Here is a 113,776-nt window from a genome sequence, read left to right as displayed (position 1 = left end):
CTAAAAGATCAAATTAGTTTCATTTAATCTAACATTGAATATATTTTGATAATATGTTTAGTTTGTGTTGAAAATACTAATATATTTTCCTATAAACTTAGTCAAACTTCTCCAAGTTTGACTAGAAAAAAAGTTAAACGACTTATAATATGAAATGAATGGAGTAATTCAAAAAGTAACCGCAGGTGCCAAAATTTTATATTAAAATTTTAGTACTTGAGATATCAAATTTTACATTACATTTGAAAATGTGATATCACCTAATACCTTCGATGGTAAAATTACCTGAAAGAACAACATAATTTATGTTAGAGGATAGATGAACTGTCTCATGTGATATGGCTGTTGCTGTGCCTTGGCACTTAACATGGAAACTATTTGAGAATATAGATAGTTGCTAATGTTTGATATGGTACTCTCAAACATAAGGAACACAGTGAGGTGAGATCAATGGATATCCATATAGATGTAGTGAAGTCAGACGGGACAACCATTGTCACTAGATGTAGTATTTCTTTATAAATTATATATGTCCTGGAGAGAGATCATAGGTTCTCGATGAGTACTTAAAAAAATAATATATAAGCATTTTTTATATAGTGACAAGTCAAATATTTTTAACTTTGACTATTAATACTAAAATAATAAAAAAGATCAATTATATAAACAAATTCATGCTACTAGGTTTATCATTAAATAAACTATTATAATATGTAACTCTTTCTACTTAAACCATTTTACTTTTAAAGATATTGTTGATCAAAGTAGCATATTGAAGACCGTGGCTGAGTCTAAAAATAATATTTATATTTTGAGATAGAGAGGGTACTTACTACTGTGTCTGCAAGTGGTGACTGAATAAAAAGAAGTAGAAAATGCCATGGAGCTCTTCCGATGAACACTGCCTTTTTCTGCAGAGCTGGAAAGTTCATCTTTGGCAGCCGTGAGGATGGACAAGCAGAATAAAAAGTCTATAGGTATCCACCGTCTTTATGCGTTTCCTTTGAAACGCACGACTGAAAAAAAAAGATTTTGACAAAAAATTAAGTACAAAACAAAAGATTATAAAAAACAAAATTTTTTAGAAATGATCGTTTGATTGCACCGTAGTTAAAAAACATAGAAATAGGATAAGAGATAGACTCATAAAATTTTTTTCATGAGATTAGACCTCATATTAAAAATACTACAAAACCTTTGTAATAATTACCAATCCGTTTCAAAGGACCATATAAAAAGAATCTAATAGAATTAGTATACTACAAAATTCATTTTTTTTTCAAATCAAAGTTTAATCTTCAGCTAATTTGAAGATTGTACTTACTTAATTGGTTCATGCTATGCTACTGACACATTAGTGTTCTCTCCGATAATCAGGTTACAAATATAACAAGATTATTAAGTAGATTGTTACTATAGATTATCTATTTAATTAAAAAAATAAATTAAATGTTTTAATAAATGAACTTAACATATATATAATTTAAAACATGTGATCGAAGTAATATAAGTAATACAATATAAGACTTTTTTTTTAAAAAAATATATTCTTTTAATACGTGAAGCAAATAATCCGTTTTAATAACTTGGTAAATAATTTGAAAAGGAGAGCGTGAGAATGTGAGACCGAGGCATCTGTGTGTAAAAGCAACGAACATTGGCCATAGCAACACAAAACATACAACATCTGTAAACTTATTCTTTTTTAACAATAATGGAGTTCATTCCAGTATCCACATCGATATGTATCCGGTAGATTTATAAACTTAATATATCACCTTATAATTGCATATATATGTTACATTCTCTCGATTAAACGGTCACCCAAGTTACAAGCGACCGTGAGCTTTATTTGTGGGGGTTTGCTTCTTCCTGAGGAAACGTCAAGTGCTTTAGCCTACACCGAATACTCATTAAGTAATCCAATCCATTCCATGCTGGATTAGTACTCCCAAATAACTGCTCCGTTGCCAACAGACAGCGTCGGTACACCTGCATCATCGTCATAACTAGCGGCGCCTGATTGCCAAAATTGCTAGTATTTAATAATCAAATTATTATGACTTTCTGTCAATGTCCTTTCTCTAATTGATCTTATTCTTTTCCAGAAACAAAGTTGTTCTTCCTTTTTTTTTTCTTTCTGTCTCTCCGTAGCATGATAAGATTGAAAGATTGGCTAATGATGGGAGTTGTTGATTAGTAGATGACCAGTGTTTGTGAGTCTTGTGACAGGGATATACTACTAGTAAAAAGGTACTCCCTCCGTTTCACATGTTTTGATTTTCTTTAGTTAAATTTTTATAAGTTTGATCAAATTTATAGAAAAAATATAGTAACTCTTACAACTCCAAATTAGTTCTATTAAATATAACATTGAATATATTTTAATAATATATTTGCTTGGTGTTAAAAATATTGCTATGTTTTTTTCTATAAGTTTAGCTAAATTAAAAAGTTTGAAAAAAGTCAAAGCATATAATATGAAATGGAGAGAGTAGGAATAGTAAAAGGAATGGAGTTGTACTGCTCAACCTGAATTCTGAAATCCTGATGAAAAAACACGAAGCAGCAGAGCCTTTTGCAGAAAGAAACTGTAGCAGGAGGAAAGAATTGGATAGGCAGCCGACACAATAGGAAGACAGTGAAAGTGCTCGTGACCATTGATTGAGATCCATATCGATCGCAAGGCAAATTTCAATGCTCTAGTAGTGCTCTAGCTAAAGAAAAGAGTATAAGGTTTACGCGATGTGGATGAATGGAAATGTTGTAGAATCATGTGATGATTTAATCGTGGATATGAACAATTGTTAAAGGTAAGTGTTTTGTGAAAATACGGTGTGATGCGTTTTCGGTTGTCGGCTTAAGTGGACAGTCAGGCCGGGCGGGTGCCGCCGGTCAGACCGGTGGTGATTGGGCGGTTTGACCCAGCAGACTTTGGGAGGGAGATGGTTTCAGGTTGTTTTCATGAAATTTCTATATTGCTTCATGGATATGACTTCTAGATGATTTCTATTCGTATGTGATACTATTGTGTGCTGATGTGAGTCAAGTTGGTGCGAACTTGTACTCGGATATAAAGTTTCTTTGTTGTTCATGTGCAGGTGTTGCTTAAGTCTATGGGAGTATAGACGGTGATGGATCGGGACTAGGCTTGGGAGAAGTTAAGGTCCACATAGTCAAGAATATCACTCGGGATGCTCAGACTAGAGAACAATGCATGTGTGGAGGTGAAGGTTTCTACGTGGCATACACACGTGGTGTTGTGTGCCTATGAAAAGAGGAGTCATATTTGGATTGGAGACAAGTTTGGGAAGTGTGAAGTTTGGAGTTATACGGGGATGTTGTTTCTCTGGTTTGATAGGCTTCCTATGTGATTATGACTCTTAGTTCTAGTTAGATTCGTGGCTAGGTGGCAGCCATGTTTTGGGTATAAATAGATGAGGGGTTGAGATTAGAAGGTATCGACTTTTTGGGAGAGAAAAGTTAGGGTTAGCTTCTAGGTTTCAATCCTAATTCGTGTGTTTAGAGAGGAGTGCTTTAGATGCATTTTGTAAACATATATTGATGCAATAAAGTTTATCCACTTTCAAGAGTTTCGTCGATATATGTTTTTCTAGATCCCGACGGTTTGACCGACGGGGCGGCGGTCTAACCGGTGGCATGGTAGCGGTCTCACGAGAGGCGACCAACCGGTCTGACTGACAGTGGCGAGCAGCAGCAAGTGTGGAGGTGGCAGTCTGACCGGCTGGACAACACCGGTTAGACCGGCGGCATAGGAACTGTCAGACCGATGAGCACACTGCGATCAGAATGGCTACGCCGAGATCTTCATCAACTATGAGGGTAACTTTTATTTCCGCTAAAAGTTTTTAGTTTTTTGGTGTTACAACCATTCACCCTCTCTGGTTGGCTTGGTTCGTATGATTCGATGCTACAAATGCTTTACATACGAAGTGAGCTACTGAGCTATATGGAGTTCATGTGTGTTTTACTGCATCTTATTGCTGCCGTTGCTGGTTTATTTTCCACCATGCTATTTGCTCTCCTCTTAGGTCAAAACATGTGAAATCCTTTAAATTCCCGCAATCTAAAATGAGTCAAAAATCATATAAAATTTCTGCCTATCTTTGGTCTAAATATAATGGGACATAACAGGTGAAAACAAGCTAAGTATTGAAAACTCATGAAAATCATATCTAAAAGTTTTGTAAATTCATAAAAAATTACTAGAGATAAGTATAGATATGAAATACATTTTTCACCAAATCTCAACTCCAAACTCAATTTTGTTTAGGAGAAACAAAAAATACAAATTTTGGGTGAATAGGAATATTATAAATTTGTCTTTTTTCTCTCTCCTAAACGAAGTTGAGTTTGGAGTTGAGATTTGGTGATAATGTATTTCATATCTACACCCATCTCTAGTAATTTTTTCATGAATTTACAAAAGTTTTAGGTATATTTTTCACGAGTTTTCAACAGTTGGCTCGTTTTCACCCGATATATCCTCAAATATAATACACTAATACTGTAAGATTTGGTGGCATCATAAGACTGAAGAAGTGAAGATTGACAATGCCACGGTCTTGTAATAATGTTGCGCATGAACTTGCTCGACTTGGTGTGAGTTGGGATACAGGTCAATCTTATGTGTGGGTTGACCCCCTCCCAGGGTTTGTAAGGGCAAAGGTGATTCGTGATTCCATTGAATCCAGGTATTAATAAAGAATCCGGTGGTGAAGTTCAAAAAAAAAAAAAAGATTGACAGTGCCGTGAGCAGACGAGTTTGCATCATACTATTACTACAGTTGGTCCATATTTTGATCTTGTCCTTTTTGGAATTATAGGGCATCTCTATGAATATTTATATTTCTCTAGCTAGCACACTGAATTCGTCATCAGCCCATACCGAACAAATCATTGGGGTAGCCATGCAAACAGTTCATTCTAGTTCATGGCAGGCATACTCGTTTTCATCTTATGTTTGTTGGTTTATCATTTGTAACAAAATCTAATTTTAGAATAGATTTTAGGGTTTTCTACTTCATACTTCCTCCGTTTCACAATGTAAGTCATTCTACCATTTTCCACATTCATATTGATGTTAATGAATCTAAATGGATATATATATATGTCTAGATTCATTAACATCAAAATGAATATGGGAAATGCTAGAATGACTTACATTGTGAAACGAAAGGAGTAGCATGTTTTGCAGTCTTGGCTTGTAAACTGTAAATAATATATATGTAACCGATAGAACACAATGATCAAACGCCTGAGGAAAATCCTGAGGAGGACAACATTGTAGATACTCGCAAGAGTAAGAGACAAAGGATTGCAAAATCCTTTGGAGATGACTACATTGTATACCTCGTAGATGACACCCCAAGAACCATAGAAGAGGCATATTCATCTCCTGACGCTAACTACTGGAAGGAAGCAGTACGCAGTGAAATGGACTCGATTATGTCTAATGGTACTTGGGAAGTCGTTGAGCGTCCATATGGGTGCAAGCCCGTAGGATGCAAATGGGTTTTCAAGAAAAAGCTTAGGCCTGATAGTACAATCGAAAAGTACAAGGCAAGGCTTGTGGCCAAGGGTTATACCCAAAAGGAAGGCGAGGACTTCTTCGACACATACTCACCAGTTGCTCGCTTGACCACGATTCGAGTACTACTTGCTCTGGCAGCCTCTCATGGTCTTCTCGTCCATCAGATGGACGTTAAGACAGCTTTCCTAAACGGAGAGCTGGAGGAGGAGATCTATATGGATCAACCAGACGGGTATGTACTAGAAGGTCAGGAGGGAATGGTGTGTAAACTATTGAAATCCTTGTATGGCCTCAAGCAAGCACCTAAGCAATGGCATGAGAAGTTTGACACCACGCTTACATCTGCAGGCTTTGTTGTGAACGAAGCTGACAAATGTGTATACTATCGCTATGGTGGGGGAGAAGGGGTGATCTTGTGCTTATATGTCGATGACATACTGATCTTTGGGACCAGCCTTAATGTGATTGAGGAGGTCAAAGACTATCTGTCCAAGAGTTTTGAAATGAAGGATTTGGGAGAGGCTGATGTTATTCTTAACATCAAACTACAAAGAGGAGATGAGGGTGGGATTACACTTGTGCAATCCCACTATGTGGACAAGGTTTTGAGTCGCTTTGGATATAGTGACTGCAAGCCAGCTCCTACTCCTTATGATCCCAGCGTGCTATTAAGGAAAAACCGAAGAATAGCAAGGGATCAGCTGAGATACTCTCAAATCATTGGTTCATTGATGTACTTGGCTAGCGCAACGAGGCCTGACATCTCATTTGCTGTAAGCAAGCTGAGCCGGTTTGTCTCAAATCCGGGAGATGATCATTGGCAGGCTCTGGAAAGAGTAATGCGCTATCTAAAGGGCACTATGAGCTATGGAATTCACTATACCGGGTATCCAAAAGTACTAGAAGGGTATAGTGACTCAAACTGGATATCTGATGCTGATGAGATAAAAGCCACAAGTGGATATGTGTTCACAATTGGAGGTGGCGCTGTTTCCTGGAAGTCTTGCAAGCAGACCATCTTAACGAGGTCAACAATGGAAGCAGAACTTACAGCACTAGATACTGCGACAGTTGAGGCCGAGTGGCTTCGTGAACTCCTGATGGATTTGCCGGTGGTTGAAAAACCAGTGCCAGCTATCCTAATGAACTGCGATAATCAAACAGTGATTATTAAAGTGAACAGTTCAAAGGACAACATGAAGTCATCTAGACACATCAAGAGAAGACTGAAATCTGTCAGAAAGCAGAAAAACTCCGGAGTGATAGCATTGGACTATGTCCAAACGGCTAGAAATCTGGCAGATCAGTTTACCAAGGGGCTACCACGTAATGTGATAGACAGTGCATCGAGGGAAATGGGTTTGATACCCACCTAAGGTTGCATAATAGTGGAAACCTGTCCATTATGATCGGAGATCCCGTGAATTTGGATGGTGAAACAAACTATTGTGTGACTGAGAGAAGAGACCCTTGAAAAGGGCTCATTTTCATGATGTGCTTCTCTTCTTTCCTGCATGGTAGGATGGCTTATGTCTTAATGTGATCCGAGTGGCTTTTCCAAGCAGAGATGTTGACCTGCAGAACATCTTAGAAGGAACACACCTATATGAGTTCGACTGCTAGTCACAGTCTATGAGATTTGGGTGATCTCTAGATACTCATGAAAGGCCTGGAGTATGACTTATAAGCTCCAACCCGAGGGAATACTAATGGTTGTCTAGTATCAGTTATGGAATTGAGTGAAACCTAACTGCACAAGACTGACAATTCAAGGCATAGTCCATTGTTCAGTTGTGGTCAGGTATAGCTCCTTTTCTAGGTGAAAGTTCAACTTAACAGTCTTCACCGAAACACTGGTATATAAAAGCTGCTATGGAATAGAGAGCATTCTCATGAGCCTTGAAATTTGGTGGGGATTGTTAGATTTAATTGGGTAATTAATCCATTTAAATCAATTAAATCAAATAAATTCCAAGGCTCGTTATGCTAGGAATTCATGTGAATTCATTCTTCTATGGGATATCAATGGGATGAAGAGTTTTGAGAATTAATCCATTTGATTAAGGAATTGGTAACTTATATCAATTAGTCCTAATTGATGGATGGTTGATGGTTGTGTAGTGGAGGATGGTTCATGGCTAGTTGATGACAATTAGTTGCTCTATTCCTCTTCCTATTCCATTGGTAACTTACATCAATTACTCTTAATTGATTGTTGGTTGATGGTTGTGTAGTGGAGGATGGTTCATGGCTAGTTGATGACAATTAGTTGCTCTATTCCTCTTCCTATTCCATTGGTAACTTACATCAATTACTCTTAATTGATTGTTGGTTGATGGTTGTGTAGTGGAGGATGGTTCATGGCTAGTTGATGACAATTAGTTGCTCCATTCCTCTTCCTATTCCATGACTCTTACTCTTCATCTTCCATTCCTCTTATAAAATGAGAATGGATTTGATCTTCCGCGAGAAGAAGAAGACACACTTTCATCCATTTTCAAAAGCTGTTGTTGCTACGGTAATCCCATCCCGACGAGTGTGTGCACACGCGTTGGGAGAGTAGGCCTCCGAAACCACGCGTTGCTGCGACGTTTGCACAGACGGGCGGGCGATCAGGTTTTTGGGGAGCGCAAGGCGCGACTACTCACTGTTCGTCAACATCTACTTCATCTTCACCAACATGTCGAACACTGGAGACAAGGAGAAAGAGACTCCCGTCAACACCAACGGAGGCAATACTGCCTCAAACTCCAGCGGAGGACCATTCTTGGGGTATAACCTTATTACATTATTTCAATTAGAAGTTTTACTGTTAATGTTCATCGCAATGTCAACATTGTGTCATTATGTGATTGTTGATGCTTATTCAACGATAAGCATGCTCATGTTGATTACATTCACCACTATCACTGGATCAAATCCTATTGTAAATATCATGTTTATTATCTTGTTATTTTGGATTAAAATATGCCGAATTATGACCAAATTTCCAACAGCCACGACCGCCGCCGTCCTCGGCGCCGTCGCTGGCTGCCACCGCGGCCCTCCGCGCCGTCACCGGCTGCAACCTCTACCTTCCTCCGCGCCATCGCCGGTTGCGACCACCGCCCTCCGCGCCGTCACTGGCCGCGACCGCCGCCGTCCTCCGTGTCGTCGCCTGCCGCCACCGCGGCCCTCCGCGCTGTCCCCGGCTGCGACCGCCGCCCTCCGTGCTGTCCACGACCGCTGCCGTCCTCCGCGCATGCTGCCCTCCGAGCCGTCCTCGCCGGCCGTGATCTCGGCCCTCTGCGCCGTCCCCGCCCGCAACCGCCTTCCTCCGAGCCGTCCCCGTCCGCGACCGGCGTCCTCCGCGCCGTCCGTGACCGCCGCCACCCTCCACGCCCCGGGTCGTCGTTGAGGTCGCTTTGCCGTTTGCCGAGGTTGTCGTCGTCGCCCGCATCAGGATAGGAGAGGCACGGGAGAAGAAAGGAGAGGAAGAAGGAGGAGGAATGAGAGACCGACATGTGGGACCCAATGTTAAATTGGAGAATGTGAATGGAGAGACTGTTGGAGTAAAAGGTAAATTTGGCTCTCCAATTTTTTAATGACGGGCCAAATAAGTATTTGGAAAGCTGAAAATAGCCAATCTGTTGATACTCTGAACATGCCATCTGGTATACTCTCTATCCCTTCCGAGTTCCGTCGTAAAAAAATTATATTCTATCTACGAATTAGATGCACACGTTCAGGTTTATAATTAAAATAGTGTTTTTTATGGGACTTGGAGTGTACGCTTTTCTCGAATTTTTTTTAGAAATAATATTATTTTAATAGAAAATTGCAAAAGTAGTAGCTGATTAGCTAAAATTGCAAGTTTGATACCCTGTCGAACAACCACAGTTCGACAGGTACCTGTCGAACTACAGTTGTTCGACAGGGTTGTGGTTCACTTAAAAAAACAGAAAAGGACAAGAAAGAGCATGGCAGGGGGCCTATCGAACATCCAAAGTTCGATAGGGCTGCATGCACAGTGGTGTACAGTGCTCATAGTGATTGATCTTCTTTTTTTCTATCATTTTTTATCCCCTGTCGAACATGGGCAGTTCGATAGGGTATTTTTTATACCCTGTCGAACAATCGCAGTTCGACAGGTACCCTATCGAATTGTGGTTGTTCGATATGTACCCCTGTCGAACTATGGATGTTCGACAGGGCATTAAACTTGCAATTTTAACCGATCAGCTTCAACTTTTGTAATTTTCCATTAAAATAATATTATTTTTTAAAAAAATTCCGCTTTTCTCTGCCTATGCCATGCAACATGTTTTTGCTGACTGCCATGGCTTTGCCTTTTGCTTTGCTTGTGAGAGAGAACAGAGTTGCTAAAGCTGAGCCCTGTCTAGAACAGGCCATAACCAAGTCATAACATGTCAAGATAGGATTTGGTTGGTTGGCTCGTTCGCTATGCATGGGAGACAGACCTCTCACCTAATTAACTGTTAAGGGGTGTTGTCGGCTCCCAAAACCAATAATTCGGAAACCGACATGTTTAACTGCATCAAGCCATGAATCAGTAGATTGATACAGCTTCAACAATCTGGATCTTTATTGCGTACATTTGAACAAGACTCCAAAGGAGATGTTATTACTTAAAATAATAGGGGAATCTACAAGATTGTGGCTAACTATTACAGCAAAAGCTATAAAATGACTCAACCCTAATATTTTGCTATAGACTTAAACTATTTAATTAATCTAGATTTGAGAACTAGGTTGAAATAAGACTAACTTATATAATTGAACTCCCGGCTTCGGCAAGAACTTCAATTCAACTCTGGAAAAAGGGGTTGAAGCAAAGGTGAGTACAACGTACTCAGCAAGCTATTATATTCAATAATGAATGTATGAAAGGGTAATATTTGAGTAGAGTTATGATTACTTACAGAAAGCAGAGAATATAGAAGTAGAAAACATGTAATGTTTTAAATGCAGCAGTATTTAGTAAAATCTTGAATTAATTTTCTAACCAAAGTACCATATGAGTCCCGATACTCAAACCCGTGAGCACGGCTATTTGAATAGATTCATGTTTACTTTGTTGCAGTAAATGCACGCTTTACCCGCAATCCATGACATGCCAATATTCATTAGCTTAGTCATGGCAAAGCTTTTCGGTTACTAACATCAGTGGTACCTGTTCCATGAATTCTCATCCTCATGTGCTCTGAACGTAACGTTATCAGCAGCAAGAGAAGTTCTGGCGTTCCCGGGGTTATTAGAGAGAGAACTGGTTGAGAGACCCCCGTCATCTCAATCAGGTTTTCACAATTATATATATATGTATGTATATATATATATATATGTATATATGTATATGTATGTATATATGTATATGTATATATGTATATGTATATGTATATATATATATGTATATGTATATGTATATATATATGTATATGTATATATATATATATATGAGTAAATTGCATCTTGGAGTAGTTCTTTTTACCATTATTGCATTATGGACCTGGTGTTAGCTCATCTTTACACTTTGGGGCAGATATTATTACTAAAATTTTCAGCAGCCGCTAGTGGACCACATGTCAGTGCCTCAGTGCGTACGTATCTCGTCTCTCTCAACCATCCCTCCTCTGCCGCTGCTAGCTTTGGCAATTGGCCATGTGAATAGTCATCTTCCCCGTCAGAGCACAAGTGTCACGCCCAGAAATTCCCGAATAGAATTCCAAGCAGAATGTGCATTAAAATCCCCGTCCAGGACCGGCCGGGGTACACAAACGACAATGTTGACATTCAGATCCACGTCTTACAAACATTATAAAAGTCTTACATAAATGCAGCGAAAAAACGAAAGATAACTGGAGCTAAGCCTTGACTTGATCTGCAGCGGGAACACCACTCCACAGGCATCCTCGACGGCACGGACGAAGCCTACTCCTCAGAGAAACCACCATCGGACACATACTCGTACTCTGGGGTTGAGGAAAATAGAGCAAGACTGAGTACTACCCACTGTACTCAGCAAGTCATACCGGAATAGGGGTATGATGCAGGGAATTATCAAAAGAGAGCTAGAGTGGTTCATTTGCATAAAGCGAGCATTTATAAACAGAAGTTGAAAGAATTAAACAGTTGTAATAATTAATCAATATTATTCATCAACTGTCCAACGCTATACCACGTTGCGACAGGCCCAACCATCCACCTATACTATCCAATTTCATTAGACTAAACTAGGGTGAGACTAATCACGGTGAATCTGGTTGACCGCCCATAACCGCGGGCATGGCTATTCGAATAGTTTTACTCTGATCAGAGGTGTACAACTGTACCCACAAGACACAGCCCCACGACACGTTTCCGTGTGCCGACATGCCACCACGACATACCGGAAAGAGGCCGTGACAGGACCCTTCGCATAACCCCCTTTAACCAAGTACACCACACCTTAGGTTTCACCCCCACTCCTCGCAAGGCAGCGGGCAGTCCCCTCTCGTGCCAAGGTGAATCCGGAAGCGACAGAGGCCGTCGCAGGGCCCGCCCCGCTCCATCACGCCCACCCTTGCCTGGATGCGTCAGCTAGAGGAAAGCTACACTACAAGCCAAGCGTTGCCCACGCTGGCTTGTGGTAAGTACGATAAGTTCTTCCAGGGCATCCCGCGAACCGGTCCTTAACTGCCATGGGCGCGACCAACAAAACCATCCACCCATAGCCCACCATGTGATTTATTTTAATTAACCAACACCGAAGCGGTGACACTAATCCAACATTACCATTAGAACCTACAGTCCAAACATTAATAGGATCTCCCTCCATTGTGTGCTAGTTGAACTAAGCATGGCTAAGCAATTCCTAGTCCAAAGTCTATTCATGTTATAACCCAAGCTAACAAAGGAACATGGTACAACAATAGCATGGCTATGACAATAGGTAAACATCCCATAGTAACATTATAAAACAATGCAATATTTGAAGAAAAACAATAGAGCATTTGCAATATAGGATCAATATGTTCAAGTGACAAGCATGACTTGCCTTGCTCTGCTGCTGGAGGAACCTCGGCGACTATTTCGAAGTACACCGGAGCGTCGGAAGAACCGGAATCTAAGCGACATACAAAGCAAACAATACAAACAGGCTATAAGACTACTGAAACAGAGAACAAAACCATTTTTAATGGATTCTACACATTTTTCTTGATTTACTGAGACTTGAATGGGCTTAAACGGAACACGGATGAATTAGTTATGAATTTTAGAAGATTCACTGTATTTATTACTATAACAAAAGTCCTTAAATCATTTATTGCGCAATAAATCCCAGAGCTGACGTCATCAAGAGGGGGCGGCGCCGACAGGCGGGGCCCGCATGTCAGTGGCGCACGGGGGCCGGTCTACTGTGGACCGGGACCACGCGGGTGGTCCACAGCCGGTCCACGGGATCGACGGCCCGGATCGGCCCGGGACCGATCGGACGGTGCGGCGGCGACCTGGCTCGGCTCGGCTCGGCACAAAGCCGGCCGCCCGGCCATGGCAAGGGCGGCGACAGCGGACGGCGCAAAGGCGGCGGCGACGACCGGGGCGGCGGCTCGACCCGGCGCGGCTAGGAGGGAGAGGGAGGGGAATAGAGGAGGAGGGATGCCTCACCGAGAGTGGCCGGCGCGGAGGAGGACGACGGCGAACGGCGACGGCGAGCCACGGGAGGACAACGGCGGCGGGCGGACGAGCTCCGGGAGGCCCTAAGAGAGGAAAAGAGAGAGATTAGGGGGAGGGAGATGAACCACGGCGATCGGAAACCATGGCCGAAGGCGGCGGACATGGCGGCTCTCACCGTCGCACGGCGGGAATGGTGCTCCGGCGGCGAACCTCGACGGAGGAAGGGTCGGCACCCCCAACCCACTTCCCCACCACCCCCCCTCCCCACCCCCACCCCACCCCCTAGGGTCGGCACCCCCAACCCACTTCCCTCCCGTCCGTACCAACCGCCACCCACCCCTTATGTCCGTTACCACTTTTTTTTTTCCACTGCTTCTCTTCTCTTTAGTAAATAAATTACTTATAATCAACATATTAATCTTGCCACGAAATTTTCTTCTGTAAATAAATTACTCCTTTCTAGAAAATAAATTACTCCCGGTTTGTAAAGAAATTTTCCTCCGTAAATAAATTACTCCCGGTTTGTTACCCTTGTATTGGCTTCTAAGTAAAGAAATTACTATCGACAGTAGATATTGATCCATTCCACTCCTTGGTTTTCTCTTTTGAGTAAAGAAATTACTCCTGAGAGAACATATTGATCTAGCAAGAATTTCGTTCCAGTTCTGGTGGTCTTATGTTAGTAGATAAATTACTCTACGCGTAGACATAATTTATAGCCCGACTTCTATCAGTAATTAATCTCAAGTTAGAATTAAAATATTGCTTTGGCCACAAATTGCTCGAACCTTCTCATTAAAGATAAAATACTACCTGACCATAGAGTATCCTATTTACCAACAAATCCATATAGCCAAAACAAACATTTTTGTCGAGTAAAAAACCCACACATGTTACAGAGACTCAGGCACAGATACATATTGATTGTACAATTAAAACACTAGTCATCGCTGCTCTAGTTGCATCGGCGGAAGACGAATTATAGCCGAGGATGATGCATGCGCCTGCAACCTTACAAGTTTTGTGCGGAGGTCAGGTTCTTAGGTGCGCCTTGTCCCAACCTGCAATCAAACATTGCGCAATTCAGTGAAATCAGAACCAAGATCAATCAAGATTCACACACTGGGGGATAGAAAGGAACTAAATCATCACTGCGAACCTAGATGATAGTGTTGGCAATTGTATGTACTGATTTATGGCAATGTGGAAAAGCAATGATGGAGCGCAGTTCAGAACAAATCAAACGATCTGCTCTGTTGAACCAATTACAGAGAACTGCTATCAAATCGATCTCGTTGAGTTTCCATCCATGAATAGTATTAGACAGCATTGGATACACAAATATACAACTGAACAAATTAAAATCTAGATGGGAGCAGTTTTCCCAACATAGGGCACACAGAAATTAATGACTGGACACCTGAAAATTCAGATGAGCATGAAAATTATGTGATTAATGCATCGAAAAACAACATTCTGGCAGCAGGACTATTCACGCACTATGCTTGATCCCTACAAAAGCAGCAATAACATAAAAAGAAATTGTATATGGCCACCACCACTGGCGGCTATTAGGTCCTCAATCTCATAATTGTATACAAAATATATCCTGGTTGTAGATTCCAATTTCGTGAACTTTGCAGAGATGAATTCACTACTGAAAATATGCAAATGAACTGGATTCTTCTCAACAATCATATGATTATTTCACATATACATGTTATTCAGTTAAGAAATTCTTACCCAAAGAATAGACAATTAAGCTTAGTCAAGGAAGATTCTACTGCGATCCAGGGGCTGAGTGCAATCTTCTATATAGACACATGAGCAGTCCAGGAACATAGGTCACAACTGAAATGGGAAAAAAAATCAATCACAAGCGTTTTGTCAGAAACAGATTTCATGACTGAACAAACTAAAATTTAGATATGAGGAGGAAAAGGATGTACTGAATGCATAGCGAACAAATCACCCTAGGCCTACCATGCATGATGCTTGATCCCTACAAAAAATCGTGAAAAAAACAAATAAAGAAGAAGAATAAACGAACAGCATATAGAGAATATCAGATCGGTATGTCTACTGCTGCCTCTATGGAGTAATTAATTCATCTCTGCAAAGTTCACGAGATGGGGATGAGAGGTTGGTTGGCGGCGATGGAGCTCAATGGGGCGGCGCAGAGGTTGGGAAGGAGGGCCAGGGCTCCTCACCTCGCCGTCTGGCAGCCGCGCGCGGACGAAGGTGACAGAAGTGGGTGATGGAGGCGGAACGGCGGCCGCCGACGAGGGCTAAGGACGTCGTCAGGGCAGCGGCTGTCGTCGGCCAAGGAGCAGTCGAGGCGCTGATCCATCCCCACCCATCCCGTCGCAGGTTCACGGGTGGACGCCCTCTAGCTGGAGACGACATCCTCCACGACGTCGCCACTGCCGGCCGAGTAGTCGACGAAGCAGAGGCAGAGCGAAGGACGACGCCGACGCTGCCAGATCCGGCGCCCACGCACCTCGACATCACCGGATCCACCGCCCAAATCTCCTCGTCGCCGAGTCGTCGCTGGATCCTCATCCCCTCCTGTTCCTCATCCACCGGCGCGGGGAGGCAGAGAAGATGGCCCCGCCACCGCCATCCCGGCTCGCCGCCTGGCTCTCCCAGCGACGCGCTTCGACGACGGGGAGGTGGAGGAGAGGGGGGAAGGAGGGTGGCGACGGCGGGAGCTAGGATTTTGCTCCCGAGCCGCCCACCGCTGCCGTCACCGGATCCGGGCGGGAGACGACGCCCACCGCCGGATCCGGGCGGGGGATGGCCTGACGAGCCCTTGTAGGCCGCCGTCGTCCGCCCGCCGCTCCCTTATGCCGTCGCCAACCACAGCCCCCTCCTCACAAGATCCCACCGGTGCCGTCGCCGATTCATGGCCGGAGTTGGGAAGGGAGCCCTTCTCCGAGCCTCCTCCAGTGACCGATGGGAGCGCCGCCGGCTCCCACAGCCACCGGCATCAGGGAGGCACGCCAGCAGCTTCCCACAGCTCCCACCACGGCCTTCTCGTCGCCCACCGGATCCGTCTTCCTTCTCGGTGCCAACGCCACCGCCATGGCGGACGCACGGACGGAGACCGAGACGCGCCCCCGCCTCAGAGTGTCGGCCGGGGCCATGACGACCGCGGCGGCGGCGATGGAAACGACGCGGAGCGGCTTGGCCGGCTGCGGTTGGGCCTCGATCCGAAAATAATGGAGAGTTGGGGAAGAAGTGGGGTGCGGTTTCTATAGTGGGGCCACCGAGTAGTATAAATAGTATGGACAGACGATAGTAACAAAATTACTATGCCACAGAGGTGGCCAAACGGGCGGCCCGGCCCGGCACGGCACGGGCACGGGTCCGGCACGGCCCGTTTCGGCACGGCCCGTTAGGCACGGCTCATGAAACGGGCCGTGCCGTCCCGACCCACGTGCCGAGCCGCCGGCCCAAGCACGGCCCGTGGATGGCCGGGCCGTGCCCGTGCCGGCACGGCATGCGTGTGGCCCGCCGTGTCAGTACGGGCCCGTGAATGAAAAATGGGCCGTGGACGGGGCACGGTTGGCCCAGGAACCGAAATGGCGCGGAGGGATGCAATGCGGACTTGCGGAGGTGGCTGGCGGGCTGGGCCATCAGCTAGGAGGGGTGCTCAACGGACTTGCGGAGGCGGCTAGCGGGCTGGGCCGTCAGTTGGGAGGGATGAGATACGGACTTGCGGAAGGATGAGATGCGGACTTACTACAGTAGCCGTGCCGTGCCGTGCCGGCCCGCGGGCTCGGCCGGCGGCCCAAGCACGGCACGGCTACTCGTGCCGTGCCGGCACGGCCCGTTACTGTAGCAGGCCGTGCCGGGCCGTGCCGGCTACAGGTTCCGCCGTGCCTCGGGCCGCCCGTTTTGGCCTGGCCCGTTTGGCCACCTCTACTATGCCATTGGATTTGGGTGAGAGGAGCGGGAAGGGGGGAGGGGGGTGGGTATACCTGGCCAAACGGGCGGCCCGGCCTAGCACGGCACGGGCACGCTGGCGGCACGGCCCGCTAGGGCACGGCCCGTTAGGCACAACTCCTGTAGCGGGCCGTGCCGTGCCGGCCCACGTGCCTACTCCCCGGCCCAAGCACGGCCCGAGGGAACATCGTGCCGTGCCGTGCCGGCACGGGCACGTCAATGGCCCATGGGTCGTGGTCGGCCCGTTGGCACGATCGACTGCAGGCAAGCTGGCAAGGTGACAAGGCGCGCGCGGATGAAAATTTGGACGTGGCACGCGGGAGCGAGCGGCCGGGGCCGCGGGACCGGCCGGCCGAAGGGCGACACGTGGCGCTGGACTTGCTGAATGCTGACTCAGTGACTTGCCTCTGTCCGTGTGTCTATCGCCTGTCACTCTGTCAGTGGAACAATTCAAATCAAAGAGAAAGGTCCGAAAGTTAACTAAGCTAAGAGAAAATTAATGGATAGTTGGAGAAAAATAGAAAAATAATTAGACTTAGAAAAATATTAGAAAAATATGGGAAAAAAAAAGAGTAATGACCTTTATTGATGTTTACATGATACATGCTGCCTCGTTAAAAACTTTGTCATGTAAAAACTCATATTTGAGAAAACCATGACAAAGAAAAGAGTACAGCCAACAGGTCAATACTTAAAAAATATAAACTAGCTACCCTAATTGTTCGTCATCTAAATAAAGGTTTTCGAACTGTGCGGCCAATTCTTGGTTGTCAGCAGTGTATTGGGTATGTTCTGCAGCAAGTTCCCAGTCTTTGACGCTTAATAGTATTTCCACATGATCGCTGCTCAGACTTGTTCTCCTATCCTCGATAATTCTTCCGCATAGACTGAAGGCTGATTCGGAGGATACCGAAGATACGGGCACCGTCAACACATCCTGTGCTAGTTTTGATAGCACAGGATATGACATCTTATGATCATTCCACCACCCGAGTACGTTGAAGTCTGACGTTTCATGCCTGATGGCATCGCTATCCAAATAGTTGGACAACTCTTCGGCAGGACCATGCGATCTAGCGTCCCCACTTGCTGCTGATGAACTGGTACCACCACCATGGCTAGAAGATGAACCGCCCCAAATTCTGCTCCACTGTAATTTTTTCTTACCTGCTGCAGGGACAGGTGGGGGTCTTTGCAAGCGATCTCCCTGAAACTTTAATTCATACTTTCAAAATACCTCATAGAATTTAGTTTTGACATCAGCATAATAGGTAGAATAATCAACATTAATAATATCTCCAATAAGTGAAAGAATATTGAGGAATCCCCGTAATTTTCCCCTAGGATCAAGAATAAATGCAAAAGAATACAACATGGGGATGTCTTTCCAATATTTAAGATATTTTTGTTTCATATTAAAGACAACGGGCATTAAAAGGTCATCATTTTCATACTCTTTCAACAAAGTGGCAATTTCAAGAATATTATGCAAAATTAAATTAGCTGTTGGATAATATACTTGAGATAACAGAAGAGTACAGTCATGAAACGTTTCAAGAAATTGATTGAACCTTTCAACAATGTGCCAGGTATGATCAGTCAGTATTGGCTGGCCGTCACTGTTTTTTGGGCCATTACGTGTTTGAAGGAAAACAGTAAGTAAATCCTTGTAAGGTAATACAACCTTTAAAATAAAATAAGTGGCATTCCACTGATGGTCTGCATCGGTTAAAAACTTACGTGGGGGCTCACCCGATGCACAACAATACCTTTTCCACTGTGCAATCCGTGGGTTTGAAGCAGTTAACCACGTGATTGCTTGACGAACAGCGTCGATGTGTACATTAACTCTCTTAAACCCACATTTAACAATTAGATTAATGATATGGCATGCACAACGCTGATGCAGAAGAAATGATTGAGCATAAATACAAAATAATGGTTGTAGAATTTCCATGGCCCTAGAATTTGCAGATGCATTATCCATTGTTACAGCAAAAATTTTATCTGCAAGGTTAAACTCATCAATAACCTCTCGAATTCTCTCTGCTATATTTTCACCGGTATGTGAAACATCAATTAACCTTAAGCCAAGAACTCTTTTTTGCATTTGCCGATCATCATCAATGAAATGTACAACTACACTAAGGTAATCCTCTTTAGCCCTACTACTCCATATGTCTGAGGTGACACTGACAGAAAAGGTGCATGTACTAAATAATTCCTTCAGTGATTCATAACCTTTGTCATAGACATTTTTCAAATCACGGGTTGTGGTTTGTCTACTAACAGCTTGAAACCTAGGATTATGAGAATTTTTTATGTAATTTTCAAATGCAGGACTCTCACCAAAGTTCAAGGGTAAATCTTGTCTAGCAATTAAACGGGCAAGATTTTCTCGAGCTACCATAGGATCATACTCCCACGTACGTACCGTACCATCAGGATTTAGTAGTAGTTGTTGCTGTCGTAGTTGGATTCCTTGCTTCTTTGCACAAGCCTCGGCATGCCGCTTCAAATGTCCTGTTCCACCAGATGATTTTGCAGATAACTTATTTTTGCATATTCTACATCTCGCGAATGTTACCTGCCTTCCATCAGGGCCTGTCATGGCCACCTCATCGAAATGTTGCCAAACACCGGAAGTTCTTGATCTCTTTGAGCCGGTGTTCGTCGATGCACTCCCACTCATAGTGCCGGATGCTTCTGAACCCGCCGGTGGCTCCATAACTGGTGGTGTTGGAGCCGATCCGGTGGCATCATACTCACCAGTTGGGAATGACCTCGACACGTAGTTAGGGTCGAAATCACCTAACGTGAACGATGGAATGTTCGATTCGTCCATTCTGAAAATTTAAAACAACATAAACAAATTTCAGAATATTTATTCGCATAACATAAAATAAAATAATACATAAAACTGAATATATGACGTACTTCTTTCTTACCACCTTTGCTTGGCTTTACACCTCTTGTATGCACTATTTTTAGTCACAAACTATTTTTGATTTTAGACAAAATTTTGTCTAAATCAAAAAATCGATCTATCACACGAAAGAGCACAACAGAGCACAAAATGGGAGGTATGGATGATTCAGAATGCTCCGGTGGGTGTCCTATTTATAGAAATAAATTTCATATTTTTTTCGAATTTTTTTTCCATTTTTTTGCTCTCCAACGGCTACTTCTCAAAAACAGCGGTCGTTGGATTAGCTCACTAGCCGTTGGGGACACGTGGCACTCTCGCATTCGTCGTTTGACTAGCTGTTCGGCCGCCGTACGGGGTCTCGCTGAGTCGCCTGTCGCCGTCTCGGCTGCTCCCAACGAGGCAACGAGGCACGGAGTGACGGAGGCAGTCAGAGCGAGAGCGACCCAGCCTACCAGCCCCAGCAACACGTCGCGACGCCGCCTGCCATGCGCCACGCGCGAACGCAGCGACGCGCGCTTCCCGCCGCCTGGCCCCGCGGCTGCCCTCGGTGGCTCGGCCGCTTGGCGCCACGTGCGCGGTGTGCCTACCCTAGGCCGCTCCCGTGCCGTGCCGTGCTCGCGGGCCGTGCCGTGCCGTACCAGCCCTCTACAGTAAACGTGCCGTGCCGTGCTGGCCCACGGGCTATGGCGTCGGCCCAGACACGGCACGGGTAAACGGGCCGTGCCGGCACGGCCCACAGGCCGGCGTGCTGTGCCGGGCCTGGGCCTTCTACAGTGCGGCCGTGCTTGGGCCGGCCCGGCTTGGCACGGCCCATTTGGCCAGGTATAGGGGTGGGGGTGTAGGGTGTGATGGGTGTGTTTTAGTTATTAGGGTGCGGTACAGTAATATATATATACCTTATCCCTTCCTCGGATGGAGCGAAAAAAAAACGAGCAGAAAAGTAAAAAAAAAAAAAATCTCACGCGCGCTGCAACCCCTGGCCGCCGGCCGGCGACCTCGTGGGTGACTAGTTCCCGGCCGGGTGACTCGCCGCCGGTGCCGGCATCGGCGCTGCGACCTCTCAACACTCGATTCACCGCACATACAGCTGTGGAGATTCGTGTGATTTACCTAGTTGTTTGTGACATACAGCTGGGGAGAAAGAGGTAGCTGCAATAGAAGATCTTCAGCAGCAGTTCATGGCAGCCTGACAATGAAAGTAAGCCTTTTCCTTTTACTGGATTAGTATTATTATCTACCCTTCCAAGAAATTGTGCGCAGAACTAAAACCGTATATATATGTGGCTGTGTTACCTATGGTGATGATCACCATTGGTATTGATATCCCAAGTCATCGCTGACTTAATTATGGTCTCCTGAAGAGTTGAATTCCTGTCTTATTATGTTCTCGACATAAAAACATTGTTGAAAAGCTTCCTCGAATTCTTTTATTTAATCATTCTCCATGTTCATGATGAGTTAATCAGGATGTATCCTACTCTACTTTTAATTATCCTGAGGACAGCAAGAATGTTTCTCAAGTATGTCAGTTGCCTTCCTTGCCCTTTTTTATTTGGTCATGTTTAGTTAATGAAGTAGTTTGTGGGTGCACTGCTTATCTTTTAGTTTTTCTAATACATTGTCATATTGGGTACTCTATAGGTGTAGTATTGTGATGAAAAAAAGGAACTAACTTAGTTCACTGTATGAAGCTTGAAATTATAGGAATAACAAAACCGATTGTATACTAGGAGGGTGCCCGTGCATTGCCACGGGAAATGCAAAATTATATCAGGTGAAAATATGTTAAATAACCAATCTCATGGTGTTTATAAGAATATGAAAAGACAACATAGATAGAAGACTACTATGAAAATAAAGCACAAACAAAACACCTTGAACATCAAACATATCCAAATATTTAATAAAGCAATTCAAATAATCAAAATGCAATATACGTTTTGTCAACGAAGCATATAATAAAGAAGATTTAAGATTCACCGTAAAAAAAATTACAGGAGATATTACAGTGGTTGGTTCTACGGAAGGAGAATATGGAGTTGGGCCGTGTCCGTGCGGTAACAGAGAAAGGAGAAAACAGAGTTGGTCCGTGTTCGTGCAGTAGTAACCAGAGAAATGACAGAAAAACAACGGGCGCACATATGACATGTGGGACCCCGACTTCATAAACTCGTCTTCAAATTTTTTTTTTCTATAATAGCATGCCTATGCGTTGCCACGAAAAAACAAACATGGCTCATTTTGGTTAGGCGTGGACTGGCTATCGAGTCGCTACCCTGGGATCCAAATCCACACTGTGGTAAATATTCGTCCACTACTGAAAAGTGTTTTTAGCTAAGTGTGGAACGGAAGTACGGAACATCATGTACATATCCAATTCCCATCATTCCAAGGGAGAAAGAAAAATCCCCATTACAAACTGGGAAGAAAAACAGCTCTTGTTTGTTGCTCTCCAATCGCTCACGACACATCAAGAGGACTAAACGGGCGCTACCAAGACGGATGACTGACGAAACGAGATGTGAATAGAAGTATTCCATTTTTTTTTAAGTAGGTACAGATTTTCTTCTTTCTCTATGCATGAAAACATACATGGTCAGAACAAAAGTTCACAACTGCGAGTGCAATCAGTACAATTCTAGAGATTACTTTGTTCACCAAACAAAAGACTACAAGCAATACACATAATCTGTCATGGCCAGAGGCAAAACATCAACTTTTAAGTATCGACACCTTTCTGCATGAAAGACAACTCAAGAATTTGCAGGAAGACAGGAAGTGCTACAAAGGAATGTGAATGTCACTGACCAAAGTGCAAGACTGGATACATTAGCATCAGTCTATTGAGAATTGCCAACCTTAATTACCATGATCTATGTATAAATCTCTGGCAATTTTATGTTGACACCCATGAAAAAACAGTGATAATTTTTTAACAATTAACTTCCCTGAAATATTTGGACTCAGGTGTACACTAAATTGTGTGCAAACGCAAGCCTCCCAAATAGTTCCCATGGACGACCTAGGAACATAATCCGATTTCTCGTCTTCCAGTAATAATATCACCTGAATGTGTTCATCCATCCAAGCATAACATAAGAAGGAGAAAAACACAACAATTTAAAAATGATTAAACTTATTGTTTGCCATAGTGCAAATATAACGTACCCTGAATTCTTTATTAATTGGACATAAGTCAAAATCTCATAAATTAACAAAAGTAATGCTGGTGTATTATCTTAAATAATGAAGTGATTTAACCAAGAGTTGAACGGATGAGCATACCTGCAATTGTAGAAGGCACATCTATCTGTTGTTACTCAAACTACATCTGTATGCCCTTACCGCTGCACCACAAGTCCACAAATGGTAGCTCAGCTTTTTGCACTCATCGCATAGGCATCTCTCTATGGAACACGAACAAGTTTAGTAAAAACAAAAGGAACAAGTGAAAACTAAGCACCTGGGGAGGTGAGTTCTCAAATGTGACATTCTCGTCAGTGAAATCTTTCTCCACTACAAAAATTGTTCCACATTAATGTTCCCGTCCCAATAATCCTGGATGACTTTAAAAGAGAAAAGGGTGTGATGATTAAATTAAAAAGATAATAATATAACTATTCAATTTGAAAAAAAAGGGACCACCTTAGCATTCTGCGTGAATCATCAGGAACAATTAGGAGGGCAGTTATGCTCTCGCCTACTGAAATGTGAAATGTTATTTCTAACAAGCTGAAATGTAAATTAAGTGCCTCCACTGCTTTGGGGTCAAAATTGAAACTTTAAAGTAATTACATTTACAAAATCTTCCCAAATTTCAGCAGAGGTCAAATCAAAATGACATGAAAACAATTGGTTGGCATGTGTAACCAACAACCACTAAGCATGACAACTACTTAGTATAGTGCCATTCCTGCTGCACATGCACCAAATTAGTAAGTAGACAGGAAAAAAAACTTACACAATTGCAGAAACTTCACAACAATATCTCTCCCACATATGCTCCGGAGTCTCCAAGATCCCACAATTTTATTGTGACATTAACTTTTGTTGCCTTTCTCATATTGAATCATACAGTAGGAATCATGTTCTCACTAAAGCCTCCTGTCTGCAAAATACATGATAATCCATGAGAAATCATTACACTCCGTAATTCAGAAGTGAATAAATAATTGATACATACAACAATGGCATTCACAAGTGATTAATTAAGCAAATCACCATAGCTATTCTTTTAGTCAACGTTGTAAAAAGAATATGTATCCCAATACTATACTTATTCATGTGCCGTAAAACGAGCCCATGACTCCCCAGATCCCCTGACCCATCTTCCTCTTCCATCCCATCAATGCACAACAGATCAAAATCAGTAACCAAATCGCAGTCAAGAGCGAGCTTTCGATGAGCATACCTTTGGAACTGGTGGAGGAAGGGCTTCCAGAACCCTATGGCGTCCTCTGAGCAAGCCTGGGATATCGATGGCGAGCCATGATCTGACGACGGCGACGTGCGAAAAGACACGACAATGGCCTCATCAGTACCACTCAAAAATTCTGATAAAACAAGGTCAATGTAAGCATAGGAACCATTTAGAAAGAAACTGATGGCTTATTATCCTCTTCCTGCTCAATTTGGACTATATATATATATATATATATATATATATATATATATATATATATATATATATATATATATATATATATATATATATTGCTATGTTTATCTTACTTTTTTTCTCCGTGTCTTAACTTTATTTTTTATCCCGATTCCAGGCTTGTGCCATGCTGAGTTGCTGACTGAGTTTGTCAATTGGTATGAAATGTATGCTTCATGAAATTTCTACTGATTTATCAGCTTTTTATTTTCAGATGATACATGTAGACTGCCTGGCAATAACATAGTCCAAAGGGCTACCACCATAACCTGAAATCAGTGACTATGGAAGTCCAAATCTGAAATATTGCCAATTATTTACAAATGCACTACTAATATAGGTATGTGGAGCTGGAGATATGCCCTTCACGTTTTGAAACAGAAACCATGCAGTTGGTTCAAACACTGTAGCATATAGGAACAAAAATCAGTAAACAAATACAAACTGAGGAAGATTAATATGACAACATTGAAATTTCTTAAGGTTCTAGAGCATGTAGCATATGATTCTTACTTCAATGCTGATATTGTATATAATATGTATGGGGCACATCTTTAGTTCTTTTCTCATCTTCTTCCAGACAACAGCCTTTGGAGCTGCTGTTATATGGACAAAGGAGTAAAGTATTTGCAGGTTATGGCTATGAATATAGATAGAGTAACTTGAATTTTCTTAATCCTGCCTTTGAGAATGATATATACTTTGTAACTATTCATCTTTGATAAGTTGACTTGAGTTTCTTGTGTAGTCAATCTTTGGACTTACCCACTTGATAAGTACAGTATTTCAGAGGAGTTCTACATTACAGATTTGGACTTACCCACTTGTCTACTTAGCTCTCGTCCGATTGACTTATGATACAGAATTACAGATGCAGGTTTTGTTTGCTAAAAACTGATGCAGATCATGTGTATAAGGCAATTGATGCTCTCCCTCATCTAGCAATTGATTTTCTCCCTGTAACTACTCATTCGATGACAGTTTACCACATGAGTGATGGCAGTAGGTAGCAGTTACCCTTATTCTTTTCTTGTTTCTTAGTTTGTAGCATATCACTCATCTGAAATAAAAACATGGTCTGTTGCCACTTATTTGAAGGTATATTTAATTCAGAGATGGTGCATGTCAAAATAAATTAACAAAAAAAATATTTTTCTGTTGTTTGTAATTCTTTCTAGGCCCTCCACAGTTAATTGATTGAGAATTTATATTTTAACACTTATTTTCAGGTTGGGAGTGAGGTTCAAAAGGCTTACGGCAAAGGAATGCCAAAATCAGAGTATGCTTGGGATTTATATTGCCTCTAAAATTGTATTAATTATTCTATGGATTTTTCAGCGTGTTACTTCTTTTAACTGCAATAGCAACCTATAAATTCTTTTAACTGCAACAGCCATAATCCTATTTTCTGGTTCTCTGAAGGATCTTCAAGGATTGGAAAACTATAGCAGGTGATAATGCACTGGATTATGCAGCAGAATTTTCACATATGCTTGGGTTTGATGGTGTCAAAATGCTTGGGTTGATGCAAATATGTGTAACAAAACATGTAATTTATTCCATCTTGTTTAAATTTCTATATTTTGTTTCTGAAAGACTCGGTTTGATTTCTTTTCCCTCATACAGACCTGGTTTCTTCCAGTGATCATGAAGGTCAAAATGTCAGTGCTCATACTGGAGCAGAGCCATGGTCTAGTTCTGGGCCATTAGCACCGTTTATATTGAGGGTAACTGGTGTGGATTTGAGATGACTTTCCTTACCCATATGCTCATGTTATATACTATATATATATATGTATATATATATACATATATATACATATATATATATACATATATATACTTGTATATACATACATACATAGATATACATACATATATATATATATATACATATGTATATGTATATATATATATATATGTATATATATATATATATATATATATATATATATATATATATATATATATATATATATATATATATATATATATATATATATATATGGGGTTAGGAGAGCTTCATGGACCACCAATAAGGCTAATTATATGCATATTTGTCATCTTTGGTTGCTAGAGATGTGTTCCTTGTGACCAGAGAGTGATGAGGTTCTCATGGCATGCATGCATGCTTTTAAATAATTCAAATAAATAGCTATGTCCTCCGTTGTATCTACTAGTCACTTTTTATTTGGATGGTGGATTGTAAGAATATGGTTTCTTGTTACACTTCCAACCTAAACGGCTTTATCAAGCTATTTAAACCACAAGTGGATTGTATAGTTAATTAAATACTAAGTTATGATTCACGTAAAGACAAGTTGAATATCCATGGACGAAAAATATCGTGACGTCACCAATCAAATCCATATACTCACAAATCTCAGAGAAGAAAACACTTCTCAAAGATATCTTCGATCGATAATTCTCATAACATCCTGCAATATGTGCATACGCAATGCAATGATATGTACTCCTGCTTTCACACCCAACAGGATGAATAAGTGCATATGCAATGCAATGATATGTACTCCTGCCTTCACACCCAACAAGGTGTGAAGCTGCATCGTATTACGGCAATATACGATGCTGTACCAGTATGGTCGCAACCATAGGTTCACGACATAACTTCAAATGCAATGCAAGTGATGCAAATGCAGTATGAATTCCAGAGTATAACATCAGAACCACATTCCTTCGATGGAGATCAGTATAAGGGTATTATAATCAAGAGCGTAAAGTATAACCATATACAGTGTAAAATCAATAAGTGTGATTCAGATAGGTAAATCCTCTGTGTAACAAATAATAATGTCTCAGTTGATGATATATAATTTCAAAGTGAAGGTAGAATAAAATAACAGGTTAAAGCTGTAGCAAACCACCGCTATGTTTACTTACCTCTAACAACGAAGAGACGATACCAAGCATAATCCGAAGCACCACCACCTATTCACAAGACAACCTCAGAATATACACTCAAACATGCATATAAAAAAATAAATAATACGCCCCTACGGCCCCAGCCCGTTAACATGCAAATACAAGGAACGCCGCTCGGACTATAAACAACACTGCTGATTCAAACATTTATATCTCAAAATATAAATAGGCTATGACTGCAAATAAATACATTTTGGAAATCTACAGAACTATACCTACAACTTTTATGTAGAAAGCATATTTTTATTCTGCCATTTAAATGGTCTATTTTGCGCTTGAAAACAGGTTTCAGAATCTGTCCAGAATTTCAGAGGGTACACACAAAAACAACTATATCTGGAGTTCTACTCATCCGATCAAAGTGTACTTTACCAATATGGAAAGCTTAGAGAAAACTCTACAACTTTGTCTATAGGTGTCCTGACTGATTCCACTGTTTAACCCCTCCAAAAACAGTTCAATCTACTAATGTCCAGATTATGACATAAAAACAATAGCCATACTCAAAAATTCATATAGACTAAACCACTTAAGATAAAATCACGCCCTTTGGTCAGAAGATAGATCTATGAATTTTCTACAATTCCTAGTTATACACTTTCACAGAAAACATCATTTAGACCCCCGAAACAATAAAAAACCGAAACACTGCAAATCTGCCAACAGGGGAGAACTACCAAACCCTGATGCTCATGTTATATACTACGTACATGATAGCAAAGGAGCTATATATATATGGGGCTGGGAGAGCTTCATGGACCACCAATGAGGCTAATTATATGCATGTTTGTCATCTTTGGTTGCTAGAGATGCGTTCCTTATGACCAGAGAGTGACGAGGTTCTCATGGCATGCGTGCATGCGTTTAAATAATTCAAATAAATATCTATGTCCTCAATTGTATCTACTGGTCACTTTTTATTTGGATGGTGGATTGTAAGAATATGCTTTCTTGTTACACTTCCAGCCTAAATGGCAGTCATGTCATGAATTAAGCCTAGCGCCATTAATCTGTTACCTAATTTGCCATACACGTATAACACGACGTATTTTACTGTGAGGATATTTTACTTGATAGGCTGCACAAACTGGCAAACAACAACTTGGACATGCTTGATGTGCTAAACAGTACCATGAACATTCGGTTTCCATAATGTGTAGGTTAGCATTATCTTGTTCTAGCTAATCCAAAGACCTGTGATTATCTAATGTAGGCCTTTAATTTTTTTTTTTCAAAAATGTTCTCAGATGACAAAAGAAAAAGATTTAGATCGTCGTCCCGGTCCTGTAGAATATCTCAAATGGGCTGCGATATATTTTTCTAAATGAAGATAGTCCCAGAACATTGGGGGATAGTAATGATATACCAAAAGTAAAATTCCCGTTACATATTTATAACGAACGAAAATTTAAAGACCCCAAAAAAATTATATACGTGGAAGAACTTGTTGTCTCATGCTCCGTTTCACCCTACAGGTCATTGGGAGAACATCCTCTCTATCTTTTATTGTCATGGCTTTGCAACAACTAATGTGATTTAGTAGCTATTGTATGCGATCCATGGAATGACTGTACGCGTGCACCTGTCTCGACATGCCATCAGATGTTAGCATATATGTCTAGCTAGACGCACCAATCCTTTCCATGTAACTATATGGCCAAAGAGTTCTAGAAAAGGCGTAACCATTGGCATCGTTAAAATTTAAGGTTGAGTTCCGAGAAAATTTCAGACAATATTTTAGGGATGGCGAATCTCATAAAAATACTCCAAACATGGTTTATTCAAGGAAAGTTTAGTTCCCTCCTTTACTTTACATGTCAAATGACTTGCACATTAATATAAATTCTATAAATGATTAATTAAATAACTTTCAGTCCCTAAAAAAAAAACTCATGGCCTGACCGGTCATCACACGACAATGGTGTATTATGTACTAAAACTCACATTTCTTAAACTTTTGTATAGGCTTGCGAAACAAAATGTTTAGCTTAATTTGTTAAAACATGATCCATTATTTTCAACTGGCCCAATATCAAAAATTAAAAAAATGATGAAATCAAATATATGTGTTATATTGCCTTAATATGGTGTTGTTCTCTAACGAGGAAAAAGATTGTTTCAATCTTGCACTTAAAAGCTATACTTTTCAAATCGGAATCTTCGATATTGTATTCGTGAAACAACATACCTATAAACTCATCGAAGCAACACATTGGTGCAACATGTCAAGGCAAGAATTGAAACATATTTTATACGCTAGAGAAACATGAATAATATCATCACTGAGGGTACCGGTTTGTAGCTATTCAAAAGCAGCGTGCCTTGAAAGCGGAGAATTAGTTTTCTTTGGAAGAGTTTAGAGTGGCCTCGTGCCTTTTGTGTTCTCTTTGGCTCTCTCATAGCAGTAGGACTAGGAGTAGATGCATGTGTATCGTGGTGCCCTAGTTGTTGCGTTTTCCAAGAGAGCATGATCACAGGGCACGCACCGGACGCGCGGAAGGAAGCATGAACTATATCTATGTACTAACATTGCACGTACTCAAAGTGGAATATGAGACCGTATATTAATGAATGTTAAAAGACAAAGCACAACTGGAACTATTTTAATCAATTAAAGATAACAAATGCTTTTAGTAACAATATTGGGTAGAACAACAGACCAGATCGATCACATAGAAGTTATGAACACCAAATAATGAAACAATTGAAGAGGCAAAAGGAACAACAGGACAATGTAATACAAGGCCGACCGCTGGGTGGGAACCATTAATGGGTATCGTCCCTCGATCATGGATGAAGGAACAGATGTGCAGCTCGACACAATCATGCACGTGCGGGAACACTAGAAGCGCCACCTTTCGCTAAGTGTCCATTGAGTTCCTTAGCATCGACGATGCAACTGTCTACGCACTTCTTGTTGGTGGCAGGATCCTCCTTAAATTCTTTGCTACACCCCTCATTGCACAAAGCGCTGAATTGCTCCATCGAGGGCTTCATTCCTCTCTCCAAGGCCCCAAAAAGTTCCCTGTTCGTGAGGATGTAGATGTCTACACAGTGCTTGTGGTCGATGGTGCCTTCTTTTTCCTCGTCGTTGCAATGCTCTGAGCACACAGCTTCTTCTATATCCTTCTCTTCGGTGGCTCGTACTACCGCAACCACCGCCACAAGGGTGGCAAGGAGCAGAGCCATGGTCTTGTTCTGGGCCATTAGCACCGTTTCTATTGAGGGTAACTGGTGTGGATTTGAGATGACTTTCCTTACCCTGATGCTCATGTTATATACTACGTACATGATAGCAAAGGAGCTATATATATATATGGGGCTGGGAGAGCTTCATGGACCACCAATGAGGCTAATTATATGCATGTTTGTCATCTTTGGTTGCTAGAGATGCGTTCCTTATGACCAGAGAGTGATGAGGTTCTCATGGCATGCGTGCATGCGTTTAAATAATTCAAATAAATATCTATGTCCTCCGTTGTATCTACTGGTCACTTTTTATTTGGATGGTGGATTGTAAGAATATGCTTTCTTGTTACACTTCCAGCCTAAATGGCAGTCATGTCATGAATTAAGCTTAGCGCCATTAATCTGTTACCTAATTTGCCATACACGTATAACACGACCTATTCTATTGCGATGATATTTTACTTGATAGGCTGCACAAACTGGCAAACAACAACTTGGACCTGCTTGATGTGCTAAACAGTACCATGAACATTCGGTTTCCATAATGTGTAGGTTAGCATTATCTTGTTCTAGCTAATCCAAAGACATGTGATTATCTAATGTAGGCCTTTAATTTTTTTTTCAAAAATGTTCTCAGATGACAAAAGAAAAAGATTTAGATCGTCGTCCCGGTCCTGTAGAATATCTCAAATGGGCTGCGATATATTTTTCTAAATGAAGATAGTCCCAGAACATTGGGGGATAGTAATGATATACCAAAAGTAAAATTCCCGTTACATATTTATAACGAACGAAAATTGAAAGTCCCTAAAAAAATTATATAGGTGGAAGAACTTGTTGTCTCAAGCTCCGTTTCACTCTACAGGTCATTGGGAGAACATCCTCTCTATCTTTTATTGTCATGGCTTTGCAACAACTAATGTGATTTAGCATCGTGCCTTGATATCGGATAATTAGTTTTGTTTGGAAGAGTAGCCTTTTGTGTTCTCTTTGGCTCTGTCATAGCAGTAGGACTAGGAGTAAATGCATGTGTATCGTGGTGCCCTAGTTGTTGCGTTTTCCAAGAGAGCATGATCACAGGGCACGCATCGAACGCGCGGAAGGAAGCATTAACTATATCTATGTATTAACATTACACATGCTCAACGTGGAATATGAAACCGTATATTAATGAATGTTAAAAGACAAAGCACAACTGGAACTATTTAATCAATTAAAGATAACAAATGGTTTTCGTAACATTGGGTAGAACAACAGACCAGATCGATCACATAGAAGTTATGAACACCAAATAATGAAACAACTAAAGAGGCAAAAGGAACAGCAAGACAATGTAATACAAGGTCGGTCGTCGGGTGAGAACCATTAATGGGGATCTTCACTCGATCATGGATGAAGGAACATATGTGCAGCATAATCATGTATGTGCGGGAACACTAGAAGCTGTCATTTGATTTAGATCCTCTAGGATCAACTGCACTACTCTGGATTTCTCGTATGCTTTCCCTTGTCTGCTGGATAGGAGAAAGACGCACATAATAGAAATAATAAAAATTTCATGCTAAACACAAGAAATAATAAAATATTAGTTCAGGATCAATGTAGAGAAAACGAGAGAACATGTCATGTGAAAATTGAGAAAACATGATATCCTTGTTTGCTGTTCAGAAATCAGGGTTGGGCAGTTGCTCCTCTGCTCTGCTCGAGCCTTGCTTGCAGCGAGCCTTCCTACCGACTGCCGCACTGCCATCGCCCTACACCTCCATGGCTCCCTGCCACCTTCGTAGTGGTCGCCGCCAACCTCCTTGCAAGCTCGAGGAAACCTATCTTTGGCCAAATATGGCGCTCCAACCTTCGTGTTGGCTGGATCTGGTGGATGGGATGGCAGAGTGGAGCCATTGTAGGGAGGGGGATAGCACCAAAGGATGAGGAGAGCGGAGGAGATGGCGGCCGACAGTGTCGGCCCTCAAGCAGGAGCAGAAGAGATGGTGTCCATGTCCGCGCTCGGCCGCAAGTGAGTGGAGATGGCATCAAATCACAGGCGGGAGTAGAGGAGGAGGCGACAGCAACGAGCGGAAGGGGACAGTTGGCGGAGTTGCTGTTGGCTATATTTGGCAGGAGAAGAAAGGGGGAAGCGGCGAGCAAACTCAACGAACCCACGAGGGATAGAGGAAGGCGGGGAGTTTCGTTGGCCTGGATCGAGAGAAAGGGTTGATGCGAAAGTACAATACTACCCTCACACCACCATATCTCAGTTGGTACCTCCTCCTGTGGGGGCACAATACCACCCGGTACCGAGCAATTTAGCCGTCCGATTTAGCCAGATCAGGATATGGTAACTCCTCCCCTCAAGGACAGGAAAAAGGCTCTAAGTTCCAACATGACAGCATTAAATTCGATTTTAGAACGACTCAAAAAGATGCGGTATCGGTATTACACACACATCCTACCATTTCTTTAAATTATGATACCATTTTCTGCTTAATAAAAAAGTAAATCACTACTTGGTGACATGATTCCTTTTCCAACATCCATTTAAAAAAAATATTCTTCCTTAGGTAGAGCACCAACACTAATTTATTCTTATGTTTCTTGGTATTTTCTATATATAGCCTCAATATGTGTTTCGCACCTTCCCTGAAAAAAATATTATGTTTCGCAACAGGGCCTTTAATTTTTCTTACGTATGGCCCAAGCCAGGAAGTAGCGGCGATGGAGGTTGTACGGGTCCCCCTCCAGATATTGGCTATCATGTGATGGCCTGATGGGTGTCATGAGATCTCGTACCAGGGTCGCCCTCTTGACGATGTCGCCGTACAGGCCACATAGGTTTCCCCGAGAGACAGTAACGGTTACTATTTGGTTATTACTCCACTTGATTGACTTGATGATATACTTATGGACCCCTGACAGGATATTCCGAAATTGAATTCTATTTCTGAAGAAAATGTTGTTAACAAAATTGTGGAGATTCAAATTATTCAGCAGGAGACAAAAGACAAACTCTATTTGAAACATAATTCTAGTGGAATCTGCAACACCAAAAGTGCTTATAAGGAGGTAGTTAAAAGAGAAAATCAAAACACTAACCAGGTCAGTGCTCAATCCCTTTCCTTAATGAAGCTAATCTGGAAAAATAAGTTGATTCCTCCTAGGGTGAAGACCTTTGGTGGGAGGCTGCTCAGAGAAGCTCTTCCCTCTTCTCAAAGACTGAACTTCAGAATAAATGACATTTCTCCTGATTGTTGCAGATGTGGACAGTTGGAATCTGATTATCACTTGCTCTTTTAGTAAATTGATTTTGGCGCATTTCTGATATCAATATTTCAACTGACATCTTTCTTGATAATGTTTCTATTGCACACATTATTTCTTACATAATTAACAATTGTCCTCATCAAGCCACCCTCAAAAGAATTCTCATTATCCTGTGGCATTTATGGAAAGCCAGAGATGATCTTAAATTTCAGTGAACCCTCAAAGAATCAGCTCAAGTTTGTTTTGCAGCTGAAGCGATGTTAGACACTTATGCTAGATATTCCTCTCAGCAGAAAACTCAAGACTTGCAGCAGGACAATGAGTCCACAAGGAGAATGAATTCCAGTGATCCCAAATGAAAATAGATGTTATGTAGATGTAGCCTGAGTGGTTTTACAGGAATAGGGGTGTTCTTCCACATGCCAAATACATGCAATGCTATTTTCCTAAAAGTTACAAGTACAGTGGCTCAATATTCCCTACATGCTGAACTTCTGGCTCGACAACTGGCAATGGAGGTGGCGAAATTTCTTGATTTTGCAGGTACCATATTTCTGACTGACAACAAGACGATCGCAAATTCAATGAAGAAGAGAAATTTTGAAGCTGATCCAAGGCATGTGAGTCTTGGGCTCTTGCTAAGGGTGTGTTTAGTTCACACCAAAATTAAAAGTTTGATTGAAATTGTAACGATGTGACAGAAAAATTAGAAATTTGTGTGTGTAGGAAAGTTTTAATGTGATGGAAAAATTGGAAGTTTGAAGAAAAAATTGGGAACTAAACCAGGCCTAAGTCAAATTGAAGCATCGTTCCTGAGAGCTTATTGCAGGTGTTGTACGTAGATACCAAGCGAGGTCAATCGCATGGCTGGCAAGTGGCAAGTAATCAAAAAAATGTGAGATGTGAACAATTGAGCAATCCAACATTTGCTTGTCACAATATCTCGCACCTAACTAGCTTACGCAAGTAGGATGTGTTTTTCTAAAGATCTTAAATACAGTACTCTGAATAGTATGATAAACCATGTAATACGTATCCTTTGCACACAGGTCTTCCTGCGTATATACCATGCACACCAACTAACAAATTTTACCAAAAAATTTAAAAAAAATTGTACATGTAGTTTCAGAAGTATTACATTTATGTGTGAAGTCTCACCTTGAAATTCATTATATGTATAGGCAGCGGCAAAAAAGATAAAATTTTGACATACTCTGTATTTATGCTCTCAAAACTGTCAGAATTTTTATCTTTTTTATTATGGCTTAAATATAATGAATTTGAGGTTAAGACTTTGCGCATAATTATAATACTATTTTTTTTCTAGATGTTTTGGTGAAATTTGTTAGTTGGTTTATACGGTGTGTACATGAGAAGACTTGTATGCAGATTTGCACTCGGGCCTGCAATCTACACCGTTGATGTGTTCCAAGATTCGTGTTACAAATATACCTAACCATAACCAAATGAATGTTTTACTATAGGAAGAAAAGATTAGGTTGGTTCATAATATGTATAATATGTATGTTGCATTTTTTACCAAATAAATTTTTTCAATAACAATCATATATGGCATTTAGTGCATGGTATTTCTCTGACCCTTATTTTCTTTATAACATGATATTTAGTCAAAAGAGAAAACAATACATCTATTATATCACCAAATTCTCATCTTGCAAAAAATGATATTTCCAAAATGATATATATACTACCATAAAAAACTACATAAACAAGGTAATTTATATAAACAAGGTTAATTTGAGCCGGTAATTTGATACACAAAAACTATTTCGAGAGGCCTCTCGATCTGGCGCTATCGCGCGACGCCGGGAAAACCGTCCATCCCGCGCGAGTTGACGTGGCATCCATTCGCACGTCGTCGTCCCAGCCATCCCACCACACGTCATCGTCTTCATCCATTCGCGTCCGAGAAAGAGAGAGAGAATGAGAGAGACGGACGTGGGGAGGTTTCCTCCCATCACACTGCCGTTAAACAAATAGGAACCACCTATGCTTCAAATAATTTTTTCTCTTAAACTACTCCTCCGATCTATGATCCGATTACACCGTTGTATCCGTAACAATTAAATCTTTATAACAAGATCTTACATGATTATACTTTGATGAAAAAATATAAATTACTTTTATAATATATCTAAATTACTTTTAGATTTCACTAAATTACTTCTTAGACATATAAAAGTAAATTTAGTAACTCTAAAAGTAATTTACATAAATTATAAAAGTAACTTAAAACAAAACGAAAGTAATTTTGTCACGACATTAGAAGTAAATTCGTTGTAGGGATAAAAATATGACTCTATCTAGAGATTAAATTTAATCAGCACAGATCAGTACAAGTAAGTTTAACAATTTTTAATAGTAATTTCGATGTTAATTGGAAGTAACTTTTGCATGGTTCAGAAGTAACTTTCTATAAATCTGTTTTAAACACTGATTGGAGAATCCACTCAGTGCCACTGAGTTTGTCACCCTTCTACAATCTGCCATTGACTTTGTAAAGTTCTATAATATACCATCGTGTTTTGTTCAATCTCTACTGCGTACCATCACCATCAGCAAACCGTTAGTTGCCCTCCGTTTGTAGCGTTGATTTTTCTCTTAATGCCTGAAATGCCCTTTGATTAATTGACTAAAACCCTAGCCCAAATTTCCTAAATCCTCACCGCCGCCGACCAGGCGCCGCCCTCCCCGTCATCCAGCCACCACGACTCCACCGCCGGCATCCTGGCGCCGCCGCCCACCATGCCTCCACCGCCAGCATCTTGGCGCTGTCGCCCGCAGCGCCGCCGCCCTTCCCTTCGTCCGCCCACTACGCCTCCACCGCGGACATCCTGGCCCCGTCGCCCGCCGCGCCGCCGTCCTCCCCGTCGTTCACCACCACGCCACCACCGCCGGCATCCTGGCGCCGTCGCCCGCCGCGCCGCCGCCCTCCCCTTCCTCTGCTCACCATGCCTCCACCGTCGGCGTCCTGGCGTCATCGCCCACAGTGCTGCCACCCTCCCCGTCATCTGCAGCGCCGCCGCCCTCCCCGTCGCCCGCAGCGCCAGCGCCCTCCCCGTCCTTTGCCCACCACGCCTTCACCGTCGGCGTATTGGCGCCGTCGCCCGCAGCGCCGCCGCCCTCCCCATTCTCTGCCAACCACACCTCCACCGCCGGCGTCCTGGCTTCGTTGCTCGCAGCACCGCCGCCTCGTCCAACCGCCCACCGCCCCTCCACTTCCGGTGTCCTAGCGCTTCCATCCCCATCACTGTCGTCCCCGGCGCCACTGCAACCGTCGTCCCCAGCGCCGCTGTAACCGGTCGCCCACCGCCAGCAAGGAGCTGGCCTTCCTTGATGACAACAAGGAGGTAGCCATGCCTGTAGAATGGGCTAGGGGCAAATAGGTCTTTTTAGAGCTCTAACAGAGGTTAACTAGACGGTGATGGCACATAGTAGAGGTTGAACAAAACACGGTGGTATATTATAGAACTTTACAATGTCAGTGGTAGATTGTAGAAGGGTGACAAACTCAGTAGTACTGAGTGCATTCTCTCTTGTTTTTTCCCTTTCACTTTTGTTTTTCATGTAGTACAAGAAAAGAAGATAAAACATTTGATGGATTGTAAATAACATTGATGGAGTAACTAATGAGAATTAATCATGTATAAGATGTAAAAGTTACTTCCTGATAACATGGAAGTTACTTCCTAACATGTAATAACTTACTTTTAAATTAATAAAATATTTGAATATATTTAATATGGATCTTGTTTTATCGCATATTTTAAGTGGAGCACAATGGTGCAAATAGATTTTCAAAACAATATGTGATTTAAAATATATAAGTTATTAAAGAGGTTAAAAAAGACACACTATCGTATTTTTCAAGTTGAAAGGAGACACTAGATGGAGTGGCTACCACTAGCTATGTAGTCACGTCCATTGAAAAAAGGCATGCATTAAAGCTACTTCTTTTTATAAGTTACTCTATAATATATGTAAATTACTTTTATTTTTTATTAATTTACTTTTATACGTCTAAGAAGTAATTTAGTGAAATCTAAAAGTAATTTAGATATATTATAAAAGTAATTTACAATTTTTCATCAAAATATAATCACGTGAGATCTTGTTATAAAGATTTAATTGTTACGAACACAACGGTGTAATCGAATCGTAGATCGGATGAGTAGTTTAAGAGAAAATTTTATTTGAAGTATAGGTGGATAGGATCTCTCATAGATGGAGTGAGACAAACCAGTTACCACTAGTTGTGTAGTCACGTCCAAATTGATAACCTCAAAGTTTTATATATATAAGAAATAGAAAAATTACATAAACAAGGTATCTTACACTTATAAAAAAAAATCATATAAAGTAAACATCATGCATGGTACATTTTGTTATCACCTAATATATCTGCCCTAATATTCGTGCAAACTACATATAGTATGTAGATAGATTGTGAGGACATGTGAACTCGCGTGAAAAAAAAAATCCAACTAAGAATTTTATTAACTGTTGCCGAATACGAATATCTCGTTGGCCATCCATGCAGCAGTCGGGCTGGGCCGGCCCAGCCTAGACCAGCCCACCAGGAAGAGGAAACTGAGTCAGAGTCAGACATGGGCTGCCTCTAATATACAGTGCATCGAGCCCGAATATGATCCGTCTAATTACACGTTACTTCCTCCGTTTCATATTATAGGACTTTCTAGCATTGCCCACATTCATATAGATGTTAATGAATCTAGACACATAATGTGAAATGGAGGGAGTAGTAAAAATATGTTTCCTAGAATCCACCCAATTGAGCTTTATTTTGATCTAGGTCAGATATTAAGGCAAAGTACAGTGATATTATATTATCTAAAATATTAATTCAAAACCATCAATAATCATATTTAATCACTTCAATACCAATATATTAGACAATGTACATCCACACTTCCACAAAAAATGGTTGAGAATAAAGTACATGTTCCAAGCAATTCCACGATTTCTGAATCATTAACACACACGGAGCTGGCAAAATGGAGCTGGAAAAATCTAGAAGTATCACACATTGACACACCACTACAATTATAGGATAGATGAAATGAATACATTGTGAAACAACAGTCATCACTTCTTCATTTTTCCATCTCTATCATTCAGTCAAGCATATTTGATCCCTTCTATAGATTTTTATAGACTTCTATTTTGTTATCCTCTCCTGCAGTAAGCTGTGTGCATCTTTACAAAGATCAGTGCTCTCAGGGTCACTTGCTTTCGTAAGACGCAATTGCATACGTCTTAGAGTGATTGTCAAAATAAAAGAGTTTAGTAAAAATGTTAATTAGTTATGTAAAAATAATAATTGTCTTATAGAGTAACTCACATGCTACAGGGATATAAATATATTTGTATTACTTAGCAAGTATAGCAGTGCAGAATATGGTCAAGAGAATAAATCAGGGATCATGAACGGTTCAAAATGTGCCATCAATGGGGCTATCCTATATTTCCTGAAAGAGTCATCCACTGTTTTTCCTTTTTGATAGCAGTCAATGACACAACGACAAAATGTTCAATGGGATAAAAGAGTACCAATAGGATTAAACTGTTTTTTTACCATCATGTTTTTACAGTGAGTAACGAGACCAAAACTCCAATTGGTTAATTAGTACGTACCAATTAGAGAAATCTTCAAAAAATGAACCAAAACTCCCCGCGATTACCTTCCACAATTCCACCTTTTCTTCTCTACACAAGCCTGAAACAGAGTAAACATTTGTTTTCACATGGAAAAAATTCCATCAGGCAGTCGGCCATAATGAGAAAGAGCATCCAATCAAGCTATGTATCATTTTTGCACTGCACTAAATATCAGAGATTTGCAGCATTTTTCACTGCACTAAATATCAGTAATGTAAAATATTATTAAAAAGGAAGCTTAACATAAACTTGTTAGTTTTTCTTTGAATGAATAAACTTGTTAGTTCTTACGTACATACTACATACCAACGAAAATAAGGGAGGACCAGATGTGCATTCAGTGATGGTGGCAGTGTAGGAGCCTATTGTGTAGGCGGCTGACCGTCTGTCTTCTCATTGTGGCAGGTAGTCATCGCCTGATTTCATGAACCTGAGCAGTTTAAAAATGAAGAAATATACATCGCTTCAGAAGCACCAGAAAATAAGATAGAATGAACCTGAGCAGTTTAAAAGTAAACATCGCACATGGTACAAAAGCAGAAATCAATTAATTTCCGGGAGATATAATGAGCATTGCACAAAGCAATGGTTGAAAGGCATTATAATCATACAGTCCATTTTGTCAGATATTTTTAATACATACACATATTTGTCTATTCGATATATAATTCTAATCATGGAAGTGTATATTTCATCGTCGATAATTAACTCACTTTTCCTTAAACTAACTCTAGAAAATCCCAATAATTAGAATCTAATCAGAATCTGCTTGCAAGTATCGGGTTTTTCATTAACCAATCAACCAATCGCAGCAGAGGAAATTTAGGGGGAGAGGATAAACCAAGGCAATTTCCGCCTTACCTTCTGCGCCTTATCACGATGCGAACAAATCGATTTGTCAACTACAGTACAACACTAACTACCTCATCCTGATGAAGGCATGAAGCAGAGAAGAGAATCTGAATTTATTCAGACATTAAACATCTGATTTTTTTTCATAAATTCACTAATAAACTGGTAAGTTGTTCCTTTAGAGTTTAGACAATACATTGAAAGTGCTTGCACATTACTAATGCATGGCATTTTACATATTCAGGTGTCATGAATAAAAATGTAAACCAAATTTGACTTTTTAAAGGGAAAAATTATCACTGCACAAATCAGAACTTTCCATGTGGTTTAATAGAGCACAATTCCACCATTGAAGTAAAATCTCATTATGTATATAACCTTCGGTACACATCACAGAAACTGTATACAACGGAAAGTAAAAGAAACTCTCAATATTGGCATCATGATTTAGATAATAAAATTCTTCTTTTAACTTGGATGTCAATTTGGATGTTGATCTCTTAAGAGAGCACACAACATGTCTATCAATTTAATTGGTTTCCTGGGTTATGTTGTTGACCAAGCAATGAAGTTCAAAAGAAATTATCTAAATTTTCAGATATAAACATCCCAATAACGACTTACCTTGTTGGCGAGCGGATCGCAGCCTGTGCGAGGCCAGTGCCGGGGTTGAGAAATCCGACCACCGGGACTTGGAATCTCGAACTCGCACGTGGCCAGAGGAAGGGGCTGGTGCCGGGGTCAACCGCGAAAACAGGGCGGCATCACTAAGGCCAGATCGGAGCAAGAGGGAGGAGCGCCAAAAATCAAATGGAAGACATCAAACCCAAATCGTGCTTATAACTTATTTAAACTGTATAACTACGAGAATCCAGTTTGTGAGTATTTTTTAAGCTCTGTTGAACACATGATAACATCATAATATTGTATTCACATCATCACAATACATGATCTATTTAAATTGAGAAAATAATTTACAGAACCAAAAGCTGGTCTGCACCTGAATTGCCAGCATCACTTGTTTCAATCCAACATAACAGAATGACCAGCACGCATGTTTATTGTACTATATAAATTTACACCCTACTTATCAAAACCCAAGACATCATAACCTACTCTCATTCTTCAGTAAAATTAGCAACCAGAAATTAAATGGGCATCCCACAAAGGAATTTAACCTTCTCACATCACAAGAACATGCATATAATTTCATATGCAAAAATTGCAAAATATTATATCCATGTGAATTAAATTCACTCTTCCAATATAGCAAGCAAGGTGTACACCTCAGAACAAGTAACAATGAGTGTAACACATCAACAGAGGCGGCTTATCACCATATTGGGTTCAGGAATGATCTCCTCTAGATGGTAGATTGTCTAACATTAGTCAATTGACGGGTGACTTCAGAGGGAATTCATCTGAAACAAAAGGCTGTTGGCTCTTGTTAAATACTCCATTGTTGTTCTGATGGTATTTGCAGCCGCAACCAACTAAAATATTCCCTAATTGCTCCTTGAGCAAACAACTCCCAATCCAATCCACAGAACATTCAATCCTGACCAAGCGATTGTGATGGGACACTAACCGAGCAGATGAATTATAGAACTAAGTAACAGAGTACATAATTAAATTTGAGGGAAAAGGGGTACCCTCACACGCTTGCGTCCTCACGGCCGAGGAGCTTGACCGGAGTTCTTGTCTTCGGCGACATTACCTGAGACGCCGGGAGCTCGTCGGGCCCGAGTATCCTCCCTGGCCACCATGACCCGTTCCGTCGCCGGGGATCATCGTGTGGGTGCGGTGACGGAACGGTGACGTAAATCCTGGACGACGACGGATGCGACGACGGTGATGGGGATTGGTTGAGGGCGAGCCGGCGGCGGGGATCGGTGGCGGCGAGACGACGGATGCGACGAAGGCGGAGCGGCGGCAGTCGAGGGTGGCGGCGACGACGGCGGAGCGGCGGCAGTCGAGGGCGGCGGCGACGACGGATGCGACGATGGGTGACGGCGGAGTGGCGGCAGTCGAGGGCGGCGGCGATGGTGGTGGCGCGGGGATCGGTGGCGGCGAGACGACGGATGCGACGACGGCGGAGCAGCGGCAGTCGAGGGCGGCGACGACGGCGGTGGCGCCGCGTGAGAGGGAGAGATTAGGGTTGGGGAGCGGCGCGCGGTTGGGGAGGGGCGGGGACGCGTGAGAGCGAGAGAAAGGGGGCGGAGAGGAGGGCGCGGTGGAGAGGTGGAGACGATCCTGAGCGTTGGATTTTACACAGAGATGATCTGGACCGTTCCATGAGTAATGAAAGAATGAGTGATGAGTGAAGAGAGAGAGAGAGAGAGAGAGAGAGCTTCGCAGGCGACGATGGCGAGCGGCGGCGTGGTGAAGAAGGAGATCGGCGGGAACCACGACGTCGTCCGCTTCGGCGTCAACGACAGCGTCAAGGGGGACCTCGCGCCGCCGCACCCGCTCCAGGCCAGCGTCCACAAGGTCTTCTTCTTCTTCTTCTTCTTCTTCTTCTTCTTCTCCCCCCCTCTCGCCCTCGAAACCCTAGCTAACACGCTGAATCCCCGCCGCGCGCGCAGGAGGCCAAGTTCTGGGCGGACAAGAAGAGGTTCGGCGCGGAAGCCATCTACGGATCCGCCTTCAACATCCGCAAGGATCTTGATGCCCAAATCCTCTCCAAGTAATTCACTGTCCTATCCCCATGTAATTTCCGCTGCAATACCACCATCTGTCCAAGTTGATAGATAGGCACTAGTAGTTCCATCTGAGCAGGCAGTATTACATGTCTTGTTGGAACTGTTAGGTCCGTAAACTTAAGTGGGCTGGCTTATTATGGGCACGAGATATGCATATTTGAATTCGATGTGGTTTATATCCTCCCTGTGTTTGTTAAGATTGCCCTTGCAGTTAGCTCGTTTTTTTTTTTTTTTTGTGTGTGTGTGTGTGTGTCTAGTTGTAAATCTGGTAGTAGCTCTTTGCATTTACTGCAAGTCTGCAACTCTTTTCCTATGTGCGTATTATATCAGTGATGTTATTGTTGGTGGTCATCAGTTGTATTCTGCTGACAGTGTGCAAATTCCTTCTGAAACTTCTTGTTATATACGCCAATTTTCCTGGTTAGAATAGTTGATTCTCAAAATATTGTGCATGTGTAGTATTTTGAGCATCTCCACATATCGATATGCTCAGGTTACTAAGATTTTGTTGATGCTTTGTATGTTCTAGTATGGATCACTCAGAATGCTTGAATCCCTTGGTCTGGTTGAATTCACAGTATCTTGATGTTGTTTTTGTTTGTCTGCCCCTTCTAGTAACAATTAGCACATCAATACACTGCAAATAGGAGAAAAACAGCACGCACAACTCATCTCCATTGCTTTTAATTGGGCAGGCTAACATGAAAGATGTTTTGATTGATGATTTATCTGTTGCCAGGTTCCAAAGGCCCCCTGGTGCATTGCCGTCATCTATGCTAGGATATGAGGCACTGACTGGTTCCTTAGATGATTTTGGGTTTGAAGATTATCTTAACTGTAAGGATTGCTGTCCTTTGATTTCCCCTGAATCTTATTGCTTGCTTTTCACATTTCTTTGCAACTATTTGGGAACCAACTTTTGCTTATTTATTATATTCATGTTTATGTTCTTTATTGGAGTCAGGGAGTGCCACCAAAGTTCTATTTACCTTCATATGAATTCTTGTTTGTTTACTTTTAACAGGGCAAAATTGTGTAGTCGTTTTTCTCGAACATAAAACTATGTAGTCTTGTGGCATCTTGGTATTGGTAGTTTAGAAGTTCTTGGAAAACAAAGGGTCATCTTGATAGATTTTTGGTGTTAGGATGTACTACCTCTAGACTCTAGTCAAATTTATTCGGCGTTAGAAACAATGCCAAATAAATTTGGCTGGAGGGAGTACTTGAAATAATAATAATTATCTCAAATTGGTTGTTTTATTCCGTCATCATGATATCCACAAATTATATATTTTGCTTCTGTCGGTGCTTTGAGCTTGGTTTGGCTTTACTTTCCATGCAGAACTTACATCTCATCACCATTCATTAATGCTGATTTATACTAATCACCACAAAATACAGCCGATATAGACTATATTTCAGTTCCACCGCCCTTGCGACAACTTTTTTCTTGTCAAGTATTTACTCGTCCTATTGTTACTTATAAAGAAGAAGAAAAATAAGGATTCAAGCACCAAGAAGCAGCCGGCGAGGGAGGCCGCTGCTGCGAACAGCGAGTCGAGGGCGATGGTGGCGGAGAGGGAGAAGGAATACGACCGGCTGTCTAAGTTCCTCGTGGTCTACCTCAATGCTATTTGAGACGCTGCGGCCTCCGAGGATGGCTGGGTCCTGGGGCGTGGAGCTCTGGAATTGCTGCTCGGCGGCACCGCCTACACACAAGCGACAAGTGCGCCACAAATCTCTCTCTCGATGCAGCAAGTGCAGCGGAGGGAGCTGCAACTGGTCGCCGTTTCTGCCATGCTGATAGATTGCAAGTACGAGGAGATTTGGGCCCCAGAGGTAGCAACATTTTATCCCCTTTGCTCTGCACTGTCCATTTCTAGCAGGGACTTGTTCTGATTGGATCTCTGTGTATGTATTTGCAGGTGAACGACTTCATCTTCATATCAGATAGTGCATACACTAGGGAACAGATTCTTGCAATGGAGAAGGGGATTCTGAATAAGCTTCAGTGGAATCTCACCATTCCTACACCATATGTCTTCATTATGATGCTATCTGCGTCTGCAGATAACAAAAGTGACAAGGAGGTAAAGAGCCATGGCTTTTGTTTGTTTCTGTTTACCACCAGATTATATTTCATTGCTAAGCGACAAGTTTAAGCGTGTACTCAAGATTTCTTTTGGTGAATGCTGATGGAGCACATGGCCTTCTTCTTCGCTGAATTGGCACTGATGCAGTACGGGCTGGTGGCATATGCCTCTGCTGTCTATGCAGCCAGGCCCAATCCTCGTCATTTCTATATATGAAGAAATTGCTGGATCCATCCTCTCGGCTAACTAGGACGTTGTTCCACTAGATCTCCATTATTCCTAGTGCAGGTTCGTCACTTTGTCCCCAATCGAGCTAATTCTCTTTCCAATCATTATTGTGATTATTGCAGATTTCTTTGTGGCCCAGTTATCAATTTTCAACAGATTTCAGTATCCGAATCTGCTCCTTCTTTCCGATACAACAATATTTGGACTAGCAGATTAACTACTACAGTTCGCTGAACTAGCTCCTTCGGTTTCATCACAGGTTTATTTGGATTACATAATCCCCTATCGGTTTAGTTCCCTTTATTGTTGAACAATTGGAGATAATATCTTTCACGGTATGGACAAACACTAGAAATCTGTTTTTTAATTGCTAACTATGCAATTCCTACATACGCTAATTTGTTTTCCATTTTTCCTGTTTTGTTATTATTCATGTTATTTTTGCAACAATCCAGCAGCTTTGTATTTCATACTGGTGTTCGTATTTTTTAATTGTACCAGGGAAACTCTGAGCAGTTATCTTCTTCACTTAATCATTGCAGATAATTCGTACCACTGAGCAAAATTCAATGATGCAATTATTTTATATGCAACTCATTTGGTGAACAAGATGTATCTTGTGGCAAACAACGAGATGAAAAGTTACTTGATCCTTCAGGCATACCTGTGATTTTCCAATCTATTCTTTGCACGTTCTTGGAAAGATTGGTTGTCCCTGATAGCTGTCCGTAGTGATTCATGGATACTGTGTGGCATTTTACTTTGGGGCTCATTTTGGATTTGATAAAGAAGTCAGGTTTGCTCCTAATTCAATTTTTTCCCTGTTGATTTGCACCACCTTTTCTCAAGCCTGTCATTTTAATTATATATGCTCTACCACTCTACTAATTAATTCTCACTCTGTGTGCAAGGATGTGTGGTAGTGCAGTCACATACTTACATGTTGTGAGTCTAGATTATTTTAGTGACACATATCATGATTTACAATCTGACAACGAATCATTCTAAAATGATTTGCTCCATTAACTGTCTTAATTATCACGAACCCAGATTTGGTTTGTCACAATATTAACTCTTGATAAATCCTTTCACGTAAATCAACAGACTACACTTTGTTAAGTCCGCCTCCCAAAGAAATTTTGCTACCTTCTGTCCACACCTCTAAACAAAACCACCTATGATAGCTAAAAAAATACCAATCCGAATTAAGATAATAAGTTTAGCCGTCACCATCTTCTCAAATTGCTTTTTGCCCACATAATTAGTCAGAGTGATCAGCTGAATGCTTTTCCCACTCAGCAGTGCTCTAAAATGTTACTGACAAATTCATTTTGCCAAACAAATTTAGTTCATTTACATTCCAGAAATGTATATGTCCTATCAGTTGAACATACTTGCAGGGATTATTCCTTGAGTCCTTGTCTCCTTGAAGTTAGTTGTTATTGTGCCAATGTTGAAATATTCAGTATATTTGCTGAATTTTCATGCTTTATTGCTCTGCAAACCATGGTTCCTGATTTCTACTCTGTGTACTATTTTGGTTCAGACTGGTTAAATGTGTTGGAGTACTTCAATTTTTACTGTTTCATGAGTTCAAAATATAAATTAATCATTCCAGTGAAGCATCGTACTGTGCTATTCTGAGTTGTATGCTGCAAAGGTTAAATTGTGCCTCCATCCACTTTCAAACTGAAATTATCACGGAAGAATGTACAGCAAATATTCTCTTCACCTATCTTTTCTGAAGTAGGAATGTGTCCTAATCCAGTTTCACTTTTTACCCTGCTGCTCTGAATAATCAACAGAAAGAGATGTTCTACTGCTTTGTACTTCATCTCTGGCTGCTACTAGCACTCTGAAGAATCACCCTGAGCTTATCACCCGTCATTTCCTCTCTCTCCTTTCTCTCTGTCTTGGTTGAAATTACATTTTGATTGGTTCTTTGACAACTGTGGAGCAGATTGCCAAGAGAAGGTCAGCTCATCTGCTGAAGTATCCTACTGTGACGATTATAAGCCCTGGGATCAGTAACACTAGAGTCCATTCAAGACTCCATAAGTAATGCCATGGCAGATGTGCATATTTGCTCTTAATATAATAAACACCAGTTGTGTACCTTCGGATAATTTATATTGCAGTTTGTCAAGAACATAGCTAAATTCTAATTGAGAAAGGAAGTTCTGCATTGAACGGATCACAGTTCTTATGATTTAGTGTAAATGATTCAGTCAGGCCGTGCATTTTCCATAGTTCATTTTCAAAAAAACCTTGTTCTTTAATGGGTCTATCTGTAAATGCAGAGAGCACATACCTTATTCAAATAATCAAGATAGATCAGATTATTTTCCTTTTGATAAAATTTATCGAGTTAAATTCAAGCCAGATAGACCCACGGGAAGTTTATATATGATGTGTGTAGTATGCATGAAACTTAGGATGTAGGTTTTCTTAGTAAAGTTACATCCTACAAAATAATGTTCGGATACACTACACTTTCCACATTCGCATACAATTACTAATTAAAAAAAGATGTTAGCACCACAACAGCCCACTGTATTGTTTGCAAACAAACACTTCATAGCCACAATTACTACAGGTGGAAAAAAAAAACTACCTCATCTTTATTAACCCCCACCTTCTTGCACATACTCTGCATCCACTACTTATCAAAACTACAACTTTTAGATTTGTTAACTATGTCTATAAAATACTATATCCGTCTAGGAATGCGCCTTGGATTCTATGTATTATCAATGCAATATTTAAAACTTATAATTACATTTTTACAACTATTCATATACGAGTTCTATACACTCAGTGCTAGGTCCTAACAGAATGCTGAGGCCCTCAAGTTCAAAAGATTATCACAGAGCCGGCAACAACTCATTGATTGGTCAGTAAAAATAAAGGTAAATAAAGAAGCGTATTCAGTATTGGAAAACGTGCAAACAAATACTTATTATACATATTTTCAAAAAAAAAAGCTATGAAAAATTACCATCTTTCAAGTAAAGCAACAATTCTTAACTTAAAGAAAAACTTAAATATTTATCGATAACAGTACAAACCTAATGTAAAAAAAAGTTATAAATCAATTTATTCAAATTTGTGACAACTCTCACGGCACGCCGCGCAACCACATCTAGTAGTTTATATGGGCACTTGACCTCCCTAGTACAAGGAAATAATCATTATTTCTCCCTAATTAAGACTTTCCTTGTTGAAAAACTTTCCAAATCTCTAATCCTTGATTGTGTTGTTGCTGCTTGCTGCGCATGTGCCTGGCTTCCATCTTTGCTGCTTGCTGCACATGTCGCCCCACATGACACCTTCACTCTTCTTAGAGCAGATACAGTAGCAGACTATAAGCCAGCTATAAACATATTTGAGGAAGATAAAAGAGGAGAGATAAGAGCAGATAAAAGAGGAGAGATTAGAGCAGCGGGCTATTAACACTTCTTTTGTGTTAATTCCCATCAAGACTTCTTTTGTGGCTGGCTATTAACTGTGTTATGGACTATGCACAGGTTTCAAAGGAGCATGGGGGTTTCATGAGATTTATCCAGGTTTCTTGCCTAGGAGCATCGGCCTCTTCTTCTAGAATGCTGAGGGCCAAGGCTGCTGGGGAAGAATCTGTGTTGAAGGAATTTCCTGAGGTGATCATCTGCATTAGGCAATACTGAACTTCTGTTTCTATACTACCCAAAGTTAGAAGCAAACATGTCCCATTTATGTTGGCGGTTACTTTAACCAAACTTCTGTGTTGCATGGATCAACAGGCTACAATTATGAGGCCTGCAACTATGATTGGCACAGAAGATCGGATTTTGAACAGATGGGTACAGTTTGCTAAAAATTGATTCCCGGTCTACAAAGTAATTGAGCTTTCCTGTTGGCTGTTGTCGTAATCCCTTGACTCAAAATTTAGTCTAGAACATTAATTGATCAGAGAATACAGGCCTCATCATTTGCCCTATGGCTTGATTTGAATTTTAAAACTTGATTTTGAAGTTGGTTTTGATGCTTTTACAACGTAGTTTCTTTTTCAGCATTAGCTTTTATTTAAGCCACTAAGGACACATGTAAAAGTTTTACTCATAAATTACTTTTTTTATCACTAATAAGCCATTACGGCTTTTAATCAGTCATAGGCAATCAATGGGGACCTGCATCTTAAACTTCCACAGCAGGTGAGATTACATGAATGCAACCTTTTGGTTTTTGCAGGATTCAGCCTGTTTATGTTGTGGATGTTGCTGCTGCTATTGTCAACTCCCTCAAGGATGATGGCACCAGCATGGGAAAGAGCTACGGACTTGGTGGACCAGAGATTTATACTGTTCATGATCTGGTAATTATCATGCACAACATTTTGTTATGCAGCAATGAACGAATCTTCAAGTTGGTTGGTCAGAGTTTTTTTATATAAAAATGTTCTGGATGTTACAGGCTGAGCTGATGTATGAGACAATATGTGAATGGCCACGGTACATCGATGTTCCTCTTCCTATTGCAAGGGTATGAACTTAAATAATATCTTGTGTTGGTCAAGGCGAATGGCCACGGTACATCGATGTTCCTCTTCCTGTTGCAAGGGTATGAACTTAAATAATATCTTGTGTTGGTCAAGGCAACCTGAGTATTGGATTGTCTCGTCTTTTGACCGTCATGCTTTGGGTTGTGCAGGCTATCGCATCTCCTGAAAGCTGATAGATTGGGATTTTTTTTTTCAATACTCTAAGCCTCTAATGAAAGGTGCATATGGACTTTTATTTTAGATGTTCTAACTTTGTTTTGTCTCTACCTCTCAAATTGTTACTATATATGTACTCTTCAACCTGCCGCATAGGTTGGCACATGTTTATAAGGTCAAATGGAATATATTTCTTGTGTTTTTACTATCATTTGGTTTAGTTCTTTCACACAGCAATGTTGCTATTTCTATTGTTGCTTCCCGCCCTGGAAAAAACACGGCTCAAGCCGTGAGGTCTTCATTTGCTTCTCTTGTGACCAATTAATCTGTAGGTTTGGGTCCAAAGTATGCTTTCGCAACCAAGTGATGAAAAAAAAAACAATCTGGTTGGGGATGTCAATTGGTTGGTTCATACAAGTGAGTTGATTTGATTATTTAATTTCCTCTAAACAATACCTCTAATATTTAATGGTCAAGGATGCCATACCATATATACTGTTGGCACTTGTATACCACGTGCTTAGGCTGCCATAAAATGATTTGCCATTTCTGGCAAATGATGTAAATGATGACATAGAAAAGTAAAAAATTGCAGGAATAAACCTATGACATTCGCAACTTTTTCAAGTGAGGGATCTGTTTTTTGGTTGCAGCTGACAGTGTCATCACGTTGTGGGATCCTGGTAATAATATCACATTTGTTGGTATGATTAAAGAGGCACTATTTAGTGGTATGCTACTATCTTTGAAATGTTGTGGATGAAGCACTGTGAGTTGCTTGTGAGGAAGATCAAGCACATGGTTGCTGTAATTCTGCTTCTACCTACAATATCTTTTTAGATTTTTTTTTATCAATGAAGGATTCTCCTATTTTAGTAGTTAGTACCACATATTTTGTAGCAGTTTGGTTGAGGTCTTGATGAAAAACGAAACTCGAAAGTTCTCTACATATTCCCATCTTTGTTATATTAGAAATCATAACATTCTTTGCTTAATAGTCATTTACTCTGAATATTTCTATTTTTTGCTATAGTCCAAGCATTAAATGACCATGCTCTGATTTATAGTGTTTTCAAGAATGCCGAGCTATTGGAATTTCAAAAAAAAAAAAAAAAAAAAAAAAACTGTCTTTCTGATTTTGGGGCTATATTTTATTCATGTATTATAATTCCCATTTCTCCTTTGGTTGGGAACTTGTGATGTGATAGACTTTGGTAGTACATTTTTATGTTGCTTTAAGTGGAGATTGAGAATTGAACTTTGAGAATCATCTGCATTGCAAATATCACTTTGGTATTGCTGTTCTTACTCTGATTAAGTTTACAAAACGATGATTCTCATTGTATGCTGTGCAGGAGCTATTCAAGGCAAAAGAATAAATAAGATCCTATCGTCTTCAACGTGGTGCTATCATCCTTGGTCATCAGGGAAAACTCAGAAGACCATGAACCACTCCGGCCACTCATAGTAAGAAACATGATCATAACCCCATGCTAAGATTGGTTCTGTAAACCTAGATTTTTGTTTTAATCTATAATACCAACAAATTTGAGCCACAAAAAAATCAGTACGAAGAGATCATGCTTAATTTTGTAAATGGCTGACATTCGGAAAAAATGTTTGCCGAATATTTTATTGTTAGTACTATATATTTGTTTTCATAAGATTGGCGTGGCAAGAACCATAACCTTCTTGATGGAAACTCCATCTCTAGAATAGTATGGATTTGAAATTTGTGACATGAATCAGTAAGAGAATCAACTGCATTTGGAATATAATGGTCTATTATGTGTCACATGTTCAGTTTTGAATAAATTAGACACATTAAAGGCTGCAATTAAGATTTTAGGCACTAGATCATAAATTTAAGCACCAGATCATATTCAAACAGCTAACTGCTATCATGCCCTAGCCAATTCGGTTGTATGGATGCATTCAAAATTTCAATTCAGGTCAGTTCTGATCAAAGATGATTGGTAAAAAAGGTACTTCAAAAACATTGACCTCGTATTGACTGACGGCAGGATGAAAAGAATACTTGTGATATACTGGTGTAATAATTGTGGAGCGATGATTCACAAACAAAGGATGCTGTAGTTGCTTAAATGCATTTAAGTTGCGAGGACAGCAGGTATACATTTAAACTGTATTTGGATCAGTGATACTTTTAACAAACATGTAACATTGCAAACAAGAATTTACTTACCATTCGTTTCTATTTATAATGGCTCAACTTTTTTTTAGTCCGAAGATTTGCCTTCTAGATGCGATATCAGGATTGTGAATCAGGTCAAAAGCACTGCACCTGCGATGGTAGGATTTGCCAATGATGCCTTCATAACTAACTCGGAATCAAGTTTGTAGCTCCCATATATCACCAATTGCAGACGATAAACATTACACTGAAAAAAAAAATCGCATCCTACTTAATTAGGTACTGGCGCCAAAGCAAATTATGTGTCAATGTTGTCTTTGTTGATAGGAATGAAGGTATAACACATCAGACTGCTTAATCTGCGTTAAACATGAGAAACCTTTCTTATGGTCTTGTAATAGTTATTACAATAATAGAAATGTTGGTGGAAACAACTAATGGTTTAGATCTTAACTTGATGGGTGGTGGATGACACTGTTTTTGTAGTAGTGTTGAATTCTTGGTCTACTTTTGCTATTTATGAAAGAAATGCGCTAATTTTGTGAATTTTGTCTATCCTTTGCAGGACAGTGGTGGTGAACAGCGTGGCATTCATGACAATAGAGATAGGCAATGGCTGAGGTCAGTACTGGAGCCTTTGGAATTTGAAAAGGATGATTTCTTTCAAAAAAAAAAAAGATTGGGGACCAGTTCAAATTTGAACAAAATTATAAGGAAGCTTGGCTAAATAGGCATATACCTCGTACCTCCATCTAATGAGAGGAAAAGAAACTTACACAATGTCGAGCATTAATATCATTTTTGAATATATTTCTTCGATGGTACCATTGTAGTTTCATCTATTTTACGAATATATTTATATTGAAATTAGTGGTCAACAAATCAAGATGTTTTCCTGACCAACGAAAATGACAGGCTATTTAGAAAATGTTGAATTTATTACATAGTTCTGGACATCAAATGTTATCTATTGACACCAGCAATCTTAAATTTTATTCCTGTTATATATTATTTACCTGGCTAATTTCCAACTGTTTAAACAAATTTACCCAACATGTTGTCACTCTCTTTGCACCAACTGCGTACAGATTTAACTTGCTCTTATACCAAAATAATGAAACTCTCCTTCAATGATGTAAAATGATTGAAGGCAGAAAGTTAATGCTACACGGGAGCTAGCTAGCTACTACTACTCCAGAAGATACTGATTCCTAGCGGGCATGTGGAGTTGTACTACTAGTTAATTAATGGGGCATGTTCAATTAATGTTGGTCGCTGTGTGAAGTGGATCGGAGTAGTAGTATTTATATGGGCACCCAGCAGGCAGGGGAGGGATCAAAATCGAGCGCACACGTACTGTACTTACTGCCAGCCACTAACAAGAGTCAGACAATGGACTCAAAGAAGGTCGCGTATGCTGTTTTTATCGTCATTCTCCTAATGACGGAGGTAGCGGCCGCCGCTGCCGCTGGAGGCAGCGCCCGTGGGACTGGTGGTACAGGTACATCATCTTGTCATCTCTTAAGTAGTACTGTAGTATCGATCTTTTCATCTGCATATATATATATATATATATATATATATATATATATATATATATATATATATATATATATATATATATATATATACTGTCCTTACTTGTGCATATATGCTTTTTCTTTCTTCTTTTGTTTAGGTGATCGCGCCAACGATGAAGAGAAATTTATCTTTGGCCATCTGAGCAAAGCAATATTAATTTACATAGCCAGTCACTTCCCAGGTCACATTAAAGAGTGCGTCAACCACGTCGAAAACCAGTGTGGCTGGGCTCCGGCGCCTGGATGCCTGAAAGAGGCATTAGCCACATGCGCCAAATAAGGCGCCCGCTGCTTCGCTTCCTCTGGCGGTCTGGCCCCTCTCCGCATAAATAATTGTAATAAGGGGTCCTAGTGAATATATATATATATATATATGTGGTACTCACTGCAGTGAGTATGTATTATGTACTACTTATTATATAGTAATAAAATTTGAATAAAGTAATATTTGAGCCTGCAGATTTTGACTACCTGATATTACTCGGAAATGGAAAAGTCTAAAGTACGAAACTGCGTTTACGGAACATATACGAAGAACAAGTACGCGGCATACCTTTATTTTTTCTACAAATCTGTGTTACTGAGAAAAAAAATTATACATAGCATATGTAGCTGTCCAATCTCGAAACGAGTAAATCTAATTACTGCATGCTCATAGTACCATCGACTAGTACACAACTAATCACTAGTTAACGTGCACGTGCCAGACACGTCGACATATATTGAATAGAGTATTGTTTACACTAACAATGAAGAGGAGAGAAATATGAATTCAGTTTTGTAGAGGCTAGAAGATTCAATCCTGGATAAAAGAAACAATGCATATTATGAGATTTAAACTGAAAGGCCAAGTTAGAAAGTAGCGTAAAAAAATTAAAGGGAACATTTGAGATGTAAACAGAAATCTCACATTATTGTCCTTTATCTCAACATAACCACTTTACAGATACCCAAGCTGTAATCTTTGTTATACTCATGAAACTTGAGTACTTGAGGCAATCAGTAATTTCATCCACAATGGGCACCACCAGAAACTTGGCAAGTCCATAATGGGCGATGGCTGCGAAACGTGGGTGGCGGGTTACATCTTCAAATTTCGTCAAGGAACCTGTCAAAGTTCATCCATAAGCTTGTTACGGTTCTTAAAAATGATATTTTTGTCTAGAACATGTAACAGTTTTCCTATTGCAAAAAAACAGATAGAGAACTTGCAAATACCAAGTTGTGTTTTCATTAAAAAACGAGTTTGGTGATTGGGAGTAGGGAAGAAGACCAAGCTTAAAATGTGAATGTAATTGCAGAGAATGAAATTGTGGTGTAAGCATTGAAACTGCAAGCAAAGCACTAATTAACTCGAGTGTTACCTATGTTCTAATTCCATTACTAATTACATCCCCTTCACTGACCAAAACTCATATATAGTCAACCTTGAGCAGGATGAGCTGCTACAGACCCATGGAAGATGTGCTCCAATATGAAGGACCATCATAAGCAAGGTAGAGCTATTTGTTTTTTCTTCAATTTAGTGAGTCCTATTTTTAACTGTTTAGGATACTGACTGCCGCACCATGTAAATAAATTTAAGGGAAAAAGGAGGCAGGACAAGATGAGCATTTATAATGCAAACTATTAAAAATCACAATTCGTGGACATGTGCCATCAAATTTGCTTGGAAACTCTCTCTGCTAGTCTGATTCATAATTGTTAGTGTAAGAGCAGTTAGTGAGAATACATATGCTACCCGTGCAATCACATGGAGATAATAGAGAACATACTTGCAACACCGTATGCGATGACAGCTACGGAAGAGTCTCTCAGTGCAAGCATAGGGGGACAAAGCTTTTATACTCTATGCAACCCTGATACAAAAACAAAATAAAATGATCACACATAAAATCAATAATCAAGCATCTAGGAAACTAATCAGATTGTTAGCTGAAGCACAGGGGGTGCCATTCTTCCACCATCAGGATTTGATCTTCCTTGTCAACAAGCAATTATCCCACAGCGTGTACAGATCGAGTGCTAGCAACAAAACCTGGAGAAAGATTAGGGCAGGTTGGGGATGGTAGCTAACGGTGAGTACGGGCTCCGGTCACACCAAAATGAAGCAGACCAAGGCCAGCTTTCAGATTCCAGATGAACATATGGCAACTTTAATTTGGTCAGTTTTGCACTCCAATTATTGTGGATAATACTATAAATTAAATATTTTGAGAATAAACTTAACAAATAGTAGAGCTTAAAATAAATGGACTAAAAAAAATCAATTTCTGGAGCTATCCATATTCCACAGTAGGAACTAAATTCTAGATCACTCAACTCAACTCATATGTCATTTGCAAACATCTCGACCTTCTACATACAAATCTAGAGATCCACTTGTACTAATTCAAGTTCATTTGCCAAGCATATTAAACGGATAGCAAACGCCAAGAGGCTGTATGAAAATAGCCACGTATAGGCCCGGACATGAAAAATGTCACTCTTGCCCTTTCAGTCACGGCCCCACCTGTCATACTCTCTCACCTCTCTCTTTCCCCTCTTCCCCTCTTCCTCTTTATCTCGTGAGCACAGTCGGAAGCAGCGGTGGCCGACAGCCGGCGGCGGGCACGACGAGGGCGCGGCGTGGCGAGGGTGCGACGGGCTGTTGCCACTTATTTGAAGGTATATTTAATTCAGAGATGGTGCATGTCAAAATAAATTAACAAAAAAACATTTTTCTGTTGTTTGTAATTCTTTCTAGGCCCTCCACAATTAATTGATTGAGAATTTCTATTTTAACACTTATTTTCAGGTTGGGAGTGAGGTTCAAAAGGCTTACGGCAAAGGAATGCCAAAATCAGAGTATGCTTGGGATTTATATTGCCTCTAAAATTGCATTAATTATTCTATGGATTTTTCAGCGTGTTACTTCTTTTAACTGCAATAGCAACCTATAAATTCTTTTAACTGCAACAGCCATAATCCTATTTTCTGGTTCTATGAAGGATCTTCAAGGATTGGAAAACTATAGCAGGTGATAATGCACTGGATTATGCAGCAGAATTTTCACATATGCTTGGGTTTGATGGTGTCAAAATGCTTGGGTTGATGCAACTATGTGTAACAAAACATGTAATTTATTCCATCTTGTTTAAATTTCTATATTTTGTTTCTGAAAGACTCGGTTTGATTTCTTTTCCCTCATACAGACCTGGTTTCTTCCAGTGATCATGAAGGTCAAAATGTCAGTGCTCATACTGGAGCAGAGCCATGGTCTAGTTATAGGCCATTAGCACCGTTTATATTGAGGGTAACTGGTGTGGATTTGAGATGACTTTCCTTACCCATATGCTCATGTTATATAATACGTACATGATAGCAAAGGAGCTATATATATATATATATATATATATATATATATATATATATATATATATATATATATATATCATGTTATATACTACGTACATGATACCATGCGTTTAAATAATTCAAATAAATATCTATGTCCTCCGTTGTATCTACTGGTCACTTTTTATTTGGATGGTGGATTGTAAGAATATGCTTTCTTGTTACACTTCCAGCCTAAATGGCAGTCATGTCATGAATTAAGCTTAGCGCCATTAATCTGTTACCTAATTTGCCATACACGTATAACACGACCTATTCTATTGCGATGATATTTTACTTGATAGGCTGCACAAACTGGCAAACAACAACTTGGACCTGCTTGATGTGCTAAACAGTACCATGAACATTCGGTTTCCATAATGTGTAGGTTAGCATTATCTTGTTCTAGCTAATCCAAAGACATGTGATTATCTAATGTAGGCCTTTAATTTTTTTTTCAAAAATGTTCTCAGATGACAAAAGAAAAAGATTTAGATCGTCGTCCCGGTCCTGTAGAATATCTCAAATGGGCTGCGATATATTTTTCTAAATGAAGATAGTCCCAGAACATTGGGGGATAGTAATGATATACCAAAAGTAAAATTCCCGTTACATATTTATAACGAACGAAAATTGAAAGACCCCAAAAAAAAATTATATATGTGGAAGAACTTGTTGTCTCAAGCTCCGTTTCACCCTACAGGTCATTGGGAGAACATCCTCTCTATCTTTTATTGTCATGGCTTTGCAACAACTAATGTGATTTAGTAGCTATTGTATGCGATCCATGGAATGACTGTACGCGTGCACCTGTCTCGACATGCCATCAGATGTTAGCATATATGTCTAGCTAGACGCACCAATCCTTTCCGTGTAACTATATGGCCAAAGAGTTCTAGAAAAAGGCGTAACCATTGGCATCGTTAAAATTAAAGGTTGAGTTCCGAGAAAATTTCAGACAATATTTTAGGGATGGCGAATCACATGAAAATACTCCAAACATGGTTTATTCAAGGAAAGTTTAGTTCCCTCCTTTACTTTACATGTCAAATGACTTGCACATTAATATAAATTCTATAAATGATTAATTAAATAACTTCCAGTCCAAAAGAAAAACTCATGGCCTGACCGGTCATCACACGACAATGGTGTATTATGTACTAAAACTCGCATTTCTGAAACTTTTGTATAGGCTTGCGAAACAAAATGTTTAGCTTAATTTGTTAAAACAAGATCAATTATTTTCATCAGGCCCAATATCAAAAATTAAAAAAAATGATGAAATCAAATGTATGTATTATATTGCCTTAATATGGTGTTGTTCTCTAACGAGGAAAAAGATTGTTTCAGTCTTGCACTTAAAAGCTATACTTTTCAAATCGGAACCTTCGATATTGTATTCGTGAAACAACATACCTATAAACTCATCGATGCAACACATTGGTGCAACATGTCAAGGCAATAATTGAAACATATTTTTTACGCTAGAGAAACATGTATAATATCATCACTGAGGGTACTGGTTTGTAGCTATTCAAAAGCAGCGTGCCTTGAAAGCGGAGAATTAGTTTTGTTTAGAAGAGTTTAGCGTGGCCGCTTGCCTTTTGTGTTCTCTTTGGCTCTCTCATAGCAGTAGGACTAGGAGTAGATGCACGTGTATCGTGGTGCCCTAGTTGTTGCGTTTTCCTAGAGAGCATGATCACAGGGCACGCACCGGACGCGCGGAAGGAAGCATGAACTATATCTATGTACTAACATTGCACGTACTCAAAGTGGAATATGAGACCGTATATTAATGAATGTTAAAAGACAAAGCACAACTGGAACTATTTTAATCAATTAAAGATAACAAATGCTTTTAGTAACAATATTGGGTAGAACAACAGACCAGATCGATCACATAGAAGTTATGAACACCAAATAATGAAACAATTGAAGAGGCAAAAGGAACAACAGGACAATGTAATACAAGGCCGACCGCTGGGTGGGAACCATTAATGGGTATCGTCCCTCGATCATGGATGAAGGAACAGATGTGCAGCTCGACACAATCATGCACGTGCGGGAACACTAGAAGCGCCACCTTTCGCTAAGTGTCCATTGAGTTCCTTAGCATCGACGATGCAACTGTCTACGCACTTCTTGTTGGTGGCAGGATCCTCCTTAAATTCTTTGCTACACCCCTCATTGCACAAAGCGCTGAATTGCTCCATCGAGGGCTTCATTCCTCTCTCCAAGGCCCCAAAAAGTTCCCTGTTCGTGAGGATGCAGATGTCTACACAGTGCTTGTGGTCGATGGTGCCTTCTTTTTCCTCGTCGTTGCAATGCTCTGAGCACACAGCTTCTTCTATATCCTTCTCTTCGGTGGCTCGTACTACCGCAACCACCGCCACAAGGGTGGCAAGGAGCAGAGCCATGGTCTTGTTCTGGGCCATTAGCACCGTTTCTATTGAGGGTAACTGGTGTGGATTTGAGATGACTTTCCTTACCCTGATGCTCATGTTATATACTACGTACATGATAGCAAAGGAGCTATATATATATATGGGGCTGGGAGAGCTTCATGGACCACCAATGAGGCTAATTATATGCATGTTTGTCATCTTTGGTTGCTAGAGATGCGTTCCTTATGACCAGAGAGTGATGAGGTTCTCATGGCATGCGTGCATGCGTTTAAATAATTCAAATAAATATCTATGTCCTCCGTTGTATCTACTGGTCACTTTTTATTTGGATGGTGGATTGTAAGAATATGCTTTCTTGTTACACTTCCAGCCTAAATGGCAGTCATGTCATGAATTAAGCTTAGCGCCATTAATCTGTTACCTAATTTGCCATACACGTATAACACGACCTATTCTATTGCGATGATATTTTACTTGATAGGCTGCACAAACTGGCAAACAACAACTTGGACCTGCTTGATGTGCTAAACAGTACCATGAACATTCGGTTTCCATAATGTGTAGGTTAGCATTATCTTGTTCTAGCTAATCCAAAGACATGTGATTATCTAATGTAGGCCTTTAATTTATTTTTCAAAAATGTTCTCAGATGACAAAAGAAAAAGATTTAGATCGTCGTCCCGGTCCTGTAGAATATCTCAAATGGGCTGCGATATATTTTTCTAAATGAAGATAGTCCCAAAACATTGGGGGATAGTAATGATATACCAAAAGTAAAATTCCCGTTACATATTTATAACGAACGAAAATTGAAAGACCCCAAAAAAAAATTATATATGTGGAAGAACTTGTTGTCTCAAGCTCCGTTTCACCCTACAGGTCATTGGGAGAACATCCTCTCTATCTTTTATTGTCATGGCTTTGCAACAACTAATGTGATTTAGTAGCTATTGTATGCGATCCATGGAATGACTGTACGCGTGCACCTGTCTCGACATGCCATCAGATGTTAGCATATATGTCTAGCTAGACGCACCAATCCTTTCCGTGTAACTATTTGGCCAAAGAGTTCTAGAAAAGGCGTAACCATTGGCATCGTTAAAATTAAAGGTTGAGTTCCGAGAAAATTTCAGACAATATTTTAGGGATGGCGAATCACATGAAAATACTCCAAACATGGTTTATTCAAGGAAAGTTTAGTTCCCTCCTTTACTTTACATGTCAAATGACTTGCACATTAATATAAATTCTATAAATGATTAATTAAATAACTTCCAGTCCAAAAGAAAAACTCATGGCCTGACCGGTCATCACACGACAATGGTGTATTATGTACTAAAACTCGCATTTCTGAAACTTTTGTATAGGCTTGCGAAACAAAATGTTTAGCTTAATTTGTTAAAACAAGATCCATTATTTTCGTCAGGCCCAATATCAAAAATTAAAAAAAAATGATGAAATCAAATGTATGTATTATATTGCCTTAATATGGTGTTGTTCTCTAACGAGGAAAAAGATTGTTTCAGTCTTGCACTTAAAAGCTATACTTTTCAAATCGGAACCTTCGATATTGTATTCGTGAAACAACATACCTGTAAACTCATCGATGCAACACATTGGTGCAACATGTCAAGGCAATAACTGAAACATATTTTTTACGCTAGAGAAACATGTATAATATCATCACTGAGGGTACCGGTTTGTACCTATTCAAAAGCAGCGTGCCTTGAAAGCGGAGAATTAGTTTTGTTTGGAAGAGTTTAGCGTGGCCGCGTGCCTTTTGTGTTCTCTTTGGCTCTCTCATAGCAGTAGGACTAGGAGTAGATGCACGTGTATCGTGGTGCCCTAGTTGTTGCGTTTTCCAAGAGAGCATGATCACAGGGCACGCACCGGACGCGCGGAAGGAAGCATGAACTATATCTATGTACTAACATTGCACGTACTCAAAGTGGAATATGAGACCGTATATTAATGAATGTTAAAAGACAAAGCACAACTGGAACTATTTTAATCAATTAAAGATAACAAATGCTTTTAGTAACAATATTGGGTAGAACAACAGACCAGATCGATCACATAGAAGTTATGAACACCAAATAATGAAACAATTGAAGAGGCAAAAGGAACAACAGGACAATGTAATACAAGGCCGACCGCTGGGTGGGAACCATTAATGGGTATCGTCCCTCGATCATGGATGAAGGAACAGATGTGCAGCTCGACACAATCATGCACGTGCGGGAACACTAGAAGCGCCACCTTTCGCTAAGTGTCCATTGAGTTCCTTAGCATCGACGATGCAACTGTCTACGCACTTCTTGTTGGTGGCAGGATCCTCCTTAAATTCTTTGCTACACCCCTCATTGCACAAAGCGCTGAATTGCTCCATCGAGGGCTTCATTCCTCTCTCCAAGGCCCCAAAAAGTTCCCTGTTCGTGAGGATGCAGATGTCTACACAGTGCTTGTGGTCGATGGTGCCTTCTTTTTCCTCGTCGTTGCAATGCTCTGAGCACACAGCTTCTTCTATATCCTTCTCTTCGGTGGCTCGTACTACCGCAACCACCGCCACAAGGGTGGCAAGGAGCAGAGCCATGGTCTTGTTCTGGGCCATTAGCACCGTTTCTATTGAGGGTAACTGGTGTGGATTTGAGATGACTTTCCTTACCCTGATGCTCATGTTATATACTACGTACATGATAGCAAAGGAGCTATATATATATATGGGGCTGGGAGAGCTTCATGGACCACCAATGAGGCTAATTATATGCATGTTTGTCATCTTTGGTTGCTAGAGATGCGTTCCTTATGACCAGAGAGTGATGAGGTTCTCATGGCATGCGTGCATGCGTTTAAATAATTCAAATAAATATCTATGTCCTCCGTTGTATCTACTGGTCACTTTTTATTTGGATGGTGGATTGTAAGAATATGCTTTCTTGTTACACTTCCAGCCTAAATGGCAGTCATGTCATGAATTAAGCTTAGCGCCATTAATCTGTTACCTAATTTGCCATACACGTATAACACGACCTATTCTATTGCGATGATATTTTACTTGATAGGCTGCACAAACTGGCAAACAACAACTTGGACCTGCTTGATGTGCTAAACAGTACCATGAACATTCGGTTTCCATAATGTGTAGGTTAGCATTATCTTGTTCTAGCTAATCCAAAGACATGTGATTATCTAATGTAGGCCTTTAATTTTTTTTTCAAAAATGTTCTCAGATGACAAAAGAAAAAGATTTAGATCGTCGTCCCGGTCCTGTAGAATATCTCAAATGGGCTGCGATATATTTTTCTAAATGAAGATAGTCTCAGAACATTGGGGGATAGTAATGATATACCAAAAGTAAAATTCCCGTTACATATTTATAACGAACGAAAATTGAAAGACCCCAAAAAAAATTATATATGTGGAAGAACTTGTTGTCTCAAGCTCCGTTTCACCCTACAGGTCATTGGGAGAACATCCTCTCTATCTTTTATTGTCATGGCTTTGCAACAACTAATGTGATTTAGTAGCTATTGTATGCGATCCATGGAATGACTGTACGCGTGCACCTGTCTCGACATGCCATCAGATGTTAGCATATATGTCTAGCTAGACGCACCAATCCTTTCCGTGTAACTATTTGGCCAAAGAGTTCTAGAAAAGGCGTAACCATTGGCATCGTTAAAATTAAAGGTTGAGTTCCGAGAAAATTTCAGACAATATTTTAGGGATGGCGAATCACATGAAAATACTCCAAACATGGTTTATTCAAGGAAAGTTTAGTTCCCTCCTTTACTTTACATGTCAAATGACTTGCACATTAATATAAATTCTATAAATGATTAATTAAATAACTTCCAGTCCAAAAGAAAAACTCATGGCCTGACCGGTCATCACACGACAATGGTGTATTATGTACTAAAACTCGCATTTCTGAAACTTTTGTATAGGCTTGCGAAACAAAATGTTTAGCTTAATTTGTTAAAACAAGATCCATTATTTTCGTCAGGCCCAATATCAAAAATTAAAAAAAAATGATGAAATCAAATGTATGTATTATATTGCCTTAATATGGTGTTGTTCTCTAACGAGGAAAAAGATTGTTTCAGTCTTGCACTTAAAAGCTATACTTTTCAAATCGGAACCTTCGATATTGTATTCGTGAAACAACATACCTGTAAACTCATCGATGCAACACATTGGTGCAACATGTCAAGGCAATAACTGAAACATATTTTTTACGCTAGAGAAACATGTATAATATCATCACTGAGGGTACCGGTTTGTACCTATTCAAAAGCAGCGTGCCTTGAAAGCGGAGAATTAGTTTTGTTTGGAAGAGTTTAGCGTGGCCGCGTGCCTTTTGTGTTCTCTTTGGCTCTCTCATAGCAGTAGGACTAGGAGTAGATGCACGTGTATCGTGGTGCCCTAGTTGTTGCGTTTTCCAAGAGAGCATGATCACAGGGCACGCACCGGACGCGCGGAAGGAAGCATGAACTATATCTATGTACTAACATTGCACGTACTCAAAGTGGAATATGAGACCGTATATTAATGAATGTTAAAAGACAAAGCACAACTGGAACTATTTTAATCAATTAAAGATAACAAATGCTTTTAGTAACAATATTGGGTAGAACAACAGACCAGATCGATCACATAGAAGTTATGAACACCAAATAATGAAACAATTGAAGAGGCAAAAGGAACAACAGGACAATGTAATACAAGGCCGACCGCTGGGTGGGAACCATTAATGGGTATCGTCCCTCGATCATGGATGAAGGAACAGATGTGCAGCTCGACACAATCATGCACGTGCGGGAACACTAGAAGCGCCACCTTTCGCTAAGTGTCCATTGAGTTCCTTAGCATCGACGATGCAACTGTCTACGCACTTCTTGTTGGTGGCAGGATCCTCCTTAAATTCTTTGCTACACCCCTCATTGCACAAAGCGCTGAATTGCTCCATCGAGGGCTTCATTCCTCTCTCCAAGGCCCCAAAAAGTTCCCTGTTCGTGAGGATGCAGATGTCTACACAGTGCTTGTGGTCGATGGTGCCTTCTTTTTCCTCGTCGTTGCAATGCTCTGAGCACACAGCTTCTTCTATATCCTTCTCTTCGGTGGCTCGTACTACCGCAACCACCGCCACAAGGGTGGCAAGGAGCAGAGCCATGGTCTTGTTCTGGGCCATTAGCACCGTTTCTATTGAGGGTAACTGGTGTGGATTTGAGATGACTTTCCTTACCCTGATGCTCATGTTATATACTACGTACATGATAGCAAAGGAGCTATATATATATATGGGGCTGGGAGAGCTTCATGGACCACCAATGAGGCTAATTATATGCATGTTTGTCATCTTTGGTTGCTAGAGATGCGTTCCTTATGACCAGAGAGTGATGAGGTTCTCATGGCATGCGTGCATGCGTTTAAATAATTCAAATAAATATCTATGTCCTCCGTTGTATCTACTGGTCACTTTTTATTTGGATGGTGGATTGTAAGAATATGCTTTCTTGTTACACTTCCAGCCTAAATGGCAGTCATGTCATGAATTAAGCTTAGCGCCATTAATCTGTTACCTAATTTGCCATACACGTATAACACGACCTATTCTATTGCGATGATATTTTACTTGATAGGCTGCACAAACTGGCAAACAACAACTTGGACCTGCTTGATGTGCTAAACAGTACCATGAACATTCGGTTTCCATAATGTGTAGGTTAGCATTATCTTGTTCTAGCTAATCCAAAGACATGTGATTATCTAATGTAGGCCTTTAATTTTTTTTTCAAAAATGTTCTCAGATGACAAAAGAAAAAGATTTAGATCGTCGTCCCGGTCCTGTAGAATATCTCAAATGGGCTGCGATATATTTTTCTAAATGAAGATAGTCTCAGAACATTGGGGGATAGTAATGATATACCAAAAGTAAAATTCCCGTTACATATTTATAACGAACGAAAATTGAAAGACCCCAAAAAAAATTATATATGTGGAAGAACTTGTTGTCTCAAGCTCCGTTTCACCCTACAGGTCATTGGGAGAACATCCTCTCTATCTTTTATTGTCATGGCTTTGCAACAACTAATGTGATTTAGTAGCTATTGTATGCGATCCATGGAATGACTGTACGCGTGCACCTGTCTCGACATGCCATCAGATGTTAGCATATATGTCTAGCTAGAAGCACCAATCCTTTCCGTGTAACTATATGGCCAAAGAGTTCTAGAAAAGGCGTAACCATTGGCATCGTTAAAATTAAAGGTTGAGTTCCGAGAAAATTTCAGACAATATTTTAGGGATGGCGAATCACATGAAAATACTCCAAACATGGTTTATTCAAGGAAAGTTTAGTTCCCTCCTTTGCTTTACATGTCAAATGACTTGCACATTAATATAAATTCTATAAATGATTAATTAAATAACTTCCAGTCCAAAAGAAAAACTCATGGCCTGACCGGTCATCACACCATCGTGTTTTGTTCAATCTCTACTGCGTACCATCACCATCAGCAAACCGTTAGTTGCCCTCCGTTTGGAGCGTTGATTTTTCTCTTAATGCCTGAAATGCCCTTTGATTAATTGACTAAAACCCTAGCCCAAATTTCCTAAATCCTCACCGCCGCCGACCAGGCGCCGCCCTCCCCGTCATCCAGCCACCACGACTCCACCGCCGGCATCCTGGCGCCGCCGCCCACCATGCCTCCACCGCCAGCATCTTGGCGCTGTCGCCCGCAGCGCCGCCGCCCTTCCCTTTGTCCGCCCACTAGGCCTCCACCGCGGACATCCTGGCCCCGTCGCCCGCCGCGCCGCCGTCCTCCCCGTCGTTCACCACCACGCCACCACCGCCGGCATCCTGGCGCCGTCGCCCGCCGCGCCGCCGCCCTCCCCTTCCTCTGCTCACCATGCCTCCACCGTCGGCGTCCTGGCGTCATCGCCCACAGTGCTGCCACCCTCCCCGTCATCTGCAGCGCCGCCGCCCTCCCCGTCGCCCGCAGCGCCAGCGCCCTCCCCGTCCTTTGCCCACCACGCCTTCACCGTCGGCGTATTGGCGCCGTCGCCCGCAGCGCCGCCGCCCTCCCCATTCTCTACCAACCACACCTCCACCGCCGGCGTCCTGGCTTCGTTGCTCGCAGCACCGCTGCCTCGTCCAACCGCCCACCGCCCCTCCACTTCCGGTGTCCTAGCGCTTCCATCCCCATCACTGTCGTCCCCGACGCCACTGCAACCGTCGTCCCCAGCGCCGCTGCAACCGGTCGCCCACCGCCAGCAAGGAGCTGGCCTTCCTTATGACAACAAGGAGGTAGCCATGCCTGTAGAATGGGCTAGGGGCAAATAGGTCTTTTTAGAGCTCTAACAGAGGTTAACTAGACAGTGATGGCACATAGTAGAGGTTGAACAAAACACGGTGGTATATTATAGAACTTTACAATGTCAGTGGTAGATTGTAGAAGGGTGACAAACTCAGTAGTACTGAGTGCATTCTCTCTTGTTTTTTCCCTTTCACTTTTGTTTTTCATGTAGTACAAGAAAAGAAGATAAAACATTTGATGGATTGTAAATAACATTGATGGAGTAACTAATGAGAATTAATCATGTATAAGATGTAAAAGTTACTTCCTGATAACATGGAAGTTACTTCCTAACATGTAATAACTTACTTTTAAATTAATAAAATATTTGAATATATTTAATATGGATCTTGTTTTATCGCATATTTTAAGTGGAGCACAATGGTGCAAATAGATTTTCAAAACAATATGTGATTTAAAATATATAAGTTATTAAAGAGGTTAAAAAAGACACACTATCGTATTTTTCAAGTTGAAAGGAGACACTAGATGGAGTGGCTACCACTAGCTATGTAGTCACGTCCATTGAAAAAAGGCATGCATTAAAGCTACTTCTTTTTATAAGTTACTCTATAATATATGTAAATTACTTTTATTTTTTATTAATTTACTTTTATACGTCTAAGAAGTAATTTAGTGAAATCTAAAAGTAATTTAGATATATTATAAAAGTAATTTACAATTTTTCATCAAAATATAATCACGTGAGATCTTGTTATAAAGATTTAATTGTTACGAACACAACGGTGTAATCGAATCGTAGATCGGATGAGTAGTTTAAGAGAAAATTTTATTTGAAGTATAGGTGGATAGGATCTCTCATAGATGGAGTGAGACAAACCAGTTACCACTAGTTGTGTAGTCACGTCCAAATTGATAACCTCAAAGTTTTATATATATAAGAAATAGAAAAATTACATAAACAAGGTATCTTACACTTATAAAAAAAAATCATATAAAGTAAACATCATGCATGGTACATTTTGTTATCACCTAATATATCTGCCCTAATATTCGTGCAAACTACATATAGTATGTAGATAGATTGTGAGGACATGTGAACTCGCGTGAAAAAAAAAATCCAACTAAGAATTTTATTAACTGTTGCCGAATACGAATATCTCGTTGGCCATCCATGCAGCAGTCGGGCTGGGCCGGCCCAGCCTAGACCAGCCCACCAGGAAGAGGAAACTGAGTCAGAGTCAGACATGGGCTGCCTCTAATATACAGTGCATCGAGCCCGAATATGATCCGTCTAATTACACGTTACTTCCTCCGTTTCATATTATAGGACTTTCTAGCATTGCCCACATTCATATAGATGTTAATGAATCTAGACACATAATGTGAAATGGAGGGAGTAGTAAAAATATGTTTCCTAGAATCCACCCAATTGAGCTTTATTTTGATCTAGGTCAGATATTAAGGCAAAGTACAGTGATATTATATTATCTAAAATATTAATTCAAAACCATCAATAATCATATTTAATCACTTCAATACCAATATATTAGACAATGTACATCCACACTTCCACAAAAAATGGTTGAGAATAAAGTACATGTTCCAAGCAATTCCACGATTTCTGAATCATTAACACACACGGAGCTGGCAAAATGGAGCTGGAAAAATCTAGAAGTATCACACATTGACACACCACTACAATTATAGGATAGATGAAATGAATACATTGTGAAACAACAGTCATCACTTCTTCATTTTTCCATCTCTATCATTCAGTCAAGCATATTTGATCCCTTCTATAGATTTTTATAGACTTCTATTTTGTTATCCTCTCCTGCAGTAAGCTGTGTGCATCTTTACAAAGATCAGTGCTCTCAGGGTCACTTGCTTTCGTAAGACGCAATTGCATACGTCTTAGAGTGATTGTCAAAATAAAAGAGTTTAGTAAAAATGTTAATTAGTTATGTAAAAATAATAATTGTCTTATAGAGTAACTCACATGCTACAGGGATATAAATATATTTGTATTACTTAGCAAGTATAGCAGTGCAGAATATGGTCAAGAGAATAAATCAGGGATCATGAACGGTTCAAAATGTGCCATCAATGGGGCTATCCTATATTTCCTGAAAGAGTCATCCACTGTTTTTCCTTTTTGATAGCAGTCAATGACACAACGACAAAATGTTCAATGGGATAAAAGAGTACCAATAGGATTAAACTGTTTTTTTACCATCATGTTTTTACAGTGAGTAACGAGACCAAAACTCCAATTGGTTAATTAGTACGTACCAATTAGAGAAATCTTCAAAAAATGAACCAAAACTCCCCGCGATTACCTTCCACAATTCCACCTTTTCTTCTCTACACAAGCCTGAAACAGAGTAAACATTTGTTTTCACATGGAAAAAATTCCATCAGGCAGTCGGCCATAATGAGAAAGAGCATCCAATCAAGCTATGTATCATTTTTGCACTGCACTAAATATCAGAGATTTGCAGCATTTTTCACTGCACTAAATATCAGTAATGTAAAATATTATTAAAAAGGAAGCTTAACATAAACTTGTTAGTTTTTCTTTGAATGAATAAACTTGTTAGTTCTTACGTACATACTACATACCAACGAAAATAAGGGAGGACCAGATGTGCATTCAGTGATGGTGGCAGTGTAGGAGCCTATTGTGTAGGCGGCTGACCGTCTGTCTTCGCATTGTGGCAGGTAGTCATCGCCTGATTTCATGAACCTGAGCAGTTTAAAAATGAAGAAATATACATCGCTTCAGAAGCACCAGAAAATAAGATAGAATGAACCTGAGCAGTTTAAAAGTAAACATCGCACATGGTACAAAAGCAGAAATCAATTAATTTCCGGGAGATATAATGAGCATTGCACAAAGCAATGGTTGAAAGGCATTATAATCATACAGTCCATTTTGTCAGATATTTTTAATACATACACATATTTGTCTATTCGATATATAATTCTAATCATGGAAGTGTATATTTCATCGTCGATAATTAACTCACTTTTCCTTAAACTAACTCTAGAAAATCCCAATAATTAGAATCTAATCAGAATCTGCTTGCAAGTATCGGGTTTTTCATTAACCAATCAACCAATCGCAGCAGAGGAAATTTAGGGGGAGAGGATAAACCAAGGCAATTTCCGCCTTACCTTCTGCGCCTTATCACGATGCGAACAAATCGATTTGTCAACTACAGTACAACACTAACTACCTCATCCTGATGAAGGCATGAAGCAGAGAAGAGAATCTGAATTTATTCAGACATTAAACATCTGATTTTTTTTCATAAATTCACTAATAAACTGGTAAGTTGTTCCTTTAGAGTTTAGACAATACATTGAAAGTGCTTGCACATTACTAATGCATGGCATTTTACATATTCAGGTGTCATGAATAAAAATGTAAACCAAATTTGACTTTTTAAAGGGAAAAATTATCACTGCACAAATCAGAACTTTCCATGTGGTTTAATAGAGCACAATTCCACCATTGAAGTAAAATCTCATTATGTATATAACCTTCGGTACACATCACAGAAACTGTATACAACGGAAAGTAAAAGAAACTCTCAATATTGGCATCATGATTTAGATAATAAAATTCTTCTTTTAACTTGGATGTCAATTTGGATGTTGATCTCTTAAGAGAGCACACAACATGTCTATCAATTTAATTGGTTTCCTGGGTTATGTTGTTGACCAAGCAATGAAGTTCAAAAGAAATTATCTAAATTTTCAGATATAAACATCCCAATAACGACTTACCTTGTTGGCGAGCGGATCGCAGCCTGTGCGAGGCCAGTGCCGGGGTTGAGAAATCCGACCACCGGGACTTGGAATCTCGAACTCGCACGTGGCCAGAGGAAGGGGCTGGTGCCGGGGTCAACCGCGAAAACAGGGCGGCATCACTAAGGCCAGATCGGAGCAAGAGGGAGGAGCGCCAAAAATCAAATGGAAGACATCAAACCCAAATCGTGCTTATAACTTATTTAAACTGTATAACTACGAGAATCCAGTTTGTGAGTATTTTTTAAGCTCTGTTGAACACATGATAACATCATAATATTGTATTCACATCATCACAATACATGATCTATTTAAATTGAGAAAATAATTTACAGAACCAAAAGCTGGTCTGCACCTGAATTGCCAGCATCACTTGTTTCAATCCAACATAACAGAATGACCAGCACGCATGTTTATTGTACTATATAAATTTACACCCTACTTATCAAAACCCAAGACATCATAACCTACTCTCATTCTTCAGTAAAATTAGCAACCAGAAATTAAATGGGCATCCCACAAAGGAATTTAACCTTCTCACATCACAAGAACATGCATATAATTTCATATGCAAAAATTGCAAAATATTATATCCATGTGAATTAAATTCACTCTTCCAATATAGCAAGCAAGGTGTACACCTCAGAACAAGTAACAATGAGTGTAACACATCAACAGAGGCGGCTTATCACCATATTGGGTTCAGGAATGATCTCCTCTAGATGGTAGATTGTCTAACATTAGTCAATTGACGGGTGACTTCAGAGGGAATTCATCTGAAACAAAAGGCTGTTGGCTCTTGTTAAATACTCCATTGTTGTTCTGATGGTATTTGCAGCCGCAACCAACTAAAATATTCCCTAATTGCTCCTTGAGCAAACAACTCCCAATCCAATCCACAGAACATTCAATCCTGACCAAGCGATTGTGATGGGACACTAACCGAGCAGATGAATTATAGAACTAAGTAACAGAGTACATAATTAAATTTGAGGGAAAAGGGGTACCCTCACACGCTTGCGTCCTCACGGCCGAGGAGCTTGACCGGAGTTCTTGTCTTCGGCGACATTACCTGAGACGCCGGGAGCTCGTCGGGCCCGAGTATCCTCCCTGGCCACCATGACCCGTTCCGTCGCCGGGGATCATCGTGTGGGTGCGGTGACGGAACGGTGACGTAAATCCTGGACGACGACGGATGCGACGACGGTGATGGGGATTGGTTGAGGGCGAGCCGGCGGCGGGGATCGGTGGCGGCGAGACGACGGATGCGACGAAGGCGGAGCGGCGGCAGTCGAGGGTGGCGGCGACGACGGCGGAGCGGCGGCAGTCGAGGGCGGCGGCGACGACGGATGCGACGATGGGTGACGGCGGAGTGGCGGCAGTCGAGGGCGGCGGCGATGGTGGTGGCGCGGGGATCGGTGGCGGCGAGACGACGGATGCGACGACGGCGGAGCAGCGGCAGTCGAGGGCGGCGACGACGGCGGTGGCGCCGCGTGAGAGGGAGAGATTAGGGTTGGGGAGCGGCGCGCGGTTGGGGAGGGGCGGGGACGCGTGAGAGCGAGAGAAAGGGGGCGGAGAGGAGGGCGCGGTGGAGAGGTGGAGACGATCCTGAGCGTTGGATTTTACACAGAGATGATCTGGACCGTTCCATGAGTAATGAAAGAATGAGTGATGAGTGAAGAGAGAGAGAGAGAGAGAGAGAGCTTCGCAGGCGACGATGGCGAGCGGCGGCGTGGTGAAGAAGGAGATCGGCGGGAACCACGACGTCGTCCGCTTCGGCGTCAACGACAGCGTCAAGGGGGACCTCGCGCCGCCGCACCCGCTCCAGGCCAGCGTCCACAAGGTCTTCTTCTTCTTCTTCTTCTTCTTCTTCTTCTTCTCCCCCCCTCTCGCCCTCGAAACCCTAGCTAACACGCTGAATCCCCGCCGCGCGCGCAGGAGGCCAAGTTCTGGGCGGACAAGAAGAGGTTCGGCGCGGAAGCCATCTACGGATCCGCCTTCAACATCCGCAAGGATCTTGATGCCCAAATCCTCTCCAAGTAATTCACTGTCCTATCCCCATGTAATTTCCGCTGCAATACCACCATCTGTCCAAGTTGATAGATAGGCACTAGTAGTTCCATCTGAGCAGGCAGTATTACATGTCTTGTTGGAACTGTTAGGTCCGTAAACTTAAGTGGGCTGGCTTATTATGGGCACGAGATATGCATATTTGAATTCGATGTGGTTTATATCCTCCCTGTGTTTGTTAAGATTGCCCTTGCAGTTAGCTCGTTTTTTTTTTTTTTTTGTGTGTGTGTGTGTGTGTCTAGTTGTAAATCTGGTAGTAGCTCTTTGCATTTACTGCAAGTCTGCAACTCTTTTCCTATGTGCGTATTATATCAGTGATGTTATTGTTGGTGGTCATCAGTTGTATTCTGCTGACAGTGTGCAAATTCCTTCTGAAACTTCTTGTTATATACGCCAATTTTCCTGGTTAGAATAGTTGATTCTCAAAATATTGTGCATGTGTAGTATTTTGAGCATCTCCACATATCGATATGCTCAGGTTACTAAGATTTTGTTGATGCTTTGTATGTTCTAGTATGGATCACTCAGAATGCTTGAATCCCTTGGTCTGGTTGAATTCACAGTATCTTGATGTTGTTTTTGTTTGTCTGCCCCTTCTAGTAACAATTAGCACATCAATACACTGCAAATAGGAGAAAAACAGCACGCACAACTCATCTCCATTGCTTTTAATTGGGCAGGCTAACATGAAAGATGTTTTGATTGATGATTTATCTGTTGCCAGGTTCCAAAGGCCCCCTGGTGCATTGCCGTCATCTATGCTAGGATATGAGGCACTGACTGGTTCCTTAGATGATTTTGGGTTTGAAGATTATCTTAACTGTAAGGATTGCTGTCCTTTGATTTCCCCTGAATCTTATTGCTTGCTTTTCACATTTCTTTGCAACTATTTGGGAACCAACTTTTGCTTATTTATTATATTCATGTTTATGTTCTTTATTGGAGTCAGGGAGTGCCACCAAAGTTCTATTTACCTTCATATGAATTCTTGTTTGTTTACTTTTAACAGGGCAAAATTGTGTAGTCGTTTTTCTCGAACATAAAACTATGTAGTCTTGTGGCATCTTGGTATTGGTAGTTTAGAAGTTCTTGGAAAACAAAGGGTCATCTTGATAGATTTTTGGTGTTAGGATGTACTACCTCTAGACTCTAGTCAAATTTATTCGGCGTTAGAAACAATGCCAAATAAATTTGGCTGGAGGGAGTACTTGAAATAATAATAATTATCTCAAATTGGTTGTTTTATTCCGTCATCATGATATCCACAAATTATATATTTTGCTTCTGTCGGTGCTTTGAGCTTGGTTTGGCTTTACTTTCCATGCAGAACTTACATCTCATCACCATTCATTAATGCTGATTTATACTAATCACCACAAAATACAGCCGATATAGACTATATTTCAGTTCCACCGCCCTTGCGACAACTTTTTTCTTGTCAAGTATTTACTCGTCCTATTGTTACTTATAAAGAAGAAGAAAAATAAGGATTCAAGCACCAAGAAGCAGCCGGCGAGGGAGGCCGCTGCTGCGAACAGCGAGTCGAGGGCGATGGTGGCGGAGAGGGAGAAGGAATACGACCGGCTGTCTAAGTTCCTCGTGGTCTACCTCAATGCTATTTGAGACGCTGCGGCCTCCGAGGATGGCTGGGTCCTGGGGCGTGGAGCTCTGGAATTGCTGCTCGGCGGCACCGCCTACACACAAGCGACAAGTGCGCCACAAATCTCTCTCTCGATGCAGCAAGTGCAGCGGAGGGAGCTGCAACTGGTCGCCGTTTCTGCCATGCTGATAGATTGCAAGTACGAGGAGATTTGGGCCCCAGAGGTAGCAACATTTTATCCCCTTTGCTCTGCACTGTCCATTTCTAGCAGGGACTTGTTCTGATTGGATCTCTGTGTATGTATTTGCAGGTGAACGACTTCATCTTCATATCAGATAGTGCATACACTAGGGAACAGATTCTTGCAATGGAGAAGGGGATTCTGAATAAGCTTCAGTGGAATCTCACCATTCCTACACCATATGTCTTCATTATGATGCTATCTGCGTCTGCAGATAACAAAAGTGACAAGGAGGTAAAGAGCCATGGCTTTTGTTTGTTTCTGTTTACCACCAGATTATATTTCATTGCTAAGCGACAAGTTTAAGCGTGTACTCAAGATTTCTTTTGGTGAATGCTGATGGAGCACATGGCCTTCTTCTTCGCTGAATTGGCACTGATGCAGTACGGGCTGGTGGCATATGCCTCTGCTGTCTATGCAGCCAGGCCCAATCCTCGTCATTTCTATATATGAAGAAATTGCTGGATCCATCCTCTCGGCTAACTAGGACGTTGTTCCACTAGATCTCCATTATTCCTAGTGCAGGTTCGTCACTTTGTCCCCAATCGAGCTAATTCTCTTTCCAATCATTATTGTGATTATTGCAGATTTCTTTGTGGCCCAGTTATCAATTTTCAACAGATTTCAGTATCCGAATCTGCTCCTTCTTTCCGATACAACAATATTTGGACTAGCAGATTAACTACTACATTTCGCTGAACTAGCTCCTTCGGTTTCATCACAGGTTTATTTGGATTACATAATCCCCTATCGGTTTAGTTCCCTTTATTGTTGAACAATTGGAGATAATATCTTTCACGGTATGGACAAACACTAGAAATCTGTTTTTTAATTGCTAACTATGCAATTCCTACATACGCTAATTTGTTTTCCATTTTTCCTGTTTTGTTATTATTCATGTTATTTTTGCAACAATCCAGCAGCTTTGTATTTCATACTGGTGTTCGTATTTTTTAATTGTACCAGGGAAACTCTGAGCAGTTATCTTCTTCACTTAATCATTGCAGATAATTCGTACCACTGAGCAAAATTCAATGATGCAATTATTTTATATGCAACTCATTTGGTGAACAAGATGTATCTTGTGGCAAACAACGAGATGAAAAGTTACTTGATCCTTCAGGCATACCTGTGATTTTCCAATCTATTCTTTGCACGTTCTTGGAAAGATTGGTTGTCCCTGATAGCTGTCCGTAGTGATTCATGGATACTGTGTGGCATTTTACTTTGGGGCTCATTTTGGATTTGATAAAGAAGTCAGGTTTGCTCCTAATTCAATTTTTTCCCTGTTGATTTGCACCACCTTTTCTCAAGCCTGTCATTTTAATTATATATGCTCTACCACTCTACTAATTAATTCTCACTCTGTGTGCAAGGATGTGTGGTAGTGCAGTCACATACTTACATGTTGTGAGTCTAGATTATTTTAGTGACACATATCATGATTTACAATCTGACAACGAATCATTCTAAAATGATTTGCTCCATTAACTGTCTTAATTATCACGAACCCAGATTTGGTTTGTCACAATATTAACTCTTGATAAATCCTTTCACGTAAATCAACAGACTACACTTTGTTAAGTCCGCCTCCCAAAGAAATTTTGCTACCTTCTGTCCACACCTCTAAACAAAACCACCTATGATAGCTAAAAAAATACCAATCCGAATTAAGATAATAAGTTTAGCCGTCACCATCTTCTCAAATTGCTTTTTGCCCACATAATTAGTCAGAGTGATCAGCTGAATGCTTTTCCCACTCAGCAGTGCTCTAAAATGTTACTGACAAATTCATTTTGCCAAACAAATTTAGTTCATTTACATTCCAGAAATGTATATGTCCTATCAGTTGAACATACTTGCAGGGATTATTCCTTGAGTCCTTGTCTCCTTGAAGTTAGTTGTTATTGTGCCAATGTTGAAATATTCAGTATATTTGCTGAATTTTCATGCTTTATTGCTCTGCAAACCATGGTTCCTGATTTCTACTCTGTGTACTATTTTGGTTCAGACTGGTTAAATGTGTTGGAGTACTTCAATTTTTACTGTTTCATGAGTTCAAAATATAAATTAATCATTCCAGTGAAGCATCGTACTGTGCTATTCTGAGTTGTATGCTGCAAAGGTTAAATTGTGCCTCCATCCACTTTCAAACTGAAATTATCACGGAAGAATGTACAGCAAATATTCTCTTCACCTATCTTTTCTGAAGTAGGAATGTGTCCTAATCCAGTTTCACTTTTTACCCTGCTGCTCTGAATAATCAACAGAAAGAGATGTTCTACTGCTTTGTACTTCATCTCTGGCTGCTACTAGCACTCTGAAGAATCACCCTGAGCTTATCACCCGTCATTTCCTCTCTCTCCTTTCTCTCTGTCTTGGTTGAAATTACATTTTGATTGGTTCTTTGACAACTGTGGAGCAGATTGCCAAGAGAAGGTCAGCTCATCTGCTGAAGTATCCTACTGTGACGATTATAAGCCCTGGGATCAGTAACACTAGAGTCCATTCAAGACTCCATAAGTAATGCCATGGCAGATGTGCATATTTGCTCTTAATATAATAAACACCAGTTGTGTACCTTCGGATAATTTATATTGCAGTTTGTCAAGAACATAGCTAAATTCTAATTGAGAAAGGAAGTTCTGCATTGAACGGATCACAGTTCTTATGATTTAGTGTAAATGATTCAGTCAGGCCGTGCATTTTCCATAGTTCATTTTCAAAAAAACCTTGTTCTTTAATGGGTCTATCTGTAAATGCAGAGAGCACATACCTTATTCAAATAATCAAGATAGATCAGATTATTTTCCTTTTGATAAAATTTATCGAGTTAAATTCAAGCCAGATAGACCCACGGGAAGTTTATATATGATGTGTGTAGTATGCATGAAACTTAGGATGTAGGTTTTCTTAGTAAAGTTACATCCTACAAAATAATGTTCGGATACACTACACTTTCCACATTCGCATACAATTACTAATTAAAAAAAGATGTTATCACCACAACAGCCCACTGTATTGTTTGCAAACAAACACTTCATAGCCACAATTACTACAGGTGGAAAAAAAAAACTACCTCATCTTTATTAACCCCCACCTTCTTGCACATACTCTGCATCCACTACTTATCAAAACTACAACTTTTAGATTTGTTAACTATGTCTATAAAATACTATATCCGTCTAGGAATGCGCCTTGGATTCTATGTATTATCAATGCAATATTTAAAACTTATAATTACATTTTTACAACTATTCATATACGAGTTCTATACACTCAGTGCTAGGTCCTAACAGAATGCTGAGGCCCTCAAGTTCAAAAGATTATCACAGAGCCGGCAACAACTCATTGATTGGTCAGTAAAAATAAAGGTAAATAAAGAAGCGTATTCAGTATTGGAAAACGTGCAAACAAATACTTATTATACATATTTTCAAAAAAAAAAGCTATGAAAAATTACCATCTTTCAAGTAAAGCAACAATTCTTAACTTAAAGAAAAACTTAAATATTTATCGATAACAGTACAAACCTAATGTAAAAAAAAGTTATAAATCAATTTATTCAAATTTGTGACAACTCTCACGGCACGCCGCGCAACCACATCTAGTAGTTTATATGGGCACTTGACCTCCCTAGTACAAGGAAATAATCATTATTTCTCCCTAATTAAGACTTTCCTTGTTGAAAAACTTTCCAAATCTCTAATCCTTGATTGTGTTGTTGCTGCTTGCTGCGCATGTGCCTGGCTTCCATCTTTGCTGCTTGCTGCACATGTCGCCCCACATGACACCTTCACTCTTCTTAGAGCAGATACAGTAGCAGACTATAAGCCAGCTATAAACATATTTGAGGAAGATAAAAGAGGAGAGATAAGAGCAGATAAAAGAGGAGAGATTAGAGCAGCGGGCTATTAACACTTCTTTTGTGTTAATTCCCATCAAGACTTCTTTTGTGGCTGGCTATTAACTGTGTTATGGACTATGCACAGGTTTCAAAGGAGCATGGGGGTTTCATGAGATTTATCCAGGTTTCTTGCCTAGGAGCATCGGCCTCTTCTTCTAGAATGCTGAGGGCCAAGGCTGCTGGGGAAGAATCTGTGTTGAAGGAATTTCCTGAGGTGATCATCTGCATTAGGCAATACTGAACTTCTGTTTCTATACTACCCAAAGTTAGAAGCAAACATGTCCCATTTATGTTGGCGGTTACTTTAACCAAACTTCTGTGTTGCATGGATCAACAGGCTACAATTATGAGGCCTGCAACTATGATTGGCACAGAAGATCGGATTTTGAACAGATGGGTACAGTTTGCTAAAAATTGATTCCCGGTCTACAAAGTAATTGAGCTTTCCTGTTGGCTGTTGTCGTAATCCCTTGACTCAAAATTTAGTCTAGAACATTAATTGATCAGAGAATACAGGCCTCATCATTTGCCCTATGGCTTGATTTGAATTTTAAAACTTGATTTTGAAGTTGGTTTTGATGCTTTTACAACGTAGTTTCTTTTTCAGCATTAGCTTTTATTTAAGCCACTAAGGACACATGTAAAAGTTTTACTCATAAATTACTTTTTTTATCACTAATAAGCCATTACGGCTTTTAATCAGTCATAGGCAATCAATGGGGACCTGCATCTTAAACTTCCACAGCAGGTGAGATTACATGAATGCAACCTTTTGGTTTTTGCAGGATTCAGCCTGTTTATGTTGTGGATGTTGCTGCTGCTATTGTCAACTCCCTCAAGGATGATGGCACCAGCATGGGAAAGAGCTACGGACTTGGTGGACCAGAGATTTATACTGTTCATGATCTGGTAATTATCATGCACAACATTTTGTTATGCAGCAATGAACGAATCTTCAAGTTGGTTGGTCAGAGTTTTTTTATATAAAAATGTTCTGGATGTTACAGGCTGAGCTGATGTATGAGACAATATGTGAATGGCCACGGTACATCGATGTTCCTCTTCCTATTGCAAGGGTATGAACTTAAATAATATCTTGTGTTGGTCAAGGCGAATGGCCACGGTACATCGATGTTCCTCTTCCTGTTGCAAGGGTATGAACTTAAATAATATCTTGTGTTGGTCAAGGCAACCTGAGTATTGGATTGTCTCGTCTTTTGACCGTCATGCTTTGGGTTGTGCAGGCTATCGCATCTCCTGAAAGCTGATAGATTGGGATTTTTTTTTTCAATACTCTAAGCCTCTAATGAAAGGTGCATATGGACTTTTATTTTAGATGTTCTAACTTTGTTTTGTCTCTACCTCTCAAATTGTTACTATATATGTACTCTTCAACCTGCCGCATAGGTTGGCACATGTTTATAAGGTCAAATGGAATATATTTCTTGTGTTTTTACTATCATTTGGTTTAGTTCTTTCACACAGCAATGTTGCTATTTCTATTGTTGCTTCCCGCCCTGGAAAAAACACGGCTCAAGCCGTGAGGTCTTCATTTGCTTCTCTTGTGACCAATTAATCTGTAGGTTTGGGTCCAAAGTATGCTTTCGCAACCAAGTGATGAAAAAAAAAACAATCTGGTTGGGGATGTCAATTGGTTGGTTCATACAAGTGAGTTGATTTGATTATTTAATTTCCTCTAAACAATACCTCTAATATTTAATGGTCAAGGATGCCATACCATATATACTGTTGGCACTTGTATACCACGTGCTTAGGCTGCCATAAAATGATTTGCCATTTCTGGCAAATGATGTAAATGATGACATAGAAAAGTAAAAAATTGCAGGAATAAACCTATGACATTCGCAACTTTTTCAAGTGAGGGATCTGTTTTTTGGTTGCAGCTGACAGTGTCATCACGTTGTGGGATCCTGGTAATAATATCACATTTGTTGGTATGATTAAAGAGGCACTATTTAGTGGTATGCTACTATCTTTGAAATGTTGTGGATGAAGCACTGTGAGTTGCTTGTGAGGAAGATCAAGCACATGGTTGCTGTAATTCTGCTTCTACCTACAATATCTTTTTAGATTTTTTTTTATCAATGAAGGATTCTCCTATTTTAGTAGTTAGTACCACATATTTTGTAGCAGTTTGGTTGAGGTCTTGATGAAAAACGAAACTCGAAAGTTCTCTACATATTCCCATCTTTGTTATATTAGAAATCATAACATTCTTTGCTTAATAGTCATTTACTCTGAATATTTCTATTTTTTGCTATAGTCCAAGCATTAAATGACCATGCTCTGATTTATAGTGTTTTCAAGAATGCCGAGCTATTGGAATTTCAAAAAAAAAAAAAAAAAAAAAAAAACTGTCTTTCTGATTTTGGGGCTATATTTTATTCATGTATTATAATTCCCATTTCTCCTTTGGTTGGGAACTTGTGATGTGATAGACTTTGGTAGTACATTTTTATGTTGCTTTAAGTGGAGATTGAGAATTGAACTTTGAGAATCATCTGCATTGCAAATATCACTTTGGTATTGCTGTTCTTACTCTGATTAAGTTTACAAAACGATGATTCTCATTGTATGCTGTGCAGGAGCTATTCAAGGCAAAAGAATAAATAAGATCCTATCGTCTTCAACGTGGTGCTATCATCCTTGGTCATCAGGGAAAACTCAGAAGACCATGAACCACTCCGGCCACTCATAGTAAGAAACATGATCATAACCCCATGCTAAGATTGGTTCTGTAAACCTAGATTTTTGTTTTAATCTATAATACCAACAAATTTGAGCCACAAAAAAATCAGTACGAAGAGATCATGCTTAATTTTGTAAATGGCTGACATTCGGAAAAAATGTTTGCCGAATATTTTATTGTTAGTACTATATATTTGTTTTCATAAGATTGGCGTGGCAAGAACCATAACCTTCTTGATGGAAACTCCATCTCTAGAATAGTATGGATTTGAAATTTGTGACATGAATCAGTAAGAGAATCAACTGCATTTGGAATATAATGGTCTATTATGTGTCACATGTTCAGTTTTGAATAAATTAGACACATTAAAGGCTGCAATTAAGATTTTAGGCACTAGATCATAAATTTAAGCACCAGATCATATTCAAACAGCTAACTGCTATCATGCCCTAGCCAATTCGGTTGTATGGATGCATTCAAAATTTCAATTCAGGTCAGTTCTGATCAAAGATGATTGGTAAAAAAGGTACTTCAAAAACATTGACCTCGTATTGACTGACGGCAGGATGAAAAGAATACTTGTGATATACTGGTGTAATAATTGTGGAGCGATGATTCACAAACAAAGGATGCTGTAGTTGCTTAAATGCATTTAAGTTGCGAGGACAGCAGGTATACATTTAAACTGTATTTGGATCAGTGATACTTTTAACAAACATGTAACATTGCAAACAAGAATTTACTTACCATTCGTTTCTATTTATAATGGCTCAACTTTTTTTTAGTCCGAAGATTTGCCTTCTAGATGCGATATCAGGATTGTGAATCAGGTCAAAAGCACTGCACCTGCGATGGTAGGATTTGCCAATGATGCCTTCATAACTAACTCGGAATCAAGTTTGTAGCTCCCATATATCACCAATTGCAGACGATAAACATTACACTGAAAAAAAAAATCGCATCCTACTTAATTAGGTACTGGCGCCAAAGCAAATTATGTGTCAATGTTGTCTTTGTTGATAGGAATGAAGGTATAACACATCAGACTGCTTAATCTGCGTTAAACATGAGAAACCTTTCTTATGGTCTTGTAATAGTTATTACAATAATAGAAATGTTGGTGGAAACAACTAATGGTTTAGATCTTAACTTGATGGGTGGTGGATGACACTGTTTTTGTAGTAGTGTTGAATTCTTGGTCTACTTTTGCTATTTATGAAAGAAATGCGCTAATTTTGTGAATTTTGTCTATCCTTTGCAGGACAGTGGTGGTGAACAGCGTGGCATTCATGACAATAGAGATAGGCAATGGCTGAGGTCAGTACTGGAGCCTTTGGAATTTGAAAAGGATGATTTCTTTCAAAAAAAAAAAAGATTGGGGACCAGTTCAAATTTGAACAAAATTATAAGGAAGCTTGGCTAAATAGGCATATACCTCGTACCTCCATCTAATGAGAGGAAAAGAAACTTACACAATGTCGAGCATTAATATCATTTTTGAATATATTTCTTCGATGGTACCATTGTAGTTTCATCTATTTTACGAATATATTTATATTGAAATTAGTGGTCAACAAATCAAGATGTTTTCCTGACCAACGAAAATGACAGGCTATTTAGAAAATGTTGAATTTATTACATAGTTCTGGACATCAAATGTTATCTATTGACACCAGCAATCTTAAATTTTATTCCTGTTATATATTATTTACCTGGCTAATTTCCAACTGTTTAAACAAATTTACCCAACATGTTGTCACTCTCTTTGCACCAACTGCGTACAGATTTAACTTGCTCTTATACCAAAATAATGAAACTCTCCTTCAATGATGTAAAATGATTGAAGGCAGAAAGTTAATGCTACACGGGAGCTAGCTAGCTACTACTACTCCAGAAGATACTGATTCCTAGCGGGCATGTGGAGTTGTACTACTAGTTAATTAATGGGGCATGTTCAATTAATGTTGGTCGCTGTGTGAAGTGGATCGGAGTAGTAGTATTTATATGGGCACCCAGCAGGCAGGGGAGGGATCAAAATCGAGCGCACACGTACTGTACTTACTGCCAGCCACTAACAAGAGTCAGACAATGGACTCAAAGAAGGTCGCGTATGCTGTTTTTATCGTCATTCTCCTAATGACGGAGGTAGCGGCCGCCGCTGCCGCTGGAGGCAGCGCCCGTGGGACTGGTGGTACAGGTACATCATCTTGTCATCTCTTAAGTAGTACTGTAGTATCGATCTTTTCATCTGCATATATATATATATATATATATATATATATATATATATATATATATATATATATATATATATATATATATATATATATATATATATACTGTCCTTACTTGTGCATATATGCTTTTTCTTTCTTCTTTTGTTTAGGTGATCGCGCCAACGATGAAGAGAAATTTATCTTTGGCCATCTGAGCAAAGCAATATTAATTTACATAGCCAGTCACTTCCCAGGTCACATTAAAGAGTGCGTCAACCACGTCGAAAACCAGTGTGGCTGGGCTCCGGCGCCTGGATGCCTGAAAGAGGCATTAGCCACATGCGCCAAATAAGGCGCCCGCTGCTTCGCTTCCTCTGGCGGTCTGGCCCCTCTCCGCATAAATAATTGTAATAAGGGGTCCTAGTGAATATATATATATATATATATATGTGGTACTCACTGCAGTGAGTATGTATTATGTACTACTTATTATATAGTAATAAAATTTGAATAAAGTAATATTTGAGCCTGCAGATTTTGACTACCTGATATTACTCGGAAATGGAAAAGTCTAAAGTACGAAACTGCGTTTACGGAACATATACGAAGAACAAGTACGCGGCATACCTTTATTTTTTCTACAAATCTGTGTTACTGAGAAAAAAAATTATACATAGCATATGTAGCTGTCCAATCTCGAAACGAGTAAATCTAATTACTGCATGCTCATAGTACCATCGACTAGTACACAACTAATCACTAGTTAACGTGCACGTGCCAGACACGTCGACATATATTGAATAGAGTATTGTTTACACTAACAATGAAGAGGAGAGAAATATGAATTCAGTTTTGTAGAGGCTAGAAGATTCAATCCTGGATAAAAGAAACAATGCATATTATGAGATTTAAACTGAAAGGCCAAGTTAGAAAGTAGCGTAAAAAAATTAAAGGGAACATTTGAGATGTAAACAGAAATCTCACATTATTGTCCTTTATCTCAACATAACCACTTTACAGATACCCAAGCTGTAATCTTTGTTATACTCATGAAACTTGAGTACTTGAGGCAATCAGTAATTTCATCCACAATGGGCACCACCAGAAACTTGGCAAGTCCATAATGGGCGATGGCTGCGAAACGTGGGTGGCGGGTTACATCTTCAAATTTCGTCAAGGAACCTGTCAAAGTTCATCCATAAGCTTGTTACGGTTCTTAAAAATGATATTTTTGTCTAGAACATGTAACAGTTTTCCTATTGCAAAAAAACAGATAGAGAACTTGCAAATACCAAGTTGTGTTTTCATTAAAAAACGAGTTTGGTGATTGGGAGTAGGGAAGAAGACCAAGCTTAAAATGTGAATGTAATTGCAGAGAATGAAATTGTGGTGTAAGCATTGAAACTGCAAGCAAAGCACTAATTAACTCGAGTGTTACCTATGTTCTAATTCCATTACTAATTACATCCCCTTCACTGACCAAAACTCATATATAGTCAACCTTGAGCAGGATGAGCTGCTACAGACCCATGGAAGATGTGCTCCAATATGAAGGACCATCATAAGCAAGGTAGAGCTATTTGTTTTTTCTTCAATTTAGTGAGTCCTATTTTTAACTGTTTAGGATACTGACTGCCGCACCATGTAAATAAATTTAAGGGAAAAAGGAGGCAGGACAAGATGAGCATTTATAATGCAAACTATTAAAAATCACAATTCGTGGACATGTGCCATCAAATTTGCTTGGAAACTCTCTCTGCTAGTCTGATTCATCATTGTTAGTGTAAGAGCAGTTAGTGAGAATACATATGCTACCCGTGCAATCACATGGAGATAATAGAGAACATACTTGCAACACCGTATGCGATGACAGCTACGGAAGAGTCTCTCAGTGCAAGCATAGGGGGACAAAGCTTTTATACTCTATGCAACCCTGATACAAAAACAAAATAAAATGATCACACATAAAATCAATAATCAAGCATCTAGGAAACTAATCAGATTGTTAGCTGAAGCACAGGGGGTGCCATTCTTCCACCATCAGGATTTGATCTTCCTTGTCAACAAGCAATTATCCCACAGCGTGTACAGATCGAGTGCTAGCAACAAAACCTGGAGAAAGATTAGGGCAGGTTGGGGATGGTAGCTAACGGTGAGTACGGGCTCCGGTCACACCAAAATGAAGCAGACCAAGGCCAGCTTTCAGATTCCAGATGAACATATGGCAACTTTAATTTGGTCAGTTTTGCACTCCAATTATTGTGGATAATACTATAAATTAAATATTTTGAGAATAAACTTAACAAATAGTAGAGCTTAAAATAAATGGACTAAAAAAAATCAATTTCTGGAGCTATCCATATTCCACAGTAGGAACTAAATTCTAGATCACTCAACTCAACTCATATGTCATTTGCAAACATCTCGACCTTCTACATACAAATCTAGAGATCCACTTGTACTAATTCAAGTTCATTTGCCAAGCATATTAAACGGATAGCAAACGCCAAGAGGCTGTATGAAAATAGCCACGTATAGGCCCGGACATGAAAAATGTCACTCTTGCCCTTTCAGTCACGGCCCCACCTGTCATACTCTCTCACCTCTCTCTTTCCCCTCTTCCCCTCTTCCTCTTTATCTCGTGAGCACAGTCGGAAGCAGCGGTGGCCGACAGCCGGCGGCGGGCACGACGAGGGCGCGGCGTGGCGAGGGTGCGACGGGCTGTTGCCACTTATTTGAAGGTATATTTAATTCAGAGATGGTGCATGTCAAAATAAATTAACAAAAAAACATTTTTCTGTTGTTTGTAATTCTTTCTAGGCCCTCCACAATTAATTGATTGAGAATTTCTATTTTAACACTTATTTTCAGGTTGGGAGTGAGGTTCAAAAGGCTTACGGCAAAGGAATGCCAAAATCAGAGTATGCTTGGGATTTATATTGCCTCTAAAATTGCATTAATTATTCTATGGATTTTTCAGTGTGTTACTTCTTTTAACTGCAATAGCAACCTATAAATTCTTTTAACTGCAACAGCCATAATCCTATTTTCTGGTTCTATGAAGGATCTTCAAGGATTGGAAAACTATAGCAGGTGATAATGCACTGGATTATGCAGCAGAATTTTCACATATGCTTGGGTTTGATGGTGTCAAAATGCTTGGGTTGATGCAACTATGTGTAACAAAACATGTAATTTATTCCATCTTGTTTAAATTTCTATATTTTGTTTCTGAAAGACTCGGTTTGATTTCTTTTCCCTCATACAGACCTGGTTTCTTCCAGTGATCATGAAGGTCAAAATGTCAGTGCTCATACTGGAGCAGAGCCATGGTCTAGTTATAGGCCATTAGCACCGTTTATATTGAGGGTAACTGGTGTGGATTTGAGATGACTTTCCTTACCCATATGCTCATGTTATATAATACGTACATGATAGCAAAGGAGCTATATATATATATATATATATATGTATATATATATATATATATATATATATATATATATATATATATATATATATATATATATATATATATATATATATATATATCATGTTATATACTACGTACATGATACCATGCGTTTAAATAATTCAAATAAATATCTATGTCCTCCGTTGTATCTACTGGTCACTTTTTATTTGGATGGTGGATTGTAAGAATATGCTTTCTTGTTACACTTCCAGCCTAAATGGCAGTCATGTCATGAATTAAGCTTAGCGCCATTAATCTGTTACCTAATTTGCCATACACGTATAACACGACCTATTCTATTGCGATGATATTTTACTTGATAGGCTGCACAAACTGGCAAACAACAACTTGGACCTGCTTGATGTGCTAAACAGTACCATGAACATTCGGTTTCCATAATGTGTAGGTTAGCATTATCTTGTTCTAGCTAATCCAAAGACATGTGATTATCTAATGTAGGCCTTTAATTTTTTTTTCAAAAATGTTCTCAGATGACAAAAGAAAAAGATTTAGATCGTCGTCCCGGTCCTGTAGAATATCTCAAATGGGCTGCGATATATTTTTCTAAATGAAGATAGTCCCAGAACATTGGGGGATAGTAATGATATACCAAAAGTAAAATTCCCGTTACATATTTATAACGAACGAAAATTGAAAGACCCCAAAAAAAAATTATATATGTGGAAGAACTTGTTGTCTCAAGCTCCGTTTCACCCTACAGGTCATTGGGAGAACATCCTCTCTATCTTTTATTGTCATGGCTTTGCAACAACTAATGTGATTTAGTAGCTATTGTATGCGATCCATGGAATGACTGTACGCGTGCACCTGTCTCGACATGCCATCAGATGTTAGCATATATGTCTAGCTAGACGCACCAATCCTTTCCGTGTAACTATATGGCCAAAGAGTTCTAGAAAAGGCGTAACCATTGGCATCGTTAAAATTAAAGGTTGAGTTCCGAGAAAATTTCAGACAATATTTTAGGGATGGCGAATCACATGAAAATACTCCAAACATGGTTTATTCAAGGAAAGTTTAGTTCCCTCCTTTACTTTACATGTCAAATGACTTGCACATTAATATAAATTCTATAAATGATTAATTAAATAACTTCCAGTCCAAAAGAAAAACTCATGGCCTGACCGGTCATCACACGACAATGGTGTATTATGTACTAAAACTCGCATTTCTGAAACTTTTGTATAGGCTTGCGAAACAAAATGTTTAGCTTAATTTGTTAAAACAAGATCCATTATTTTCGTCAGGCCCAATATCAAAAATTAAAAAAAATGATGAAATCAAATGTATGTATTATATTGCCTTAATATGGTGTTGTTCTCTAACGAGGAAAAAGATTGTTTCAGTCTTGCACTTAAAAGCTATACTTTTCAAATCGGAACCTTCGATATTGTATTCGTGAAACAACATACCTGTAAACTCATCGATGCAACACATTGGTGCAACATGTCAAGGCAATAACTGAAACATATTTTTTACGCTAGAGAAACATGTATAATATCATCACTGAGGGTACCGGTTTGTAGCTATTCAAAAGCAGCGTGCCTTGAAAGCGGAGAATTAGTTTTGTTTGGAAGAGTTTAGCGTGGCCGCGTGCCTTTTGTGTTCTCTTTGGCTCTGTCATAGCAGTAGGACTAGGAGTAGATGCACGTGTATCGTGGTGCCCTAGTTGTTGCGTTTTCCAAGAGAGCATGATCACAGGGCACGCACCGGACGCGCGGAAGGAAGCATGAACTATATCTATGTACTAACATTGCACGTACTCAAAGTGGAATATGAGACCGAATGTTAAAAGACAAAGCACAACTGGAACTATTTTAATCAATTAAAGATAACAAATGCTTTTAGTAACAATATTGGGTAGAACAACAGACCAGATCGATCACATAGAAGTTATGAACACCAAATAATGAAACAATTGAAGAGGCAAAAGGAACAACAGGACAATGTAATACAAGGCCGACCGCTGGGTGGGAACCATTAATGGGTATCGTCCCTCGATCATGGATGAAGGAACAGATGTGCAGCTCGACACAATCATGCACGTGCGGGAACACTAGAAGCGCCACCTTTCGCTAAGTGTCCATTGAGTTCCTTAGCATCGACGATGCAACTGTCTACGCACTTCTTGTTGGTGGCAGGATCCTCCTTAAATTCTTTGCTACACCCCTCATTGCACAAAGCGCTGAATTGCTCCATCGAGGGCTTCATTCCTCTCTCCAAGGCCCCAAAAAGTTCCCTGTTCGTGAGGATGCAGATGTCTACACAGTGCTTGTGGTCGATGGTGCCTTCTTTTTCCTCGTCGTTGCAATGCTCTGAGCACACAGCTTCTTCTATATCCTTCTCTTCGGTGGCTCGTACTACCGCAACCACCGCCACAAGGGTGGCAAGGAGCAGAGCCATGGTCTTGTTCTGGGCCATTAGCACCGTTTCTATTGAGGGTAACTGGTGTGGATTTGAGATGACTTTCCTTACCCTGATGCTCATGTTATATACTACGTACATGATAGCAAAGGAGCTATATATATATATATGGGGCTGGGAGAGCTTCATGGACCACCAATGAGGCTAATTATATGCATGTTTGTCATCTTTGGTTGCTAGAGATGCGTTCCTTATGACCAGAGAGTGATGAGGTTCTCATGGCATGCGTGCATGCGTTTAAATAATTCAAATAAATATCTATGTCCTCCGTTGTATCTACTGGTCACTTTTTATTTGGATGGTGGATTGTAAGAATATGCTTTCTTGTTACACTTCCAGCCTAAATGGCAGTCATGTCATGAATTAAGCTTAGCGCCATTAATCTGTTACCTAATTTGCCATACACGTATAACACGACCTATTCTATTGCGATGATATTTTACTTGATAGGCTGCACAAACTGGCAAACAACAACTTGGACCTGCTTGATGTGCTAAACAGTACCATGAACATTCGGTTTCCATAATGTGTAGGTTAGCATTATCTTGTTCTAGCTAATCCAAAGACATGTGATTATCTAATGTAGGCCTTTAATTTTTTTTTCAAAAATGTTCTCAGATGACAAAAGAAAAAGATTTAGATCGTCGTCCCGGTCCTGTAGAATATCTCAAATGGGCTGCGATATATTTTTCTAAATGAAGATAGTCCCAGAACATTGGGGGATAGTAATGATATACCAAAAGTAAAATTCCCGTTACATATTTATAACGAACGAAAATTGAAAGACCCCAAAAAAAAATTATATATGTGGAAGAACTTGTTGTCTCAAGCTCCGTTTCACCCTACAGGTCATTGGGAGAACATCCTCTCTATCTTTTATTGTCATGGCTTTGCAACAACTAATGTGATTTAGTAGCTATTGTATGCGATCCATGGAATGACTGTACGCGTGCACCTGTCTCGACATGCCATCAGATGTTAGCATATATGTCTAGCTAGAAGCACCAATCCTTTCCGTGTAACTATATGGCCAAAGAGTTCTAGAAAAGGCGTAACCATTGGCATCGTTAAAATTAAAGGTTGAGTTCCGAGAAAATTTCAGACAATATTTTAGGGATGGCGAATCACATGAAAATACTCCAAACATGGTTTATTCAAGGAAAGTTTAGTTCCCTCCTTTACTTTACATGTCAAATGACTTGCACATTAATATAAATTCTATAAATGATTAATTAAATAACTTCCAGTCCAAAAGAAAAACTCATGGCCTGACCGGTCATCACACCATCGTGTTTTGTTCAATCTCTACTGCGTACCATCACCATCAGCAAACCGTTAGTTGCCCTCCGTTTGGAGCGTTGATTTTTCTCTTAATGCCTGAAATGCCCTTTGATTAATTGACTAAAACCCTAGCCCAAATTTCCTAAATCCTCACCGCCGCCGACCAGGCGCCGCCCTCCCCGTCATCCAGCCACCACGACTCCACCGCCGGCATCCTGGCGCCGCCGCCCACCATGCCTCCACCGCCAGCATCTTGGCGCTGTCGCCCGCAGCGCCGCCGCCCTTCCCTTTGTCCGCCCACTAGGCCTCCACCGCGGACATCCTGGCCCCGTCGCCCGCCGCGCCGCCGTCCTCCCCGTCGTTCACCACCACGCCACCACCGCCGGCATCCTGGCGCCGCCGCCCTCCCCTTCCTCTGCTCACCATGCCTCCACCGTCGGCGTCCTGGCGTCATCGCCCACAGTGCTGCCACCCTCCCCGTCATCTGCAGCGCCGCCGCCCTCCCCGTCGCCCGCAGCGCCAGCGCCCTCCCCGTCCTTTGCCCACCACGCCTTCACCGTCGGCGTATTGGCGCCGTCGCCCGCAGCGCCGCCGCCCTCCCCATTCTCTACCAACCACACCTCCACCGCCGGCGTCCTGGCTTCGTTGCTCGCAGCACCGCTGCCTCGTCCAACCGCCCACCGCCCCTCCACTTCCGGTGTCCTAGCGCTTCCATCCCCATCACTGTCGTCCCCGACGCCACTGCAACCGTCGTCCCCAGCGCCGCTGCAACCGGTCGCCCACCGCCAGCAAGGAGCTGGCCTTCCTTATGACAACAAGGAGGTAGCCATGCCTGTAGAATGGGCTAGGGGCAAATAGGTCTTTTTAGAGCTCTAACAGAGGTTAACTAGACAGTGATGGCACATAGTAGAGGTTGAACAAAACACGGTGGTATATTATAGAACTTTACAATGTCAGTGGTAGATTGTAGAAGGGTGACAAACTCAGTAGTACTGAGTGCATTCTCTCTTGTTTTTTCCCTTTCACTTTTGTTTTTCATGTAGTACAAGAAAAGAAGATAAAACATTTGATGGATTGTAAATAACATTGATGGAGTAACTAATGAGAATTAATCATGTATAAGATGTAAAAGTTACTTCCTGATAACATGGAAGTTACTTCCTAACATGTAATAACTTACTTTTAAATTAATAAAATATTTGAATATATTTAATATGGATCTTGTTTTATCGCATATTTTAAGTGGAGCACAATGGTGCAAATAGATTTTCAAAACAATATGTGATTTAAAATATATAAGTTATTAAAGAGGTTAAAAAAGACACACTATCGTATTTTTCAAGTTGAAAGGAGACACTAGATGGAGTGGCTACCACTAGCTATGTAGTCACGTCCATTGAAAAAAGGCATGCATTAAAGCTACTTCTTTTTATAAGTTACTCTATAATATATGTAAATTACTTTTATTTTTTATTAATTTACTTTTATACGTCTAAGAAGTAATTTAGTGAAATCTAAAAGTAATTTAGATATATTATAAAAGTAATTTACAATTTTTCATCAAAATATAATCACGTGAGATCTTGTTATAAAGATTTAATTGTTACGAACACAACGGTGTAATCGAATCGTAGATCGGATGAGTAGTTTAAGAGAAAATTTTATTTGAAGTATAGGTGGATAGGATCTCTCATAGATGGAGTGAGACAAACCAGTTACCACTAGTTGTGTAGTCACGTCCAAATTGATAACCTCAAAGTTTTATATATATAAGAAATAGAAAAATTACATAAACAAGGTATCTTACACTTATAAAAAAAAATCATATAAAGTAAACATCATGCATGGTACATTTTGTTATCACCTAATATATCTGCCCTAATATTCGTGCAAACTACATATAGTATGTAGATAGATTGTGAGGACATGTGAACTCGCGTGAAAAAAAAAATCCAACTAAGAATTTTATTAACTGTTGCCGAATACGAATATCTCGTTGGCCATCCATGCAGCAGTCGGGCTGGGCCGGCCCAGCCTAGACCAGCCCACCAGGAAGAGGAAACTGAGTCAGAGTCAGACATGGGCTGCCTCTAATATACAGTGCATCGAGCCCGAATATGATCCGTCTAATTACACGTTACTTCCTCCGTTTCATATTATAGGACTTTCTAGCATTGCCCACATTCATATAGATGTTAATGAATCTAGACACATAATGTGAAATGGAGGGAGTAGTAAAAATATGTTTCCTAGAATCCACCCAATTGAGCTTTATTTTGATCTAGGTCAGATATTAAGGCAAAGTACAGTGATATTATATTATCTAAAATATTAATTCAAAACCATCAATAATCATATTTAATCACTTCAATACCAATATATTAGACAATGTACATCCACACTTCCACAAAAAATGGTTGAGAATAAAGTACATGTTCCAAGCAATTCCACGATTTCTGAATCATTAACACACACGGAGCTGGCAAAATGGAGCTGGAAAAATCTAGAAGTATCACACATTGACACACCACTACAATTATAGGATAGATGAAATGAATACATTGTGAAACAACAGTCATCACTTCTTCATTTTTCCATCTCTATCATTCAGTCAAGCATATTTGATCCCTTCTATAGATTTTTATAGACTTCTATTTTGTTATCCTCTCCTGCAGTAAGCTGTGTGCATCTTTACAAAGATCAGTGCTCTCAGGGTCACTTGCTTTCGTAAGACGCAATTGCATACGTCTTAGAGTGATTGTCAAAATAAAAGAGTTTAGTAAAAATGTTAATTAGTTATGTAAAAATAATAATTGTCTTATAGAGTAACTCACATGCTACAGGGATATAAATATATTTGTATTACTTAGCAAGTATAGCAGTGCAGAATATGGTCAAGAGAATAAATCAGGGATCATGAACGGTTCAAAATGTGCCATCAATGGGGCTATCCTATATTTCCTGAAAGAGTCATCCACTGTTTTTCCTTTTTGATAGCAGTCAATGACACAACGACAAAATGTTCAATGGGATAAAAGAGTACCAATAGGATTAAACTGTTTTTTTACCATCATGTTTTTACAGTGAGTAACGAGACCAAAACTCCAATTGGTTAATTAGTACGTACCAATTAGAGAAATCTTCAAAAAATGAACCAAAACTCCCCGCGATTACCTTCCACAATTCCACCTTTTCTTCTCTACACAAGCCTGAAACAGAGTAAACATTTGTTTTCACATGGAAAAAATTCCATCAGGCAGTCGGCCATAATGAGAAAGAGCATCCAATCAAGCTATGTATCATTTTTGCACTGCACTAAATATCAGAGATTTGCAGCATTTTTCACTGCACTAAATATCAGTAATGTAAAATATTATTAAAAAGGAAGCTTAACATAAACTTGTTAGTTTTTCTTTGAATGAATAAACTTGTTAGTTCTTACGTACATACTACATACCAACGAAAATAAGGGAGGACCAGATGTGCATTCAGTGATGGTGGCAGTGTAGGAGCCTATTGTGTAGGCGGCTGACCGTCTGTCTTCGCATTGTGGCAGGTAGTCATCGCCTGATTTCATGAACCTGAGCAGTTTAAAAATGAAGAAATATACATCGCTTCAGAAGCACCAGAAAATAAGATAGAATGAACCTGAGCAGTTTAAAAGTAAACATCGCACATGGTACAAAAGCAGAAATCAATTAATTTCCGGGAGATATAATGAGCATTGCACAAAGCAATGGTTGAAAGGCATTATAATCATACAGTCCATTTTGTCAGATATTTTTAATACATACACATATTTGTCTATTCGATATATAATTCTAATCATGGAAGTGTATATTTCATCGTCGATAATTAACTCACTTTTCCTTAAACTAACTCTAGAAAATCCCAATAATTAGAATCTAATCAGAATCTGCTTGCAAGTATCGGGTTTTTCATTAACCAATCAACCAATCGCAGCAGAGGAAATTTAGGGGGAGAGGATAAACCAAGGCAATTTCCGCCTTACCTTCTGCGCCTTATCACGATGCGAACAAATCGATTTGTCAACTACAGTACAACACTAACTACCTCATCCTGATGAAGGCATGAAGCAGAGAAGAGAATCTGAATTTATTCAGACATTAAACATCTGATTTTTTTTCATAAATTCACTAATAAACTGGTAAGTTGTTCCTTTAGAGTTTAGACAATACATTGAAAGTGCTTGCACATTACTAATGCATGGCATTTTACATATTCAGGTGTCATGAATAAAAATGTAAACCAAATTTGACTTTTTAAAGGGAAAAATTATCACTGCACAAATCAGAACTTTCCATGTGGTTTAATAGAGCACAATTCCACCATTGAAGTAAAATCTCATTATGTATATAACCTTCGGTACACATCACAGAAACTGTATACAACGGAAAGTAAAAGAAACTCTCAATATTGGCATCATGATTTAGATAATAAAATTCTTCTTTTAACTTGGATGTCAATTTGGATGTTGATCTCTTAAGAGAGCACACAACATGTCTATCAATTTAATTGGTTTCCTGGGTTATGTTGTTGACCAAGCAATGAAGTTCAAAAGAAATTATCTAAATTTTCAGATATAAACATCCCAATAACGACTTACCTTGTTGGCGAGCGGATCGCAGCCTGTGCGAGGCCAGTGCCGGGGTTGAGAAATCCGACCACCGGGACTTGGAATCTCGAACTCGCACGTGGCCAGAGGAAGGGGCTGGTGCCGGGGTCAACCGCGAAAACAGGGCGGCATCACTAAGGCCAGATCGGAGCAAGAGGGAGGAGCGCCAAAAATCAAATGGAAGACATCAAACCCAAATCGTGCTTATAACTTATTTAAACTGTATAACTACGAGAATCCAGTTTGTGAGTATTTTTTAAGCTCTGTTGAACACATGATAACATCATAATATTGTATTCACATCATCACAATACATGATCTATTTAAATTGAGAAAATAATTTACAGAACCAAAAGCTGGTCTGCACCTGAATTGCCAGCATCACTTGTTTCAATCCAACATAACAGAATGACCAGCACGCATGTTTATTGTACTATATAAATTTACACCCTACTTATCAAAACCCAAGACATCATAACCTACTCTCATTCTTCAGTAAAATTAGCAACCAGAAATTAAATGGGCATCCCACAAAGGAATTTAACCTTCTCACATCACAAGAACATGCATATAATTTCATATGCAAAAATTGCAAAATATTATATCCATGTGAATTAAATTCACTCTTCCAATATAGCAAGCAAGGTGTACACCTCAGAACAAGTAACAATGAGTGTAACACATCAACAGAGGCGGCTTATCACCATATTGGGTTCAGGAATGATCTCCTCTAGATGGTAGATTGTCTAACATTAGTCAATTGACGGGTGACTTCAGAGGGAATTCATCTGAAACAAAAGGCTGTTGGCTCTTGTTAAATACTCCATTGTTGTTCTGATGGTATTTGCAGCCGCAACCAACTAAAATATTCCCTAATTGCTCCTTGAGCAAACAACTCCCAATCCAATCCACAGAACATTCAATCCTGACCAAGCGATTGTGATGGGACACTAACCGAGCAGATGAATTATAGAACTAAGTAACAGAGTACATAATTAAATTTGAGGGAAAAGGGGTACCCTCACACGCTTGCGTCCTCACGGCCGAGGAGCTTGACCGGAGTTCTTGTCTTCGGCGACATTACCTGAGACGCCGGGAGCTCGTCGGGCCCGAGTATCCTCCCTGGCCACCATGACCCGTTCCGTCGCCGGGGATCATCGTGTGGGTGCGGTGACGGAACGGTGACGTAAATCCTGGACGACGACGGATGCGACGACGGTGATGGGGATTGGTTGAGGGCGAGCCGGCGGCGGGGATCGGTGGCGGCGAGACGACGGATGCGACGAAGGCGGAGCGGCGGCAGTCGAGGGTGGCGGCGACGACGGCGGAGCGGCGGCAGTCGAGGGCGGCGGCGACGACGGATGCGACGATGGGTGACGGCGGAGTGGCGGCAGTCGAGGGCGGCGGCGATGGTGGTGGCGCGGGGATCGGTGGCGGCGAGACGACGGATGCGACGACGGCGGAGCAGCGGCAGTCGAGGGCGGCGACGACGGCGGTGGCGCCGCGTGAGAGGGAGAGATTAGGGTTGGGGAGCGGCGCGCGGTTGGGGAGGGGCGGGGACGCGTGAGAGCGAGAGAAAGGGGGCGGAGAGGAGGGCGCGGTGGAGAGGTGGAGACGATCCTGAGCGTTGGATTTTACACAGAGATGATCTGGACCGTTCCATGAGTAATGAAAGAATGAGTGATGAGTGAAGAGAGAGAGAGAGAGAGAGAGAGCTTCGCAGGCGACGATGGCGAGCGGCGGCGTGGTGAAGAAGGAGATCGGCGGGAACCACGACGTCGTCCGCTTCGGCGTCAACGACAGCGTCAAGGGGGACCTCGCGCCGCCGCACCCGCTCCAGGCCAGCGTCCACAAGGTCTTCTTCTTCTTCTTCTTCTTCTTCTTCTTCTTCTTCTCCCCCCCTCTCGCCCTCGAAACCCTAGCTAACACGCTGAATCCCCGCCGCGCGCGCAGGAGGCCAAGTTCTGGGCGGACAAGAAGAGGTTCGGCGCGGAAGCCATCTACGGATCCGCCTTCAACATCCGCAAGGATCTTGATGCCCAAATCCTCTCCAAGTAATTCACTGTCCTATCCCCATGTAATTTCCGCTGCAATACCACCATCTGTCCAAGTTGATAGATAGGCACTAGTAGTTCCATCTGAGCAGGCAGTATTACATGTCTTGTTGGAACTGTTAGGTCCGTAAACTTAAGTGGGCTGGCTTATTATGGGCACGAGATATGCATATTTGAATTCGATGTGGTTTATATCCTCCCTGTGTTTGTTAAGATTGCCCTTGCAGTTAGCTCGTTTTTTTTTTTTTTTTGTGTGTGTGTGTGTGTGTCTAGTTGTAAATCTGGTAGTAGCTCTTTGCATTTACTGCAAGTCTGCAACTCTTTTCCTATGTGCGTATTATATCAGTGATGTTATTGTTGGTGGTCATCAGTTGTATTCTGCTGACAGTGTGCAAATTCCTTCTGAAACTTCTTGTTATATACGCCAATTTTCCTGGTTAGAATAGTTGATTCTCAAAATATTGTGCATGTGTAGTATTTTGAGCATCTCCACATATCGATATGCTCAGGTTACTAAGATTTTGTTGATGCTTTGTATGTTCTAGTATGGATCACTCAGAATGCTTGAATCCCTTGGTCTGGTTGAATTCACAGTATCTTGATGTTGTTTTTGTTTGTCTGCCCCTTCTAGTAACAATTAGCACATCAATACACTGCAAATAGGAGAAAAACAGCACGCACAACTCATCTCCATTGCTTTTAATTGGGCAGGCTAACATGAAAGATGTTTTGATTGATGATTTATCTGTTGCCAGGTTCCAAAGGCCCCCTGGTGCATTGCCGTCATCTATGCTAGGATATGAGGCACTGACTGGTTCCTTAGATGATTTTGGGTTTGAAGATTATCTTAACTGTAAGGATTGCTGTCCTTTGATTTCCCCTGAATCTTATTGCTTGCTTTTCACATTTCTTTGCAACTATTTGGGAACCAACTTTTGCTTATTTATTATATTCATGTTTATGTTCTTTATTGGAGTCAGGGAGTGCCACCAAAGTTCTATTTACCTTCATATGAATTCTTGTTTGTTTACTTTTAACAGGGCAAAATTGTGTAGTCGTTTTTCTCGAACATAAAACTATGTAGTCTTGTGGCATCTTGGTATTGGTAGTTTAGAAGTTCTTGGAAAACAAAGGGTCATCTTGATAGATTTTTGGTGTTAGGATGTACTACCTCTAGACTCTAGTCAAATTTATTCGGCGTTAGAAACAATGCCAAATAAATTTGGCTGGAGGGAGTACTTGAAATAATAATAATTATCTCAAATTGGTTGTTTTATTCCGTCATCATGATATCCACAAATTATATATTTTGCTTCTGTCGGTGCTTTGAGCTTGGTTTGGCTTTACTTTCCATGCAGAACTTACATCTCATCACCATTCATTAATGCTGATTTATACTAATCACCACAAAATACAGCCGATATAGACTATATTTCAGTTCCACCGCCCTTGCGACAACTTTTTTCTTGTCAAGTATTTACTCGTCCTATTGTTACTTATAAAGAAGAAGAAAAATAAGGATTCAAGCACCAAGAAGCAGCCGGCGAGGGAGGCCGCTGCTGCGAACAGCGAGTCGAGGGCGATGGTGGCGGAGAGGGAGAAGGAATACGACCGGCTGTCTAAGTTCCTCGTGGTCTACCTCAATGCTATTTGAGACGCTGCGGCCTCCGAGGATGGCTGGGTCCTGGGACGTGGAGCTCTGGAATTGCTGCTCGGCGGCACCGCCTACACACAAGCGACAAGTGCGCCACAAATCTCTCTCTCGATGCAGCAAGTGCAGCGGAGGGAGCTGCAACTGGTCGCCGTTTCTGCCATGCTGATAGATTGCAAGTACGAGGAGATTTGGGCCCCAGAGGTAGCAACATTTTATCCCCTTTGCTCTGCACTGTCCATTTCTAGCAGGGACTTGTTCTGATTGGATCTCTGTGTATGTATTTGCAGGTGAACGACTTCATCTTCATATCAGATAGTGCATACACTAGGGAACAGATTCTTGCAATGGAGAAGGGGATTCTGAATAAGCTTCAGTGGAATCTCACCATTCCTACACCATATGTCTTCATTATGATGCTATCTGCGTCTGCAGATAACAAAAGTGACAAGGAGGTAAAGAGCCATGGCTTTTGTTTGTTTCTGTTTACCACCAGATTATATTTCATTGCTAAGCGACAAGTTTAAGCGTGTACTCAAGATTTCTTTTGGTGAATGCTGATGGAGCACATGGCCTTCTTCTTCGCTGAATTGGCACTGATGCAGTACGGGCTGGTGGCATATGCCTCTGCTGTCTATGCAGCCAGGCCCAATCCTCGTCATTTCTATATATGAAGAAATTGCTGGATCCATCCTCTCGGCTAACTAGGACGTTGTTCCACTAGATCTCCATTATTCCTAGTGCAGGTTCGTCACTTTGTCCCCAATCGAGCTAATTCTCTTTCCAATCATTATTGTGATTATTGCAGATTTCTTTGTGGCCCAGTTATCAATTTTCAACAGATTTCAGTATCCGAATCTGCTCCTTCTTTCCGATACAACAATATTTGGACTAGCAGATTAACTACTACATTTCGCTGAACTAGCTCCTTCGGTTTCATCACAGGTTTATTTGGATTACATAATCCCCTATCGGTTTAGTTCCCTTTATTGTTGAACAATTGGAGATAATATCTTTCACGGTATGGACAAACACTAGAAATCTGTTTTTTAATTGCTAACTATGCAATTCCTACATACGCTAATTTGTTTTCCATTTTCCTGTTTTGTTATTATTCATGTTATTTTTGCAACAATCCAGCAGCTTTGTATTTCATACTGGTGTTCGTATTTTTTAATTGTACCAGGGAAACTCTGAGCAGTTATCTTCTTCACTTAATCATTGCAGATAATTCGTACCACTGAGCAAAATTCAATGATGCAATTATTTTATATGCAACTCATTTGGTGAACAAGATGTATCTTGTGGCAAACAACGAGATGAAAAGTTACTTGATCCTTCAGGCATACCTGTGATTTTCCAATCTATTCTTTGCACGTTCTTGGAAAGATTGGTTGTCCCTGATAGCTGTCCGTAGTGATTCATGGATACTGTGTGGCATTTTACTTTGGGGCTCATTTTGGATTTGATAAAGAAGTCAGGTTTGCTCCTAATTCAATTTTTTCCCTGTTGATTTGCACCACCTTTTCTCAAGCCTGTCATTTTAATTATATATGCTCTACCACTCTACTAATTAATTCTCACTCTGTGTGCAAGGATGTGTGGTAGTGCAGTCACATACTTACATGTTGTGAGTCTAGATTATTTTAGTGACACATATCATGATTTACAATCTGACAACGAATCATTCTAAAATGATTTGCTCCATTAACTGTCTTAATTATCACGAACCCAGATTTGGTTTGTCACAATATTAACTCTTGATAAATCCTTTCACGTAAATCAACAGACTACACTTTGTTAAGTCCGCCTCCCAAAGAAATTTTGCTACCTTCTGTCCACACCTCTAAACAAAACCACCTATGATAGCTAAAAAAATACCAATCCGAATTAAGATAATAAGTTTAGCCGTCACCATCTTCTCAAATTGCTTTTTGCCCACATAATTAGTCAGAGTGATCAGCTGAATGCTTTTCCCACTCAGCAGTGCTCTAAAATGTTACTGACAAATTCATTTTGCCAAACAAATTTAGTTCATTTACATTCCAGAAATGTATATGTCCTATCAGTTGAACATACTTGCAGGGATTATTCCTTGAGTCCTTGTCTCCTTGAAGTTAGTTGTTATTGTGCCAATGTTGAAATATTCAGTATATTTGCTGAATTTTCATGCTTTATTGCTCTGCAAACCATGGTTCCTGATTTCTACTCTGTGTACTATTTTGGTTCAGACTGGTTAAATGTGTTGGAGTACTTCAATTTTTACTGTTTCATGAGTTCAAAATATAAATTAATCATTCCAGTGAAGCATCGTACTGTGCTATTCTGAGTTGTATGCTGCAAAGGTTAAATTGTGCCTCCATCCACTTTCAAACTGAAATTATCACGGAAGAATGTACAGCAAATATTCTCTTCACCTATCTTTTCTGAAGTAGGAATGTGTCCTAATCCAGTTTCACTTTTTACCCTGCTGCTCTGAATAATCAACAGAAAGAGATGTTCTACTGCTTTGTACTTCATCTCTGGCTGCTACTAGCACTCTGAAGAATCACCCTGAGCTTATCACCCGTCATTTCCTCTCTCTCCTTTCTCTCTGTCTTGGTTGAAATTACATTTTGATTGGTTCTTTGACAACTGTGGAGCAGATTGCCAAGAGAAGGTCAGCTCATCTGCTGAAGTATCCTACTGTGACGATTATAAGCCCTGGGATCAGTAACACTAGAGTCCATTCAAGACTCCATAAGTAATGCCATGGCAGATGTGCATATTTGCTCTTAATATAATAAACACCAGTTGTGTACCTTCGGATAATTTATATTGCAGTTTGTCAAGAACATAGCTAAATTCTAATTGAGAAAGGAAGTTCTGCATTGAACGGATCACAGTTCTTATGATTTAGTGTAAATGATTCAGTCAGGCCGTGCATTTTCCATAGTTCATTTTCAAAAAAACCTTGTTCTTTAATGGGTCTATCTGTAAATGCAGAGAGCACATACCTTATTCAAATAATCAAGATAGATCAGATTATTTTCCTTTTGATAAAATTTATCGAGTTAAATTCAAGCCAGATAGACCCACGGGAAGTTTATATATGATGTGTGTAGTATGCATGAAACTTAGGATGTAGGTTTTCTTAGTAAAGTTACATCCTACAAAATAATGTTCGGATACACTACACTTTCCACATTCGCATACAATTACTAATTAAAAAAAGATGTTAGCACCACAACAGCCCACTGTATTGTTTGCAAACAAACACTTCATAGCCACAATTACTACAGGTGGAAAAAAAAAACTACCTCATCTTTATTAACCCCCACCTTCTTGCACATACTCTGCATCCACTACTTATCAAAACTACAACTTTTAGATTTGTTAACTATGTCTATAAAATACTATATCCGTCTAGGAATGCGCCTTGGATTCTATGTATTATCAATGCAATATTTAAAACTTATAATTACATTTTTACAACTATTCATATACGAGTTCTATACACTCAGTGCTAGGTCCTAACAGAATGCTGAGGCCCTCAAGTTCAAAAGATTATCACAGAGCCGGCAACAACTCATTGATTGGTCAGTAAAAATAAAGGTAAATAAAGAAGCGTATTCAGTATTGGAAAACGTGCAAACAAATACTTATTATACATATTTTCAAAAAAAAAAGCTATGAAAAATTACCATCTTTCAAGTAAAGCAACAATTCTTAACTTAAAGAAAAACTTAAATATTTATCGATAACAGTACAAACCTAATGTAAAAAAAAGTTATAAATCAATTTATTCAAATTTGTGACAACTCTCACGGCACGCCGCGCAACCACATCTAGTAGTTTATATGGGCACTTGACCTCCCTAGTACAAGGAAATAATCATTATTTCTCCCTAATTAAGACTTTCCTTGTTGAAAAACTTTCCAAATCTCTAATCCTTGATTGTGTTGTTGCTGCTTGCTGCGCATGTGCCTGGCTTCCATCTTTGCTGCTTGCTGCACATGTCGCCCCACATGACACCTTCACTCTTCTTAGAGCAGATACAGTAGCAGACTATAAGCCAGCTATAAACATATTTGAGGAAGATAAAAGAGGAGAGATAAGAGCAGATAAAAGAGGAGAGATTAGAGCAGCGGGCTATTAACACTTCTTTTGTGTTAATTCCCATCAAGACTTCTTTTGTGGCTGGCTATTAACTGTGTTATGGACTATGCACAGGTTTCAAAGGAGCATGGGGGTTTCATGAGATTTATCCAGGTTTCTTGCCTAGGAGCATCGGCCTCTTCTTCTAGAATGCTGAGGGCCAAGGCTGCTGGGGAAGAATCTGTGTTGAAGGAATTTCCTGAGGTGATCATCTGCATTAGGCAATACTGAACTTCTGTTTCTATACTACCCAAAGTTAGAAGCAAACATGTCCCATTTATGTTGGCGGTTACTTTAACCAAACTTCTGTGTTGCATGGATCAACAGGCTACAATTATGAGGCCTGCAACTATGATTGGCACAGAAGATCGGATTTTGAACAGATGGGTACAGTTTGCTAAAAATTGATTCCCGGTCTACAAAGTAATTGAGCTTTCCTGTTGGCTGTTGTCGTAATCCCTTGACTCAAAATTTAGTCTAGAACATTAATTGATCAGAGAATACAGGCCTCATCATTTGCCCTATGGCTTGATTTGAATTTTAAAACTTGATTTTGAAGTTGGTTTTGATGCTTTTACAACGTAGTTTCTTTTTCAGCATTAGCTTTTATTTAAGCCACTAAGGACACATGTAAAAGTTTTACTCATAAATTACTTTTTTTATCACTAATAAGCCATTACGGCTTTTAATCAGTCATAGGCAATCAATGGGGACCTGCATCTTAAACTTCCACAGCAGGTGAGATTACATGAATGCAACCTTTTGGTTTTTGCAGGATTCAGCCTGTTTATGTTGTGGATGTTGCTGCTGCTATTGTCAACTCCCTCAAGGATGATGGCACCAGCATGGGAAAGAGCTACGGACTTGGTGGACCAGAGATTTATACTGTTCATGATCTGGTAATTATCATGCACAACATTTTGTTATGCAGCAATGAACGAATCTTCAAGTTGGTTGGTCAGAGTTTTTTTATATAAAAATGTTCTGGATGTTACAGGCTGAGCTGATGTATGAGACAATATGTGAATGGCCACGGTACATCGATGTTCCTCTTCCTATTGCAAGGGTATGAACTTAAATAATATCTTGTGTTGGTCAAGGCGAATGGCCACGGTACATCGATGTTCCTCTTCCTGTTGCAAGGGTATGAACTTAAATAATATCTTGTGTTGGTCAAGGCAACCTGAGTATTGGATTGTCTCGTCTTTTGACCGTCATGCTTTGGGTTGTGCAGGCTATCGCATCTCCTGAAAGCTGATAGATTGGGATTTTTTTTTTCAATACTCTAAGCCTCTAATGAAAGGTGCATATGGACTTTTATTTTAGATGTTCTAACTTTGTTTTGTCTCTACCTCTCAAATTGTTACTATATATGTACTCTTCAACCTGCCGCATAGGTTGGCACATGTTTATAAGGTCAAATGGAATATATTTCTTGTGTTTTTACTATCATTTGGTTTAGTTCTTTCACACAGCAATGTTGCTATTTCTATTGTTGCTTCCCGCCCTGGAAAAAACACGGCTCAAGCCGTGAGGTCTTCATTTGCTTCTCTTGTGACCAATTAATCTGTAGGTTTGGGTCCAAAGTATGCTTTCGCAACCAAGTGATGAAAAAAAAAACAATCTGGTTGGGGATGTCAATTGGTTGGTTCATACAAGTGAGTTGATTTGATTATTTAATTTCCTCTAAACAATACCTCTAATATTTAATGGTCAAGGATGCCATACCATATATACTGTTGGCACTTGTATACCACGTGCTTAGGCTGCCATAAAATGATTTGCCATTTCTGGCAAATGATGTAAATGATGACATAGAAAAGTAAAAAATTGCAGGAATAAACCTATGACATTCGCAACTTTTTCAAGTGAGGGATCTGTTTTTTGGTTGCAGCTGACAGTGTCATCACGTTGTGGGATCCTGGTAATAATATCACATTTGTTGGTATGATTAAAGAGGCACTATTTAGTGGTATGCTACTATCTTTGAAATGTTGTGGATGAAGCACTGTGAGTTGCTTGTGAGGAAGATCAAGCACATGGTTGCTGTAATTCTGCTTCTACCTACAATATCTTTTTAGATTTTTTTTTATCAATGAAGGATTCTCCTATTTTAGTAGTTAGTACCACATATTTTGTAGCAGTTTGGTTGAGGTCTTGATGAAAAACGAAACTCGAAAGTTCTCTACATATTCCCATCTTTGTTATATTAGAAATCATAACATTCTTTGCTTAATAGTCATTTACTCTGAATATTTCTATTTTTTGCTATAGTCCAAGCATTAAATGACCATGCTCTGATTTATAGTGTTTTCAAGAATGCCGAGCTATTGTAATTTAAAAAAAAAAAAAAAAAAAAAAAAAACTGTCTTTCTGATTTTGGGGCTATATTTTATTCATGTATTATAATTCCCATTTCTCCTTTGGTTGGGAACTTGTGATGTGATAGACTTTGGTAGTACATTTTTATGTTGCTTTAAGTGGAGATTGAGAATTGAACTTTGAGAATCATCTGCATTGCAAATATCACTTTGGTATTGCTGTTCTTACTCTGATTAAGTTTACAAAACGATGATTCTCATTGTATGCTGTGCAGGAGCTATTCAAGGCAAAAGAATAAATAAGATCCTATCGTCTTCAACGTGGTGCTATCATCCTTGGTCATCAGGGAAAACTCAGAAGACCATGAACCACTCCGGCCACTCATAGTAAGAAACATGATCATAACCCCATGCTAAGATTGGTTCTGTAAACCTAGATTTTTGTTTTAATCTATAATACCAACAAATTTGAGCCACAAAAAAATCAGTACGAAGAGATCATGCTTAATTTTGTAAATGGCTGACATTCGGAAAAAATGTTTGCCGAATATTTTATTGTTAGTACTATATATTTGTTTTCATAAGATTGGCGTGGCAAGAACCATAACCTTCTTGATGGAAACTCCATCTCTAGAATAGTATGGATTTGAAATTTGTGACATGAATCAGTAAGAGAATCAACTGCATTTGGAATATAATGGTCTATTATGTGTCACATGTTCAGTTTTGAATAAATTAGACACATTAAAGGCTGCAATTAAGATTTTAGGCACTAGATCATAAATTTAAGCACCAGATCATATTCAAACAGCTAACTGCTATCATGCCCTAGCCAATTCGGTTGTATGGATGCATTCAAAATTTCAATTCAGGTCAGTTCTGATCAAAGATGATTGGTAAAAAAGGTACTTCAAAAACATTGACCTCGTATTGACTGACGGCAGGATGAAAAGAATACTTGTGATATACTGGTGTAATAATTGTGGAGCGATGATTCACAAACAAAGGATGCTGTAGTTGCTTAAATGCATTTAAGTTGCGAGGACAGCAGGTATACATTTAAACTGTATTTGGATCAGTGATACTTTTAACAAACATGTAACATTGCAAACAAGAATTTACTTACCATTCGTTTCTATTTATAATGGCTCAACTTTTTTTTAGTCCGAAGATTTGCCTTCTAGATGCGATATCAGGATTGTGAATCAGGTCAAAAGCACTGCACCTGCGATGGTAGGATTTGCCAATGATGCCTTCATAACTAACTCGGAATCAAGTTTGTAGCTCCCATATATCACCAATTGCAGACGATAAACATTACACTGAAAAAAAAAATCGCATCCTACTTAATTAGGTACTGGCGCCAAAGCAAATTATGTGTCAATGTTGTCTTTGTTGATAGGAATGAAGGTATAACACATCAGACTGCTTAATCTGCGTTAAACATGAGAAACCTTTCTTATGGTCTTGTAATAGTTATTACAATAATAGAAATGTTGGTGGAAACAACTAATGGTTTAGATCTTAACTTGATGGGTGGTGGATGACACTGTTTTTGTAGTAGTGTTGAATTCTTGGTCTACTTTTGCTATTTATGAAAGAAATGCGCTAATTTTGTGAATTTTGTCTATCCTTTGCAGGACAGTGGTGGTGAACAGCGTGGCATTCATGACAATAGAGATAGGCAATGGCTGAGGTCAGTACTGGAGCCTTTGGAATTTGAAAAGGATGATTTCTTTCAAAAAAAAAAAAGATTGGGGACCAGTTCAAATTTGAACAAAATTATAAGGAAGCTTGGCTAAATAGGCATATACCTCGTACCTCCATCTAATGAGAGGAAAAGAAACTTACACAATGTCGAGCATTAATATCATTTTTGAATATATTTCTTCGATGGTACCATTGTAGTTTCATCTATTTTACGAATATATTTATATTGAAATTAGTGGTCAACAAATCAAGATGTTTTCCTGACCAACGAAAATGACAGGCTATTTAGAAAATGTTGAATTTATTACATAGTTCTGGACATCAAATGTTATCTATTGACACCAGCAATCTTAAATTTTATTCCTGTTATATATTATTTACCTGGCTAATTTCCAACTGTTTAAACAAATTTACCCAACATGTTGTCACTCTCTTTGCACCAACTGCGTACAGATTTAACTTGCTCTTATACCAAAATAATGAAACTCTCCTTCAATGATGTAAAATGATTGAAGGCAGAAAGTTAATGCTACACGGGAGCTAGCTAGCTACTACTACTCCAGAAGATACTGATTCCTAGCGGGCATGTGGAGTTGTACTACTAGTTAATTAATGGGGCATGTTCAATTAATGTTGGTCGCTGTGTGAAGTGGATCGGAGTAGTAGTATTTATATGGGCACCCAGCAGGCAGGGGAGGGATCAAAATCGAGCGCACACGTACTGTACTTACTGCCAGCCACTAACAAGAGTCAGACAATGGACTCAAAGAAGGTCGCGTATGCTGTTTTTATCGTCATTCTCCTAATGACGGAGGTAGCGGCCGCCGCTGCCGCTGGAGGCAGCGCCCGTGGGACTGGTGGTACAGGTACATCATCTTGTCATCTCTTAAGTAGTACTGTAGTATCGATCTTTTCATCTGCATATATATATATATATATATATATATATATATATATATATATATATATATATATATATATATATATATATATATATATATATATATATATACTGTCCTTACTTGTGCATATATGCTTTTTCTTTCTTCTTTTGTTTAGGTGATCGCGCCAACGATGAAGAGAAATTTATCTTTGGCCATCTGAGCAAAGCAATATTAATTTACATAGCCAGTCACTTCCCAGGTCACATTAAAGAGTGCGTCAACCACGTCGAAAACCAGTGTGGCTGGGCTCCGGCGCCTGGATGCCTGAAAGAGGCATTAGCCACATGCGCCAAATAAGGCGCCCGCTGCTTCGCTTCCTCTGGCGGTCTGGCCCCTCTCCGCATAAATAATTGTAATAAGGGGTCCTAGTGAATATATATATATATATATATGTGGTACTCACTGCAGTGAGTATGTATTATGTACTACTTATTATATAGTAATAAAATTTGAATAAAGTAATATTTGAGCCTGCAGATTTTGACTACCTGATATTACTCGGAAATGGAAAAGTCTAAAGTACGAAACTGCGTTTACGGAACATATACGAAGAACAAGTACGCGGCATACCTTTATTTTTTCTACAAATCTGTGTTACTGAGAAAAAAAATTATACATAGCATATGTAGCTGTCCAATCTCGAAACGAGTAAATCTAATTACTGCATGCTCATAGTACCATCGACTAGTACACAACTAATCACTAGTTAACGTGCACGTGCCAGACACGTCGACATATATTGAATAGAGTATTGTTTACACTAACAATGAAGAGGAGAGAAATATGAATTCAGTTTTGTAGAGGCTAGAAGATTCAATCCTGGATAAAAGAAACAATGCATATTATGAGATTTAAACTGAAAGGCCAAGTTAGAAAGTAGCGTAAAAAAATTAAAGGGAACATTTGAGATGTAAACAGAAATCTCACATTATTGTCCTTTATCTCAACATAACCACTTTACAGATACCCAAGCTGTAATCTTTGTTATACTCATGAAACTTGAGTACTTGAGGCAATCAGTAATTTCATCCACAATGGGCACCACCAGAAACTTGGCAAGTCCATAATGGGCGATGGCTGCGAAACGTGGGTGGCGGGTTACATCTTCAAATTTCGTCAAGGAACCTGTCAAAGTTCATCCATAAGCTTGTTACGGTTCTTAAAAATGATATTTTTGTCTAGAACATGTAACAGTTTTCCTATTGCAAAAAAACAGATAGAGAACTTGCAAATACCAAGTTGTGTTTTCATTAAAAAACGAGTTTGGTGATTGGGAGTAGGGAAGAAGACCAAGCTTAAAATGTGAATGTAATTGCAGAGAATGAAATTGTGGTGTAAGCATTGAAACTGCAAGCAAAGCACTAATTAACTCGAGTGTTACCTATGTTCTAATTCCATTACTAATTACATCCCCTTCACTGACCAAAACTCATATATAGTCAACCTTGAGCAGGATGAGCTGCTACAGACCCATGGAAGATGTGCTCCAATATGAAGGACCATCATAAGCAAGGTAGAGCTATTTGTTTTTTCTTCAATTTAGTGAGTCCTATTTTTAACTGTTTAGGATACTGACTGCCGCACCATGTAAATAAATTTAAGGGAAAAAGGAGGCAGGACAAGATGAGCATTTATAATGCAAACTATTAAAAATCACAATTCGTGGACATGTGCCATCAAATTTGCTTGGAAACTCTCTCTGCTAGTCTGATTCATCATTGTTAGTGTAAGAGCAGTTAGTGAGAATACATATGCTACCCGTGCAATCACATGGAGATAATAGAGAACATACTTGCAACACCGTATGCGATGACAGCTACGGAAGAGTCTCTCAGTGCAAGCATAGGGGGACAAAGCTTTTATACTCTATGCAACCCTGATACAAAAACAAAATAAAATGATCACACATAAAATCAATAATCAAGCATCTAGGAAACTAATCAGATTGTTAGCTGAAGCACAGGGGGTGCCATTCTTCCACCATCAGGATTTGATCTTCCTTGTCAACAAGCAATTATCCCACAGCGTGTACAGATCGAGTGCTAGCAACAAAACCTGGAGAAAGATTAGGGCAGGTTGGGGATGGTAGCTAACGGTGAGTACGGGCTCCGGTCACACCAAAATGAAGCAGACCAAGGCCAGCTTTCAGATTCCAGATGAACATATGGCAACTTTAATTTGGTCAGTTTTGCACTCCAATTATTGTGGATAATACTATAAATTAAATATTTTGAGAATAAACTTAACAAATAGTAGAGCTTAAAATAAATGGACTAAAAAAAATCAATTTCTGGAGCTATCCATATTCCACAGTAGGAACTAAATTCTAGATCACTCAACTCAACTCATATGTCATTTGCAAACATCTCGACCTTCTACATACAAATCTAGAGATCCACTTGTACTAATTCAAGTTCATTTGCCAAGCATATTAAACGGATAGCAAACGCCAAGAGGCTGTATGAAAATAGCCACGTATAGGCCCGGACATGAAAAATGTCACTCTTGCCCTTTCAGTCACGGCCCCACCTGTCATACTCTCTCACCTCTCTCTTTCCCCTCTTCCCCTCTTCCTCTTTATCTCGTGAGCACAGTCGGAAGCAGCGGTGGCCGACAGCCGGCGGCGGGCACGACGAGGGCGCGGCGTGGCGAGGGTGCGACGGGCTGTTGCCACTTATTTGAAGGTATATTTAATTCAGAGATGGTGCATGTCAAAATAAATTAACAAAAAAACATTTTTCTGTTGTTTGTAATTCTTTCTAGGCCCTCCACAATTAATTGATTGAGAATTTCTATTTTAACACTTATTTTCAGGTTGGGAGTGAGGTTCAAAAGGCTTACGGCAAAGGAATGCCAAAATCAGAGTATGCTTGGGATTTATATTGCCTCTAAAATTGCATTAATTATTCTATGGATTTTTCAGCGTGTTACTTCTTTTAACTGCAATAGCAACCTATAAATTCTTTTAACTGCAACAGCCATAATCCTATTTTCTGGTTCTATGAAGGATCTTCAAGGATTGGAAAACTATAGCAGGTGATAATGCACTGGATTATGCAGCAGAATTTTCACATATGCTTGGGTTTGATGGTGTCAAAATGCTTGGGTTGATGCAACTATGTGTAACAAAACATGTAATTTATTCCATCTTGTTTAAATTTCTATATTTTGTTTCTGAAAGACTCGGTTTGATTTCTTTTCCCTCATACAGACCTGGTTTCTTCCAGTGATCATGAAGGTCAAAATGTCAGTGCTCATACTGGAGCAGAGCCATGGTCTAGTTATAGGCCATTAGCACCGTTTATATTGAGGGTAACTGGTGTGGATTTGAGATGACTTTCCTTACCCATATGCTCATGTTATATAATACGTACATGATAGCAAAGGAGCTATATATATATATATATATATATATATATATATATATATATATATATATATATATATATATATATATATATATATATATATATATATATATATATATATATATATATATATATATATATATATATATATATATATATATATATATATATATATATATATATATATATATATATATATATATATATATCATGTTATATACTACGTACATGATACCATGCGTTTAAATAATTCAAATAAATATCTATGTCCTCCGTTGTATCTACTGGTCACTTTTTATTTGGATGGTGGATTGTAAGAATATGCTTTCTTGTTACACTTCCAGCCTAAATGGCAGTCATGTCATGAATTAAGCTTAGCGCCATTAATCTGTTACCTAATTTGCCATACACGTATAACACGACCTATTCTATTGCGATGATATTTTACTTGATAGGCTGCACAAACTGGCAAACAACAACTTGGACCTGCTTGATGTGCTAAACAGTACCATGAACATTCGGTTTCCATAATGTGTAGGTTAGCATTATCTTGTTCTAGCTAATCCAAAGACATGTGATTATCTAATGTAGGCCTTTAATTTATTTTTCAAAAATGTTCTCAGATGACAAAAGAAAAAGATTTAGATCGTCGTCCCGGTCCTGTAGAATATCTCAAATGGGCTGCGATATATTTTTCTAAATGAAGATAGTCCCAGAACATTGGGGGATAGTAATGATATACCAAAAGTAAAATTCCCGTTACATATTTATAACGAACGAAAATTGAAAGACCCCAAAAAAAAATTATATATGTGGAAGAACTTGTTGTCTCAAGCTCCGTTTCACCCTACAGGTCATTGGGAGAACATCCTCTCTATCTTTTATTGTCATGGCTTTGCAACAACTAATGTGATTTAGTAGCTATTGTATGCGATCCATGGAATGACTGTACGCGTGCACCTGTCTCGACATGCCATCAGATGTTAGCATATATGTCTAGCTAGACGCACCAATCCTTTCCGTGTAACTATATGGCCAAAGAGTTCTAGAAAAAGGCGTAACCATTGGCATCGTTAAAATTAAAGGTTGAGTTCCGAGAAAATTTCAGACAATATTTTAGGGATGGCGAATCACATGAAAATACTCCAAACATGGTTTATTCAAGGAAAGTTTAGTTCCCTCCTTTACTTTACATGTCAAATGACTTGCACATTAATATAAATTCTATAAATGATTAATTAAATAACTTCCAGTCCAAAAGAAAAACTCATGGCCTGACCGGTCATCACACGACAATGGTGTATTATGTACTAAAACTCGCATTTCTGAAACTTTTGTATAGGCTTGCGAAACAAAATGTTTAGCTTAATTTGTTAAAACAAGATCAATTATTTTCATCAGGCCCAATATCAAAAATTAAAAAAAATGATGAAATCAAATGTATGTATTATATTGCCTTAATATGGTGTTGTTCTCTAACGAGGAAAAAGATTGTTTCAGTCTTGCACTTAAAAGCTATACTTTTCAAATCGGAACCTTCGATATTGTATTCGTGAAACAACATACCTATAAACTCATCGATGCAACACATTGGTGCAACATGTCAAGGCAATAATTGAAACATATTTTTTACGCTAGAGAAACATGTATAATATCATCACTGAGGGTACTGGTTTGTAGCTATTCAAAAGCAGCGTGCCTTGAAAGCGGAGAATTAGTTTTGTTTAGAAGAGTTTAGCGTGGCCGCTTGCCTTTTGTGTTCTCTTTGGCTCTCTCATAGCAGTAGGACTAGGAGTAGATGCACGTGTATCGTGGTGCCCTAGTTGTTGCGTTTTCCTAGAGAGCATGATCACAGGGCACGCACCGGACGCGCGGAAGGAAGCATGAACTATATCTATGTACTAACATTGCACGTACTCAAAGTGGAATATGAGACCGTATATTAATGAATGTTAAAAGAC

At 39.9% G+C, this 113,776-nt stretch overlaps 12 protein-coding genes and 2 long non-coding RNA genes across 110 annotated transcripts; 6 read left to right on the top strand and 8 right to left on the bottom strand.

Annotated features, from left to right (window-relative positions):
* Positions 1 to 13,973: 13,973 nt before the first annotated feature.
* On the bottom strand, positions 13,974 to 15,569 carry LOC4331041 (uncharacterized). Of its 2 annotated transcripts, XR_010739424.1 has the most exons (4): positions 15,418 to 15,549; positions 15,191 to 15,209; positions 14,951 to 15,058; positions 13,974 to 14,268 (listed from the first exon to the last, which is right to left on the bottom strand). It is a non-coding gene; the product is annotated as an uncharacterized lncRNA (long non-coding RNA). The 2 variants fall into 2 exon arrangements; XR_003240686.2 differs by lacking the exon at positions 15,191 to 15,209 and having other exon boundaries at positions 15,418 to 15,569.
* Positions 15,570 to 17,712: 2,143 nt separating this feature from the next.
* LOC136355196 (uncharacterized) lies at positions 17,713 to 28,348 on the bottom strand. 10 transcript variants are annotated; one of them, XM_066307582.1, is made up of 8 exons: positions 27,643 to 28,348; positions 24,496 to 24,577; positions 24,046 to 24,192; positions 23,730 to 23,787; positions 23,548 to 23,650; positions 23,370 to 23,431; positions 19,590 to 20,001; positions 17,713 to 18,368 (listed from the first exon to the last, which is right to left on the bottom strand). In XM_066307582.1, the coding sequence occupies exons 7-8, from the start codon at positions 19,998 to 20,000 to the stop codon at positions 17,865 to 17,867; spliced, it is 915 nt and encodes a 304-aa protein (XP_066163679.1). In that variant the 5' UTR covers position 20,001; positions 23,370 to 23,431; positions 23,548 to 23,650; positions 23,730 to 23,787; positions 24,046 to 24,192; positions 24,496 to 24,577; positions 27,643 to 28,348; the 3' UTR covers positions 17,713 to 17,864. The 10 variants fall into 10 exon arrangements, 2 of the variants coding, with proteins under 2 accessions (XP_066163679.1, XP_066163680.1); XR_010739422.1 differs by lacking the exons at positions 17,713 to 18,368; positions 19,590 to 20,001 and adding an exon at positions 22,775 to 23,150 and having other exon boundaries at positions 27,643 to 27,690; positions 28,266 to 28,344; XR_010739417.1 differs by lacking the exons at positions 17,713 to 18,368; positions 19,590 to 20,001; positions 27,643 to 28,348 and adding exons at positions 22,775 to 23,150; positions 24,816 to 25,145; positions 25,255 to 25,677 and having other exon boundaries at positions 24,496 to 24,637.
* A 2,159-nt stretch (positions 28,349 to 30,507) lies between these two features.
* Positions 30,508 to 30,891, bottom strand: LOC107277963 (uncharacterized protein Os02g0798501-like). Its single transcript, XM_015769506.3, has one exon. The coding sequence runs from the start codon at positions 30,889 to 30,891 to the stop codon at positions 30,508 to 30,510; it is 384 nt and encodes a 127-aa protein (XP_015624992.1).
* An 8,138-nt stretch (positions 30,892 to 39,029) lies between these two features.
* On the bottom strand, positions 39,030 to 42,861 carry LOC136355195 (uncharacterized). 3 transcript variants are annotated; one of them, XR_010739415.1, is made up of 5 exons: positions 42,336 to 42,526; positions 41,308 to 41,450; positions 40,138 to 40,261; positions 39,808 to 39,889; positions 39,030 to 39,428 (listed from the first exon to the last, which is right to left on the bottom strand). It is a non-coding gene; the product is annotated as an uncharacterized lncRNA (long non-coding RNA). The 3 variants fall into 3 exon arrangements; XR_010739413.1 differs by lacking the exon at positions 39,030 to 39,428 and having other exon boundaries at positions 39,708 to 39,889; positions 42,336 to 42,861; XR_010739414.1 differs by lacking the exon at positions 39,030 to 39,428 and having other exon boundaries at positions 39,708 to 39,889; positions 42,342 to 42,861.
* A 155-nt stretch (positions 42,862 to 43,016) lies between these two features.
* LOC107277711 (cyclin-B1-2) lies at positions 43,017 to 54,035 on the top strand. 27 transcript variants are annotated; one of them, XM_066307566.1, is made up of 22 exons: positions 43,017 to 43,173; positions 43,269 to 43,369; positions 44,125 to 44,222; positions 44,877 to 45,224; positions 45,311 to 45,475; positions 45,626 to 45,766; positions 45,966 to 46,041; positions 46,249 to 46,502; positions 47,667 to 47,764; positions 48,525 to 48,615; positions 49,234 to 49,362; positions 49,486 to 49,581; positions 49,934 to 50,057; positions 50,156 to 50,302; positions 50,393 to 50,461; positions 50,732 to 50,816; positions 50,995 to 51,082; positions 51,755 to 51,866; positions 52,424 to 52,530; positions 52,644 to 52,712; positions 53,120 to 53,175; positions 53,705 to 54,035. In XM_066307566.1, coding segments are annotated over exons 1-4 (327 nt in total). In that variant the 5' UTR covers positions 43,017 to 43,047; the 3' UTR covers positions 44,879 to 45,224; positions 45,311 to 45,475; positions 45,626 to 45,766; positions 45,966 to 46,041; positions 46,249 to 46,502; positions 47,667 to 47,764; positions 48,525 to 48,615; positions 49,234 to 49,362; positions 49,486 to 49,581; positions 49,934 to 50,057; positions 50,156 to 50,302; positions 50,393 to 50,461; positions 50,732 to 50,816; positions 50,995 to 51,082; positions 51,755 to 51,866; positions 52,424 to 52,530; positions 52,644 to 52,712; positions 53,120 to 53,175; positions 53,705 to 54,035. The 27 variants fall into 27 exon arrangements, with proteins under 27 accessions (XP_066163663.1, XP_066163665.1, XP_066163657.1 ...); XM_066307568.1 differs by having other exon boundaries at positions 44,874 to 45,224; positions 51,053 to 51,206; XM_066307560.1 differs by having other exon boundaries at positions 44,874 to 45,224.
* Positions 48,433 to 50,416, top strand: LOC136355300 (cyclin-B1-2-like). Its single transcript, XM_066307686.1, has 7 exons — positions 48,433 to 48,450; positions 48,541 to 48,615; positions 49,234 to 49,362; positions 49,486 to 49,550; positions 49,934 to 50,057; positions 50,156 to 50,224; positions 50,393 to 50,416. Exons 1-7 carry the CDS (start codon positions 48,433 to 48,435, stop codon positions 50,414 to 50,416), a joined length of 504 nt encoding a protein of 167 aa, XP_066163783.1.
* Positions 54,036 to 59,560: 5,525 nt separating the features above from the next.
* On the bottom strand, positions 59,561 to 59,944 carry LOC107277988 (uncharacterized protein Os02g0798501-like). Its single transcript, XM_015769453.3, has one exon. It carries the CDS (start codon positions 59,942 to 59,944, stop codon positions 59,561 to 59,563), a length of 384 nt encoding a protein of 127 aa, XP_015624939.1.
* Positions 59,945 to 62,141: 2,197 nt separating this feature from the next.
* LOC107277987 (uncharacterized protein Os02g0798501-like) lies at positions 62,142 to 62,525 on the bottom strand. Its single transcript, XM_015769459.3, has one exon. It carries the CDS (start codon positions 62,523 to 62,525, stop codon positions 62,142 to 62,144), a length of 384 nt encoding a protein of 127 aa, XP_015624945.1.
* A 2,196-nt stretch (positions 62,526 to 64,721) lies between these two features.
* LOC107277986 (uncharacterized protein Os02g0798501-like) lies at positions 64,722 to 65,105 on the bottom strand. The gene has a single exon (XM_015769635.3). It carries the CDS (start codon positions 65,103 to 65,105, stop codon positions 64,722 to 64,724), a length of 384 nt encoding a protein of 127 aa, XP_015625121.1.
* A 7,630-nt stretch (positions 65,106 to 72,735) lies between these two features.
* LOC9266437 (cyclin-B1-2) lies at positions 72,736 to 83,754 on the top strand. Of its 31 annotated transcripts, none has more exons than XM_066307533.1 (22): positions 72,736 to 72,892; positions 72,988 to 73,088; positions 73,844 to 73,941; positions 74,596 to 74,943; positions 75,030 to 75,194; positions 75,345 to 75,485; positions 75,685 to 75,760; positions 75,968 to 76,221; positions 77,386 to 77,483; positions 78,244 to 78,334; positions 78,953 to 79,081; positions 79,205 to 79,300; positions 79,653 to 79,776; positions 79,875 to 80,021; positions 80,112 to 80,180; positions 80,451 to 80,535; positions 80,714 to 80,801; positions 81,474 to 81,585; positions 82,143 to 82,249; positions 82,363 to 82,431; positions 82,839 to 82,894; positions 83,424 to 83,754. In XM_066307533.1, coding segments are annotated over exons 1-4 (327 nt in total). In that variant the 5' UTR covers positions 72,736 to 72,766; the 3' UTR covers positions 74,598 to 74,943; positions 75,030 to 75,194; positions 75,345 to 75,485; positions 75,685 to 75,760; positions 75,968 to 76,221; positions 77,386 to 77,483; positions 78,244 to 78,334; positions 78,953 to 79,081; positions 79,205 to 79,300; positions 79,653 to 79,776; positions 79,875 to 80,021; positions 80,112 to 80,180; positions 80,451 to 80,535; positions 80,714 to 80,801; positions 81,474 to 81,585; positions 82,143 to 82,249; positions 82,363 to 82,431; positions 82,839 to 82,894; positions 83,424 to 83,754. The 31 variants fall into 31 exon arrangements, with proteins under 31 accessions (XP_066163630.1, XP_066163631.1, XP_066163625.1 ...); XM_066307534.1 differs by having other exon boundaries at positions 74,593 to 74,943; positions 80,772 to 80,925; XM_066307528.1 differs by having other exon boundaries at positions 74,593 to 74,943.
* On the top strand, positions 78,152 to 80,135 carry LOC136355298 (cyclin-B1-2-like). The gene is made up of 7 exons (XM_066307685.1): positions 78,152 to 78,169; positions 78,260 to 78,334; positions 78,953 to 79,081; positions 79,205 to 79,269; positions 79,653 to 79,776; positions 79,875 to 79,943; positions 80,112 to 80,135. The coding sequence occupies exons 1-7, from the start codon at positions 78,152 to 78,154 to the stop codon at positions 80,133 to 80,135; spliced, it is 504 nt and encodes a 167-aa protein (XP_066163782.1).
* A 5,572-nt stretch (positions 83,755 to 89,326) lies between the features above and the next one.
* LOC107277968 (uncharacterized protein Os02g0798501-like) lies at positions 89,327 to 89,710 on the bottom strand. The gene has a single exon (XM_015769636.3). The coding sequence runs from the start codon at positions 89,708 to 89,710 to the stop codon at positions 89,327 to 89,329; it is 384 nt and encodes a 127-aa protein (XP_015625122.1).
* A 7,618-nt stretch (positions 89,711 to 97,328) lies between these two features.
* Positions 97,329 to 99,500, top strand: LOC136355193 (cyclin-B1-2). 2 transcript variants are annotated; one of them, XM_066307518.1, is made up of 4 exons: positions 97,329 to 97,485; positions 97,584 to 97,684; positions 98,440 to 98,537; positions 99,189 to 99,500. In XM_066307518.1, coding segments are annotated over exons 1-4 (327 nt in total). In that variant the 5' UTR covers positions 97,329 to 97,359; the 3' UTR covers positions 99,191 to 99,500. The 2 variants fall into 2 exon arrangements, with proteins under 2 accessions (XP_066163615.1, XP_066163616.1); XM_066307519.1 differs by having other exon boundaries at positions 99,192 to 99,331.
* Positions 99,398 to 108,349, top strand: LOC9272423 (cyclin-B1-2-like). 28 transcript variants are annotated; one of them, XM_066307520.1, is made up of 19 exons: positions 99,398 to 99,539; positions 99,626 to 99,790; positions 99,941 to 100,081; positions 100,281 to 100,356; positions 100,563 to 100,816; positions 101,981 to 102,078; positions 102,839 to 102,929; positions 103,548 to 103,676; positions 103,800 to 103,895; positions 104,248 to 104,371; positions 104,470 to 104,616; positions 104,707 to 104,775; positions 105,046 to 105,130; positions 105,309 to 105,396; positions 106,069 to 106,180; positions 106,738 to 106,844; positions 106,958 to 107,026; positions 107,434 to 107,489; positions 108,019 to 108,349. In XM_066307520.1, exons 1-3 carry the CDS (start codon positions 99,450 to 99,452, stop codon positions 100,007 to 100,009), a joined length of 324 nt encoding a protein of 107 aa, XP_066163617.1. In that variant the 5' UTR covers positions 99,398 to 99,449; the 3' UTR covers positions 100,010 to 100,081; positions 100,281 to 100,356; positions 100,563 to 100,816; positions 101,981 to 102,078; positions 102,839 to 102,929; positions 103,548 to 103,676; positions 103,800 to 103,895; positions 104,248 to 104,371; positions 104,470 to 104,616; positions 104,707 to 104,775; positions 105,046 to 105,130; positions 105,309 to 105,396; positions 106,069 to 106,180; positions 106,738 to 106,844; positions 106,958 to 107,026; positions 107,434 to 107,489; positions 108,019 to 108,349. The 28 variants fall into 28 exon arrangements, 3 of the variants coding, with proteins under 3 accessions (XP_066163617.1, XP_066163618.1, XP_066163619.1); XR_003240586.2 differs by lacking the exons at positions 99,398 to 99,539; positions 99,626 to 99,790 and having other exon boundaries at positions 99,874 to 100,081; positions 105,367 to 105,396; XR_003240584.2 differs by lacking the exons at positions 99,398 to 99,539; positions 99,626 to 99,790 and having other exon boundaries at positions 99,874 to 100,081; positions 105,367 to 105,444.
* Positions 108,350 to 113,776: the final 5,427 nt, after the last annotated feature.

This window comes from Oryza sativa, chromosome 2, assembly GCF_034140825.1.
Source record: "Oryza sativa Japonica Group chromosome 2, ASM3414082v1".
NCBI classification, from domain to species: Eukaryota; Viridiplantae; Streptophyta; class Magnoliopsida; order Poales; family Poaceae; genus Oryza; species Oryza sativa.
This window is presented reverse-complemented; position numbering and strand designations above follow the sequence as displayed.

What these genes read in the sequence shown, in the direction of transcription:
- LOC136355196 (XM_066307582.1), bottom strand. Translation starts at nt 20,000, where the DNA reads ATGGACGAATCGAACATTCCATCGTTCACGTTAGGTGATTTCGACCCT. An exon ending in TACTAAATCCTGATGGTACG is followed by an intron (nt 18,369 to 19,589) that starts GTACGTACGTGG and finishes TATGAATTAAAG; the next exon opens with TTTCAGGGAGATCGCTTGCA.
- LOC9266437 (XM_066307533.1), top strand. Translation starts at nt 72,767, where the DNA reads ATGGCGAGCGGCGGCGTGGTGAAGAAGGAGATCGGCGGGAACCACGAC. An exon ending in TCCAGGCCAGCGTCCACAAG is followed by an intron (nt 72,893 to 72,987) that starts GTCTTCTTCTTC and finishes CCGCGCGCGCAG; the next exon opens with GAGGCCAAGTTCTGGGCGGA. An exon ending in GATGCCCAAATCCTCTCCAA is followed by an intron (nt 73,089 to 73,843) that starts GTAATTCACTGT and finishes ATCTGTTGCCAG; the next exon opens with GTTCCAAAGGCCCCCTGGTG.
- LOC107277988 (XM_015769453.3), bottom strand. Translation starts at nt 59,944, where the DNA reads ATGGCCCAGAACAAGACCATGGCTCTGCTCCTTGCCACCCTTGTGGCG.
- LOC9272423 (XM_066307520.1), top strand. Translation starts at nt 99,450, where the DNA reads ATGCAGCAAGTGCAGCGGAGGGAGCTGCAACTGGTCGCCGTTTCTGCC. An exon ending in AGGAGATTTGGGCCCCAGAG is followed by an intron (nt 99,540 to 99,625) that starts GTAGCAACATTT and finishes ATGTATTTGCAG; the next exon opens with GTGAACGACTTCATCTTCAT. An exon ending in ATAACAAAAGTGACAAGGAG is followed by an intron (nt 99,791 to 99,940) that starts GTAAAGAGCCAT and finishes GCACTGATGCAG; the next exon opens with TACGGGCTGGTGGCATATGC.
- LOC136355193 (XM_066307518.1), top strand. Translation starts at nt 97,360, where the DNA reads ATGGCGAGCGGCGGCGTGGTGAAGAAGGAGATCGGCGGGAACCACGAC. An exon ending in TCCAGGCCAGCGTCCACAAG is followed by an intron (nt 97,486 to 97,583) that starts GTCTTCTTCTTC and finishes CCGCGCGCGCAG; the next exon opens with GAGGCCAAGTTCTGGGCGGA. An exon ending in GATGCCCAAATCCTCTCCAA is followed by an intron (nt 97,685 to 98,439) that starts GTAATTCACTGT and finishes ATCTGTTGCCAG; the next exon opens with GTTCCAAAGGCCCCCTGGTG.
- LOC107277986 (XM_015769635.3), bottom strand. Translation starts at nt 65,105, where the DNA reads ATGGCCCAGAACAAGACCATGGCTCTGCTCCTTGCCACCCTTGTGGCG.
- LOC136355298 (XM_066307685.1), top strand. An exon ending in ATTGGTCAGTAAAAATAAAG is followed by an intron (nt 78,335 to 78,952) that starts GTAAATAAAGAA and finishes GACTATGCACAG; the next exon opens with GTTTCAAAGGAGCATGGGGG. An exon ending in TTCCTCTTCCTATTGCAAGG is followed by an intron (nt 79,944 to 80,111) that starts GTATGAACTTAA and finishes TGGGTTGTGCAG; the next exon opens with GCTATCGCATCTCCTGAAAG.
- LOC107277987 (XM_015769459.3), bottom strand. Translation starts at nt 62,525, where the DNA reads ATGGCCCAGAACAAGACCATGGCTCTGCTCCTTGCCACCCTTGTGGCG.
- LOC136355300 (XM_066307686.1), top strand. An exon ending in ATTGGTCAGTAAAAATAAAG is followed by an intron (nt 48,616 to 49,233) that starts GTAAATAAAGAA and finishes GACTATGCACAG; the next exon opens with GTTTCAAAGGAGCATGGGGG. An exon ending in TGTTGAAGGAATTTCCTGAG is followed by an intron (nt 49,363 to 49,485) that starts GTGATCATCTGC and finishes ATGGATCAACAG; the next exon opens with GCTACAATTATGAGGCCTGC.
- LOC107277968 (XM_015769636.3), bottom strand. Translation starts at nt 89,710, where the DNA reads ATGGCCCAGAACAAGACCATGGCTCTGCTCCTTGCCACCCTTGTGGCG.
- LOC107277711 (XM_066307566.1), top strand. Translation starts at nt 43,048, where the DNA reads ATGGCGAGCGGCGGCGTGGTGAAGAAGGAGATCGGCGGGAACCACGAC. An exon ending in TCCAGGCCAGCGTCCACAAG is followed by an intron (nt 43,174 to 43,268) that starts GTCTTCTTCTTC and finishes CCGCGCGCGCAG; the next exon opens with GAGGCCAAGTTCTGGGCGGA. An exon ending in GATGCCCAAATCCTCTCCAA is followed by an intron (nt 43,370 to 44,124) that starts GTAATTCACTGT and finishes ATCTGTTGCCAG; the next exon opens with GTTCCAAAGGCCCCCTGGTG.
- LOC107277963 (XM_015769506.3), bottom strand. Translation starts at nt 30,891, where the DNA reads ATGGCCCAGAACAAGACCATGGCTCTGCTCCTTGCCACCCTTGTGGCG.